Raw genomic sequence first — 144,179 nt, forward strand, 5'->3', positions numbered from 1 at the left:
ATTCCCTTGTGCTAATTGCCATCAAGACCTCTTTATCTTACCTTGAATATCTGGAATCTATGTCCTTCTCTCCATCGCCACTCATACCACCTTAGACCAAACTACCAGTGTTCCTTTTCTGAATCAATAGCCTCCTAACCATGTACCCTCCACTCTTGCCCATTTTAAATCCACACAGTGTTAAAAGTACAAATGTTCCTCAACTGACGATGGGGTTATGTTCTGATAAACCCATCATAAGTTGAAAATATAAGTTAAAAGTGAATTTAACACACCTAACCCACCAAACATTATAGTTTAGCCTAGTGTACCTTAAACATGCTCCAAACACTTACATTAGCCTACAGCTGGGCAAAATCATCTAACACAAAGCCCATTATGCAATAAAGTGTTAAATATCTCATGTTATTTATTGAATATGCTACTGAAAGTGAAAAAAGAATGATTGTACTCAATGTACAGTTTCTTTGGGATGTTTATTTCTTTTGCACAACTGTAAACTTGAAAATCCTAAGTTGAACCATTGTAAGTTGAACCATCATAAGTTAAGGACTGTCTGTATACTTAAAATATACATTGGGGTCACTTACCTGTTTCAAAGCCTGGCAATGATTTTCTACTGCACTTGGAAGAGAATTCAAATTTCCAAACTGGGCCTGTAATATCCTTCATGACCTTTCTTTGCCTGTCATTTCAGGTTTATTTTCTGCCTCTCTGTTGATATGCTGCTGGCTTTATTCACATGGATTCTGTGAACAAGACAAGGCCCTTCCCAGGGCTCCACAGAAACACCCTCTCTCTCCCACCAAATTTTCTCCCTGTTACTGCATCATTTACATGTCACCTTCTCAGAGATGCCTTTCCTGATCACTCTACTGAGAATGGGATGCACTACCCTGATCACTCTGTCATTTTTACAACTTATAACCATTTGCTTATTTGCCTCTGTACTATTTTTGGTATGTTCCATAAGATTATAAGGTCCATGAAGCAGAGGCTAGGTGCCCTGCACACATGTCTGTTTGTAGTACCTAGAGCCATGACTAAAACAAAATAAGTGTTAAATTAGTACCTGCTACAGAGCCCAAGTTCTTACTGGTCCTAAGATTCTGCAAGAACCAAAGGCTCAGGGGAACTGGCAAAAATCAAACATGAGCCTTAAAGGCCTCTCTTCTACCTGATGAGAAATTATAAAATTCTGATTTCTCTAATTTTACCATTCTTTCTACATTTCTTAGCTGTAATTCTTCCATTGCAAAGGAGACTTATGCTGCATATGTTTCATATACTTCATAATGTGGGTACTTGAAATTACTAAATAACATGAATTATGAAACTCAGACAGGAACTTTGAATAGACTTAACAAAAAAAATTCTGAGAGTAAGAGAGGAAAAATATTGGCTATTTTTCCTGCCATTCTTGGTCAAGACTCTTCCTCTTATCTAGGCAATAGAGTAACTATTACCTTCTTATGGGATCAGTAATGAGAAATTGTGCATTTTCTATTAGAATAAATTATACTTATTAGAACAGTAGGTAAGCCTCCCTACATAGAAATTACATTGAAATATCATGATTTTCTTGTTTAAGTCTTGAGAGTAATAGTTTCAAGGCTTTCTTGTTTAAGTCATGAGTTTAGTATTATTGGTAGAATCACCATGAGCTAAAATTTCTTCAAACACCAAAAGTGATTCACTTACTCATTTACCCATGAAACTTTCCCCTCTCTATATTCTCTTTATAGATAATCTAAAAAGAGAGACTTGAGGACATCATTTTAGAGGGAGAAAAAGGGAAGTGGTTTCTTTCTCACCTAAATTCTACTATTTTACCCATAAATGAACCAGTAAAATGAACTGAGCAACAGCTCTAAACACAAGTATAGCACCACCACAGATCTGGATGAATCAATCAGCCTCAAGCCATAAATCAGCAAGAGCCTGTGCAAACCAGAGCTCACTCAAGATAAAGAACACTAGTTGTGATAACAGAAAAAAGCTCAAGTTTTAGGAAAAAAGTATATAATAATGGTTTCCACCATCACATTTGCTTGGGATTGGTGTCAGCTTCTGGGGGACTGTTTAGATTTGCTTGGGAAAAGCTGGCCATATGAAGGAAGTGCTGATTCTCCTGATTGGTGGGTACACAGGAAGTTGTATGTAGGAAATCTAGATTTTCCTTACAGAATTTTTATCATAAAGACCAATGCATCCATAGGTCTACAGTATAGGAATTCATCTGCATATGAAACAACCTTCTAGGAAACAAATTACCTTAAGAAAGAAGTTAATATTGAGCCACACAAGAAGCTCAAGGCTAAATGAAGAAAGAACAAGAAAAGATTTAAAGGTACAGTCCCTCTTCTCTTTCCAAAGTCCACTGCTGGAGCCTATGCTATCACCTTAGCAAGGAATGCCATTACAAAAAGAAAGAGGAGTCAGATAAGATACTAGGAACGAGGCAATAAGTGCTACTTGGTATCTCTCTAGAGAGGACGTTTTCTCAGCATGAAGCACAGAGTGGATTTGGCTCATTAAAGACTACAGAAAACCCAATAAAGCTTTGTCACACTTAAGGTTCCAGCCCTGTAGTTCCACCAAGAATTTTGGTCAGTATCCAAAACTCCCTTGCTCTGTTGTCCTTTTGTTTTCCTACATGGCAAACGGCCAACCAATAGTCAAGAATTGAGCTATCCATCTCCTCTGTAATGGCACCGGGTTGTTGAGTACTGCTGGGGAAAGCCCTATTATTGGAAAAATTGATACCACTATGAATTTATGTTCAACACTCTCAACTGAGCCCTAAGTATGGATCTGAAGTTAATGCTGCCCCAGTACAATGCTAGTCATTGTGCACTGCCCCTTTGCTATGGTCTGAATGTGTCCCCCAAAATCATATTTTGAAACTTAATCATCAGTGTGATAGTATGAAAAGATGGAACTTTTAGGAGGTAATTAGGTCATGAGAGCAGAGCTCTCATGAATGGGATTAATGCCCTTAGAAAAGAGGCTTTAGAGAGCTTCCTAGCCCTTTCTTGCCATCCCACTCTTCCACCATGGAAGGACAGAATGTTTGTCCCTTCTGTCATATGAGTATACAGCAAGAATGCTCTCACCAGACACCAAATGCCATGGTCTTATACTGGACTCTTTAGCCTCCAGAACTGTAAGAAAATGAATTTCTGTTCTTTAGAAATTACCCAGTCTCGGGCCGGGCACGGTGGCTCTTGCCTGTAATCCCAGCACTTTGGGAGTCTGAGGCGGGTGGATCACGAGGTCAGGAGTTCGAGACCAGCCTGACCAACATGGTGAAACCCCGTCTCTACTAAAAATACAAAAATTAGCCGGGTATGGTGGTGCGTGCCTGTAATCCCAGCTGCTCAGGAGGCTGGGGAAGGAGAATTGCTTGAACCCAGGAAGCAGAGGTTGCAGTGAGCCAAGATCATGCCACTGCACTCCAGCTTGGGCAACAGAGTGAGACTCTGTCTCAAAAAAAAAGAAAAAAAAGAAAAAGAAAAAGAAGTTACCCAGTTTCGGGTATAGTAGCACGAATGGACTAAGACATCCTTCTTACAATAATTCTTCTTCTGCAATTTTCAAACCTCTAATTTTTCTTCATCGTCCCTCCTTCTCAGCAGATGAGCTAAAGAAATTCCCCAAATTCAGAGAAACACAGAAGCCATCAATGAACAGAGCCTCAATTCTCAGTCTTGGAAAGTACAAAAATCCTCAAATCAACTCCAAATTTTTTCCCATTATTTTGATGACCTTTTTAGGAAGCTATCATGTTTATTAATAATTATCTCTCCTCATCATCATCAGTTATGTGCGTCTGTTGTTTACATGTATGTATATATGTATATTTATGTATTTTCCTTCAAACCTAACTCTTCTTTCAGTTACCACCCTAACTCTTTCCCTTTCTAAAGCAAAATTTCACAGATAGTTTTCTATCTTCACTCTGTGATTCCTCACCTCTCCTGCCTATCCTAACCTACTCCTACCATTTACTAACATAGTTCTTGTCAGGTGACTAACAATGTAAACATTACTAAAAAGTATAATTTTAAAAGTAAACATTACTAAAGTATATTCTTAAGTCCTTGTTTTATCTCATCCAACAGGATTTATTTTTCTTGAACTAGTCATTTCATCTGGCTTCCCTGATGCCTCTGCTTTTGTTTTTTTTTTTGTTTTGTTTTGTTTTTTTCTGAGACAGAGTCTCGGTCTGTCACCCAGGCTGGAGTGCAGTGGCACGATCTTGGCTCACTGCAACCTCCGCATCCCAGGTTGAAGCGATTCTCCTGCCTCAGCCTCCCGAGTAGCCTGGACTACAGGCACATGCCACCATGCCTGGCTAATTTTTTGTATTTTTAGTAGAGACGGAGTTTCACTGTGTTAGCCAGGATGGTCTCGATCTCTTGACCTCATGATCTGCCTGTCTCGGCTTCCCAAAGTGCTGGGATTACAGGAGTGAGCCACCATGCCTGGCCTGCCTCTGCTTTTTCATGTTTTTCTTCTTTTTCTCTGATCAAACTAGTTTCTATTACTGGGTCACACTCATCCAAATAGCAATTGGATGTAGGAGTTCCTTGGGGCTTGGTATAGTATCCTCTGTCCACTCTCTTCCTAGGTAATCACTAACATTCTCCTACTTTTCATTACCTATTTGTCTGCAGTCCAAACCTATGTCTGAGTCCCTGGACCTACAGATCTGACTGCATTTTCATTTGAATTTCTCACAAGCACCTAAAATTTTGCTTTCCCAAGGAAGAATTCTTGCTCCTTATTCATTTCTCATGGACATTCATGAGACTGTATATTCATTCTTAATATTACCTTCCTTTTATCATCTCACACAGTCACCCAGTCCTGCCAACTCTACCTCTAAAATCTCTCTCAAACCCGTCTTCTTCTCTCCATCTCTAGTGGCAACACGCAAATACATGTCTCCATCATCTTCTGTCTGTCACAATATAATGAAAATATAATATCCTTCGAACTGGCCTCCTGCATCTAATGTTGCCTTTCAGGTCACCACTGATTCTTTAAAGAGGTCCATAGGACCTCTTTAAAACCATCATTGTGATTATAAAGGCTCTCTACTAAATTGCTTTAAAATATTCCCCTTATCTTTAGGATAAAGTCAAAAATTCCTAATATTTCTTTTAAGACTTTGCTTGAATTGACTGCAATTTACTTTTTGCTCCTCTTATACAATTGTCTTCTGATATGGTTTGGCTGTGTCTCCACCCAAACCTCACCTTGAGTTGTAATAATCCCCACATGTCAAGGGCAGGGCCAGGTGGAGATCGTTAAATAATGAGGGTGTTTTCCACCATACTGTTCTAGTGGTAGTGAATAAGTTTCACGAGATCTGATTGCTTTATAAATGGGAGTTCCCTGTGCACACTCTCCTGCCTACCATCACGTAAGACACGGCTTTGCTTTTTCTTTGCCTTCCACCGTGACTGTGAGGCCTCCCCAGCCATGTGGAACTGTGAGTCCGTTAAACCTCTTTCCTTTATAAATTGCCCAGTCTCAGGTATGTCTTTATAAGCAGTGTAAGAACAGACTAATACATCTTCTTTTCAGCCCTATTAAGCTTTCTGGAGGCTCTGAGCGTAGTATGCTCCTTTTCTTGAATGTTCATACAGGCAGTTGCTCCTGCCTACAAAGCTCTTTTTCTTTTCTGTGCCAACACACTCTTTGTGTCCCAGGTTAATGACCTCCTCCTTGAGGAAGTTTTCCTCACCATCACCATTCCCTCAGGTCAGGCTTTCCATACCCTTGTATCATAGTCCTCTGTGCTATCCTGGAACATCAAGTTTCCTCACCACCACCATTCCCTCAGGTCAGGCTTTCCATACCCTTGTATTATAGTCCTCTGTGCTATCCTGGCACATCAAGGCTCGAAAATATTTGTTCACTGACTTTTTATAGTTATATTTATTTTTTTGAGACAGAGTTTCGCTCTTGTTGCCCAGGCTGGAGTGCAATGGTGCAGTCTCAGCTCACTGCAACCTCCGCCTCCTGGGTTCAAGTGATTCTCCTGCCTCAGCCTCCCAAACAGCTGGGATTATAGCATGTACCACCATACCCTACTAATTTTGTATTTTTAGTAGAAACAGGGTTTCACCATGTTTTTCAGGCTGGTCTCAAACTCCTGACCTTAATTGACCTACCTGTGTTCACTGACTTTTTAATTCACTCCTGGTCCATACTTTAGCCTAAAAGCTACTAAATACTGATGTGAATTGGGAGTAACGGAGAACTATTTACCTTAGCATTTGTCCCGGAGTCGGTCTTAGTCAAAAGAGATATGTTAGTTGAAAATGGAAAACTCCCTTCCCCCATGCTGTCAAGAGAGGCCGTGGTAATTTGCTATGTGGCCAAATGCTGTCAAAATTCTCAGTTTCTCCTCTACTGAAATGTGGTAGCTAGGCAACTTTGATAACATTTGGAACCAACCCACACAAATTTCATTCCAAGTCCAGATCAAGTGCCAAAGCTGGTTGGTTTCATTTCAGAGACACCCTCCCTAAGGCCATGAAGATGAGCCAAATGTCTGTGAAGAAATTGTTATAACTACCTATGCTTTCAGCATGCACAGGTATAATGTTTTATTGACTTAATTATATGACATAGTGTCTGCCACAATACGTGAAAGGCTTAGGGATTCCTACTATAAAATGAGGATGTAAATAATTGTCCTGCTAATATGGCATTTATTTGAAAAACTGGCTGCATATTGCAACACTGTAAGCAAAAACGGCAGTCATTTCAAGAGGGCTTTTTGATACATGACATTTTTTCTGTAATATTGGTCCTGTAAGTACATTTAAAATGAAGTAATGAATCAAATGTCTTGTGCATATATACTTTGACTGAAGATAATGATTTTACGATGGAAACAGCTACTGCAACAAGATTATTCAGGCAAACCTTTATCTTTCCATGGATTCAAATTAGCTGAAGCCTGGACATACCACTAAGGGACTCTCTGGATGTCACCAACATTAATATGATTGAGTTATCAATTTTAAAGATTGATAATGACAGCTGAATGTTCTGTCCCCTCAAAATGTTCTAATGTGAATTGATTGAGTGCTTCCTTGTAAAGAGAGAGTGTTAAGTGAAATACTATTTATTCCATGATACAACTGTGTTTTCATACATAATTAAAACTTCCCATTTGGGCAAGAAGAGTGCTGTGATGGAGTTGGTTGATTAGAGATTCCTTTTTAAATGAATTATTAACCTAGCTAGTCAATTATTTTTCTACCTTCTAATTTTATTTTGCCTGATATTATAAGCACATTCTACCTTTCCATAATATTTTTGATTAATCTAGAAAAAAGTGTTTTATTTCTAACAAGGCCATATATATTTTGTTCTTTCCAAAATCTATCCATAAATGGGAAAAAAAATCTCATTATACTGTGTGATTATCCTTAGTCTCTAATGGACTATTAGCCTGGGATTTGCTCAATAAAGCAAACATACCACTATAAAAATAATGACTATATATTTCTCAGACTCACAAAATTATATATTCTCGATGACAAGCTCTTTTAAAAAGCAATAAAATATCCAAGTTTTTAAATACAGCTTCAATTTTTAAAAATTCTTCCCTGACTTATTTATGCAAAATTAACAACTGAAAGTTCTACTCCACTTTAGTATATGCTTTAGCTGGTTTTAGAATAAACATATTTTTCTAAATCTGTTTAACACAAATAGCAGTAGTTAATTTAACAGATAGGAATTGGGGCATGTCTGTCACTTATATGACAACAGGATCAGATCCAAAAAAAGTTTGGTACCAAGTAATTGAGAAACTGCCTAAATGCATTTTGGGCTTTGATTTCTGAACAATTTTCAAGAAGTTCAATCCTGGGCCAATTATGCAGTATCATGCTTGGAAAACAGGAAACTGCCTTAGAGGAATTTGTTACCATCATTTATAAGATATCTCAGACAGCTCATTCAAGGATAGATAAGGTGTTTTTCTCTGAAGCAGCTGTTATTGTACTGGAAAGCAAAATATTCACAAGACTAGGATACGGAGCTTGGCTCCCCCATGTACTATTCCCATGTATAACCTTGGGCAAGTCATTTAATGTCCCAGGTTCAATTTTATCATCCTTACAAAGTCTATAATAATACCTGCTTCAAAGGATTGCTATAAGGCTCATATAATATAATAAATGGAAAAGTGCTTTCTGTTGTAAAAGACTCAACTCATCTAAGAGATAATGGTTATTATTTTCCATACACTAGTCCTTGCTGTGGTATTAGTGAATTTATGACCTTGGATGTTGAGTTGTAAAGACCCTCTAAAGAGCCTACAACCTTTTCATCTTGATTGTAGGCGTGAATAAATAAATATATAGAGAACATCTGAGAACCATTAAAATAAAGTAAATATGACACATTTGGAATAAGATGGGTTTATGTGCAACCTTTGAACTTTTATATATCATCTACAGCAAGCTAAAATTTGTGATATTAAATATTTGGACATTTTATTTGTGCTTATTGGTTTGTCTTTCTTCATATACAGATATGTCCTGAAATTTTACATACAAATTGACTCATATTTAGTTATATTGAAAGGAGGTTACTACTAGATTAAAGAAATACTGTGGTAAATCTTTTATAGAATAAAGAATCATTCAGTGTTGAAACATGACGGTCTCATAAATTTGGATTTTTTTTGTGCCTAGTGTTCTAAATGTGAGAATACAACTTCACTAGATATGTTTTTCCTTTACTCGGGAGCCCTATACATAAACAAAAAGTATCTACATTGTACCAAGAGATGATGTAAATAAAGAATTAAAACACTGTCATTTGAATACTCTATTATTGAACTCACTGTCTGGGTGTGAAAACATTCTAACCAGTTCCATACCACCCACTGAACAGCATCCTTCCCTTCTGCAAGTGGAGTCATAGGCATCCTTTGGGCACTGGCATCTGGGCATCAGTACCTGAATGTCAGCACTGATATGATAGATACTGCCTTTTAACTTCCCTTCCTATCTGGTTTACTCCATTTCGGTTACATATGGTTGAAGACTCTGGCTTTTGAGTCCCTTTTTTGTGTTGTTATTTTTGTTGTTTAGGACTGGTTTATAAGGGTCAGAAGCTTCCTTTGTATGACCTCTTAGTTCCCAACTTCTCCTTTGCCCCTCACTTCAATCCCTTTCAATTTAGTTCCACTTAGAGCTAGGTAAGGACAACACCCACTCTTCAATCAACCCCAACTTCAGGATCCTTGGGTCTTCTGTTGTCCCTGGAGTGGGGTTTTATGGATTCTTAAATTTTTTAAGGCTTTCCTAAGTGAAGTTTATTTCTAATTGAAAACTACAGCAAGTCAATGAGAAACTGGTTGAGCCAAAGAATAGACATTGATTTGAAGATCTGTAACCACAAAAATAGCAAATACACCCCAGGGTCCAATTTGCAATTGAAACCCCGTTGTCTCCAGAACATACTTCATGTCTTCTCTCTATATGTTGGCCTCATTTTCTTAGGAAAGATTTTCCCCACCAGCAGGAAATAGAGAATCTGGCAACTCCATCTTCAGTCATTTAGAGTAATCACAAGAAAATGACTGACCCCTGATGTCTCTTTTCCTAAATTAAAAAATTAGGGAGAAGTTCTCTAATTTGGTCAGTTTAAGTGAAGGGTTTATACCTAGACCAGTCAACAAACATCAAACAGTAAGTGGTGTCACTTTGGAGTTCTTTACTCATCCTTAGACCATTAAGTGTGGGAGAAACATCATTTTCTAGAGGAAGGAGGTGAGAATTGCTGGATGAGCAGGCAATACTCATTCACTGGGATAAATATTCATTTGGCATATTATCTTTTTTGGTCTTTTTGTTTTCCTATATCTCTCCATTGTCCCCCTGGATTTTGTTTATGTCAAAGTTTTCTTTTTTTCTTTTTTTTTTTTTAATTCTCAATGTTTTTAATGTCTTAAATTGCTAAATACAGATTAGTGTTACCATCTTTTTAGATTTCAGTGCACCAGCATGGCACATGTATACATATGTAACTAACCTGCACAATGTGCACATGTACCCTAAAACTTAAAGTATAATAAATAAATAAATAAATAAAATCCAAAAAAAAAAAAGAAAACTTTGTCAAAACATTAAACCCTCTCTTTCTGTTGCATTGGCATAAAGAAATATGTCAAAGTTTTCTTAAGATTAAGGTGACCGATGGAGAGAAAAAACAAACGAATCTGACAAAAGCTTTGTTAGGAGAATTAACACTTTCTGAATACTGGCCAGTTTTCAGAAATTTCTTCTATAATCTTTTCTTTCCTTCCCCCAGAACAATCCTGAAGTAAGAGATCTCCATTCCCAGATAAACAAATTCATATTCAGGGATGATGAATAACTGCTTTAGGATGATAATGCTAGCAAGAACCAAGTTGGAACTGATAAACCCAAATATATGTAAATGAAAATGGAAATTGCAGTGGGGCTGGTGCAGATAAGATTCAGGGGACAATTGTGAGGAAAAAGTGGTTTCCAGGGCTCATCTTTACCCTCCAACTCCACTAAGGAGATTTATTCCTTTGCAGGGATCAAGTCCAAGAACAATTCAGGCCATATTATTGGATTATTAGTATAAGAAGTATAAATACATAAATTCTCTCCTTTCTTTTCTTTGGGATCTATTTTACTCACCACATAGTGTTAAAATGGAAAGTTGAGATTAGGGTGTAGACCTAGAGAAATGGGGCCAAGTAGAACAGCTGTCCTGCTGACTATAGTCCATGTTAAACGCTTTCTCATGGCATTGTATGGTAAGAAGACTCTATTGGGATTTGGCAGAAAGTATTTTAAAAATAAACAGAATGACTTTTTCCAAGAATATCCCTTTGACATAATGCCTTCTTGAATCCATGTAGGTGTTAGCCAGCTATTGGAGGATTCCTGGATCTTGGGTCCATGTCAAATGCCACTGCATTCCAAGTATGAATTGGCAAGAGATGGCTACACATACAGTACATGAACAATGAAAGGATACTTACTTTGTATCCACAGAAAACATTTGAAGCCCTTCTTTTTATTTCATTACATTTAACACACACCCAATATGTGTAGTCTTATACCTGGCTCTAGGTGTATAAAGATGTGTTCCTTCCCTCAAACAGTATGGTGGATGTACTTTGATGCATTCCTCAGTTTAAAACTTTGAATTGATTCCACTATAATTTTGTGATATGACAACCAAGTATGGTGAGTTTTTGGCATAGATTACAGGCCAACTCTGACAACAGGTTGATAAAGTAGCTAATATCACTCCCCTATTGTTGATGATGGAACTAGCCTGAAAGTGAATAACTGGCCAAGGCAGGATTTGAGTCCATCTACCAGGCTCGGGAGCACACACGCTAGTCCCATTCCTCCCTGCTCCCATGCTAAGACTTCAAGCTGGAGAAGATGTCTTTTCTTTTCTATTCTTCTCCATGTATAAATTTGGCTGAGACCTGGGAAATAAATCCAGAAATGTGCCGAATGATCTAAGCACAGACATCCAATAAAATTAATTTGTCTTTGATACTGCATTTCATGTTTGTTCAATATTTACTTTATAATAAAGTTGTAAAAGGTCATGGTCTAGAAAACTGAAATGAAATTAGAAAATTTGTTTCTATCTAATTTCCAAGCCTAGAATTCCAATCAAGAGTTAACTTGGGTATTAAAAGTGTTTTTAGATGGAAAAACATGGCTCATGTGAACAGTAATATGCAAATGAAGTGATTCTGATGTAAGAACAATATTGATTTTTATTCTTGAACTCAGGTCTATTCTATTTTAACAGAGAACTTCTCAAATTATATTGAACAACATTATATTGACCAAATTTTCATTTTACCTTTCCAATATTTTTATTACGTATTTCTGATCTCTGCCTAACATTTAGCCAGGCAAACTGCCATCTGCAACCAACATCACTTTAAACTGGAAGGCCCTAATAAAATACCCTAACTAACATATATTGAGTTCGTAAACATTCTGCAAAACTTTTTGGTATAAATTTTCTTATTTAATCCAAAATGTAACAATTTTTGATAGATTATATAAAAGTATCTGAGACAGGTGTCAATCAATTTAGAGATTTATTTTGCCAAGGTTAAGGATTATGACCTGTAACACAGCCTCAGGATGTCCTGAGAATATGTGCCCAAGATTATTGGGTTATGGCTTGGTTTTTTATATGTTTTAGGGAAACCTGAGACATTAATTAATACATGTGAGGTATATATTGGTACAATCCAGAAAGGTAGGACAACTCAAAGAGGGGGTGGTGGGTGGAGATGGGGGTTCAGGTCATAGGCAGATTGAAAGATTTTCTGACTGGCAATTGGTTGAAAAATTTAAGTTATTATGTAAAAGCATGGAATCAATAGAGTGGCTGGATTAAAATAAGAAGTTGTGGAGACCGAGGTTCTTATTACGTAGATGAAGTGTCATAAGTAACAACTGTTAGAGGCAGTAGATGGCAAATGTTTCCTATTCAGACCTTTAACCGGTGTTAGAGTCTCCACTAATCTCCTCAGAAAAAGACCCGGAAAGGGAAAAGGATTCTTGATAGAATATAAATTTCCCCCACAAGACACAGCTTTGCAGGGCATTTCAAAATATGTCAAAGAAATATATTTTGGGGCAAAATACTTCAATTTCCTTCATGGCCTGCTATCATGTGATGCTCTACTAGAGTCAGATTGGAATTTGATAGCTTATTGCTACAAATAGTCTACTTTGTCAGTCTTAGGATCTCTATTTTTTTTTTTTATTATACTTTAAGTTTTAGGGTACATGTGCACATTGTGCAGGTTAGTTACATATGTATACATGTGCCATGCTGGTGCGCTGCACCCACTAACTCGTCATCTAGCATTAGGTATATCTCCCAATGCTATCCCTCCCACCTCCCCCCACCCCACAACAGTCCCCAGAGTGTGATATTCCGCTTCCTGTGTCCATGTGATCGCATTGTTCAATTCCCACCTATGAGTGAGAATATGCGGTGTTTGGTTTTTTGTTCTTGCGATAGTTTACTGAGAATGATGATTTCCAATTTCATCCATGTCCCTACAAAGGACACGAACTCATCATTTTTTATGGCTGCATAGTATTCCATGGTGTATATGTGCCACATTTTCTTAATCCAGTCTATCATTGTTGGACATTTGGGTTGGTTCCAAGTCTTTGCTATTGTGAATAATGCTGCAATAAACATACGTGTGCATGTGTCTTTATAGCAGCATGATTTATAGACCTTTGGGTATATACCCAGTAATGGGATGGCTGGGTCAAATGGTATTTCTAGTTCTAGATCCCTGAGGAATCGCCACACTGACTTCCACAATGGTTGAACTAGTTTACAGTCCCACCAACAGTGTAAAAGTGTTCCTATTTCTCCACATCCTCTCCAGCACCTGTTGTTTCCTGACTTTTTAATGATTGCCATTCTAACTGGTGTGAGATGGTATCTCATTGTGGTTTTGATTTGCATTTCTCTGATGGCCAGTGATGATGAGCATTTTTTCATGTGTTTTTTGGCTGCATAAATGTCTTCTTTTGAGAAGTGTCTGTTCATGTCCTTTGCCCACTTTTTGATGGGGTTGTTTGTTTTTTTCTTGTAAATTTGTTTGAGTTCATTGTAGATTCTGGATATTAGCCCTTTGTCAGATGAGTAGGTTGCGAAAATTTTCTCCCATTTTGTAGGTTGCCTGTTCACTCTGATGGTAGTTTCTTTTGCTGTGCAGAAGCTTTTTAGTTTAATTAGATCCCATTTGTCAATTTTGGCTTTTGTTGCCATTGCTTTTGGTGTTTTGGACATGAAGTCCTTGCCCATGCCTATGTCCTGAATGGTAATGCCTAGGTTTTCTTCTAGGGTTTTTATGGTTTTAGGTCTAACGTTTAAATCTTTAATCCATCTTGAATTGATTTTTCTATAAGGTGTAGGGAAGGGCTCCAGTTTCAGCTTTCTACATATGGCTAGCCAGTTTTACCAGCACCATTTATTAAATAGGGAATCCTTTCCCCATTGCTTGTTTTTCTCAGGTTTGTCAAAGATCAGATAGTTGTAGATATGTGGTGTTATTCCTGAGGGCTCTGTTCTGTTCCATTGATCTATATCTCTGTTTTGGTACCAGTACCATGCTGTTTTGGTTACTGTAGCCTTGTAGTATAGTTTGAAGTCAGGTAGTGTGATGCCTCCAGCTTTGTTCTTTTGGCTTAGGATTGACTTGGTGATGTGGGCTCTTTTTTGGTTCCATATGAACTTTAAAGTAGTTTTTTCCAATTCTGTGAAGAAAGTCATTGGTAACTTGATGGGGATGGCATTGAATCTGTAAATTACCTTGGGCAGTATGGCCATTTTCACGATATTGATTCTTCCTACCCATGAGCATGGAATGTTCTTCCATTTGTTTGTATCCTCTTTTATTTCCTTGAGCAGTGGTTTGTAGTTCTCCTTGAAGAGGTCCTTCACACCCCTTGTAAGTTGGATTCCTAGGTATTTTATTCTCTTTGAAGGAATTTTGAATGGGAGTTCACTCATGATTTGGCTCTCTGTTTGTCTGTTGTTGGTGTATAAGAATGCTTGTGATTTTTGTACATTGATTTTGTATCCTGAGACTTTGCTGAAGTTGCTTATCAGCTTAAGGAGATTTTGGGCTGAGACAATGGGGTTTTCTAGATATACAATCATGTCATCTGCAAACAGGGACAATTTGACTTCCTCTTTTCCTAATTGAATGCCCTTTATTTCCTTCTCCTGCCTAATTGCCCTGGCCAGAACTTCCAACACTATGTTGAATAGGAATGGTGAGAGAGGGCATCCCTGTCTTGTGCCAGTTTTCAAAGGGAATGCTTCCAGTTTTTGCCCATTCAGTATGATATTGGCTGTGGGTTTGTCATAGATAGCTCTTATTATTTTGAAATATGTCCCATCAATACCTAATTTATTGAGAGTTTTTAGCATGAAGGGTTGTTGAATTTTGTCAAAGGCCTTTTCTGCATCTATTGAGATAACCATGTGGTTTTTGTCTTTGGTTCTGTTTATATGCTGGATTACATTTATTGATTTGCGTATATTGAACCAGCCTTGCATCCCAGGGATGAAGCCCACTTGATCATGGTGGATAAGCTTTTTGATGTGCTGCTGGATTCGTTTTGCCAGTAATTTATTGAGGATTTTTGCATCAATGTTCATCAAGGATATTGGTCTAAAATTCTCTTTTTTGGTTGTGTCTCTGCCCGGCTTTGGTATCAGAATGATGCTGGCCTCATAAAATGAGTTAGGGAGGATTCCCTCTTTTTCTATTGATTGGAATAGTTTCAGAAGGAATGGTACCAGTTCCTCCTTGTACCTCTGGTAGAATTCGGCTGTGAATCCATCTGGTCCTGGACTCTTTTTGGTTGGTAAACTATTGATAATTGCCACAATTTCAGCTCCTGTTATTGGTCTATTCAGAGATTCAACTTCTTCCTGGTTTAGTCTTGGGAGAGTGTATGTGTCGAGGAATTTATCCATTTCTTCTAGATTTTCTAGTTTATTTGCGTAGAGGTGTTTGTAGTATTCTCTGATGGTAGTTTGTATTTCTGTGGGATCGGTGGTGATATCCCCTTTATCATTTTTTATTGTGTCTATTTGATTCTTCTCTCTTTTTTTCTTTATTAGTCTTGCTAGTGGTCTATCAATTTTGTTGATCCTTTCAAAAAACCAGCTCCTGGATTCATTAATTTTTTGAAGGGTTTTTTGTGTCTCTATTTCCTTCAGTTCTGCTCTGATTTTAGTTATTTCTTGCCTTCTGCTAGCTTTTGAATGTGTTTGCTCTTGCTTTTCTAGTTCTTTTAATTGTGATGTTAGGGTGTCAATTTTGGATCTTTCCTGCTTTCTCTTGTGGGCATTTAGTGCTATAAATTTCCCTCTACACACTGCTTTGAATGCATCCCAGAGATTCTGGTATGTTGTGTCTTTGTTCTCGTTGGTTTCAAAGAACATCTTTATTTCTGCCTTCATTTCGTTATGTACCCAGTAGTCATTCAGGAGCAGGTTGTTCAGTTTCCATGTAGTTGAGCGGTTTTGAGTGAAATTCTTAATCCTGAGTTCTAGTTTGATTGCACTGTGGTCTGAGAGATAGTTTGTTATAATTTCTGTTCTTTTACATTTGCTGAGGAGAGCTTTACTTCCAAGTATGTGGTCAATTTTGGAATAGGTGTGGTGTGGTGCTGAAAAAAATGTATATTGTGTTGATTTGAGGTGGAGAGTTCTGTAGATGTCTATTAGGTCCACTTGGTGCAGAGCTGAGTTCAATTCCTGGGTATCCCTGTTGACTTTCTGTCTCGTTGATCTGTCTAATGTTGACAGTGGGGTGTTAAAGTCTCCCATTATTAATGTGTGGGAGTCTAAGTCTCTTTGTAGGTCACTCAGGACTTGCTTTATGAATCTGGGTGCTCCTGTATTGGGTGCATATATATTTAGGATAGTTAGCTCTTCTTGTTGAATTGATCCCTTTACCATTATGTAATGGCCTTCTTTGTCTCTTTTGATCTTTGTTGTTTTAAAGTCTGTTTTATCAGAGACTAGGATTGCAACCCCTTCCTTTTTTTGTTTTCCATTGGCTTGGTAGATCTTCCTCCATCCTTTTATTTTGAGCCTATGTGTGTCTCTGCACGTGAGCTGGGTTTCCTGAATACAGCACACTGATGGGTCTTGACTCTTTATCCAATTTGCCAGTCTGTGTCTTTTAATTGGAGAATTTAGTCCATTTACATTTAAAGTTAATATTGTTATGTGTGAATTTGATCCTGTCATTATGATGTTAGCTGGTGATTTTGCTCGTTAGTTGATGCAGTTTCTTCCTAGTCTCGATGGTCTTTACATTTTGGCATGATTTTGCAGTGGCTGGTATCGGTTGTTCCTTTCCATGTTTAGCACTTCCTTCAGGAGCTCTTTTAGGGCAGGCCTAGTGGTGACAAAATCTCTCAGCATTTGCTTGTCTGTGAAGTATTTTATTGCTCCTTCACTTATGAAGCTTAATTTGGCTGGATATGAAATTCTGGGTTGAAAATTCTTTTCTTTAAGAATGTTGAATATTGGCCCCCACTCTCTTTTGGCTTGTAGGGTTTCTGCCGAGAGACCCGCTGTTAGTCTGATGGGCTTCCCTTTGAGGGTAACCCGACCTTTCTCTCTGGCTGCCCTTAACATTTTTTCCTTCATTTCAACTTTGGTGAATCTGACAATTATGTGTCTTGGAGTTGCTCTTCTTGGGGAGTATCTTTGTGGCGTTCTCTGTATTTCCTGAATCTGAACGTTGGCCTGCCTTGCTAGATTGGGGAAGTTCTCCTGGATAATATCCTGCAGAGTGTTTTCCAACTTGGTTCCATTCTCCCCATCACTTTCAGGTACACCAATCAGACGTAGATTTGGTCTTTTCACATAGTCCCATATTTCTTGGAGGCTTTGCTCATTTCTTTTTATTCTTTTTTCTCTAAACTTCCCTTCTCGCTTCATTTCATTCATTTCATCTTCCATTGCTGATACCCTTTCTTCCAGTTGATCGCATCGGCTCCTGAGGCTTCTGCATTCTTCACGTAGTTCTCGAGCCTTGGTTTTCAGCTCCATCAGCTCCTTTAAGCACTTCTCTGTATTGGTTATTCTAGTTATACATTCTTCTAAATTTTTTCCAAAGTTTTCAACTTCTTTGCCTTTGGTTTGAATGTCCTCCCGTAGCTCAGAGTAATTTGATCGTCTGAAGCCTTCTTCTCTCAGCTCGTCAAAGTCATTCTCCATCCAGCTTTGTTCCGTTGCTGGTGAGGAACTGCGTTCCTTCGGAGGAGGAGAGGCTCTCTGCGTTTTAGAGTTTCCAGTTTTTCTGTTCTGTTTTTTCCCCATCTTTGTGGTTTTATCTACTTTTGGTCTTTGATGATGGTGATGTACAGATGGGTTTTTGGTGTGGATGTCCTTTCTGTTTGTTAGTTTTCCTTCTAACAGACAGGACCCTCAGCTGCAGGTCTGTTGGAGTACCCTGCCGTGTGAGGTGTAAGTGTGCCCCTGCTGGGGAGTGCCTCCCAGTTAGGCTGCTCGGGGGTCAGGGGTCAGGGAGGCAGTCTGCCGGTTCTCAGATCTCCAGCTGCGTGCTGGGAGAACCACTGCTCTCTTCAAAGCTGTCAGACAGGGACACTTAAGTCTGCAGAGGTTACTGCTGTCTTTTTGTTTGTCTGTGCCCTGCCCCCAGAGGTGGAGCCTACAGAGGCAGGCAGGCCTCCTTGAGCTGTGGTGGGCTCCACCCAGTTCGAGCTTCCCAGCTGCTTTGTTTACCTAAGCAAGCCTGGGCAATGGCGGGCGCCCCTCCCCCAGCCTCGCTGCCTTGCAGTTTGATCTCAGACTGCTGTGCTAGCAGTCAGTGAGATTCCATGGGCGTAGGACCCTCCGAGCCAGGTGTGGGATATAATCTCGTGGTTCGCCGTTTTTTAAGCCGGTCTGAAAAGCGCAATATTTGGGTGGGAGTGACCCGATTTTCCAGGTGCGTCCGTCACCCCTTTCTTTGACTCGGAAAGGGAACTCCCTGACCCCTTGCGCTTCCCGAGTGAGGCAATGCCTCGCCCTGCTTCGGCTCGCGCACGGTGCGCGCACCCACTGGCCTGCGCCCACTGTCTGGCCCTCCCTAGTGAGATGAACCCGGTACCTCAGATGGAAATGCAGAAATCACCCATCTTCTGCGTCGCTCACGCTGAGAGCTGTAGACCGGAGCTGTTCCTATTCGGCCATCTTGGCTCCTCCCCCAGGATCTCTATTTTAATGTTAGGGCTGGTCAGTAGTGTCTAAACTCCAAAAGGGAGAGGGTATAATGAAGCATGTCCAACCCACTCTTCCTGTCGTAGCCTGAACTAATTCTTTAGGTTTCTTTGGAGTCCTCTTGGCTGAGAGGGGGTCCATTCAGTTAGTTTGGGGGCTTAGAATTTTATTTTTGGTTTACAAGCTGTTCTTACCTGAACACTTATTTTATGAAAGGTACCATGCTAGACAGTATTGAGACTAGAGGTTAACAAGACCAAAATTCTATTCTCATGGAGTTTAAGCTCTAGCCTGTGGACAAATTTCTTTCATTTCATTCAACTAATTTTTACTGAATCCTTATCAAGTACCAGGAACTGCACAATACCACTTATTCAATAGGCTAGAAATTAAAAATTCAAAAGATTGTTATCCTTTAGAGTAATCACCTGGGGAAGCTACATACTAATTTTTTTCCAATGTTGGCATTGCTCAGAATATTTCTAGAATCAGTATATTTGCAATTTGATTACTTCTAAGTATATTTAAGTCTTATCAGGGAAAAAGCTATCATTACTTTAAACTTACACTTTGTTTTAAATCTGTATGTTACATAATATATATTATACATACTATACATATATTATACATTATGTGTGTGTGTGTATATATATATATATATATATATATATATATCTAGCTTGATCACTTACCCTACATACAAAAAGTGACACTGTATGACATTTAACAGTATCAACAAAATTAAATCTTTTCTTAGAAGATTAAGATGTGTCATTCTCTAAGGAATGTGTGGCTGGCTCTGAAAGAGGTATATGAAAGATACTTTGAACACCAGTGGCATTGTTTTGGTTTATTTCCCATGCCTACCCAAGGTGATTACCTTATGGACACTTGTAATTTACCTGGATAAATTCTAGTACATTTACCTAAAAATGAAATCTGTAATCATATAAAAATCTGTGCTTTTATACCTCATTAACTTGCTTATTCATTCAATAAATGTTTACTGAACCTTCACTTCATGTGAAGGTCTGAACTACGTGTTGTGAACAAAGCAAAAAATAATAATAAGCCATGTCTAAGGTAATTCAAAACCCAGTGTTTTTGCTTTAGTAGTTTGTAAATTGTGCAAATATCCAACTGAATTAAACTGACTCAGATCAAACTTCTGGCAAATGTTTAGTTTCTCCATTTGAGTCTGCTTTATATTCTAATAAGCTTCCATTCTCCCTTTAAAGGTAAACAATAGAGAAGGAAGAAAAAAAAATGTTTCCTGGATATGTATCTAGGCATACCTGCAGGAGAGCCATGACCCTTCAGCATACAGAGCAGAACCCCTCTGGAGGGGTCAGGAGGAACATCTCCCAATGCCTAGTGTCTAAGTCCTAACTCTTCAAAGAGCTATTGAGGAAGGTTATCTCTGTTGCAGGTTCTTCTGCATCCAAGTATATCAAATTCTGATCACCCTTCAAGTATTCAGCCTATTTACACACTTCATTCTTCCAAAATGTATTCGTTTACTTTAAAGAAATCTGTACTACTTGGTATGGTTTCCTCTAATCCTTTAGATTTATATTTTTAAAGTCTTTACACACTATTTCAGCTGGGTTATGTCTGTATTAAGTAAGTACAGCTACATTGCAAATTAACCTCCAAACTACAGAGGCTGTTAAAAGAAAATCTCAGGTAAATTAAATTTAACAGAGCTTAATTGAGCAAAGAATGTTTCACAATCAGGAAGCCTTCTGAGCTGGAGTAGGCTCATAGAGACTTCAGTGCATGCAGCCACATGGTGGAAGAAGATACATGGACAAAAAAGGGAAAGTGACGTACAGAAAATGGAAGGGAGGTACACAAACATGGATTGGTTGCAGCTTGGCATTTGACTTATTTGGACACAGTTTCAACAGTTGGCCACCTTTAACTGGCCAAAACTTGGTGATTGGCACCAGAGTAGATAGTTCATGTATACATCCAGTTAGATTTCAGTTTACTATGTTCAGAGAAAACTTCAGGCTGAGCTTAAAATATGAAAGGAGGCAGCTTTGGGCTAAACTTAATTTAACAAGGCTTAACTAAACAGATGTTTATTGTAGGTGAGCAGAAAGCTCCACTTCACCTGGTAGTTTAGGAAATGTACAATTTGGATGTCAGTAGGACACAGATGGCACACATGTGACAACATTTAAGGACAGATTAATAAAGGTACCATTTACAAGGTGTGGGCAGTGTAAGAGAAACCACAAAGAAAACTGCAGTATCTCAGGGCTAACCATAATAGGCCAACCCTAATGCCTAAAGTGGACAAAGGAGGGAGAAGATACCGGAATTTAGAAACAGTATAGAGAGGGCTACCTAAAAGGAGCAGTAAAATTTGTTCAGGGGGCTCAGACAGCCTGCAGCAACCTCCCAGAGAAGAAGTCAGTAATAAATATCCTGACTTTACTGTATTCCCCATTTCAGTCTCCTGCTGGTGGTCAACAATCATACATACAGCCAAAAAGGAAAGGAGTCCTTTATGTGGCACTTATACAGACCAGCTTCCTGGGCACACAGGAAGGTGGAGAAAAGAGAGAAGAGAGTGTAAAAGAGAAAATATCCAGCACTGGAAACTGAGTTGACCTGAGGCTGTATGCCTTGTACATGACAGGAGCCCTATAACTATATGCTGAATATCACTGAATTAATTATCTGGGGCTTGTGTTTAAAGAAAGGCACAGAATGGCTATGCAATAAATATTTACCAATTCACTCATTCTAATGATTCCATGATCATGGACTCCTCTGAATAAGCTCCACTTACAATCACAAACTCCAAGTATAAATGTTCATCCTTTCTACTTTTGATGCACTCCAGAAGAATAGGTTAAATTGTAGTAATCTATCAGCAGCTTTAGTTATGTGCAGTGACTATCAACGTGCCTTGTAAATAGCTGGCTTTCAACAAGTACCACTTTTGACTAAATTGAATCAAAAGTTCCATTTAACTTGCACAGTGTTATACCTATGGGAAAAGTGGATCCTGAGTGCCCCTCACCATCTATCTCATTTCTGGAGTGTTAAGAAAGAAAATTGCAAGTGAGCATTGCAAGGAAAGCCTGAACATCATTGCTTCCCTCAATAATAAAAGGGATATTGCTCCATGATAAAGCATGCCACTTGAGATCAGACAGAGCCCATTCCCTTAACTTTCGGCATCTTTCATTTGCCATGTAAACTTGGTCTCTTGGTATTTTCAAGCTCAACTAAATACACCAGAGTAAAATATCTTAGAAATTTATATCTTAAAACATTTACAGTGAGAAATGTACCAGCATCATGCATGCTATCTCAAAAGGCTATGTCAACAGCATCCATTGTAACAAAAACCTTGAGTCCTCAATTAGTGCATTCAAGTTGCAAGAAAGGCAGAGATACAGCCACCAACTTTATTATTCAAAACTCACCTATCATATTTTCACCAAAACGTGTTTGATTTGGCCAAGTAATGGATTTTAGGAAATTGTTCGCAATACAAATAGGATCTAAAATCTTATTTACAATGATAGGATAATAATTTAAATGTGTTAGTTCTACCTTAATAATGTATTAGTACCCCAAACAAGCTTGGTATACAGTTATTTTATTTTCAAACAGACCCATTCTCTTTGCCTTTTGTTTCCCATGACCTTCATGAACTGTTTAAACATACAGGCCTTGTAAAATATCAGTGTTCTGGCAATACTTTTCAGCTCCTATGCTTCCAGAAAACATAACTTACTACTTTGCAGGATAAATAGTTATCAGCAGAACCATGTACTTTTCATAAAAAGTGAGGCTTGCTGTGTTCAGCTGCTCTAGGAATTCCTTTCATGAATTTCAAGACACGGACCCTCCCTAGCTAGTATCCTATACCTCAGAGACTTCCATATGACACAGACAGACAGACACACACACACTAGTTTTTCATGTTACCTCGGGCTGCTAATGCCTCTACCAAGACTACTGTTTTCAAAGGCAATGGGTTTGAAGTCACACTGAGCTTGAATCTCATCACTGTCACTAGCCAGAAACACAACCCTGGGCAAGCTACTTAAACCTCTGTGTCTTGATTTCCTGATCTGTAAAATGAGAATAAAAATAGCATATACTTTCAGGGCCATTGGCAGGATTAATGAAATAATTCTAGAAAAACACTTTATAGGATGAGATGCATACTCCTACTTCCTTTTTATAAGTCTGTCTTTGTTCACAATCCAGGTGTGTCTATTTTATTCACAGGGCAAGAAGTTGCAGGAAAAATGGCTTCTAGCAGTGGAACTTCCTCATACACGTGATCTGTTTCTGATTAGAGAACTGCAGGAGGTGAAAATTGGGTTCAAGGTAAGTCCCTGACATTTAAAATACTCTTCTCCTTAGATATGTATATTTAATGCACCTTTGTTGAGAACTGTTAGGTTCAATATTATAAAATTGCCAGTGATTTATGTCTTAGTCCATTTTGTGCTGCTAAAATAGAATACCTGAGACTGGATCATTTATAAACAATAGATTTTTGTTTGGCTCACAGTTCTAGAGGCTGAGAAATCCAAGATCCAAGGGCCTACCTGGGGAAAGTCTTCTTGCTGTGTCATACTTAGCAAAAGGTATCATATTGCTGGTGAGAGAGAGGGAGGGAAGAGGGCCATACTCATCCTTTTATCAGTCTACTCCAGTCCACTCCCTCAATAACTAACCCACCTCCAGAATAATGGCATCAATTCATTCATGCGGGAAGAACTCTCATGACCTAATCACCTCTTAAAGATCCCACCCTGTATTAGTCAAGGTTCTCTTAGAGGATTAACTTACGTGATCACAGGGTCCCACAATCAGCTATCTGCAAGCTGACGAGCAAGGAGAGCCAGTCTGAGTCCCAAAACTGAAGAACTTGGAGTCCGATACTAGAGGGCAAGAAGCATCCAGCATTAGAGAAAGATGTAGGCTGGCAGGCTAGGCCCATCTCGTCACTTCGAGTTTTTTCTGCCTGCTTTATATATGGCGGCTGATTAGATGGTGCCCACCCAGTTAAGGGTGGGTCTGCCTTCCCCAGCCCACTGACTCAAATGTTAATCTCCTTTGACAACACCCTCACAGACACACCCAGGATCCATATTGCATCCTTCAATCAAGATCATACTCAGTATTAACTATCACACAACTCTCAACACTTTTTGCATTTGGAATTAAGTTTTCAACATATGAACTTTGGAGGACACATTCAAGTCATAGTAGTCTAATATGTTGAATTTCATACAATTCATTATAATGTCATGCCCCAGGCAAAAAGTTAAGGATGCCAAAATGAGTAAGACAAAGGTGAACCCTGTCCTCACAAAGCTGATGATCCAGGTAATGAGGCAGGGATGCTGTCAGGGAGAGGGGTAAGTAAAGGGTGTTATGGCAGGGAATAGCATCTACCCATACACTAAGCTCAAAGGGATACGGGTGGGGCAAGAGGCCAGAAGTGTTCAAGGAAAATCTCTCCTCATGGAACCCAAATGACTGGGTCATAAGTGTTTTGGGTGATGATTTGTTACAGTAACTAGTTTCCTTTGGTTATTGTAACAAATCATCACAAACTTAGTGGTTTACAACACACTCATTAATTTTCTCACAGTTCTGGAGGTCAAAAGTCCAAGATTAGTTTCACTGGGCAAAATCAATGTATAGGCAGGGTCAAGCTCCCTCTGTAGGATCTAGTGGGGAGTATCTTTCCTTGACTTTTCCAGCTTCTAGAGCTGAAATGCTTGCATTGCTTGGCTTGTGGACCTCCTCATTTGTCTTTAAAGTCAGCAGCATTGGATTTTGTTTCAATGGTCACATTGCCTTCTTCTATGTGTCAAATATCCTCTCTCTTTCTCCTATATGAATGCTTATGATTGCATTTAGGACCCACTTGGATAATCCAGTTTAATCTTCTCACCTCAAGGTCCTTAATTTAATTATATCTGCAACGTCTCTTTTGCCATGCAAGGGTAACATTCGCAGGTTCCAGAAATTAATGCCTGGATATCTTTGGGAACCATTATTCAGCCTATTACACAAAGGGTGAAAGCTAATTAATTTCAAGAAAAGAAGTTAATGGGTTGTTGTTAGAGGACAAATGAAGATCCAGTCTTGGGGGCTGAGCAAAGTAATTTGGGAGGATATAACAACCTTAACCGAGATGAACCAAATGAAGAAAAAGGAAGGATATTAGCAAGGCAGATGTTAGAGCCTGTGCAAAGGTTCAAGAAAAGGAGAGCGTGGCATATTTAAAGACTTAGGAAAAGTGTTTCCTGGGTTGAAGTTAGAGTAAAAATAATGGTGGAGATAAGGTAAAAGAGGAGGCTGTTGGGGTATGCATGGAATAGCTCATAAAGAACATCATAAGTTATGCTAAGTAGACTTCATCCTATGGGAATGAGAAGCCAGCCATTGAAAGTCTGAAAGCAGGGGGATGATTTGATGGGTTCTATGTTTCAGAAAGCTCTCTCTGTTCACCATGTTGGAAAAAAAGGATTAGAGGAGGACAAGACAGGGTAGGAAGACTGGCTAAAGGCCGGTTGCCATTATTTATCCTAGAACTGAGGGGGTCTTGGATTCTGTGCAGTCTAGTCCCTGGCCCCTGGGTATATTCATTTCACTTCCAAAAAATCCTTTTGAAATATATTTAAAACTAATTAAATGTGGTATCAGAAAATGATTTCCACTTGTATTAGGATTTCTGTCATAGTTATCTAGTGGGTAACAATGCTATCAGTTCAAGTTAATAGTATATATTAACTCTAACCTGAAAAACTGGCTTTTTACTCATCTAAAAATACTACTAAGCAAAAGCCTCATGAGGACCTCTTGGTAAACGACTGAAATAAGGGGCTAAAACTGAGTATGATTTGGATCCATACTACTCTTATCTTTCAGATATAACATTATTAGTCACCATTATTGTTATTATACATCTGGAACCTAAGATGTTCCTAAGTCCAGAACAGGTAACTGAACAAAATGTTGCTTAGATGTATAGAGTCATTAATCATGTAGATTCATTACATGATCTTAAATGTATAAATGTCTTCATTTGAATTTCCCACAAGACAAGAGCCTTGGACAAATACTTCAAAGCATTGTTTTATTTGGTAGTAATCTCAAGAAGCAGAAGGTAAGGAGTAGGGAAAATGAGATGGTGAAGAAGAAAAAATCAATATAAATGTGTTTCGAAATTACTGCTGTGGATGAATAGACTAGTTTTTGCTATGACCCCTTAAGAACCTGCAAGATGGGAGGCTGGAGAGTTTATCATCCAGAAGCAAGATCTTGATGGTTGAGAGTTGAGTCTGTGAGTATTCACTCCCTCACATTTACGGGGAGGCATTTGTGCAGGCTGAGAACACCCCTCAGGATTAGAAGGCCCTGGGACATGATGTCAAAGGATATCAGAACAAGCTAGGGAGTTTGAACTGGCAGAGAACCTCTCCCAGCATCTGTGACTGGTATAGAAATGAGCCAAAGCATGGTGATGTAGGTATCAAAGGCACCTGCTAGAGTGAAGAGTCTACCCTGGAATCATGAACAAAGTTTTTGCAGGTATATGAACTTTGCCATCAATTCACAACACAATATGTCTAGATTTGACTCTCATAGGATCATTTTCCCCTCAAAACCTGATCCTGAAATTTTGATATGATGTCAGCAAAGGATAATATGGTTCTTTGGGAATGGAGTCAACAGAAGTAAATTTCATTATCCAGATCACGGGATATATCCCACAGAAAAGAATAAAATGAAAAGATAGGTCCAAGATGGGACCAACAATAGATTGAGTCAAAGGGAAAACACTGACTAGGGAGGGTGTTAGCAATATGAATCAAAGCCCAGGAGATTATGGCAGACTCAAATCCTTTCTGAACAAGAGATGAGGTTCCTATGTAGATGAGGGTCTGAGATCATTAAGATTTCAGAGTATGAGAAACAGAGTAAGGGGGTATATCAAGGGTAGAGAGTACTAAGTACTTCCCACTGAGAGCAGAAAGAATAATACATTGGAAGGAAGAATATCAATAGAAGGGAAAAAACAGTTATTAAGTTTTTCTACAGGGTAAAGATGGCAAAGAGTTTATCTAAAAATAGGTCACTCACCAGGATTGAAGAGGAGATAACTGACTGAGAGATAGTAAAGAGACAAATTCAGTGATATTCCAACATGGATTAGATGGGGCTAGTAAGCACATCTCCCCAACTAGAGTTCCAGCTTCTGAGAAACGATGACTATTTCTTTATAATTCTGAATTCTACAACTGACATATTATAGAGACTTAGTGAATATATGTTGCATTAAAAGAGCAGGGTTTCTAACTTTATCTACTGAGTCAGTAATAGCGTTATCCACCAAGATATGTAATACAGGAAAAGGAGCAAAATTATGAGAAAATATGAAGTTGGCTTTGGACAGTTTGAGTTTGAGATGCCCATAAGCACCCAAATGGATATATTTAGTAGGCAATTAGATATATGCGAGTTCAGGAAACAAGCTCAGCTGGAAATATAAATTGGGAAACTATCTGCATGCATGGCAGAGGCTGTCAAAATTGTGCAAACAGATAAGCTTTCTTAGGGAGCATAGACTGAAAAAAAAGTTGAGGCTCAAGAATAAAACCATGGAACACCAAAATTCAAGGAATGTTAAAAAGGAGCAGCCAGAAAGATAGGAAAGAAGGGAGTCATGGAAATAAATTAAATACTGCCGAGGTAGACTACAGTGAACTTTTTTTTTAACCGTTAGATTTAGTGATAAACCTTAACAGGAGCAGTGGAGTGGAATAGCAGGACAGGAAGTCAGACTGAAATAGATGAAGAAGAGAAGAGATGACAAAATCACAATTGGAAATACAAGCCTCTTTTTCTGGAAGTGTGCAGCAATGAAAAGAAAAAAAATCATGTTAATAGCCAGAAAGAGAGAGAGATTGGTGTTTTCTGTTTGCTTGTTTGTTTTTGTTTTGTTTTGTTTTTGAGACAGGGTCTCTCTCTGTTGCCCAGGCTGGAGTGCAGTGGTGCAATCATGGCTCACTGCAACCTTAACCCTCCCTGGGGCTCAGGTGATCCTCCCACCTCACCCTCCCAGGTAGCTGGGACTACGGGTGCACACCACCACGCCTGGCTAATTTTTTAAATTTTCTATAGAGACAGGGTCTCACCCTGTTGCTCAGGCTGGTCTCAAACTTCTGGGCTCAAATGATCCATCCACCTTGGCCTCCCAAAGTGCTGAGATTGCAGGCATGAGCCACCGTGCCCCACCTGTTTTTATTTTCGAAGATAGGAGAGACTTAGGCAAATTTAGACCCTAATGGGAAAAGAACTAAGAAAAGGTGAAATCTGAGATGCAAAGGACAAGGTTTTCTGATAAAGTTTTATGTCTGGAAAACCGGCCCGGGGTGAAATACAGAGCTTGCATTAAATGAGGGGCCTTCAGGAAGAAAGTCTCAGGCACTGGGATGGGAGGCAGGGTGGATGCAGAAAATATATTAGAAAAAACAAGTGGGAGGGTAGTGGTTAAGGGCCTTGAGAAAAGTTGTGAAGGTTTCAAATGCAATGCACTGTACCATCCATGTGGCAGATCTGTTCTTTCACATTCTCAAACAATCACAGTGTCAGGAGTGCAGCTTCTTCCAGTAACAATGGAAAACAGTTTTTCAATAGCCCAACAGAGTATCACACTCTTAGCTTCAAACTGGATCATGAATGAGTGGAGATAAAATTGGATAGAAGAGTTCTGACATTTTCTTTGGCAATGTTGTCACTTCATATACACAACACCAGAATATAAGTGAAATGGATGGGGCAGTACAGGATTCAGGAAACTGAGCTTTTAACTGACGTAAATAATAACAGTAATGATATAATTACCTACCATTTATTGGCTGCTTATTATGTGCCAGTAACAATGCTAATGTTTCATTACATTATCTCATTTGAGCTTCATGAAAGCCTCTATCATTCTGAGTAATTTTAGTCATTGTTTTCATAATGCCAATAGGTTTATACGGAAGCATACACACATATATGTACATGCTCATAGAAGTCTGATTTTATAATGATACACTGCTACCTAATAAAGGCTTTCCTTGACATTCCATGCAACTTCAAATTATTTTTATTTGGAAGTTACTACTGCTCCAGGATATGCTTTATTGCTTTATTAGCACCAAAATTGCTTTTGGTCATTTTTTTTGTTTTCTGGGCATTTTTTATCCCATCCAAAGTCAGTCTGTTCCTTCATTTACTTAACAAATATTTATTAAATAGTGATTACCTTTTAAGTGCTTGGGATACAGGGTTGGCTAGAAAGTTCTTGTCTCTCACACATCCAGAATTTTCTGTGAAATAAAGATTACTACCTAGATAATGAATGCACAGTGTAATTTTTTGCTGCATATTTATAAATAAGCACAGGGTACTACAGAAGTACATGGTGAGGAAGGCACTTGGGTCAGCCATAGGAGATTCAGCAGAGACTTCCTGGAAGAAGCAACTTCCAAACTTGGATGTAAAATAGAAGTAGGAGTTTGAGGGTAAATAGGGTGCATAGAGAAAAACATTGCAGATAGGATGCATGCCATTTACAAAGATCGAGAGAGAATGTGGGACACAATTAGAACCTCAAATCATTTATTTTGGCTTCAGTCTAGTGTGTGAGGAATAGAGAAGAGCTGATGAAGCTACACCGAATGTGTGGGTTAGATACAGAAAGTTTTTCTGTCTTATTAAGGAGTTTGGATTTTATTCTTAGATCACCGGTGTGACAAGGAGGGGATGTGGGATCACCAAGACTTAAAACCACAGGAATGTATGATCATAAGTTTATTGTGTGTGTGTGCGTGTGTGTGTGTGTGTGTGTGTTTCTGAGACGGAGTTTCACTCCTGTTGCCCAGGCTGGAGCGTAGTGGCGCGATCTCGGCTCACTGCAACCTCCGCCTCCCAGGTTCAACTGATTCTCCTGCCTCAGCCTCCCGAGAAGGTGGGATTATAGGAGTGTGCCACCACACCCGGTTAATTTTTGTGTTTTCAGGAGAGACAGGCTTTCACCATGTTGGGCAGGCTGGTCTCGAACTCCTGACCTCGTGATCCACCCACCGTGGCCTCGCAAAGTGCTGGGATTACAGGCGTGAGCCACAGTGCCCAGCCCATAATTTAATTTTTGTAGAGGAAAGTTATCACCCCCTACCCTTGACATCCTGTCCCAGATAACGTATTATCTAAGTAAAAACAGTATACCTGCTTTGCGAACACAGCTTTAAAATGATTCTTCTCTCTCTCCTTACTTGCTGTCACACACGTGTACACACCTCCCACCAGTGTTCCATCTCCTTCTAGCAGAAACCCCATCAATGAAAAGAAGGTCAAGAGATCACAAACAGAAACTGACAAGGATTTTTCAAAACAGTAAGTTATTTTATTTCAAAATCAAAAATATGGCACAATATTGATCCCAACAGGAATTTTTAGCTGGAAGCTGTTTCTAAAAGATGCCTACAATTTCAATAGACCACATCTCCCAGGTGATTGCCTAACCCCTGGGTTAGTGTGAGCCCTTCTCTCCTGCTTCTCACTTCCCTTTCAAAGTGCGTGAGTCACACCCTTTTACCTGTTGTCTTCATTCCCTGCCCCAGCTGATAGTGAATAAGGAAGACAGTTGTTGAAACGGAGAAAGGAAAGTACTATTTATGGAGCACCTGTTACAAGGCATGTTAGGTATTTTCAGATAACTTTGCTACATTCATTGTGATCCTTAGGGAAACCCTGCAAGGTAGGTAAAAATCCCTATTCTGCATGTGAGAGAAATTGAGCTTCATGGTGATTCATTTCTTTTTTCTCTGTGCCAGGCACTAGGGCATGGGCTAGAAGCTGAGCCATAGAAACCTGCTTTGGGTCACAGAGCATGATGGGGGAGGGAATTGAGGTCAGATTCTTCGGCTCATGCCTTTACCACTACATCATAAACAGGGCTGGGTCTCTGTTATCAAGGTCTTTCATTGTTGGCACCCGTGTTCACACAGCTTGCCGAGTTTCTAGTTCGCTGGCTGGCTCTGCCTTTCCCTCCCAGTGGCATTCTCAGTTTATGGCTGCCTGCCCTCTCCACTTGGGAGTCCTCATGTTACTTTGCGCTTGGGTGTCTGTAGCCTCCTGATTCCTGCCTACCCACCTGGATACACTTCTTCTTTGGTTTGGGGCCAGCTGAGAACTGCTCACCTGGCTGTAGTGTCTAAGCTCCATTTTGTCCCCTAAACCGCCTATTTGCCAAATATAGCCCTGGCAGGACTCAGTCTCTTCCCAGTTCCGAAGCACCTGTCACACTCTCCAATCCAAAGCCTGCCAGTCATTTTTATCATATCCTTTACCGAGAGAAATCTTTAGAAGCTGCTCTGTTTTCCTTATCTCTACCATTTAGTATTTTTTTAAATATTGACTTATTTTTCCAAATTAAGTCATAAAGAGATGCATGATGAAGTACTCATGCTCTCTGTTTTTATTAAAGACTTAGGATCAAATTAGATCTACTTTTTTTTTTTTAACAAATTGAATACAGACAGTAAAAAATACATTTGTGGGTAAATTTGGTTTAAGCATATTGTCAGAAAATTACAAGACTATGAGATTCCTGAATGGGCATTTAGCCTACCTTTTACCTCCAGGCAGGAACATGGCTAACGTTTACTAAAGGAGAGAGAGAGAAAGAGAGCGATTCCATTATGTTAAAACCAAAACAAAACAAAACAAAAACTTTAGGAGATAAACTATCTAGGCTATCCTTCACCTAGGGCCATTCGTACTGGTGATCACTGTATTGATGAAAGAGTCTGAGATAGACAGAAAGCGGGGTTTGAATAAGTTTTATAAGGAAAGAGTTTTTCCAGTGGCAGTTACCATATTTTTAAAATTCAGTATGTAACGGCCAAAACTACAGATCATAAAGATAGTTTGCTATTTTTTATTTAGATAAATTTTAACTAATAATAATGTATTTCCTGATCCAAGGTAAGATATGAATGATCAAATCTCATGCTTCAGGCCACAGAGTAATTAATGCCAGAAAAGAGTTTCCTTGCATTTGTTGACAGAGAGGCAGAGATTGAGAGAGAGAGAGAGAGAAAGCAAGCAAACAAGAGAGAGGGATTAAGAAAACCACAATGCACATATACCATGTAACCCATCTTCCCTCCCTGGAACTCCTCACTGATTTCCCAATCCAGCCACTCCAATTTCCCAATCAAGGAGCTATGACTTTGAAATAGCGATGGTGTAGCTTTAGCCCCGATATATGAAGTGCTCCCACTTTTTGCCAGTCACTTCACAGTTCTCCCTTTATTTGCCAAGATAGACCTCCTCCCTCTAAGTAAAATAAAAGTACGGCTTTTCTAAGTTAACCTAAAGAAAATAATACAATGCCTGTGTTAGTACATGACTTTTTTTAAGCAACAGAAGACTGGTAAAGAGGCTGTTATTTAAAACTGATTGAAATGGATTCAGAGTACAGGCCCTGTGCCAGGTGGCATGAACTTGTAACCCATGCTTAACTCAGATTTATTATATTAATCATGGTAATCCAATACATAGTAAGTTTAATTTTGTGTGTATGTGTGTGTTATTAAAGTTGTATTCAAATGAAAATACTAAAAGCTGAAGAACAAGCACAGAAATTGTAGTATGGGGATTTGAATTTGACAGAAATGGATTTAAGAAAAAGCCTTGCCAATTACTAGCTGGATAGCATCAGACAACTAATGTAATCTGCGTTTCAGTTGGAGAGATTAAAATAAGAAATATAAAAAAGGGAAAACAATGATTCTGATCTCCTAGAGAGATTGTGAGGATTAAAGGGATAATAGCCAGAGTGTCCAGCACATAATAAATATTCTCAGCAAATGATATTATATTTTTATTACTAATTATAATAAGTTTCTCCTTCTTGAAATTTGGATTTAGAAATTTAGAGAAATTCCTATACCCTTTCCAGCTAAAATATATATTTTTTGTGAATAGTGTATTCAGTAATAAGAGCCTCAATGCAGAAATTCCAGAATGAGTCTGCTTATCATTTTGCAGTTACTTAAAAAATAAACATTCTTGTGCCATAAGATTCCTTGGCTGATAAGTTAGATCTGTAGTTCCTTGTTATTCAAAGTGTGGTCAGAAAAACAGCAGCAGTAGCAGTGCCAAGGAGCTTATCAAAGCTTTAGAACGTCAGACACTATTCGGACTACTGAATCAGAAAACATATTTAAACAAGATCTCCAGGTGATTCATATGCACATGAAAGTTTGAAAAGAATTGCTCCAGTACAATGGTTCTCAGACTTTAGCATGTGCCGGAAGTACCTTGAGAACTTGTTAAAACAGATAGCTGAGCCTTAAATCTAGATTTTTAAATTCAGTAAGTCTGGATTAGGGCTAAAAATTTTACATTACTAGCAAGGTGGTGCTGATGTTGCTAGTCCAGGAACCACACTTCAATAATAATTAAGACATTCAATAGCTCGACAATTAGAAAAAAATAAAGTATTTAAGAGGAAGAAAATAATAAAGATTAGAAGAACAAAAACCAGTGAAACATACAACAGACAAATAATAGAGAAAACACGTAAAACCCAAAGATGTTAAAAGATCAGTGAAATAATGCATTTTTATATTGATTGAACAAGGAAAAAAAAGAAAAGGTACAAATTACAAATATCAGGAATAAAAGAGAATATGTCTCCACAGACCCCAAAGGGATTAAAAGTATAATAGAAAAACATTATGAATAACTTCATGACAATAAATTTGAAACACTGATGAAATTGATATATTTTAAAATTTCTTTATATTTTAAAATTTTGTCATTGAGAATATTCCCACAAAGAAAGTTTTGGGTCTGAATGGCTTCACCAGGAAATTCTGTCAAACACTTAGGAGAAAATAATACCAATCCTACAAGAAATCTCTCAGAAAATTAAGGATAAACATTTCCCAAGCCATTTAATAGGGCCAAAATTACATTGTTATCGATGACACTGCAAAAAGAGAAAACTACAGTTGTCCTCCCTTATTTTCAATTTTGCTTTCTGAGGAGTCAGTTACCCACAGTCAACTGCAGTCTGAAAATATTTAATAGAAAATTCCAGAAATAAACAATTCACAGGTTTTAAATTGTGTGCCATTCTTAGTATGATGAAACCCTGCAACATCCAGCTCCATCCTCCCTGGATGTGACATAGCCCTTTGCCCAGTGTCTCCATCCTGTATACTGTTAGTCACTTAGTAGCCATCTGGGTTGTCAGGCAGTTGTGGTATTGCAGTGCGTGTGCTCAAGTAACCCTCATTTTACTTAATAATGGTCCCAAAATGCAAGAGTAATGATGCTGGCAATTTTTTGTTTGCCAAAGAGAAGCCATAAAGTGCTTCCTTTAAGTGAAAAGGTGAAAGGTCTTGGTTTAATATGGAAAGAAAAAAATATGCGAGGTTGCTAAGCTACTGTATGAATGAATCTTCTCCCAGTGAAATTGTGAAGAAGGAAAAAGAAGTTCATGCTAGTTTTGCTGTCACACATCAAGTGGATGATCCTTCATCTGCCTTATTGTCAGAAGGTCAATAGTAGCCTAACACTAAATCACAACGCCTTTATCATTCACCTCACTTCATCTCATTACTTAGGCATTGTGTCATCTCATACCATTGCATGAAAAAAGAAGGTGAGACCAGTACAATAAGATATTTTGAGAGAGAGAGAGAGAAATAGGACATATTCATATAACTTTTATTACAGTATGTTGTTACAATTGTTCCATTTTTAGTTACTGTTAATTTCTTACGGTGGTGAATTTATGAACTGAACTTCATCATTGGCATGTATGTGTAGGGAAAAACATAGTCTATTATATAGGGTTTGGTGCTATCTGCAGTTTCAGGAATCCACTGGGAATCTTAGAACAAGTCCTCCATGGATAAGGAGGGACTACTGTACCAAAAACTCTTTCTAGTGAAAATAGGAGCAAAACTCCTTTATGTTATATTAGCAAATACAATTCAGTAATATAATATATAAAGAGTATCCTGCACCCGATCTATCGGGGGAAATTCAGCCCCTGATATTTCACGTGGGTCCTTTTCTATTTTCTCTAAGTGTCGGCCAGTCTGAGAAATAAAGGGAAAGAGCACAGAAGAGAGATTTTAAAGCTGGGTGTCCAGGGCAGACATCACATGTCAGCAGGTTCCGTGATACGCCCCAAGCTGCAAAACCAAGTTTTTATTAGCAATTTTCAAAAGGGGAGGGAGTGTACGAATAGAGTGTGGGTCACAGAGATCACATGCTTCACAAGATAGAATATCACAAGGCAAATGGAGGCAGGGTGAGATCACAGGACCAGGGCAAAATTAAAATTGCTAATGAAGTTTCGGGCACACATTGTCATTGTTAACATTTTATCAGAAGACAGGGTTTGAGAGCAGACAACCAGTCTGACCAAAATTTATTAGGCGGGAATTTCCTCGTCCTAATAAGCCTGGGAGCGCTACAGGAGCCCGGGCTTATTTCATCCCTTATCTACAACTGTAAAAGACAGACGTTCCCAAAGCAGCCATTTCAGAGACCTCTCCTTGGGAACGCATTCTCTTTCTCAGGGCCGTTCCTTGCTGAGAAAAAGAATTCAGTGATATTTCTCCTATTTGCTTTTGAAAGAAGAGAAATATGGCTCTGTTCCACCTGGCCCACAGGCAGCCAGACTTTAAGGTTATCTCCCTTGTTCCCTGAAGATTGCTGTTATCCTGTTCTTTTTTCAAGGTGCCCAGATTTCATATTGTTTAAACAATTTGTGCAGTTAATGAAATCATCACAGGGTCCTGAGGCAACATTTATTCTCAGCTTATGAAGATGATGGGATTAAGAGATTAAAGTAAAGACAGCCATAGGAAATCACAAGAGTATTGATTGGGGAAGTGATAAGTGTCCATGAAATCCTCACAATTTATGTTCAGAGATTGCAGTAAAGACAGGCATAAGAAATTATAGAAGTATTAATTTGGGAAACTAATAAATGTCCATGAAATCTTCAAAATTTATGTTCTTCTGCCATGGCTTCAGCCAGTCCCTCCATTTGGGGTCCCTGACTTCCCACAACACTGATCAAATGTGTTTTATGTCACAAGTGTAAGCTTGGTTTACTCTAAAAGATCAAACAGTATAATTAACTATATTAATAGCATAATAGGGTAAAAACCAATATGATCATCTCACTAAGTGCAGAATAAGCATTTGAAAAGATCGTACATACATTTTTGATAAAAACTCTTAGCAAATTAGAAGTAGAAGGCAAATCTCTCAATATGATAAAGGCCATCTATGAAAAAACTACAGCTAACATCATATTCTATGATTGAAAGTTGATATTCTCTCTTTGAAGATCTCAAAAGAATTTCTACTCTCACCTCTTCAAATGGACTTTCTATTGGAAGTCCTAGCCAGTGTGATATAACAATAAAACAAGTAAAAGACATACAGGTTGGAAAGGAAGAAATAAAATAGACTGTATGTGTAGACCTGATAATGCCTACAAAAAATCCTAAGAAACCTGGAAAAAGAAGCTATTAGAGCTAATATATGTATTTAGAAAGATCACAGATTACAGGGTCAAAAATCTAAAATTAGTTATATTTCTACATGCCAGAAGTGAGCAATTGAAAATCGAAATTAAAAACATCATAATTTATAATAATATCAAAAAATTAAATACATAGGAATAAATTTAACAATGCATGTGCATGCCCTCTATACTGGTAATTACAAAACATTGCTGAAAGAAATTAAGTTAGACTTAAATAAAAGTAGAAATATGCCATGTTTATAATTTGGAACAATTAATGTATTTAAGATGTCAGTGAAATAAAATGTCAAATTCTTAGCAGGCTTTTATGTAGAATATGACAAGCTGATTTTAAAATTTGTATGGAAATTCAAAACACTAAGAAAAGCAATTTGAAAAAGGAGAAAAAAGTTGAAGGTCTTAACCCTCATCATTTCAAGACTTACAATCAAGTTTAAAAAACCAAGACAGTAGGATGTTATAAGAATAAACCATTGATTAATAAAGCAGAATAAACTGATTCTATTTCTCTCTCTCTCTCTCTTCTCCATTGCTTTCTCTCTTCCTCTTTCTTTTCCTCCATCCCCCTCTGTTCCTCCTTCCTTCCCTCTTTCCCTCTCTTCAGTCCTCTCTTTGTCCCTCCCTTCTTTTCTCCCTCCTTTCCTCACTTCATCTCTTTATCTGCCTATCTATCTTAAATTTATTTTTGATACAGGTGTTAAGAAAATTCAATGGGAAAAGTATAGTTTTTTCAATAAACCATGCTGAACAATTGGATACCTCTATTATGCTAAATGAAAAGCACTCCATTCACAAAAGCAATATTATACAATTCCACGTATATGAAATGTCCAGAATAGATAAACTGTAGAGACAGAATATGCATTAGTGGTTTTCCAGGGCTGGGCAGAAAAATGGGGGGGAAATGAGAAGTGATTGCTAACAAATATGCAATTTCTTTTTGGGGTGATGAAAATATTCTAAAATTGATTGTGTTGATGGTTACACACTGTGAATATAATAAACACCATTGCATTGTACACTTCAGTGAATGAAATGTGTGATATATAAATTATATCTCAATAAAGCTGCTATATTAAAAAGAAAAGAAAAAAGGGTAGCATTTGATTAGATAGCACCCAGCAGTCATTAATTACTTCAACATAAACAATTTCAATTTGAGTTGAGAGAGGAGTTATAGAAGCCAAATTATGTTGTTTGTTGCTAAAATAAAAAGGAAGTCGTTGAATACAATGAATGTAGACCTCTCATTTTAAAAAGTCTAACTGCAATGAGTAAGCAAAGGCATACAGAATGATGTAATGGACTTTAGAGACTCAGAAGAGGGAGTTTGGGGAGGGGGCTAGGGATTGAAAACTACACATTATATACAATGTACACTACTTGGGTGATAGGTGCATTAAAATCTCAGAATTCACCACCATATAATTCATCCATGTAACAAAAAACCACTTGAACTCCAAAAAGCTATTGAAGTAAGAAATATTGTTAAAAGCCAAAAGAACAAATATTATAAAAATTAAAATGTCTAGCTGCAAAAAAAGTCATCTGGCAAGATTTGTACTAAATGGAATGAGATAATAGGAGGTGAAAGGAAAAGAGAGAGAAGAATGCTGGTGGGAATGAGAGTTGACGGGGAAAGGTTTGAGGGGAAATGGAATCTAGAGAATGAAAAGGAATTAACCCTGGATGTTGACATTACCACTCTTCAACTGATATGAGAAGGAAGAAACAAAGAACACATGTTCTACCCTTGTGTTGCTCACAACTCAAGGAGTAGCAGTGTGTATCTTGCTGAGGAGACATTACTCGGAGATCTCTAAATCTCACAGCATTTGAATACTATCCACCCCGACACCTGGTGTGGTTGCATGCGTGTGCATGTGTGTGTGCATTGGTGTGTTGTAGTGAGGGAAACTATCCTTCTCAATGAGATGTTACTATGAAAAAATGACATTTCTCATGAGGAAACCTGACAGCTTTGAAGGTATAGCATCTATGGGAGATTCTCAAACCAAACTTAGAGATTTTAAAACAGGGGCTACCAACTCAATGCCTACAAGGTTCAGATGGTTAATAATAACACCCACAGTGTATTGAGCACATATTATATGCAGGCACCAGTCTAAGCACTTTATATTCATAAGCTTATTTAACCCTCACAACAATCTTATGAGGTAGGTACTCTTAACCTTACAAGACAGGTAGAGCATTGAGGCACACAAAGGTACAGGAAATCACCACGGACACAGAGTTAGCAAATATGTAGAGATGGGTGTCGCATCCAGGAAGTTTGACTGAGAGCACATGCTTCTCAGGAATGAAGCCATATTGCCTCTCGGCAAAGAGATATAAACAAGGAAATGGTCTGGCCAGGGCCTACAGGAAAGAGAAGAACCTATGACTATGCTGGACCGAAGCAGCCATTACTTATGTTCAGCCCATTCCTGATGCACAAATGTGGGCCCAGTGTTCCCAGATCATAAGAGGAAGTTGCAATCTAAACTTATAAATAAAACTTCACAATTTTTAAACATTGGTGACTTATTTTTGAGTTCAAATATTATTGACAAACATGTCAACAATTCAGATATGGCCCATGATGAGCCAGTGTGTGACCTCTGCTTTAAACAGAACTGTAGTCTGCTAAGGGTGTCCAAGATAAACAGGAGTATACATTCAAAACAGGAAGTTTGATAACTTCAGAAGCTTGATGTATGTGAAAACAGAATTTTTAAATGTACAATATAAGGGGTAAAAGTACACACATTAAGAAACAAGCAACCTAACAAATATGCATCAGGAAGAAAACTTGGTAATAGCCCAATACAAAGAGAAAAGGAAGACATTTTAAAATAACAAACACCACCAACAAGAATGCTGGGCTGCTGCACTGACAAGGACAGTTGAGATGAGACATCACTCTCCAAGAAAGTTAAATGTGATCTGGAAGAATACATCTCTTGCTGTGAAAATCCTGTCCCACTTACATCAGACATACTGTATTCAGTGAGACATTAACAAGTAAACAGCAAATCCACATCTCACAGGGCCATTGGAAGAAGATGGGGAAAAACGCAGATCGATGTGGGCCTAAATACATCCCATCTTTAATTATTTTAAAACTCTATCAGACTTTCTCCCAGGCAGATGCAACCAGGAAATGTAAATGGTTCTAGAAATCATTACCAAAATTTTTTTATTCTTAGTAATGTTGAATACTTTCCATCTATTTATTTGACATTTGAGTCATTATTTTGTGAATAATCTTTTCTTATCCTTTGCCCATTTATCTATTTAAAATACCATTTTGACTATTGAGTTATTATAGCAATTCTTTTAAATGGCATCATGTAATACAAGTTATCATGCAGTGAAACTGGCATTCGCACCCATGACTGACACTTTGGAAAGCAATTTGATACGTGTGTCAAGACAGTTTTACATCTTTTTACTTGATAATATCACTTTTGGGAATCTATGCTAACAAATTCACCTGAGACACAGAAAATAATGTTTTATGAACAAAGATATTCAACATAAGAGGTATTTATAAGAGTGCAAAACTGAAAACACAGTAGGTAATCTCATTCATTTTTTAAAAAAATAGCACAGGAAATGCTTAAAATATCTCATAAAAGAGGAAAGAAAAAGGATGTTCAGATCTATTACCGTGGCTGTGCAAATACACATAGAAAGATGACTAGAAGGAAAATATAAAACTATCAACAGATAGGATTATGGATGATTATTTTCTACTCTAATACATTTTTCATATTCTCTTCAATGAATGTGTATCATTTTTAATCACACGCCATTATCTAACATGAAACCTGAAATGCCATAATTAGATGCATTTATTTACATCTTGAAAAATTTGATAATCAACTCACATATAAGGCCAGGCACAGTGGCCCACACCTGTAATCCCAACAGTTTGGGAGGCTGAATGGGGAGGAGTTTTAGACCAGCCTGGGCAACATGGTAAGATCCCATCTCTACAAAAAAATTAAAAATCAGGCATATGGTGTGCACCTGTGGTCCCTGCTACTCAGGAGGCTGAGATGGGAGGATTACTTGACCCCAGGAGTTTGAGGCTGCAGTGAGCCATGTTCCTGCCACCACACTTGAGGCTGAGTGACAGAGAAAGATGATGTCTCAAAAAAAAATTCATGTAAAGATGGCTTGACAATGGATGAATGGATGCCTTAGTTATATAAATGGCAAGTGGAAAGTGGTAGGTAGCAGGTAAGTAGCAGAAATTTTCTTTGAGGATGTATCAATTAAGGACCCCATTTGCAATGAATAGAAACACTCTATTTACCTGCTGCATACATAATGAAAGCTGTCACTGGAGCAGCTGCCACTGCAAGTTGGGTATTTTTTCTGCAGAGCACAAATGGTCTCATCTTCATCTCATTACTAGCTTCTGAGTCAATATCTGAAGCGGGCACATCTGATAGGTGGATCCAAAGTAACATGCTTAATCCAAACTGCAAAGGGGACTACAAAGTGAGTAGAAAGTGAGTTTCTAAGCATTTTAGTTTCTATCTGCGGGAAGGGGTGTCTATCTCAGGTGGGGAAATTCCCCAAACTCAGGAAGGAGGTTCCTGTACTATGGCAAAAAGGACAAATGCCCAATATAGAAGATGTATCACTCAGGACCTGTAAAGGGAGCTCTATCTTGCTCCACTGGATGCCTTGCATGTATCCATTCAAACAAGGGTCAGACCACAGCTTTTCTGAGTCTCAGCAGAAGAACTTACTATTCTCCAGGAACACGACAGAATAGAAACAACTATGAGGCTATCTAACACTTGCCTTCCGATTCCTGCTACTTGTCTCCTTGGGTTTCTGATGAAGTGTGGGCTTCCGTATCATCCTCAGAATAGAGGTGTAGAATATAAAATTTCTTAGCTGGCATCTAGAATTAATTTCTCAGAAACAGGATATCTCACACCTAGTGATTCATCTGAATTTTTGCTTTTTTAAATCATAAATTTTATTTTTATTAGTTTTTAACACACAAAAGTCTACATAATTAGCATATACAACTTGATGAGGCTAGGGATAAGTGTACACCTATGAAAATATCACCACAATCTGTGCCATAAGCCATCCATCTTTTTTGGCTAGCAACTATGACACTCTTCTTTTTGTTCTCTATACTGTATGAGCAATAAATTGTCGAAATATAAAGTGGCTCATTGTTTCTTTACAGGTCAAATCCCTTAGGCCTTGGTTTTGGCCTTACCTTGTCTTTCATATGTGTCCAACCTAAGCCAGCTCAAACAAGAAAATTTATTGAGCTGTTGAACTGAAAACTGGATCCAGGAGCTCAAATGAATTTATCATGGTACAGTTTCTCTTCTCATTACAGATTCTGTTATCTTCAGTTTGGCTTTTCTCTCCAGAAAGTCTAGCTCTACAAGATGGTCTCTGGCATATCTAGGTTCAAGAAATCCTTAGAGCACCAATCCAGTGGAAAGAGTTTATCTTTCCCAAACATTGCTACAGCACAGGAACCTCAGAATTTAATCTCTCAGGATGGATCTGGATCATGAATAGAATATGAAAACTGGTCAGGGCTCCACTATGTTCTTACCCTTGGAGGCAACAACAGAATTTTTCCTACCCAAACTACACAGACTGAGATTAGGGAAATGGGACTCGTTAAAGGAAATGCAAAGTCCTATAACCAGAAGGGGAAAATACATGCTCAACAAGCAAACCACCGATGTTCACCTCAAAGGATAACTTCTGAGGTTGTTACCAGCTTACATCATGTTGAGGTGCAGTTGAAAGGGAGACTGTGTTGAACTTTACAGGAATTAGATGTAGTAAATAATAGGTGGGGGTGGACATGAAAGAATGAGGAGGAGAGAGAAGAAGAAGAAGGCTAATGAATAAGTAGGAAGCCAGAAAACACTGACTTTATAAATATTCCCAATGTCTGCTGGCACTGACCTAGACTAACAGAAGGGGTCAAGGTACCACTCATTCCATGATGCACATGTAAGAGCCTATCCTAATGCAGGTAAATAGGTAGATATTTGAGAAGTCAGAAATAAAACATATGCACCAGGCAAACATTTGCAAGAGATGCCTTATAATCATGCATAGGAATTACCTGGGGTCTTGGTTAAAGGCAAACTCTGATTCAGTAGGTTTGAGGTGAGACCAGTGATGCTTCATCTCTAACAAGCATACAGGTGGTGCTGAGGCTGCTGGTCCACACTGGTAGCAACAATCTAAGTGGCAAAACTTAGATGTGCTATTCGTTATTCACAGCTTCACAGGTGATGCAAATCAAATCCTGCTTTTTGTTGTTGCTGTTTTTTATCTTTCTGCTTGGGATTCATAGACCCAAGAGCACAGATATGATTGGCCTAACTTGGGTCATATGGTCACCTCTTGGCTAAGGAGCATTAATGAATGCATGGATAGGAGAAAGGTATTTCCCCAAAGGCAAAATTGCTCTGCTGGTACAATGAGAAGAAATAGTGGCTACTGAATGGTTCTGCAGGGGCATAGGTTGTAAGGTGCACAGCAGGAATCTGAAAACAGATCACCAGACCAAGACTCTTCCACAGCTGCCCGAGAATATCATACCTAGAGTGATATGATGTATCTAAAACAGTACTGCATGACCTATTCACAGCCCATTTTCAAACATTTCTGTCTGCACTACTGAAGGGGCTAAAAGGCACAAACTGCCTTTGAAGTACCCAGCAAGAATTACAAACCAATCACGATGACAGGACCAAAGGTACCTGCATCTACACAAGCGTGCACTGTTACCACACTGGACTGGGTAACAGTTCACTGGGTTGTTCCTGTCTGGAAGAAACTGTTCATTGCCCCCAGGAGAGTTCTATTTTGTACTCATAAGGCAAAATTGTCTTTTGCGGCTGTAAAGAAACTCTCTTAGTTGCCAGCTTAACCATATGCTACACCTCCTACCTCTTACAACTCTTTGTTAAATCCCATGACCTTCTCAGGCAAAGGTTCCATCTGGCAGAATTGCTAAAACCACAAAAACAAAAAAGCCAGCAGCAACATTAAAGAAGGACAGTTTTATGGATGTATCTTGTGTGTAGATGCTTCTCTAAGATTTTACATGTATTGTTTCTTTTACGATGCAATATGTGATTTTGCACTGGTCAATTTAGCTGAGCTGGGTCTTCACTTCCCAGATTCCTTTACCCATATAGTTCCAGTTTAAGTTCAGCCACGGGCAAATCTGAGTGAGATTTGGTGAGGTGGAAGTGAAGGGATAGCCATTACACTCTGGTCATTGTTGATTTGAGGTGGTGAGGGACAGTTGCAAAGGTGATGGTGGGAAAGAGTTTATCTTTCCCAAACATTCCAACAGGACAAGAACCTCAGAATTTAATCTCTCAGGATGGATCTGGATCATGAATAGAATATGAAAACTGGTCAGGGCTCCACCATGTTCTTACCCTTGGAGGTGACAACAGAATTTTTCCTACCCAAACTACACAGACTGAGATTGGGTAAATGGGACTCGTTAAAGGAAATGCAAAGTCCTATAACCAGAAGGGGAAAATACATGCTCAACAAGCAAACTGGCCTATTCTTGATTTTTCCTGCTCCATGCCTGGTTCTTTGTCCAAACTGCTGGACTTGCTGACCAAAAGTTACCACAGGCCAGGGTTGCTAGATTTAGCAATAAAAATACAGGAATATTCAGCTAAATTTGAATTTCAGATAAGTAGCATTTTTTAAAGCGTGAGTATATTCCATGCAATATTTATTCCATGGAATAAATTTGTTGTTTATCTGAAATTCAAATTTAACAGGACATCCTGTAGTTTCTCTGGACCCTAACACAGGCATACCTCGAGGTGTTTTACTGAGAACTCAGAGAGGCAGCAGCGGCAAAGAGCCAACCACCATCACTTCATGGGCTTCTACGGCAGCTGGATGTACCTCGCTTCTGGAAACCTCCCACCCATTCACCATGCCAGGGCTGGTTCACAAGTTTCTTCCAATGCTTTTCAGAACTTTATTTCCCCAGATTCTTCCCATGGTTGTGTAAGGTTGAATTCCTGCAATGCATGCTTTATTCCATAACACTCAGGAGGTTTTACTTCCCTGATTACATGCTAACTAATACTCGATATGACTTAAAGAGAAAAGTGCTATTATTCCTACTTCACAAGAAAAGAAAATGCAGCACAAAGAGGTAAAGCTACATGCCCAAAGCCGCGCAACTGATAAGCAGTGGAACTAGAACTCAAGCCCAGGAAGTCTGATGTAATAGCTGAATTAACTTCCATAGCATATTGCCATAGCAGTTTTTATATGTAGACACAAGTATTATATAACTGTCATATCAGTATATATAAAGATATAACTAATGTATATCATATATATCATATAATGCATGCATTTTGTTAGTAGTATATAAGTTTGTATATATAAACTATAGAACTGATTAGATAGATATAAACATATAAATATTTACCCTATATATAAAATTTAGCTCCAGAATTTCATAGAAACTGGTTTTTCAATGTTTTCCCTGGTGGATATCAAAAAATGCCAACTGTGTGCAATTGAAAATTCTCAATTGTATACAGTTAGTATTTTGATATCTGCTAGTGACAACAGTTGAAAAACCAGTTTCTATAAAACACTGGAGCCAAACTGTCATATAAACAAAAAGATGAGTGGATCTGCTTCTTTGGATAATATTGGTTATTCCACACACACACACACACACACACACACACAAAAGAAAAACAGAAAGAGATTGAGCTCATTAACGTTCAAATGAGGATCCATTTGAACAGAGAAGGTTAATGAGTACACAGTGTGGGAGGAGCCCTGAGATAGTTTAAGGCCATGAAACAAATGCAATGTTTAGAAGAAAATGATAGATAATTCCACTTAATGAGTACACAGCAGACTAATTATTGCAATGAAAAATGTTTAATTAAAAAGAAGTCTGCTTTCTAATGATTATACTGACTGTAAACCAGTTTAAAAAATCCCAAAGACAGCTAAAGACAATATATATAAAGACTGCAGGGAAAGTTTACACAAAGAAGATAAGTATATTTGTTTATTATTATGGTTTAAAGTTAGCATTCTAGCAATCCTGGCCTCTTTTAATACAATGTTTCCTGATCTCTTAAGAAAACACCCAGTTGAACATGGGAGAAGAGATTACTTGGAAACAAAAGAAAGTCATAGCAGAATCATTTTAATAAATTTTAATATTAATTCAGAGAAAATATATTTTAACACAAATTTGTTTTAAAAATGTGAAATTATAGCAAATTCCATTCAGGTCATTAGTGACAGAATCCATTCATGGAATCAAAATATCAAGGAAGCCTATACAGCTCCAGTTTGCGGTGGGACTTGAGAAAGACAGATAAAGAATATTTTCACATTCTGCTTCACTTCAACAACCACCAGTGTCTCGATGGACAGGGCATGCAACTGGAAGAGAGTAGAACTAGGAGTTTCAAGACAGGGCTGCAAAATGTGACTCTTTCTGCCTCTGATTTCTCTGTGAGCATAAGTGTGTGTGTGTGTGTGTGTGTGAGAGAGAGAGAGAGAGAGACAGAGTATGGATAGTGTTATCAGTTATCAATTTCAGTCTGGGGGAATCCATAATCATTCATTTTCTGGGCCTTTTCTTCCCTTGACTTGCCCACTTCTCTTCCCCTTCCCAGACAAATAGAGAGAATGGTGTGCTGGGGTCAGCCTGTACCAACTCATGAGAGCTGTCAAATTTTTAAGTAAACTTGAAAGCTGCCTATGACAAAATTTATAGCCATCATTAAAATTTAAATTATATACATTTACAAGTAGATAAATTATAAAGTAATAAATATTCAAACTCAACAATTTTGAATTTTTCCCTGGAGCTTACCTACACCTGTCATTTCTGTAGAGTGTATGTACTACTGCACACCTCTTTGTAATTCCACCCTCAGTGACTTCACATCAGTAGCTTGAAATTGACAATGGCAGAAATATTCACACCACAGAATCAGCAGGTGCTAGAATTTAGAGCTCCCCTCTACCCCCAGTGGTTGTTAAACATTTACCAACACATCACTGGATAGAGGCCATCATGGGGAACTGAGCCATGGTGGGTAGATTCTATGTTTAGAGGGTGGCACTTAAGCTCTGACTGCTGTTGGAGCAGAGGAAACTGATAAGAGATGAGTCTGCAGAAGAAAACCCAAACAGATGTGAGATCAGTGCACTGGTATTCTGAAGAAGCCAGTGAGAGAGAAGTCAAGGCTCTGGCTAGGAGCTGTTGAGATGAGAATTTAGAAAACCCAACAAAAGCAGAATGTACAAAAAAGTAGACAGATGGTGAAACCACAGAAAAATTATTCAACTGAGTAGTTCAGCATGTTTTATCATTTGGGTATTAGACATGGACAAGGGAGAAGCATTTTGAAGCAGGTACACTGATTTCCACATTTATCTTGCATCACTTCAAACACAATTCTGTTCTTCTGAAATTACTTCTTTTCTCTCTATTCAAAGCTCTCTAACCCTCAATATGTGATCCGCATTTAAAAAGAAAGAAACTGGATTAAAATAATTTACACTGAGATATAATTAACATTCCTGAATACTAGGATCAATGTTCACACACACACACACATACACACACACACACAGAAAGAGAGAAAGGGGGGGGGTGTTGCTAGAATAGCTTTCATTGATAAAAACTATTGGAAATAGAATTAGCAGCAGATCGATAGGTTCCTAGTTGTAGCATAACCATGCGTAAGAGTCAGATGACCCCAAATTTTGAGCTGTGAAGTTTTAATCATGCTACATGATTAGAGAACCATTGTTTCCCCTTCCTTTGTGAGATTATCTGCTATGATGTGGCAGACACTTGGCTCCAACTGTATCCTGCTTGTTTATTATTCATGTGTAGTAAGAAACAAGAGTCTCTGTCCTGGGCATTGAGGTCTAAGCCTCGTAGTTTCAGTTATTTGATATATCAAACTAGCAGTAGGAATTGCACCATCAGGGTTTATGGTTGGAGACACATCAGTCTTCCCCTGGCATGATCGAGGGTTGGAGCTCAAGCCTTGCATTCAACTAGGATTGATCACCCTGAGAACTGGGACATAACCAGCTAGCACAGAGTTTGCACAAAGTCAGCTCCTTTTCTGGGAGGTCAGTCTGCAGGGGATCATTCTTGGACAAGTTTCTCCTTCTTTTTCATTGACACATATACCCCGGATTCCTCAAGAGATTCTTGGAATGTAATTGATGAGTTAATCAACACAGAATAATCTATATTAGATGACAGTTCAAGTAGTTTTCTTTTTTAAAAAAAAAAAAGAAGCCAAGACAAATAGGTCTTCTGCTGTCTTTTCCTCTGTCTTGTAGAACCCCTCATTGCCACCAGAACAGTTCTTCACACTTTAAAAACACCCAAGACAGGGATAACAGACATTTTTCCCCAGTGTCAACTGCTTCAAGGAAAAGTATGCTACAATTGATTACTGATGTCTGTCATGGGTATAGGGGTAAAAGGTTGTATGACACATGCTATATGTTGGTCATTTTACCTGTCTTTTTGGCAAATTATTCTTCTCACCTTAAAAATCATATTTTTTAGGCATCTGTCTCCTTAAAAACCACAAGTTAGACAAGGGAATGTTATTCAATGATAGAAAGAAATGAACTAAGTCATGAAAAGACATGAAGGAAACAAATGCTTATTATTAAGTGAAAGAAGCTAATGTGAAAAGGCAACATACTGTATAACTCTTTATGATGTTCTAGAAAAGGCAAAACTATGGAGACAAAAAAAAATCAGTAGTTGGGAGCAGGAGAAAAAAAGAGTGAATGGGTGGAGCACAGAGGATTTTTAGGGCAGTGAAACTACTATGTCTGATACTATAATGGTAAATACATATGTCCAAACTCATACAATGTACAAAACCAAGAGTGAACCCTTATGCAAACTATGGACTTTGGGTGATAATGATGTGTGAATACAGGTTCATCATTTGTAACAAATGTAACGACTCTGGTGGGGAATGTTGATAATGGAGTTGGCTATTCATGTCAGGGGGAACGGGGTATAGGAGAAATCTCTGTACCTTCCACTCACTTTTGCTGTAAAACTAAAACTGCTCTTAAAAATGAAGTCTTTTTTTTAAAAAAGAATAAAGGTCCAACAAGTTACTGATCTCTGCTATGATGTTTCCAACGGTTATGCCCTCATGTGTGATATAGTTAAAGGAAAATTAGCTAAATAGGCCGTATCTATCCTTGGAAAATTTTGTAGTTAGGCCAAATGTGGTTATGTCTAAGGCTTGAAAAACATTGATAGAACAAATTCACTGGGGAAAGATTTATTTCTCTCTTCTGGTGAGACAATGCTAAGTGTGAAATTGGCCATCTGAAATGTGATTTCCTCTGTAAAAGTAATGGCAACACCTGTTCCCTCTTGCCGTTGTAAACACCAATGCATTTCTTTATTTTATAGATTCCAAAGTCATTTTCTGTTGGATAAATTTAAACAATTACCAAAATGAAGAGGCAACATAATGTATATTTCAGGAATAATTTTTATGATGTGTACATTATTAGTAATGATGGTTAGCATTTATTGAGTGCTTACTATGAGTTAGGTACTGGGATAAGTCCTCTGTAATCTGCAGAATAGCACTGCCTGTCTACAAAAATGTGATTAAAATATAATAACAAGGAACTCATTAGAATACATAGTGTTCTGTAAAATTTGAAACTAGAATATTTCCCCACAAGTTTAATAATTTTTATTATCCTGGTATGGTGGCATACACCTGTAGTCCCAGCTACTTGGGAGGCCGAGGCAGGAGGATCACTTGAGCCCAGGAGTTCAACTCTGCAGTGAGCTATGATAGCACTACTGTACTCCAGCCTGGGCAACAGAGGGAGACTCCATCTCTTAAAAAATTTTTTTTAAAATAATGTGTTCACCCTCAGCCATACTTACCAAAATAACTGAGTACTCACTAAATATTTATTATGACATCTTATTTGTGAGCATTCTACAATTGAAATCACATCCTCTAATTCATTTTGCCTCACAATAACCTCAAAGGTGGATAAAGACAGGAAAATAAACCCCATTTTATGGATGAGGAATGCGCCTTAGGAAGGTTAAATAATTCGTTCAAGCTAAGCAAGTCTTTTCTCCAAAGTTTGTAAATTTACCCCCTCTCCATACTACTTTCCAATTTAGTTGCTGGTTTCAACATTTGTGTACCAATTTATTCTTTATGTAGCACCCTGAGTTACCTCTTTAAAGTGTGGGCTTCATAAGGTCACTCCTCTGATACTATAATGATAAATACATAAGTCTAAACTGATAGAATGTACTATACCAAGAGTGAACCCTTATGTAAATTATTGAGTTTGGATGATGATATGTGAATATAGGTTCATCATTTGTAACAAATGTACCACTCTGGTGGGGAATGTTGATAATGAAGTTGGCTATTCATGTGTGGGGGAACAGGATATATGAGGAATCACTTGAGTCCTGTAGTAATAAATATTTAGTGAGTGCTCAATTATTTTGCTAAGCAGGGTTGAGAGTGAATAAATTATTTTTAAAAACATGTTTAAAGAGATTGGGGTCTCTCTCTGCTGCCCAGGCTGGAGTACAGTAGTGCTATTAAAATGGGAAAGGTTCCTTTGTCCCCCTCATAGGGCATGCGATGGGGCTGTGGCTCGTTTCTTCAGTGCCCCGCTGCTGAAACCTCTAGGGGAGCATACAGATGGGCAGGCTGTGGGGCTCCAACCATGGCAGTGTCTGGGGTGAATGTTTACAGCTCCTGAAACCCCAGTGGGCATGCGTTACAGGGTGCTCTTTTAGTTTGCCATCTATAGGTGGCTTGTGTTAACCAGCTCAATTAGACCCTCTACCTTGTCGCAAGGATGGAGGGCTTTCTGTATCCTGGGTTCTCGCCTTGGTGTACTGGAAGAATCAGATCACATGTGGACTTGGAGAATGAGTGCAAAGTTTCATTGAGTGGAAGTAGCTCTCCGCTGATGGGGGAGCCAGAAGGGAGATGGTTTTCCCTGGAGTTGGGCAGCTCGGTAGCCAACTGCCTGGTGAAACTCCACCTCGTCCCACCGGTCGATGGCCTGCTGGCGTGCAGGTGCCTGTCGGTGTGCTCTTCTGCCAATGTTCTCCTCTGGACATCCTCTCCAAAACCAACTGCTTGCACCTTCTTCAGCTGATGTGCTCCTCACAACCTTGTGTCTCTGCTTTGCTAGGGTCTTGGGTTTTTATAGGTCCAGGATTGGGGTGTGGCAGGAAGGCAGAAGTGCCTGTCCTCACCTAGCTCCATGGGGGTGGAGCCCTAGCCAGGGACCGCCCTCCTCCACCCAGCACTTCCTTTCCCCACTTCCCTATCATTTAAAGGGACCACACTCTTCCCTTCCCAGCACTCCCGTCTCACTGTCATAACTCACCGCAGCCTTGAACTCCTGGACTCAAATGATCAAGTTCTTTTAGAGTTCTTAGGATTAAGTTCATAATCTGAAGCATGAACCATAAGGCTCTGGAGGACCAAAGCTTCATTTAACTCCTTGGCTTCATCCAAAATACATAGATTTCACTCAGTTTTTCACCACCTAGCTCCTTCTTGAATAAGAGCCTTCACATATGCTCTTCTCTTCATTTATAATGCCCCTTCCTCCTCCACTCTTCAGCAGTCTAGTTTTTATTCATCCTCAGGAGCACTTTGAGTCACTTACTCACCAAAGGTTTCCCCAACTTCCCACATTAGGTGAAGATTCTGTCATTCACTCATATGCTCTCCATATAAGGAAAACCTTTGACAAGACCTTTTAGGCTGCCCAGCATAAGGGCCAAGCCATTATTTGGCCAATTTTCCAAAGTATATGTTATGGTGAGAAGTAGACCCCAACTCTGGCGATGGAGGTCTAAAAGTAGATGCCTATGTTCCCGTCTTTCTTTTCAGCTAGATTACAGATGCATGAGCTGGGTTTACCAAGTCAGATGCACGTGCTTCCAGCTTTAAATGAGATGCTGGCAACCCAATGAAGCATGGACAGAAGAGCATTTATTCTCAAGGAGGTGACAGTGGCTGCACCGACATCCAGTTTTAAGGGATCCACAGAGATAGTAATGGCATTGGTACTGATGGTGGAATCCTTGATCCAGTTCTGGCAATGTAAGAAGTGCAAGGCACAGATTTTGGTGATGGGTGAAGTTGAGTGTAATGTTCTCACTAGACTGTTTCTGTAACTTAATTTTGGCCATGAGTTTGGCCATGTATCTGACCTTATTCCTGTCCACTTTCTGAGCTTGGTTTCTCAACCTTCCTGCCAAGTGCCTGAACTAATACTACATGTCTTTAAAATAAATTATATTTCTGTTTAAATCAGCCAGATTCAGTTTCTATTGCTTGCAGCTTAGAACTCTGACTGATAAAAAACATCCTTGCCCTTTACAACATTTACTGTAATTTTAAATAAATATTGATTTCACTGATAACTACGTCTCCCACTACACTATAAGCCTGATGACAATTAGGCCTCTGCCTATTGTGTGCACCACTGTATCTCTAGTGCCTGGCACAGATCTGTCACACAATAACCACAAAATAAATTTGCTGAATGAAAAAGTAAGTTAATATGTGTAAAACTCTCTCCACCTAAATGGTGGAGAGAGTAGGGGACAATAGGGCATACAAAGGAAGATCACAAACATAATCCTCCACAGGCCAGACACAGTGGCCCACACCTGTAATCTCAGCACTTTGGGAGGCCAAGGCAGGAGGATCACTTGATGCCAGAAGTTTGAGACCAGCCTGTGCAACATAGCAAGATCCTGTTTCTACAAAAAATTTAAAAATTAGCCAGGCATGGTGGCACACGCCTATAGTCCCAGCTACTCAGATGGCTAAGGCAGGAGGATAGCTTGGCCACAGGAGTTTAAGACTGCAGTAAACCATGATCATGCTACCACACTCCAGCCTGGATGACAGAGTGAAATCCTGTTTCTAAAAAAACCCCTAAAATTCTCAACAGAAATTTTAAAAAAATTCTCAATAGAAAACAGAAGGTTATAATGGATTAAAGTGATTATACACAGACAGACATATACATATGTCTGTCTATATATACACATATATACATGCAAACTCATGTGAGCCAAACTCATGAGGTCCATTATGAGCACCTATGGCCCATGTATATATGTGTATATATATGTCTGTATAGTGTTTCTTTCCCTGGGCAAAGTTGAGCCCCTGTGTATTTATATATGTCTATATATATGTATGTCTATATACTATGTATGTCTGTGTATAATCACTTTAATTCATTATACCTACATATATATGTATATGTGTGAGTTTGCATGTATATATGTGTATTGATATTATATATATATATACACACACATATGTGTGTGTGAGAGTGTGAGCTAATGAATGACCATTATGTAAGATAGAATGTGAAAAGTGTTGGAAAGATAGAAAGATCAAAAGGGAAAACAACAGAGGGCCTTTTGAAAGAGGTCCTTTTCAGGCAGGATCTTAAAGCACAGATCAAATTTGGATATTCAAAAGTTTAAGGAGGGAGTCTGGACAAATGGAGGGATGAACAAAAGCACAGAGATCAGAATGTGCAGAGTTATGAGGCATAACAAGTTGTCCAGTTTCTCATTTACTTAGGACTCAATGGGCAGCCATCGAAAGCTATTAGGAAGGAAAATGACATGTCTAGGCTGTGCTTTGATAAAGTCAATGTCCCAGAACTATTTAAAATTTACCAGCAGATAAAAGGACTAGACTCAATGAAATCAGATATTCAAAAAAAAAAAAAAAAGAAGAGGTAATAGGGCATTAAGTCATAGGAATAAATGCATAGGACAGATATATGAGTTATCAAAGAAGCAAGATTGCAAAGATATGAACGCTGGATATGGAAGTACAATAGAAGAAAGGTAGTTTTGTAAAATGAAATTAAAAGCTGAATAACTGGGAATATGGTAATAGCAAGAACAGAAGGAAGAAAAAAAAGTAAAAGGTGAAGTTTCGTAGAGAAAGATAAAATTGCCTATAAGATACATTGTATTAGTCTGTTCTCATGCTGCTAATAAAGACGTACCCGAGACCGGGTAATTTATAAAGGAAAGAGGTTTAATTGACTCACAGTTCCACATGGCTGGGGAGGCCTCACAATCATGGCAGAAGACGAAGGAGGAGCAAAGGGACATCTTACGTGGTGGCAGGGAAGAGAGCTTGAGGGGAACTCCCCTTTATAAAACCATCAGATCTCATGAGACTTACTATCACAAGAACAGCATGGGAAAGACCCACCCCTATGACTCAATTACCTCCCACTGGGCCCCTCCTACAACACATGGGAATTATGGGAGCTACAACTGAAGATGAGATTTGGGTAGAGACAGAGCCAATCTGTATCATATGCTGAGCTTAAAGTAGATGTGCATTCCAACAGACAATAGAAGTAGAGGTCTGAAGTTTGAGAGAGAAATCAGAGTTAGGAGCGTAGATTAGGGAGAGAAGCAGATAGTGTCATTGCTTTCCCAGATTCCTTCAAATCCCTTTACACCATTTCTGTGCACCTGTCTTCCCACTTTGGTGTGGATTCCATTGTCAACACCTAGGGCTCATTTTTGGAAGACAACCTTGAGCTCCTGGAGGTGCATTGCCTGCATGTGCAAAAAACTGGAAGAGTTTGGAGTCTATGCTCCTCCTTCCCTTTCCTCCTTAGCCTTTGACAGTGATAGATAGGCAAAGACATGAAGACATAAGAAAGCCTTGCATCAGATTGTGCAACACTGAGTCGTAACTTACATTCCAGTTTTTCTGCTGGATTAGGCTGACTTTTGCCTGAGGTCATACTCTTGCCTGGCTTCCTCTCCCTTGTCCTGCTTTACTTACCGTTTTTGTATGTTTGTTTGTTTTTTCAGACTCAGCACAAGAGTACTTCTTTAATCAATCACTTGCACATTAATCCATATCTCAGGGTCTGCCTCTGGGGAGCCAGGCTGAAGACAGGGAGTGGTTTGATAGTGTTGATCAAGTCTTCTATAATGTCACTGATATTCTACTTTTTTTTTTATCAATTATGAAAAAGAACCAATGAGATTTCTAATTGTAATTGTGGATTTCTGTACTTTTCCTTGCATCTCATTATTTTGCACCATCTATTGTTAACATTGTTATAAGGTGTATTAACATTTGGGAATTTTAAGCCCTCTTGATAAATTGACCCTTTTATCATTATGCAATAACATTCTTTATCTTTGATAACTTTCTGGCATTAAAACCCATTTAGCCTGATATTAATATAGCCCCTTGGGCTTTCTTTTGCTTATTTTTTTCATGGGATACCTATTTACCTCCTTTCTCTTTTAATATATTTGTCTTTATATTTAAAGTAAGTTTTTCTATAGATAGTGTATAGTTGTGTCTTGCTTTTTGTCAAATCTGATCATCTCTGCCTTTAAATTGAAGATTTGAAGGGAATTTGCATTTAATTATTGGTCTCATTTTACTATCTTCCTACTTTGTTTCATATATTCTTTGCTTCCTTTTTCATCTTTGCATGACTTCTTTTGGATTAATTTTATATCTCCCGTGATTCCTTTATATCTCCTTTGTTGACTTATTAGCTATAACTCTTTATTTCTTGTTTTGTAATTTATTTAGGGTTTATGGTATGCATCTTTAATTTTCCACAGTCTAACCTAACATACTATTACGCCACTTCAAATGGAGTATAAAAATTTTAGAACACTACATGTGGCATTTCCCTCTCAAGACCTTGGTGTTGTTGTCATCATATATTCTATTTTTACATATATTATAAATGTTAAACACACTAATAATTTTTGCTTTAATCAATGACAATAATTCAAATTTTTTAAATTTATAAAATGTCTTGTATTTATCCAAATATTCACACTTTGTGGCATTCTATTTCTTTGTGTTGATGCAAATTTCCAACTGGCATCAATTTATGTCTGCCTGAAAGACTTTATCATTTCCTACAGCACATTATCTGCTGCTATCAAATTTGTTCTGCTTCTCTGGATCTGAAAAAGTCTATATTTCATTTTGATTTTAAAGGACATTTTTCCTGTGTATAAAATTAAGGTCACAGTGTTTATTTTCTTTTAGCAGCTTAAAGATGGTCTACTCTCTGCTTGCCTAAATTGTTTCCTATAAGAAGTCTGTTACTATTCTTATCTTCATCACTCTGTATGTAATGTGTCTTTTTTTGTGGTATACTTAAAGATTTTCTCTTTATTATTTCTTATAGGCAATTTGATTATGATGTGCCTTGGTTTTGATTTCATGTTTTCAATTCTTAAGATTCATTGAGTTAATTCAATCTCTGGGTATAAATTACAACAATTTTGAAATCTCTTGGCCATATTTTTCCTGTGTCTTCCTCCCTTCTCCTTCTGAGACTCTAATTACAAATATATTAAAACACTTGGCCCAGCACAGTGGCTCATGCCTGTAATTCCAGCACTTTGGGAGGCCGAGGCGGGTGGATCACTTGAGGTCAGGAGTTTCAGATCAACCTGGCCATTATGGTGAAACCCCATTTCTACTAGAAACACAAAAATTAGCTAGGCGTGGTGGTGGGCACCTGTAATCCCCGCTACTCGGGAGGCTGAGGCAGGAGAATTTCTTGAACCTGGGAGGTAGAGGTTGCAGTGAGCTGAGATTGCACCACTGTACTGCATGCAGCCTGGGCAACAGAGTGAGACTCCATCTCAAACAAAAACAAAAACAAAAACTAAAACAAAAACAAACCACTTAATGTTATACTGCTGGCTAATGCTCTGTTCATTTTTTCAGCTATTTTTTCCTCTGTGTGTTTCATTTTAAATAGTTTCTATTTCTATATCTTCAAGGTAACTAATTTTCTTCTGCAGTGTCTAACCTGTTAATCCTCTGCAGGTTATCTTTCATCTCAGACATTGTAGTCTTCATATCTAGAAGTTGTTTGGATTTTTTAAAATGTCTTCTGTGTTTCTACATGATGTACTCTATATTTACTCTATTTTTCAACATAAAATACATTCATAACAACTGTCTTAATGTTCTTTTTACAATTCTTTTCACAATCGACTATGTGATTTCTGAGTCTGCTTGTAATGAATGATTATATCCTCACTATGTATCATATTTCCTGCTTCTTCGTATGCCTGGCAATTTGTAATTGGATGTCAGACACTGTGAACCTTATCTTGATTGCTGGACATTTTTGTATTCCTATAATATTCTTGAGCATTGTTCTGTGGTTCATTTGAATTTTTTGATCCTTCTGATGCTTTTTATAAAGCTTTGTAAAGCAGAATGAAAGCTGCCTCTTTTTTGTTTGTTTTTTGTTTTTTGTCTAAGGTTGACTTTGCCCCAGTACTGAGGCAATACTCTTCAGAATATTCTATCCAGTGCTCCATTAATTAGGAGATTTTCCACTCTGAATGGTGGAAATGTGAACTATTCCTGGTCCTGCATGAATTCCTGGGATTATTCCACTGCTCCTTTGGAATGTTTCTGCCCTGGCCTTGGGTAAGTTAGTCACCTTCATGTGCTAATCAGCACTCAATTGAAGATTTAATAAAGGGGACCTTTGCTGGCCTCCCAGTGTTTATCTGTATGCAGCTCTTTTCTCCCCAGTACTCTGTGAACTCTAGCTTGGTTGGCCTCCTCAAATTCCCAGCTTCACCACCTCATCTCATGGAGACTGCTAGCTTCCACCAGTGTCTCCCCTCCCTGTGCTCTGAAAACTCTCCCCAAGCTGGGGAAATCGCAGGGCTCACCTCATTTTTTCCCATCTCCAGTGGATCACTGTTCTGTGTTACCTGAAGTACAATGTCTGAAACTATTGTTTCATATATTTCCTCTGGGATTTCAGCTGTTTTGTGCAAGGAAGGTTAATCTAGTCCTGGTTATTGTATTTTGGACTGGAATTACTTGTTGCTGTTTTTGATGATAAGGGAAGCATGCATATTCAAAGAGAAAGGCTGTGTATAAAGCAAAAATTGAACATTGAGGAGACAGAAAAGAAAATTAAGAATGAATTTCCTAAGAAAAATACAAAGGGGAAATGATAAAAAGCTGAGATGGGGCTCAACTTTGCCTAGGAAAAGAAACACTTCTTATGAAACATGAAGTAGCATAGGAACAACGATGAAGCATAGAAATTTAGATGCAGTGTTCACTTCGTCAGCTGATTTTACTTGAGTTTCTATTATATAATGTGAATAAAACTCAGCTGTTTCCTCCAGTGGGGAAGAAGGGGATGGAGGAGGGGAAGAGTGAAGTGTGATTCCCAGCACGGTGCCTCCCCACTCCACTGCCAAAAAAGAAATCTTTCCAAATCCTGTAACTCCTGAGCTTTTCATATTCTTGATAGAATTGTGGGTTTATAGATTGTCTAAGGAGATCACAGTCGGGCCACTTTAAAACTTCTGGTGGTCTGATTCACAGCTCATGTTGGTATCTGATATCTACCATCTCCTGGTGCCTCCACTGAACTTTTTGATTTAATACCCTGTTACACAACACTAGCAAGCAATAGGAGACAAGTAAAAACACAATTTCAATTCAATGATATACGTTCTCTGTGTGGATTATGCACAGCAGGTTATAGAAACACACTGGGTGACAGGGGGCCCTACATAATCTTGAATGGGCAGAGAAAGGCTGCCAGAAATATCTGTCCCTGTGACCCAAAATATACAGAAAATAGGTTGAGGATATGGGAGTGGTAAGAAGAAAGGATATCCTGCAAAAGAGAGGAGAATGTGTAAAGGTTGGAGGCAGGAGGTATTGAAGATGTAGGTGGATCAACAAGGCTGGTGAGGTGGGAGGGCTCATCAGAAGCCACTTGCCAGAAATACCTTGAATGCACTCCAGGGCATCTGTAATTGATCCTGAGAAAAGTAAGGAATTGGAGGCGTTTTAAGTAGAGGGGTGACTGATAAATTTTCTGTTGAGAGATCATTCAGATAGCAGTGCAGAGAATATAAGAGAGGGAAATTCACTGTCAGAAGCATATTCCTTCTGAGAAGAGCATTCACTGTGAGAGGGATAGTGAGTCAGAACAGTGGAATGGAAAGTGCATATATTCTAGAAAATAAAATGGTAGAACTGCCAGAACCTGGTGACTGATTAAATATGTGTCATGAGAAGGAGGTACCAAGGGAAACACCCAGGTGTTTGTCTTGGATAACTGGATTGATGGCAGTGTGAAACAAGTATTACTGGCTAGATGTCCTAAAACTTCTTGTAAGCTAAAAGAAACTATGGAAGGGTGGAACAGTCTAGATTTGTTTTCATTCGCTGAACATAAGCCTACTTGTGACAGGCACAAGGACAGGTAAAACAAAAGAAGCTATGGGATAAGAACTGAGAGAAATATTGCCAGGCATGGGGGTGGCAGTGGGGGAGGCGGGGGGAGGTAAAAGGAAAATGACCTTTTAGGGGATTAGATCACATGAATTAGTAGTGGAACCAAGAGTCTTCATTATGACCTTCTTTCAGCAACCCTGGGCAGTGTGATGAATGATTCAGAGAGGGCAGATGTAGATTGTGGGTTGAACTCTAGCTGAAGAATAAGGAACGGTGAGAGTAAGTTTAGAGTCAAGTACAAGATGGGAAGAAATGTGGGATCAATACGAGCATCACGAAAATGCCTTCCCATAAGCACAGGCTGGAAGGGGAAGCTAGAAAAGCTAGAATGGGGCCAATGAGAGAATGCAAGGGATGGTAAGGCTGGAGGCCAAAGAATTGGGGATGAAAGAGAGAAACCAATAGGAGACAGTCATCAGAATGTCAGTGTCCAAGAGAATGGAAGCATAAAAATTCCCAATAATAAGGTGAGAATTTATTGACTGTAGCAAGTCGTTTTGAGTCAAGATCATTAAAAATATAACAACATGAATGTTGACATTCCATAAAAATGGAGTCCAAAGGAAGTCTATGAGCAGGGTTAAAGTTATGCTGGAAGTCAGGAACCACCGGAACAGGTTGGGAAAAGAGCAGAAAGTTGAAACTGTTAAGAGCTCATGGTTAGTGTCCTGGAGGAAGAGGCAGAGGAGTGGGGTGGAGTGGAGCTAAGTGCGTTTTCTTCCTTTGATTTTAGAGGTGTTGCCTTCACTAGAAGGAAACTGGTATTATCAAGAACAAACAGGTGTTGGTAGCGATCATAAGAGAAAAAAGTGTTCTAGAAAAGAGTTCTCTTTCAGCCAGGCACAGTGGCTCACACCTGTAATCCCAGCACTTTGGGAGGCTGAGGTGGGTGGATCACCAGGTCAGGAGTTCGAGACCAGCCTGGCCAACATAGTGAAACCCTGTCTCTACTAAAAATACTAAAATTAGCCCGGTGTGGTGGCAGGTGCCTGTATTCCCAGCTACTCAGGAGGCTGAGGCAGGAGAATTGCTTGATCCCAGGAGGCAGAGATTGCAGTGAGCCAAGACCACACTATTGCACTTCAGCCTAGGAGACAGAGTAAGACTCTGTCTCGAAAAAAAAAAAAAGTGTTCTTTTTCAAGCAGATAATATGTTACAATAACAGAGCGCTCATTGACAACCTTTTTCATGCCACTGGTCACTGTGGAAGCAGGAAGGAGAGGCAAAGCAAAGATGGCTGAGGATATGCAGTACAGCAAGGAGGGTGCAGTAAGAGACCCAGTTGAAAGTGTTCTCCTAGGTGGCAATGCTAAAATAAGCTCACTTGAGGCTCTTCTGAATCATTAGCCCTTCTAGAAACTCCAAGGACGTATTAAATTCACTCACTAAAATATTTTGGGCATAGCGTAGTTGCTGATCATCTCCATGATTACTTCTTTGAAGTCTTTCCTTTGAACATTTTTTAAGTGCTTACTGAGAATTCTTAGGCAGAAAATAAAACAGAAAGATCATCCCGTGCCAGAGTCTGAATACAGACAGGGCTCATCGATCAAACAAATCCATGCAGAAAACTTAAAATTTCCTATTAAATAAACACCACACATTAAATATCAGAAAGTGGTGACTAAGAGGTGGGGAGAGGAGGGATATACAGAAGGTTTCACCCACACCCTGTTTTGTGGTTTTTACCCGGATGCCACAACCACACCTATGAGTTTCACTTATTAAAATAATAGAGAAGTAGAGTAACTAGAATCTGCTGAGCAGAGCATAGTGCTAAATACAGTTCCTCAGAGACTGAACCTGACAGGCAAGGTCAGGATTCAACTTGGAGAATGTCTGATGAGATTAGCCAATGTTTTTTTCCAACGTGGTCTACCTGTGTGTGCTGATGCATGTAGATTTGGTAGATTTGCTCATCTTTAGTAGACGAGAAAATTAAGCTCATCTCCTCTGTTGAACTTACAAAATGTTGACGTTAAAACCAACGATAAAATGGAGATAAATGGGGATAAACTAGAGCAGGAAATTCGAACCATACATAGACTTAAAAAAAAAATCCCCTTAAGCCATTAAAAGGCAATAAGCAATTAGTTTTATACCAGTGAAATCAATAATTAAAAGTTCTACTTAAAAAAATATAACCCATGCAACATCGTGTGTCCACTGAGCAGTGATAGGCGCCTGTGTAAGGAAAAGAGCTCTCATCATATCAGCTAGCATTTAAGGAGCTTACTGTGCGCTCAACTCTTTTCATGTTATATGATCTAATGTGAGCATCTATGCCGGTGGATTTCACATCCCCGTTTCACGGACGAGGACACCTCCGGTGACCTGCAGGGACCCCGCGCCAGTGGCTGCTGCAGCTGACTCATCCGACTCCCACGCGCGACGCTGCCCTAGTGGCGTTTAAAAAAATCCCACTCGAGTCCCATTTAAAACATAAGCACCCCACTTTTTAAGTGTGACTGGTGACCTCGATTTTACCTTCTGAGTCACAGCACCAAGACCTGTGTATCTGTCAAACTGAGCACAGTGGGCGAGGGCGCGCTGTGAGAGCTGGGGAGAAGACAGGTGGAGAGCACAGGTGCAAACTAAGGGGAGGGCTAGAAGGTAAAAATAGCGATCAGGGGTATGGGGGTGCGCATGGAGACGCCCGCGGAGCGCTGGCGCTGGCCAGCGGAGCAGGAGGTGAGGTCGGCGGAGCTGGGAGGACCGCGCCTGGCGGCTGCAATAGCCGCACCTGTGCACGTGATCGCGAGCGGCTCGGGCGCCAGGGCGGAGCGGCGCTCACCTGGGCCCACGTGACGGGGCGGGGCTCGAGGAGCCCCACGGCCACGCCTCCTCCCGCGCGGCGCGCCCGGAGCCCGCGGAGCTGAGCGGCGGCGGCGGCGGCGGCAGGAGCCCGGGAGGCGGAGGCGGGAGGCGGCGGCGGCGCGCGGAGACGCAGCAGCGGCAGCGGCAGCATGTCGGCCGGCGGAGCGTCAGTCCCGCCGCCCCCGAACCCCGCCGTGTCCTTCCCGCCGCCCCGGGTCACCCTGCCCGCCGGCCCCGACATCCTGCGGACCTACTCGGGCGCCTTCGTCTGCCTGGAGATTGTAAGTGGGGCCGCCGGAGCGAGGGTCGCGCGGGGAGCGAGGACAGGCGGCGGCATCCTTGTCCCCCGGGCTGTCTTCCTCTGCGTCCGCCCCCGGCCTCCTTCCCTTCGACGTGGCTTTGTCCTGCGCTCCCTCCCGGGGTCCTCTCGGTGCCCCGCGCCGCCGCCCGGGCCCTCCCTCCTAGCACCTGTTACGCGGGCACCTGCTCCCCCGCGGGCGACGGAAATTGCCTGGGGAGGGCGAGTAGGCGGCCCGGCAGGGCCGAACATTGGGGACGTGGAGGAAAGAAAGGTGTTGGGGCTCAGAGGCGCCTTTAGAAACCCAGGGCATGGCCAGGGGCCGCGCTTGGCCGGAGCGAGCTCCTGGCTCTCGGCCTCGCCTGTTGCTAACCTGCCATTTTGTTGGGTGGTGCAAAGGTGTAGCCGATGACTGGGTGACCTGGTGGCTGCCACGCTGTGGAAAGTGGGGGCGGGAGGCAACAGGAAGAGGAAGAGGGCTGAGGACTTGAACATGCTTTTTCCCCACTCACCCTTGCCATCATTAGTGGCCTTTGGATTGGAAAGAGGAGCTGGGCAGGAGGCAGGGCAAGGAGAAAGGTGAGTTATGTGCCATGCCCTGGGCAGTTTCTAATCCAGTGGGTGTGACAATGGTGGGGGAAAGATGGAAACGTGGCTCTCGAGTTCTTCTCTGCCTGCCTTTGCACCTTCTCACTTCCTGGCCTCCTTACGCAACTCCAAACCTTTTTAGCACACTTTGTTGGGCCCAAGTAAAGGTGGGGTTACCTGCCTGTCGTGCAGCCTTTTTAGGTAGCACTTGAACTTTTTAAATGGAATTTTATGGAGTTGGAAACTTTCGAAGCTCCTTGTGGACAAGTAGATAATGTGCAAATATAAATTGGGCAACCTGAGGTTGCATCATGCCTGAGAATGGCAAATAAAAAGTGAAATGTTAGCGAGTTAGTGCCTTTCCGGCAGGCTGGTATTGTTTGCTCGGTTTAGGATTTTCATCTCTCCCCTCACCCTGGCCTTTGAGCTTGCATAACCTTTATTTGGGTCGCTTTGGTTTCACTTTTGTGCTTGTGGAGCTGGATCACCTTGTGAGCACTGTTCTATTATGCTCAGGTAGCCACACCACCCTAAGTTAAGTTTAGCCCGGATTTGAATCTGAAAGAGGAGACGTGAGTGAGTTGCAGGCTATGACATCAGTAATGGGATCCTGACTGCGAGGCTGGTTTGAGTTTGAGCCTGGTTCAGAAGCATCTGAGTGCTTGGGATGAGGTGCAGGCATCCATGTGGGAAGAGCGGAGAGACGATGGCATTGGGCTGGCTGCCTTGCTGTGGGAGGGAGACACGTTTAGAACTGGAAGATCTGCAAAGAACGATTTCTTAGGTTCTCGGCTACTTTATTCCATGTTCTGCAAGCTCCAGTTTTTTGCCTACCTCTTTGAGAAGTTTTTGCCATATCCGCATTCCACCTGTACTAGAATTTACAGACAGTTCATTGAAATACTTTCTAAACTTCAGTACTTTTGTCTTTTCTTAAGCAATAATATACATGAAATTTCAAATTTGATATTCTGGTTATATTTTTCTAATGTTTATTCAAATATATGTATGTATGTATGTAAAGATACATGTATGTGTATATGTAAATATATATACATGTGTATATGCAAAGAAGGCTTATCCATATGCCCTCTAATCAAATACCATCTCAAGAACCTGTAGTCATGTCAGACTTTTAGGAAACAAGGCCTAATTCTGGGGGAAAAGAATAGAAAGTGACTTAGTCAATTTCCCCCTCCCCCTCCCCATTATATCTTTTTTAAATCTAGCCCAGAGGTTAGTTCTCAATTCTTGCTGTACTTAATAACTTGAACAGCTTTTTAAAATAACTGTTACCAGCCCAGACTAATTAAATCAGAATCTCTGGGGGAGTGCCAGAGTTCACTAGTTATTTTTTAAAGCTTCCCTGGTGATTCTAATATTCAGAGCCTAGAGAAGACAGCTCTGCTTTCAGAGATGTGAATTCTCTCTATCCGCTAAAACTGCCACCACTCCCCAACCTAGGAGGGATTCCAGACTCACAGAAGTGTCCAATCTAATCCTCTTATCTCATTTCCTCTGGCTTCTTACATCCTGAAACATGTCTCACACTCTTGGCTACGTAGAACAGCATCACTTCCAAAAGCTTATTAGTTTGCTTCTCTCTTTTTATGGCCAACTCAATAAGTTTACATTTTAGGCCCCCTTTATCTCCTTTACTTGAATATCAATCTCCCCCACCCCATTGAAAAATGACCAAAATGTTCCAATGAAACTGGTGACGTTAGAGAAACAAAACAAGAGACCACACTAGAGTCAAACTATAGCTCCTCGGCTCTCATCCTTTAGGACTGTTTAGAGATATTGGTTTACATGCTTTAAGAGAGCAGAGATCAAAGCTGGCTTGTTACCCCTCCATTTAGAATACTCATCTTGAGTGGATGTACAGATAGAAGCTAAGTGAACACTTTTGAAGCAACTTAGCTCCTAGATGTCTCAATTTCCATCTAATTTTCTGATTCTTTTAAAATTGGCCATCTCCCATGGCTCCTCCTCAGAAATTCCTCAACCTGTAAAGTAAATGTGAGAATTTCCCAGGCACTGTCCTAAATGCTAAGTGATCTCCATTCTGGGGACCCATTATTTTAACCTCTGCCGGTGTTTCTGGATATCCTCAAACTCCATTTTAATTTTGACCTTCTGTTCAAATTCGTTTGTCTTTAAGAGTTCTTCATTTCTGTCCCATTGCCTTCTGAAACTTAACATGTGAAAATTGTACCTGACAAAGGAGGACTGGGCTATCAACAGTTGACTACGCTATTGACACCATGCTCTTGGAGTTTGGTTCTCACACTAACCATTTAACTTGGCTCAAAGTATTCATTCCCAATTCCCCTTAACGTATTCTATTCACAGCCTGTCAGATATAAGCCATTTGTTGGGAGATATTACAAAATATATAAATAGTGCCAGCCTACGAGCACCAGGAAAAGCATTATAGCACTGGCTTCTTAAGTGGAGAATATTACAATCTCACGTGCATAGTGATTTTTTTTTTTTTTTTTTTGAGATAGGGAGATAAGGTGTGTTCCACTCCTGGATACCTAATTGTCAGCTCTTTGGTTTTGGGCTTAGCAATACTTACCAATGTATGCTTGCCACAGAGTTTAATACTAAGTTAATATTGCAAAGCTAAGCCTTTTAGCTTAGAATGGAAGCCATCACCTTCAAAATTCGCACTTTCAAAATCTCACAGTTTTTTGAGTGAATATTTTATAAAAATCACTCATCGGGTATTTACTGAATACCTACTATGTGCAAGGCACTCCTCTGGGAACAAAGATGTTTAAACCCTTCCTCACCAGAAAGACCTATAACCTAGTTGAGAGTATAGTCACAAAAGTAACTACCATTCAGGGAAGAAAGAATTAAGTATGGGAAGTGAACTGCAGCTAAAACATTTTCCAGGTGGGTCTATCTACTTTAAAAAATAACATGGGATCATCTGCACTATTGGGCTGAACAAGATATTTAGGATCCCTGCTCTCAATGAGCTTATCTTGTAAAATGCACAAGAAAAATTGAATTTTTAATAGTATTAATCACGAAAAAGAATACAGATAATCATTGAATTCATTGTGTTTTATTTTGCAGTTTTAGTGTTTAAGAAACTACTTATATTCCCCAAGTTATTCATTCACATTTATCTTTGTGGGAGATACTCTAGGATTCTTATTCACATGCTTCTAACTGCAGTGTTTTGGATGCCATAGTAATTTTCATTTACTCAGCTTATAATTAAGAACATACTATGCATCAAGCCTTCTTTTATGCCCTGAAAATAGAGTAACTAACATGGCTCCTGCCCTTAAAAGAAATTACTGTTTGGTGGAATATAAAGTCAAGAAAGAATTACCATGCTGTGTATGAAGTGCTAATATAGGTTTATAAAAAGTATTGTGGAACAGCAGGATAGAGTACATCTGACTTCTGGAGAGGTCAGAACAGGCAGCTTTAATGAGGTGGGGACATTTGAGGTTAGCCTTCAATAATGAGCCATGGTTCATTAGAAAATGGGAAAGAGAATTCCAGGTAGAAACAAGGACACGTACAAACACAGAGACAAGAAGGACAATGGCAAGAACGTTCTGTCAGTTGTGAGATTTTGGTGGGCCGTGGCAGAAAAAGGAAAAACAGCAGGTAGGACTCAGGTTCTGGTTTGCTGAGAAATGCTAGGCCAAGGCATTGGATTTATTGTCTGATGGAAAGCTGTGAAGGACAGAGAGAAACTTGATCCAGCTTGTGTCTTAGAAACCTTTGAGTGATGAAGTTTGGTTGTAAAACAAAGGGACTGAAGGCAGGAAGAGCAGTTAGGGGGCTTATTGCAATAGTTTAGATAAGGGATGAAAAGAACCTGAAATAGAACCAATGAAAGAAGGATGGAGAAGGAGAGAGAGAGGTTTGAGGTTTGGGAAGTCAATTAAGTATGTAAAGTTTGACTTGCCCCAAAGTGATACCTAGACTAAACTTAAATATAAGATGTAACTCAGAGGAATTATGCCAGAAAAACAAATGTTAATGAAAGGATGATTGTGAGGGAGGGACTTTAGGGGAGGCAGGTTCAGTCATGCAGATAAATCTATGAAAGGGACTTCAGGTTATTTTCAACTGAGAGCTTTGACTTTGGACTAGTAACATGTATATGTTCTGATGTATAGAGTTTATTGCCTGGAAAATGTTGACTGTGAAGGGACATTGCTTATTTGCAGTGTGCAAGAGGGAGCTGTCCATGGACATAGTTGTCCCCTAAATGGGTTTTAAAACTGTAGGTATTTTTTTTCCTTTGCCTCTGGATTAAAAATCTTCATCCACATTAAAAGAATCTTTAGGCCGGGTGCAGTGGCTCATGCCTGTAATCCTAGCACTTTGGGAGGCTGAAGCAGGTGGATCACCTGAGGTCAGGAGTTCAAGACCAGCCTGACCAACATGGTGAAACCCCCATCTCTACTAAAAATACAAAATTAGCCAGGTGTGGTGGCACATGACTGTAATCCCAGCTACTTGGGAGGCCGTGGCAGGAGAATTGCTTGAACCTGGGAGGCAGAGTTGCAGTGAGCCAAGATCGCACCATCACCCTCCAGCCTGGGAAATAAGAGCGAAACTACATCCCCAAAATAATAAATGAATAAATAAATAACCTTTAAAGTTTCATAAGGGAAAATAAACCAATGCCCCTGCCAGAGATTATTATCAACAATCATTTGCTCCGACTGGCAGTCCTTTAAAAAAAAATACGAAGAACTGAAATATGGAAAACTTTAAACCAAGTAGCTGAAAAGATTCACCTTGAGCTCCAAAGGAAAAAGTCATAGAGAAGAGATTTGTTTTGTAGAGCCTGATAGAAATGTTGTACGTGGTGGTAGGAGCTGTGGACATGGTGTATTTGCAGTGATATGGCTGAATAGAAATGACCCTGTAATGACAAAGGACAGGAACCAGGTTGGCATACCCAGTATCATGCACATGCAGTACTTAACAAATGCTACTTGTTTGTTCTATAGTACAAACTGAGCAGTATGTGAAAATAGTCTGGAGACATTGGCTGGAGTGGAGAAGGGCAGCTTGGGAGTAGATGCCCTCTTAAATCTTGCCCAACATGTAAACTGCCATAATTCTTCTCCAGGTTTCTGCACTTTAACTTGAATTTCCTAAGTGTTCTATTTTATATAAGAGTACCATATCCTTTTATAGACAACATATATAACAATCTCAACTTCTGTATAATAGCTATGAGAAGGAGGAAGGTAAAAAGAAAGGAAAGAGGCAGTGATTTATACGGGTCTGGCCAATATCAGGGCATTGGCACGCAGGAACAGCTTTAAACTAAAAGTGATAACTAGTTACCTGCAAACATGAAAAGGGAATTTTCAAAATCGAGAGGAATTATTATAAAGAAGAATAAAAAGAACCAGAACATATTTCTCCTCTGTAATATGAGCTTTCCATTTTAGGGTCGGTGTCAGCTATTTAAGCAGCTGAATTGGAGGTTTAGGTCACATGGGGAGGAAGAAAGTATAACTCTCTATAGCACTCTCAGACATATTTTTAAAGCCTTCAAATGTAAAGCTAAAAAGTAGAACTTCTTTTGCAATGAGTATTAACGTATTTTGGTCATAAGCCTCTTATGTGTATGTCATTTCTCATTACATCCCAGAATTTGTTCTGTTTTCCTAACTAACTAAATAAATAAACACCTTGCTGCCTTGCATCTCTAATGCAGGTCTATGCCAGGGCCAGTCCAGAAGCAGTTTGGACAGAAGTCAGCATGGTTAGAGGACAGATGGGGACTGATGAGGGGAGCAGGAGGCACTGGAAGAAGGCACAAGATTTACCCTGGTCAAAAGTTCCAGTGGCAGTTACAATAGAAATAGGTCATGTGGGCAAATTTGGGGCCGAAAAAAGATTTAAAATTGGGTGTCATGAATTCAACTGGCAAGAGGTACAAAGTTTCCCATAACTTTCCATCTCAGCCTCCTGAGATCTGGTACTAGGTGGTGGGTGTCACCAATAATAACTTGAGAATTGAGAAGTACATATTCTCGCTTCACTCGTTTTCATGCCTATTTTTGGACATCCACCATGAACCAGGGAGTGAGCTGGGCTCCAGACCGGAGTGTGTTCCTAGCATCCCAAGCTGCACTCCTAGAGCATTCTCTTTTGGAACCATTCATTACACATGCCGGTTGGTTTCCATTCATTTCAAGGAGGATGGATTGAGGACCTTCTGTAGAAAGCACCACCCTGGGTAATGAGCATACGGAGATGTTGAAGGCAATGTCACCGACTCTGACGTCACAGTCTAGTGGGTGAAATGGGCATGTAGATCCATGATTTTGATCCAGTTGTAATTGCTGTGGAGAATACACGCGTCAGTAACCGTGGAAGCACCGAGGGATGGCACCTGGCCAGGGAAGTCTTTCTGGAAAACATGGTAACTGGAGTTTAGTTATGCAGCAGAATTTTTACTGGCAGCATGCTAGGCAGAAACATGGTCAAGTGTGATCATTTCTCTATGCTCAGGGGATGAGGGGTAGAGGCTGGAATGCAAAGAGAGGGTGGTAGGAAAAGAAGCATTACAGGGAAGATGATGAGCTTGGGGAGGGGGGCAGCAGTATGCCTTGTAGTGGTACCAGTGATCTACAGTCGCATTGTGAATGAATCCATACTTGTGTGGGCTGCTTTGTAAATACATCTACCAGTTATATTGTATGTGTTGGCTAAGTATGTTTCTAGTTTAAGGAAATCTTTCAAAATGCGAATTGTATGTAAAATATAGCTAATTGTAGATAATCTTTTTTTTTCTAGCTGATAAATTTCTGAATATACTGAACACTTCTATAACCATGATGTTTCCTGTGCAGCACCCCATAAGTAAACATCCATTAAAATAGAAGGGGTTACAAGTAGATAAAGTGTTCTGAACTTCTGGGTGGGGGGGCCACATACCCCTTTGTGATTCTGATGAAAGGTGTGGACTGTGTCCTCAGAAAAATGCATATGTACTTGTCCACCCAATTTTATATGATTTTAGGAAATCATATGGAATATGGGTAGAAACCCTGCTTTAGAATGAACACTAAACCATGAGAGGGGCAGAATAGCAGAATGTTAAAATCATAAGTTCTGGAAGCCAATTGCCAAGTTCAAATTTCAGGTCTAACACTTATTAACTATATAACTAGGAACAAGTTATGAATGGATTTGTACCTCAATTAACTTACCTATAAAGTAGGAATAATAATGTTGTCTCTCAAGGTCTGTGAGGATTAAATTGGCACAAATAAAACCCTTATAACGGTGCTTATAACATAAGAGCTCAGTAAATGTTAAGTACTATTTCTGCTATCACCATTAGCTTCAACTTCTTACTCTAACTCTACAAGCCAGACTGGAAGACAAATATTTTTTTGCTTTTCCTCTATGTTTGCTGGGTGTTCATTCTCACTGCAGTAGAATAATGAATTATCCAATATATAGATAATAGAATTAGAAGGAGGGAGCTTAATACGGAAAGTTCTAAATAGTGTTTTCCCTTATGGGTAGTTTAGCCAGCCTTTATCCTTTCAAATTCACTTACCTTTTCCTGTTCTCATTCCAAACATTAATTGAAAATAGGTCACAGTAGAAATTAGCCGGTTTACTTTGTGGGTATACTAAGATGGAGGTGTCAAATTGGTTTGAAAAAATTTTTAGCTGTCAGAGGGTATGTTTAAAAGCAGGTAATTAGGAAATAAGTGACATTTGAAAAGAAAAAGGGCATTTGCAAAAGGAACCCTTTGGGAACATAAGACCGTCCAAACAGGAGATGAGTTAAGAATCTGTAATTCATGCACCCAGAATTGCAAGAGTTGCTACTTGCTCAAGAGCATGTTTTCCCGTGGGACTATGTATTTTTCCCATTCCACAGTTTCTAGTGAAAACATGTCTTCACATCAAACCCTGAGGATTCAGTTTAGTGTGATTTGTGGATAAATACTTCCGTGGTTTTCTTATGGTAGGGTTTCAGCCAAGTCATACCTTTCTGGTCTGCAGAGACCAAGCAAACATAACAAACATGTGTTAAACCAGAAAGAAGATCAGTTGTTTTAGGAATGTGTAGCAATTTAATAACTGCAACTCAGAATATATTTGAGTACTTCTGGTATGTACCCAGTACACCTAAAGTTGGGTTAAGAAGATAAAAGGTGACTGAGTCACCGGGAGATGCTGATACCTACTCCTAGGAGGTTTTTACCTTTGTATTGCCTGGAAGCAAAGGTAGTCTTTTTGTTAGAGCTTGAGGTTTGACGTCATAAGCACTGACTTAGTTTCTTAAAGAAATTTCAAATTGAGGTGCCTTTGGCTATTTTATACATAATTATTGGATTTTTTAGAACACTAGAAAGCAGTGGAAGGCAGTGGCAGGGAAGGGGTCAGAATATGGATTCAGATCCAAGACGATGAGAATAACGTGGGCGAAACATATAATAGTTCCGAATACCTTTCTTCACAGTGTGTACTCTGCAGTTGCTACTGTATTTATCATCTGTTCTCTGTCAGATTTAACCATTTTTGTGTTCTGCTTTTTACTTCTAAAAATATGGCCACCTCCAGAGTCGTCTCTACTGAACAGGAATGCTGATAATTACACCGTTTTGCAAACACTCTAAGCTCACTAATGCCCGGAATTAGAGGAAGTGAATATACTGAGCATTGGTCATCTCAATTTTTTAAGTTCAGTTTTTTAACTTAAAAAAACTGGAGCCAAGTTTAAGTTGGAGCCAAGTTGGGAAGCTCAAGAAGAAAAGTAGCTTTTGTCAAAAGGAAATCACAAAGTAGGGAATAATAACTGTGTCAAGGCCAGAGTGATCCATACACCAGTATGACAGTCTCAAAATGAGGATGGTGGCCCTCCAAAGTGGGCTCAATTATGTTCTCTGGCCCATCCTCTCTCTTCCAAAGCGAGCCTGGATTTCACAGAATCTCAGCTCTAGGGATGTATCATATGTATTTACTTGAGTGAGAGAGAGGGGGCATTCCTACACTCCTTCCCTCTCCCCTTTCCATGCAGCACATACCCCACAAGTGAGGAGGTGAATCTGACTCCTGTTCATGCAGCATTTAGTTTCCCTTCCAAGCCTTTGAGGTGTTTGAAGGGCTGTAATTTTGAGTACGATAAGAACGGTTAGTCTATACTATTTTACAGTATAGCCTCTGCTGTCAAAGCCTTGGTCTGTCTTGAAAGCTTACTCTGAAGCCTGCCTCCCCTGCCTACCTTTCCAGATTCTTCCCATTATATTTCTTCTCTCCTCTCCCCTCCCAGCCTCTCAGAACACACTGTGTTGAGCTCTTTTTATAGCACCCACCGCAATCTGCTCCTGAATCAGTTTAATAGTGTCTATTTCTTCCTTATTTCAAGCTCCTGGAGATGGAACCTTGCCTTTTTTGTTTTTTCTTGAGTGTTCTTCTATAGTACCTAGCAGTAGGTTCGGGGCTGGCCTGTTTGAGGTCCAGTCTGGGTTTAGTAAATGCTGTGTTGAATTCCAAAGGATCATATAGCCTCCTCTTTAGAGGTGTGAATGTATCATCATCCCTAACTCATTATGTTTATCTATTTGGCTCTGCCTGTCCCTAACAAACAGTGGCCAATTGCTTTTTATTATCCTTTATATTTGCACATAGGTTCTCAGGAAATAACTCAGAAGAGATACTTAATGTATATTTCTTAAACTGTATTTAAAGTTATGTAGGTTATTCTTTGTGGGAGAGTAAGAAAAGACTACCAGAAAGAAGAAAGTGGAAAAAAAGGAAAGATTGATCCACTGAAGACATACTTATATCGCCTTCAGATATTTATTTAATAGTATGTAAAGGTAAATAATATTAGGAACAAGTTTTTTCTTTTATAGGCACTGATAAGGTGGTGGTTAAATGTTTAAGATGCACTGATATTCATTAGATTTATTTCATAACACTTTCTGGATCAATTGTTAATTTTTTATTTGACTTTAGGAGTTGAGGTATACACCACAACTATACATTTTTTTAGACTGGTGATTTGATTATCATTGATCAAGTGATCATTTATGCTTTCAAAAATGTTTCTTCAAAGTAGTAACAAATTATATGATTGGGCCTTTTCTTGAAGCTTGAATTAAAACTTGTGTTTTTAACTTTCAGTGACTTGTGGAGTAATTTGGATATCTAGATACTGAAATGCAATGTACAGATGAGTATTGATTTTTAATATTTGGAGCTCCAACTGTTCTCACATGAGCACTAGCTTGTTTACTAAGCAAATAATTTAAGAGCGTGCTCTATCACTCTCCCTGGGTGTGTGTGTGTGTGTGTGTGTGTGTGTGTGTGTGAGAGAGAGAGACAGAGAGAGAGAGAGAGAGATTGATTCTCACTTGCTTGAGGTGTCTTCAGGGCAGGTATGTAGCCTAAGGTTTTGTGCTGCCAAATCTAGCATAGTACCTGACTGATGGTTAGGAAAGGATTACTGTGTAGATTAATAAATGGCTTGGGATGCAGAGACATATAAAGCAGTATGCTGCCAAGAAGGCCTGGTAGTGCAGATGGAGAGCCAAAGGGATTTAATTACAGTGTATCTCACTGATGTAACAAAGCCCAGTAGGGAGGTTGCCCAGAGGAGGGAGGCATAACTGAGCAGGGGTGGATCTCAGGAAAAATGTTGTAAATGATGTGCTCAAGATTAGATGTGAGTGGGAGAATCTCAAGTACACATAGGGAGGGAATGACATTCACGGCATGCAAGTAACAGGCCACTCTGATGTGAAAGATCTTTGTCTTGGAACTGTGGATTTTTTTTCTCCCCCTAATACAAAATGTGAGGGGCATAGTGGCAAGAGACAAGGATGAAAAAGACATGTCAGATCACAAATGGCTTGGAATGCCAGGCATGGTAGTATGGAGGAGACCAATGGTGATAGATGCATAAAACTCATCTTCACACCATTTCTCCTGCGGTGTTCTCTCAAGCCTAGAGGCCCATTCCAGAAATCTGGGTATTTTCCTTATCTGTCCTTTTTCTGTTGTGTCCCACATCTGATCAGTTACCAACTATTATCATGTCTACTTCTAAATTTCACTCTAATCCATTCCTTTCTCTCTGTCCTCAGTGTTCTGATTCTTACACTCTGTTGGTCTAACAGTCTCCTGTGTTACCCAATGTTTGTGAAATCTCTGTGTTGATAGAGCTGAGAAACACAGAGATGTGCTGCCTCACCATCCACCCTTTCCTCCCCAGTCCATTCTCACATTCTAGCCAGAGAGAAATTTCTAAAGGCAAATCTTGACCATGCTAGTTTCTGCTCAAGATGATCTTGGCTTTGTCATCGCCCTTAGGTGAAGTTCAGTTCCTTGGCCCGAGCTTCAGCACCTCCTCGCTCAGTCTCCAGTACAGTTCTCTCCGTTCCCCACCAGCACATGCCCCTCCTGTCTTGCTGAGCTTTGTTCTTCACCTATGCGGGGCTACTCTCAGCTCCTGCCATGGAACCCCCCTTTCCTCCCTCTGCTTTACCCCATAGCCCTGTGCTTTGGATTGTTGCTTCTAGGAAGTATTTTCAAATCTGGATTTATAGCCCTTGCTGTGTGGACCTGCAGTGCCCAGTATTTGCCCAATTGTGACATTTATGAAGCAGCTTTTTAATCGCTTGCTTACTTGTCTCTTTCCTCTAATAGACTGTGAGTTCTGTGGTGACAGAAACCAAGTGTAACCTGTTTACCATTTGATTCCCAGCACCTGGCATAGTGCCTGAAATGTAGTAGGTATTTATTGATACTTAGATCCATAGATATGTGAAGTACTTATTCCTATGTCGAACACATAATACTCAATAAATGATGGTAGTTTTTATTGTTTACCGCCATATACAACAGCTGCAACTATTATTCTATCCATTTTTTTTACTAACTCTCTAAGAAGCAATGAGATCAAAAGCTGGTTTATAGTGATGTGAAGAGCAACTTCAAGGAGAGGAATTGGAGACCAAGCAAAGATGAATTTGTTAAAATGGTTGACTGAAAAAATACCTTCATTGAAAAGGTGGTAGTCAGAGAATCAGTAAAGTCAAAGGAAGGTATTTGTCAATGATGAAGGAATACTGGACATGTACATGGGTTGAAGAAGCGAGTCCAACCTGAAGATACAGGTGTGGAGTTGGATCAGTTCTCCAAGCAGGAGGATTGATCTTGCACCTGAGGAAAGAAGGCATCTTACATAATAAGGGGAAAATCGAAGGGATGGGGTTGCTGGAATATGTGCAGGGGTCTGGGAGGAAAATGAAGGCAATGCTGAGGGTAATACAAGCATGTTTAATTCTGTTGTGTGAAAGGTATCTTTTAAGCAAACCAATTACCCTCTTTTTCTCTTTCAGCTGTTCGGGGGTCTTGTCTGGATTTTGGTTGCCTCCTCCAATGTTCCTCTACCTCTACTACAAGGATGGGTCATGTTTGTGTCCGTGACAGCGTTTTTCTTTTCGCTCCTCTTTCTGGGCATGTTCCTCTCTGGCATGGTGGCTCAAATTGATGCTAACTGGAACTTCCTGGTAAGGACTTTTTATTTTAAGTCTATTGCAGGAAGATGGGAGAAACCTGTATCCTATTCTGTTCTGAAATGCCAGAGTCCCAGTTCTGTTGCCCCTAATGGGAGAGAAGCGGTCCAACCACAGAGACTGCTGTGGTGCTGCGGTGGTGTGTGGCTGCCTTGATGGACAACAGGGCCCCAGTTTGCGAAATCTCTGTGTTGATAGAGCTGAGAAATAATTGTTACTCCTACAACTTAGATAACTCTTACTCAAAAACTGTTTCATTTCATACGGCAAATGAATTGCATTACAATTATCAAACAATTGAACAAATGCCTTTGGGAACTAAACATTGTCGCATCTTGAAATTTTCCATTAATTTCTGCCCCAGATATTTAAATATGTATTTTTTTTTCAGAAAACAAATACTTAGAAAAGGGCATGTTTCATATTGATAATAAACGTCTGTCCCAAATTAAAAAGAATTGGTGAGTTTTTAAAAATGAATTTGTGGCCGGGCGTGGTAGCTCATGCCTGTAATCCCAGCACTTTGGGAGGCCGAGGCAGATGAATCATGAGGTCAGGAGTTCAAGACCAGCCTGGCCAACATGGTGACACCCCGTCTCTACTAAAAATACAAAAATTACCCCGGGCATGATGGGGTGTGCCTGTAGTCCCAGCTGGTTGGGAGGCAGAGGCAGAAGAATTACTTGAACCCGGGAGGCAGTGAGCCTAGATTGTGCCACTGTACTCCAGCCTGGGTGACAGAGCAAGACTCCATCTCAAAAAAAAAAAAAAAAAGAATTTGTGACCAAGTGCAGTGGCTCATGCCTATAGTCCCAGGACTTTGGGAAGCTGAGGCAGGAGGATCACTTGAGACCAGGAGCTCAAGGCCAGCCTGGGAAACATGGTGTAACCCTGTCTCTACAAAAACTACAAAAAATATCTGGACATGGTGTTGCACTCCTGTAGTCCCAGCTACTCAGGAAGTTGAGGCAGGAGGATCACTTGAGCCCAGGAAGTCGAGGCTGCAGTGAGCCATGATCACACCAGTGCACTCCAGCCAAGGAGACAGAGCAAGACCTTGTCTCTCAAAAAAAAAAAAAAAAAAATTTGCAATCAACACAATTTTTAAAATTATGACACCATTAAATTAGATCAACTTTTTGTTTAGTATATAGAGCTTGTCTTTCATGCTTGCAGCCATTTATTCTCTAAGACTGTTTTAGAATGACTCAGAGGATCACAGTGCTTCAGGGAAGTTCAGGAAGAACCCCCATTAGGTTATGATCATACTTTGGTGTTTAGAAGCTTACATCAGACCTTCAGTCAGGCTTTATATATATTCCTTTCAAGTATAACAGCATGTTATTCCACAGCTTTAGTGCAGATGTTAAATATCTGTTCTTGTTTTATTTATAGGGCATAAGAGGAACTGTAATCCTAAATGTTATTAGTGGTGAAGTGTAGGGAATGTGGCTGGCCTTTAAGCCAGCCCTGGGGCAAATGGCATAGCTTAGTATAAAGCTAAGAAGGAAGTGGAGTACCGTGGTTACAGTCCTGCATGGGCTTTGAGCATAGATCTGGTTTGCTTAGTAGCTGTGTAGCCTCGGGCACAATTATTAACCTCTCTCGATTTTAGTTTCTTCCTCTGTAAAATGAGAATAATATATTTGGTATTGAGTACAGTCATTCATGTCCTTATTAATTTATTTGTTTTCCCAAGTTTGCATTTCCCACCCATTTGTAGCATTATATCTGATGTTCAGAAAATTAAATGTTAAGCGTTTCTGTTGTTTTAATTGTGCTACTCTATGAAAGTGACAGCTGAAATTGGAAATCTTTGTTTCATAGGTCAGCTGCAAAGGTTACCTGTGGTCTTTTAGCTGGAGTAGTCTTTTAGCTCAGTAGCTGTTACTGAGGCAAAAGATGGTAATAGCAATGCACAGCGTTGATTGTATGGTAGGCATGCTTTCTAAGAGCCAAATCTTGTCTTCAAGGAATTTATGAAATGTTTTCCCTATTTCGAAAGGGCTTCTCTTTTTTTCTTCTTTTGTGTGTGGGTCTTTTTTTTATTATTATTATTCAGTCATTTTTTATTGCATGGCTTGCTTTTGATAGGTTTGGTAACATATTTTGTACACTCTCCCAGGAAAACTTTTTAGCCATGTATATAATGGAATTGTCACAAGTTGGTAACAATTTTTAATTGTTGCATTCTGGAACTGTCAGACATTAATGGCTCAAAAATAGTTGTTTTCTCCTGTGATAATAGTTTACCACTTTAGACCATACTTGAAGGAAGCAAGAATGCATTTTGATAAAGAACTTATTTTCTAGATGTATTTGTTGTAGGATATTGAGTTTACTATTTCTTCTGGGTTTTATTGACTAAGAAAATTACATTCATGATAGATAGCTTCAGCAGTTTTTCCTGAGCTTTCTAGCTTTTATATAAATAGTGAAATAAAAATATACTATCTAATAACAGATATAAAGTACTAAATACTTGCCTCATTCTATTCTGGGAAAATAAGGAGATTTTGGTTTTGAAACAGCTTTTCTGTATTTTTTTTCTGGAGAGGAAAAAATACCATTTTTGTGGAACTTTAAACAGAAGATTCTAAATTTATATAGTCCCCTTTGTAGGGGAAGGGTACTAAGGAAAGATACATTTTAGAAAAATAGAGCTATTTAAAAATCCTATGCAATTAAACATGTTTCCCTTTATTCCCCCAAAGTATAACTGGCACACATTTGATCATTTGCCTATTATGGACATCACTTAATATATTGGTTTTTTTAAGATTTTTTTTATTTCAATAGCTTTTAGGGTACATGTGGTTTTTTATTACATGAATGAATTGCATAGTGGTGAAATCTGAGATGTTAGTGTAACAGCCCCCCGAGTAGTATACATTGTACCCAACATGTAGTTTTTTTATCCCTCCTTCTCCTCTCCCCACCCACTCCTGAGTCTCCAATGTCCATTATACCACTCTGTATGCCTTTGCATGCCCATGGCTTGGTTCCCACTTACAACTGAGAACATACAATATTTGGTTTTCAAATAATAAGTGAGTTACTTCATTTAGAATAACGGCCTCCAGCTCCATCCACTGCTTAGTATCTTACATTTTGTCAGCTATATTTTCTGGCCCCATATTCATTTGCTTATTTGACCTTAATGACAATTCTTTATGGGTGATAAGTATTCTTGTTCTCATTTTTACAAATGAGAAAACTGAGGTTCAAAGTGGTTGTCATCCATTTTTCTTGCTGCTGTTAATGTAAACGAGGATCCCCCTATAGACGATGCAGCTTTTTTTTTTAAGATTAACTTTGTAGAGTTTTACTACATAAACTTGCAGATAGTATTTTCTCACTCCAACTTTTTTTATACTTTAGGTTTTAGGGTACATGTGCACAACGTGCAGGTTAGTTACATATGTATACATGTGCCAGGTTGGTGTGCTGCACCCATTAACTCATCATTTAACATCAGGTATATCTCCTAATGCTATCCCTCCCCACTCCCCCCACCCCACAACAGGCCCCGGTGTGTGATGTTCCCCTTCCTGTGTCCATGTGTTCTCATTGTTCAATTCCCATCTATGAGTGAGAACATGCAGTGTTTGTTTGGTTTTTTGTCCTTGTGATAGTTTGCTGAGAATGATGGTTTCCAGCTTCATCCATGTCCATGCAAAGGACATGAACTCATTTTTTATGGCTGCATAGTATTCCATGGTGTATATGTGCCACATTTTCTTAATCCAGCCTCATTGTTGGACATTTCGGTTGGTTCCAAGTCTTTGCTATTGTGAATAGTGCCGCAATAAACATACGTGTGCATGTGTCTTTATAGCAGCATGTTTTATAATCCTTTGGGTATATACCCAGTAATGGGATGGCTGGGTCAAATGGTATTCCTAGTTCTAGATCCCTGAGGAATCGCCACACTGACTTCCACAATGGTTGAACTAGTTTACATTCCCACCAACAGTGTAAAAGTGTTCCTATTTCTCCACATCCTCTCCAGCACCTGTTGTTTCCTGACTTTTTAATGATTGCCATTCTAACTGGTGTGAGATGGTATCTCATTGTGGTTTTGATTTGCATTTCTCTGATGGTCAGTGATGGTGAGCATTTTTTCATGTGTCTGTTGGCTGCATAAATGTCTTCTTTTGAGAAGTGTCTGTTCATATCCTTCACCCACTTTTTGATGGGGTTGTTTTTTTCTTGTGAATTTGTTTGAGTTCATTGTAGATTCTGGATGTTAGCCCTTTGTCAGATGAGTAGATTGCAAAAATTTTCTCCCATTCTGTAAAAAATTTTCTCCCATTCTGTAGGTTGCCTGTTCACTCTGATGGTAGTTTCTTTTGCTGTGCAGAAGCTTTTTAGTTTAATTAGATCCCATTTGTCAATTTTGGCTTGTGTTGCCATTGCTTTTGGTGTTTTAGACATGAAGTCCTTGCCCATGCCTATGTCCTGAATGGTATTGCCTAGGTTTTCTTCTAGGGTTTTTATGGTTTTAGGTCTAACATTTAAGTCTTCAATCCATCTTGAATTAATTTTTGTATAAGGTGTAAGGAAGGGATCCAGTTTCAGCTTTCTACTTATGGCTAGCCAGTTTTCCCAGAACCATTTATTCAATAGGGAATCCTTTCCCCCCCTTTTTTTTTTTAACTAGTAGATGGAAGTTTGACCCTGAAACGAAGAGCAAACATGGGCTTAAGACAAGAATGTGAGATATAGTCACTTGCGGGCGGGGGGTGGGGTGGAAGCTATGCCTGAGGCTGAGGTTGCCCAGGGAAAAGGCAAACACATAGTGGGCAGTGCTCTGGGGTGTGTGAGCATTGATAAGATGGGTGAAACAGCAAGAGCACATGAAGGCAATTAAGAAAGTGAAGGCAATTAAGAAAGAGGCTGGGTTCATCTGCTAATAAGTGGAGGCCAGGGGCCTAGGGCAGAGATTTACAAATGGTGGTCCTGGCCAGAAGAGCAGCAGCATCTGGAAACGTGTCAGAAATGGACATTATCAGGTTCCACCCTGACCTGCTAAGTCAGAAACTCTGGGAGTAGGACTCAGCTGTCTTGTGTTTAAACAAGCTCTCCAGGTGGTTCTGATGCAGGCTAACATTTGAGAACCACTGACTTAGCAGAAATGATCTGGGCTGTCAAATGCAATGAGTGAGGCTTGTGGAAGACCTTCTTAACACACATCCCACACCTGGCACAAATTGGAATAGTACACTCAGGATGGCCAAATACAAATATAGGTACAGTCCACCAGGGGTTGGGAATAGTTACTGAGTAGTTGGCCCTATACTAGGCCCTGGGAATACAATTGTGAAAAAAGACAGATCTAGCAGTTGCTGTCAAAGAGTTTGTTGTAGTAGACAATGTAAGTAAATTGTTACAAAATTAATGCATTAATTAATGTTATGTTAGTAGCCAAAAAGGAAAAGCCTAGCATGCCAAAACAACATATGTGTCATCTCAGCTTCACTGGGAAGTAGATTCTAAGATGGATTGAGAAGTACAAGAGTTTTGGTTTGGGCTTTTTGTGCATTTTGTTGTTGTTGTTATTGTTTAAGGGAAAGGGGAGATAACACTTGTAAAAGAAAATAAAAGAGGAAGTAAGATCAGGAAGAAAACCCAGAATGATACGCTCTACAAAGTCTTGACCAAATCCATACAAAACTTCAGAACACAGCCTGTCCTTTGAGAGTTTTGTGTTGGGCACAAGTGGCCAAGCACTAGTACCTCCACTGTGCTGTCATTAGTGGGGTTGGGGGATATCCAGGAAGAATGTGGCCTTGGCTCATGCATTGTAGCAGATCGCAAATCCACTGAAGCTGGAGGCTGTCAGCTACCTGCACCCCTCACAGCTAAACATCAAGTTCCTTCTTGATGGAAAATGTGTGCAGTGCACAATTAGATGCTCCACTCTCCTCTCATACTGCAGATCCATTTCTCCATATACATCTGGGAGTCACTCCTCTGGGGTTCCCATGTGCCTTTCTTCCTGAAGAAAGACTTAAAGGAGAGAGGTTAGAGGGATACATGACATCTCCGTTCACTGGAGTTGGTCTCAAGGCCAACTGGTACTCATCTTCTTCCACTGACCATTTTACATTCCTCTTCTCAGCTTTCCTGTCTGGTGGTCTCAGTGGTTTCCTGTTGGTGAATCCAAATCTCATTCCTGAGAGAGTCAGGGCCCCTGGCAACCACATCTGCTTCAGGCCAGTATTGCTACACTTGTTTGTTTTTAGTCACAATTGGCAGAGAGACTTCCAAGAAGACCTCAAGTAGATCACCTGAGGTCTACATATAATTCCTTTCGCCCTCTTATGGCACATACACGAGGGCAATACATGCTCCTTACTGCCATCCTGACTTCCAGCAGCTCTGCCTTCTCTTGAAGTTTAGTGGCAACTACCTTTGTCAAGATGGTAACTCCTCTTCCTGCCTTTTTGTCCCTGGACAAAAGAGTCCAAAGTGGCCAGAGAGTAGCCATAGCTTGTAGCTCAATGGGACCATTGCTGTATCCTCTGTCCTTGTCCCTTTGGGGACAAGGACCCCTGACCATGAAAAACCTAGAGCTGTGGGAACATAAATCATAAAGGATTTCATCAGGTTATTAGAAGCGATGACAAGTGGAGAAACTCTTGCTTTTACCCCTAAGTTTCCATTCTTCCAATGGGGACACAATAACATGTAGGAAGCTCTTCTTCAGTGTATCTACTGCATCCTAAAGGATGACCCCCATCCTCACAGACTAGTGCCTCCAAGCTGTGCCTTCAGCCAGCCATTCCTTTGTGCTATCAGGCCAGGCCAGCAGCTTCTAGGTGGTGCAGTACATGATGCAGCCCATGGGTAGGCACCCATTTCCACTCCTGCTTTGTTGAGAAGTGGTTTCCTTGATCAGAGACTGAGTGAATGCAGTCTGTAAATCCTTGGGTATAGCTGGTGGCTCAAGCTCAGAGAGTCATAAAAGCAAATTCATAAATCCTCGATGCCCTAGGTAATTAATTGTATTTTAGTGAGAATAACCATTATGGGTGTGTGTTTTTGTGAGAGTGAAATATTTTGCCCTCCAGGAAGGTAGAAGCTCAGTTTTCATTCATTTACTACAGGTAAGTGGTTGGTCCCCTTGAGGATAATCCCTTATCAGGAGCTCAGAGTTGGTCTCTGTTGCTGGCAGTTCAACATTCAGAGGAAGCAGTGGGTAGATCAGCTTTGGCAATAAGGAGGCCATACTCTTGGGCCTTTCCATGGCCACTTTCTCTGACCATGGGTACTCTGTTTATGTGCCCATAATGCCAGGTATGGGATGGTTGATGCCAAAGGATTGCTAACATCAACTCGAAGGGTCCTTTTGGCTACGTAGCATTCTAAAGTGATGCTTCTGGTAAGCATTACCAAGTGACAGAAAGATCTCCACATAGTATGCCTAATCCCGTATCCCTTCCTTGTCCCTGAAGCTTTGAAATGTTTTATCCCATGGCCCTGACAAGTACAGTAGTCTATTTGCTATTGATCATCAGTCTATGTATATTCTCACTGTGGGCCTCTTTTTTTTTTTTTTTTTGAGACAGAGTCTTGCTCTATTGCCCAGGCTGGAGTGCAGTGGCAGGATCTCTGCTCATTGCAACCTCTGCCTCCTGGATTCAAGCGATTCTTCTGCCTTAGCCTTCCGAGTAACTGGGATTACAGGCATGCACCACCATGCCCAGCTAATTTTTGTATTTTTAGTAGAGATGGGCTTTTGCCATGTTGGCTAGGCTGGTCTCAAACTCCTGACCTCAAGTGATCCACCACATCGGCCTCCCAAAGTGCTGGGATTACAGACACGAGCCACTGCACCCAGCTATGGGCCACTTTTCTTTCTGAGCAAAGTGTGTAACATGCATCATCACTCAGCTCTACCCATTGGGAAAATAGTCCCTAACCACTGTCTTTCAAAGCCAACTCTGAATGTGGCTATAATGCACATACAATACAGCTGCTGTCCCTTTCAACCTTGCAACCACATAGGAGCCAACTCTTCCAAAAACAAAGCTCAGGGTTTTTTTCTCCTTCACGTGGGCATAAGGAAACCACTCTTCCCTGTGGCCATAGGTACGAACTGAGGAAGGACAGCAGTTCCACTCTGGTGGGTAACATGAGAGCCTAGGCTACCTGCTCTTGCAGTTACCTCTTGTTAACTGGTCTTGCTCAGGTCAATATCATATGTGCCCTTCCCATCACAAGGAGACAGCTGCTGACCCACCTGATTTTTTGAGTTAGTGGCTTCCATGGAACCCAACCCAAAATAAGCAGTTCTGGATGCCTGGCCACTGGTGTCAAGTGTTTCTTCTCTACCAGGTCTAGTACCAGGAGCTACTTTTCAAACACTTGTCACTCTCCAGTGCAGGTTACTAGAGGCTCTAAAACTCCAGGAACCTCCAGTGATTTTCACATTGGCATTGCCATAAATTCCACACTATGTACTTTCTCCTAACACCAAGAGTATATATGACCCTGGCTGGATAGGATGACCCAAGCATATGGAGTGAGAAGCGCGAGAAGTGTGTTGGGAATTAACACCTATAAAAGATGAAAGGGGAAGAAATAGGATTGGACAGGAAAGCCTTGAAACCACAATTTAATTCAGATACTTCTGAAAAGGAGGGAGGAAGAAGCAAAATTGGCAGGATTGGGGGGGCGGGAAGGGGCAAGCAGTAATTGCTTGTGGGCAGAATCCTTTCTGGCAGAGACAATACCATGTGTAAAGAGTAGCATCCTTGAGCTATAAAATGCTTCCTAGGGACCAAAATGAGGTGAATGTGGGTGACATTGAAAAAGGTATGTAATGGTAGAGAAATTAAGGGATCAGATCACACGAAGAGTTGCAGGTCCTGTCACCAAATCTCTTTATTTAAAGATAAACTATTTCTGATGATTCACCTCAGTAAGTTAAATGAGTGCCTAATGATCTCAGACAAATTTTCTCTTAATTTTTCTTACTAAGATCTAGCATCATTTCATTTAGCCATTAAAAATGGTGACATTTGAATTTGGGGTTTGACCTTCATCAGCTAATATTTGTTGAATAACCACATGTATTTGAGCATCTCTCCTACAAACGTGTGGCCAGTATGTAACACTTTTCTTAAATCTTTTGAAGGCATTTGTGAATCAGTTTACAAATGAGAGTTATTTAATAGAAAGCACACCTTTGTAGTTCTTACCCATGGTTAGTTAAATTTGTCCTAGCAGAGTATTTTAGATGTGAGAACAGTTTTTTTTTTTATTTTTTGTTTGTTTTGAGGCAGAGTCTTGCTCTGTTGTCCAGGCTGGAGTGCACTGATGCAGTCTTGGCTCACTGCAAGCTCCACCTCCCAGGTTCACACCATTCTCCTGCCTCAGCCTCCCAAGTAGCTGGGACCACAGGCGCCCGCCACCACACCCAGCTAATCTTTTTGTATTTTTAGTAGAGACAGGGTTTCACTGTGTTAGCCAGGATGGTCTCTCTCTCCTGACCTCATGATCCGCCCGCCTTGACCTCCCAAAGTGCTGGGATTACAGGCGTGAGCCACTGTGCCCAGCCAGATATGAGAACAATTTCTATAAACAGTATGATTTGCTGTATGGGCATTTACAAAAGCAGTGCAATGCTCTCCTTTGTAATATTGCTATAACGGTAATAGAAATCAATAATAGGTTTGATAGGAAAGAACGTAGACTTCAAAGGGAACCCTTGCACACTGTTGGTAGGAATGTAAATTAGTGCAGTCGTTATAGAGAACAGTGTGGAAGTTCCTCAAAAAGTTAAAAATAGAACTACCATATGATCTAGCAATCCCACGCCTGGGTATATATCCAAAGGAAATGACATCAGTGAGATATCTGCATTCTCATTTTCAATACACCATTATTCAAAACGCCAAGACATGGAATCAACCTAAAGGCCAGTAGATGAATGGATAAAGAAAATGCAGTATATATTCACAATACTAATTGCCTTTAAAAAGGCAGAAATCCTGTCATTTGCAATATAGATGAACATTGTGTTATGTGAAATAAGCCAGGCACGGAAAGACCAATACCGCATGATCTCACTTATATGTGAAATCTTGAACAGTTGAATTCACAGAAGTAGAGAATAGAATGGTGATTACCAGGGTATGGGGTGATGGGGGACTGGGGAAATGTTGGTCAAAGGATACAGAATTTCAGTTAGGAGAAATGAGTTCAAGAGATCTATTGTACAGCATGGCAACTATAGTTAATAACAGTGTATTATATTCTTGAAAAATGCTAAAAAATATTTTAGATGTTCTCACCACAAAAAAAAGATAATTTTGGGAGGTTTTATATATTTTTTTATATATTTATGTATATATAAATTAGCTCCACTTAGCCATCCCACAATGTATAAATATTCCACAATGTATAAATATTTAAAAACATGTACACGATAAATATGTATTTTTCTCAATTAAAATAATTTTTTTTGAAAACTAAAGAAACTGGACTTTGGGACTAGACACACTACATGTTTTTCTTCCTCCAAAAGTTAATATTTGTCTGGCTTCAAACAGTCAACAGTCATTTAACTGAAAAGAAAGAAGAAATTCTTTGTAAAATGGAGATAATAAATGATGGTTATAAGGATGAGTAATAATGCACATAAGGTACCTGATATGTGGGAGCTATTAAAAATAAACAGTGATGTGTTGATGGTATATTAATTCAGGTAAGACAATATGAACTGTAATAGTGTTATGCTTCACATGAATGTCAGCAACATACAAAGAAGCCTAATAAACGAGTTCTTATACTTTTGGTGGAAGTATATATGTTAGTAGTTTTTAATGAAATATATGAATATATGTTATTGAATTCTATTAGTCTTCTGTATCTTTCAGTGGAAAATCTCTAATGATAAAAATAACTGCTCAAAAATAAAATTACATAATGTGTATGAATACATATCATAACCATAATAAAAAGATGTTATTTAAATGCTATTTTACTTGAATTTTAAAGACAGCATATGTTATGGCTTTTTTATATTATCCTAATTAACATTGATCTCTATGGCATCTTAATCCAAATTAAAATTACATATTATTAGGAGCAGGTTGTTCAGTTTCCATGTAGCTGAGCAGTTTTGAGTGAGTTTCTTAATCCTGAGTTCTAGTTTGATTGCACTGTGGGCTGAGAGACAGTTTGTTATAATTTCTGATCTTTTACATTTGCTGAGGAGAGCTTTACTTCCAACTATGTGGTCAATTTTGGAATAGGTGTGGTGCTGAAAAAATGTATATTCTGTTGATTTGGGGTGGTTGGGTACATAACAAAATGAAGGTAGAAATAAAGATGTTCTTTGAAACCAATGAGAACAAAGACACAGCATACCAGAATCTCTGGGACACATTCAAAGCAGTGTGTAGAGGGAAATTTATAACACTAAATGCCCACAAGAGAAAGCAGGAAAGATCCAAAATTGACACCCTAACATCACAATTAAAAGAACTAGAAAAGCAAGAGCAAACAAACACATTCAAAAGCTAGCAGAAGGCAAGAAATAACTAAAATCAGAGCAGAACTGAAGGAAATAGAGACACAAAAAACCCTCTAAAAAATTAATGAATCCAGGAGCTGGTTTTTTGAAAGGATCAACAAAATTGATAGACTGCTAGCAAGACTAATAAAGAAGAAAAGAGAGAAGAATCAAATAGACGCAATAAAAAATGACGAAGGGGATAGCAGCACTGATCCACAGAAATACAAACTACCATCAGAGAATACTACAAACACCTCTATGCAAATAAACTAGAAAATCTAGAAGAAATGGATAAATTCCTCGACACATACACCCTCCCAAGACTAAACCAGGAATAAGTTGAATCTCTGAATAGACCAATAACAGGCTCTGAAATTGTGGCAATAATCAATAGCTTACCAACCAAAAAGAGTCCAGGACCAGATGGATTCACAGCCGAATTCTACCAGAGGTACAAGGAGGAACTGGTACCATTCCTTCTGAAACTATTCCTATCAATAGAAAAAGAGAGAATCCTCCCTAACTCATTTTATGAGGCTAGCATCATCCTGATACCAAAGCCGGGAAGAGACACAACCAAAAAAGAGAATTTTAGACCAATATCCTTGATGAACATTGATGCAAAAATCCTCAATAAAATACTGGCAAACCAAGGGGAGGAGCCAAGATGGCCGAATAGGAACAGCTCCAGTCTACAGCTCCCAGCGTGAGTGACGCAGAAGACGGATGATTTCTGCATTTCCATCTGAGGTACCGGGTTCATCTCACTAGGGAGTGCCAGACAGTGGGCACAGGCCAGTGGGTGCGCGCACCGTGCGCGAGCCGAAGCAGGGCGAGGCATTGCCTCACTTGGGAAGCGCAAGGGGTCAGAGAGTTCCCTTTCCGAGTCAAAGAAAGGGGTGACGGACGCACCGGGAAAATCGGGTCACTCCCACCCGAATATTGCACTTTTCAGACCGGCTTAAAAAACGGCGCACCACGAGATTGTATCCCACACCTGGCTGGGAGGGTCCTATGCCCACGGAATCTCGCTGATTACTAGCACAGCAGTCTGAGATCAAACTGCAAGGCGGCAACAAGGCTGGGGGAGGGGCGCCCGCCATTGCCCAGGCTTGCTTAGGTAAACAAAGCAGCCCGGAAGCTCGAACTGGGTGGAGCCCACCACAGCTCAAGAAGGCCTGCCTGCCTCTGTAGGCTCCACCTCTGGGGGCAGGGCACAGACAAACAAAAAGACAGCAGTAACCTCTGCAGACTTAAATGTCCCTGTCTGACAGCTTTGAAGAGAGCAGTGGTTCTCCCAGCATGCAGCTGAACATCTGAGACCTGGCAGACTGCCTCCTCAAGTGGGTCCCTGACCCCTGACCCCGGAACAGCCTAACTGGGAGGCACCCCCCAGCAGGGGCACACTCACAATTCACACGGCAGGGTATTCCAACAGACCTGCAGCTGAGGGTCCTGTCTGTTAGAAGGAAAACTAACAAACAGAAAGGACATCCACACCGAAAACCCATCTGTACATCACCATCATCAAAGACCAAAAGTAGATAAAACCACAAAGATGGGGAAAAAACAGAACATAAAAACTGGAAACTCTAAAACACAGAGCACCTCTCCTCCTCCAAAGGAACGCAGTTCCTCACCAGCAACGGAACAAAGCTGGATGGAGAATGACTTTGACGAGCTGAGAGAAGAAGGCTTCAGACGATCAAATTACTCTGAGCTACAGGAGGACATTCAAACCAAAGGCAAAGAAGTTGAAAACTTTGAAAAAAATTTAGAAGAATGTATAACTAGAATAACCAATACAGAGAAGTGCTTAAAGGAGCTGATGGAGCTGAAAACCAAGGCTCGAGAACTATGTGAAGAATGCAGAAGCCTCAGGAGCGAATGCGATCAACTGGAAGAAAGGGTATCAGCAATAGAAGATGAAATGAAGCGAGAAGGGAAGTTTAGAGAAAAAAGAATAAAAAGAAATGAGCAAAGCCTCCAAGAAATATGGGACTATGTGAAAAGACCAAATCTACGTCTGATTGGGGTACCTGAAAGTGATGGGGAGAATGGAACCAAGTTGGAAAACACTACAGGATATTATCCAGGAGAACTTCCCCAATCTAGCAAGGCAGGCCAACATTCAGATTCAGGAAATACAGAGAATGCCACAAAGATACTCCTCGAGAAGAGCAACTCCAAGACACATAATTGCCAGATTCACCAAAGTTGAAATGAAGGAAAAAATGTTAAGGGCAGCCAGAGAGAAAGGTCGGGTTACCCTCAAAGGGAAGCCCATCAGACTAACAGCGGGTCTCTTGGCAGAAACCCTACAAGCCAGAAGAGAGTGGGGGCCAATATTCAACATTCTTAAAGAATTTTCAACCCAGAATTTCATATCCAGCCAAACTAAGCTTCCTAAGTGAAGGAGAAATAAAATACTTTACAGACAAGCAAATGCTGAGAGGTTTTGTCACCACCAGGCCTGCCCTAAAAGAGCTCCTGAAGGAAGCACTAAACATGGAAAGGAACAACCGGTACCAGCCGCTGCAAAATCATGCCAAAATGTAAAGACCATCAAGACTAGGAAGAAACTGCATCAACTAACGAGCAAAATCACCAGCTAACATCATAATGACAGGATCAAATTCACACATAACAATATTAACTTTAAATGTAAATGGACTAAATTCTCCAATTAAAAGACACAGACTGGCAAATTGGATAAAGAGTCAAGACCCATCAGTGTGCTGTATTCAGGAAACCCATCTCACATGCAGAGACACACATAGGCTCAAAATAAAAGGATGGAGGAAGATCTACCAAGCAAATGGAAAACAAAAAAAGGCAGGGGTTGCAATCCTAGTCTCTGATAAAACAGACTTTAAACCAACAAAGATCAAAAGAGACAAAGAAGGCCATTACATAATGGTAAAGGGATCAATTCAACAAGAAGAGCTAACTATCCTAAATATATATGCACCCAATACAGGAGCACCCAGATTCATAAAGCAAGTCCTGAGTGACCTACAAAGAGACTTAGACTCCCACACATTAATAATGGGAGACTTTAACACCCCACTGTCAACATTAGAGAGATCAATGAGATAGAAAGTCAACAAGGATACCCAGGAATTGAACTCAGCTCTGCACCAAGTGGACCTAATAGACACCTACAGAACTCTCCACCCCAAATCAACAGAATATACATTTTTTTCAGCACCACACCACACCTATTCCAAAATTGACCACATAGTTGGAAGTAAAGCTCTCCTCAGCAAATGTAAAAGAACAGAAATTATAACAAACTCTCTCAGACCACAGTGCAATCAAACTAGAACTCAGGATTAAGAATCTCACTCAAAACCGCTCAACTACATGGAAACTGAACAACCTGCTCCTGAATGACTACTGGGTACATAACGAAATGAAGGCAGAAATAAAGATGTTCTTTGAAACCAACGAGAACAAAGACACAACATAGCAGAATCTCTGGGACCCATTCAAAGCAGTGTGTAGAGGGAAATTTATAACACTAAATGCCCACAAGAGAAAGCAGGAAAGATCCAAAATTGACACCCTAACATCACAATTAAAAGAACTAGAAAAGCAAGAGCAAACACATTCAAAAGCTAGCAGAAGGCAAGAAATAACTAAAATCAGAGCAGAACTGAAGGAAATAGAGACACAAAAAACCCTTCAAAAAATCAGTGAATCCAGGAGCTGGATTTTTGAAAGGATCAACAAAATTGATAGACCGCTAGCAAGACTAATAAAGAAAAAAAGAAGAATCAAATAGACACAATAAAAAATGACAAAGGGGATATCAGCACCGATCCACAGAAATACAAACTGCCATCAGAGAATACTACAAACACCTCTACACAAATAAACTAGAAAATCTAGAAGAAATGGATACATTCCTCGACACATACACTCTCCCAAGACTAAACCAGGAAGAAGTTGAATCTCTGAATAGACCAATAACAGGAGCTGAAATTGTGGCAATAATCAATAGTTTACCAACCAAAAAGAGTCCAGGACCAGATGGATTCACAGCTGAATTCTACCAGAGGTACAAGGAGGAACTGGTACCATTCCTTCTGCAACTATTCCAATCAATAGAAAAAGAGGGAATCCTCCCTAACTCATTTTATGAGGCCAGCATCATTCTGATACCAAAGCCGGGCAGAGAGACAACCAAAAAAGAGAATTTTAGACCAATATCCTTGATGAACATTGATGCAAAAATCGTCAATAAAATACTGGCAAAACGAATCCAGCAGCACATCAAAAAGCTTATCCACCATGATCAAGTGGGCTTCATCCCTGGGATGCAAGGCTGGTTAAATACATGCAAATCAATAAATGTAATCCAGCATATAAACAGAGCCAAAGACAAAAACCACATGATTATCTCAATAGATGCAGAAAAAGCCTTTGACAAAATTCAACAACCCTTCATGCTAAAAACTCTCAAGAAATTAGGTACTGATGGGACGTATTTCAAAATAGTAAGAGCTATCTATGACAAACCCACAGCCAATATCATACTGAATGGGCAAAAACTGGAAGCATTCCCTTTGAAAACTGGCACAAGACAGGGATGCCCTCTCTCACCATTCCTATTCAACATAGTGTTGGAAGTTCTGGCCAGGGCCATCAGGCAGAAGGAAATAAAAGGTATTCAGTTAGGAAAAGAGGAAGTCATATTGTCCCTGTTTGCAGATGACATGATTGTATATCTAGAAAACCCCATTGTCTCAGCCCAGAATCTCCTTAAGCTGATAAGCAACTTCAGCAAAGTCTCAGGATACAAAACCAATGTACAAAAATCACAAGCATTCTTATATACCAATAACATACAAACAGGGAGCCAAATCATGAGTGACCTCCCATTCACAATTGCTTCAAAGAGAATAAAATACCTAGGAATCCAACTTACAAGGGACATGAAGGACCTCTTCAAGAACTACAAACCACTGCTCACTGAAATGAAACAAAGAAATGGAAGAACATTCCATGCTCATGGGTAGGAAGAACCAATATCATGAAAATGGCCATACTGCCCAAGGTAATTTATAGATTCAATGCCATCCCCATCAAGCTACCAATGACTTTCTTCACAGAATTGGAAAAAACTACTTTAAAGTTCATAGGAACCGAAAAAGAGCCCGCATCGCCAAGTCAATCCTAAGCCAAAAGAACAAAGCTGGAGGCATCACACTACCTGACTTCAAACTATACTACAAGGCTACAGTAACCAAAACAGCATGGTACTGGGACCAAAACAGAGATATAGATCAATGGAACAGAACAGAGCCCTCAGAAATAACGCCACATATCTACAACTATCTGATCTTTGACAAACCTGAGAAAAACAAGCAATGGGGAAAGGAATCCCTATTTAATAAATGGTGCTGGGAAAACTGGCTAGCCATATGTAGAAAGCTGAAACTGGATCCCTTCCTTACACCTTATACAAAAATTAATTCAAGATGGATTAAAGACTTAAACCTTAGACCTAAAACCATAAAAACCCTAGAAGAAAACCTAGGCATTACCATTCAGGACATAGGCATGGGCAAGGACTTCATGTCTAAAACACCAAAAGCAATGGCAACACAAGCCAAAATTGACAAATGGGAGCTAATTAAACTAAAGAGCTTCTGCACAGCAAAAGAAACTATCATCAGAGTGAACAGGCAACCTACAAAATGGGAGAAAATTTTCACAACCTACTCATCTGACAAAGGTCTAATATCCAGAATCTACAATGAACTCAAACAAATTTACAAGAAAAAAAAACAACCCCATCAAAAAGTGGGTGAAGGATATGAACAGACACTTCTCAAAAGAAGACATTTATGCAGCCAAAAAACACATGAAAAAATGCTCACCATCACTGACCATCAGAGAAATGCAAATCAAAACCACAATGAGATATCATCTCATACCAGTTAGAATGGCAATCATTAAAAAGTCAGGAAACAACAGGTGCTGGAGAGGATGTGGAGAAATAGGAACACCTTTACACTGTTGGTGGGACTGTAAACTAGTTCAACCATTGTGGAAGTCAGTGTGGCGATTCCTCAGGGATCTAGAACTAGAAATACCATTTGACCCAGCCATCCCATTACTGGGTCCCAAAGGACTACAGATCATGCTGCTATAAAGACACATGCACATGTATGTTTATTGCGGCATTATTCACAGTAGCAAAGACTTGGAACCAACCCAAATGTCCAACAATGATAGACTGGATTAAGAAAATGTGGCACATATACACCATGGAATACTATGCAGCCATAAAAAATGATGAGTTCATGGCCTTTGTAGGGACATGGATGAAATTGGAAATCATCATTCTCAGTAAACTATCGCAAGAACAAAAAACCAAACACCACATATTCTCACTCATAGGTGGGAATTGAACAATGAGAACACATGGACACAGGAAGGGGAACATCACACTCTGGGGACTGTTGTGGGGAGGGATAGCATTAGGAGATATACCTAATGCTAAATGATGAGTTAATGAGTGCAGCACACTAGCATGGCACATGTATACATATGTAACTAACCTGCACATTGTGCACATGTACCCTAAAACTTAAAGTATAATAATAAAAAAATAAAATTACATATTATAAAATTCAGTATATGGAAAGGTTTACCAATGTGCCAATTAAGATGGGTCAGTTGATTTTCGCTTGGGTTCTGATAGTCTAACATTTCTAAAGCAGCTAAGCTTAACAGTGAATATAGTTAAGATTGTTTAATTAAATGTTTTGATCTTGCTAAACCTAAACTTCATTATTTAAAATAAGGAACAGAAAAATATTTTTTTTTAATTGCAGATGTCTTTTCTCTCCTCTTTTAGGATTTTGCCTACCATTTTACAGTATTTGTCTTCTATTTTGGAGCCTTTTTATTGGAAGCAGCAGCCACATCCCTGCATGATTTGCATTGCAATACAACCATAACCGGGCAGCCACTCCTGAGTGATAACCAGTATAACATAAACGTAGCAGCCTCAGTAAGTATTCATATTCAATGAGTACCATTCACCAGCACTTCCGCTCCACTGTCAAGGCCTCCAAGAAACTCCTCAGGCAACAATAGTTTTCTTCAATGCTAGCCATTGGCATTAAATATGTAATAGCTATTTATCTGTACAATAACCTTGTAAGCAAAGTGCCATGATCACCCCCAGTGTTGTGGATGATTAAACTGTAGCACGAAGAGGTTGATGTTCATGTAAGATCATAGCAAGCCAGTAGGACTGCTTGGCTTTGCACAGCAGTGTCTACTTTGCAAAAAGAGTTGTGTTTTTTGCTTCTGATAACTTTCAGAGATGGTAAAGGAGATTTCCAGTTTTGTTCTTTAGTATTCAATAGCTGCTTGCAATTTATTTCTATTGAATGAATAGTTACTGTGGGCCTACCATTTATCAAGTAATTTTGCTGGGTGTTGAGGATGGGGTGAATAAGTTGCAGTTCCTGCCATTAAGGAAAGTGCAGGTGAGAAAGGGAGGCAAATATGCCAGCCATTGCAGTAGATGATAGGCAGATGAAATATATTCCTTGGGGTATTTATTAAATTTTTTAAATCATCTTTAATTCGTATACTGGAGTGAATTTGTCATTTTGTGTAGATAATTTGAGGAAATAATATATTATTTTTGTTGTTAGAGATCATTGTTAAGATGTCAGAAGTCCAAATTAGTTTCTGAAATATTGTGATATTTAATATAAGTATATGGCAAGTTAGTGACCCTAATGTTTTATTATGTTCCCCAGGTAGCCTATAAATAACCCAGTACTCATATAGTCATTGAAATCTGTCTGGAGCAGCACTGTCTAGTAGAACTTTCTATAATGACAGGAATATTTCATGTAAGTGCTGTCCAAAATGGTGGCCACTGGCTTCATGTGGCTATTGAGCAGTTGAAAATTAACTAGGCCAAGGAATCATAGCTCATGCCTGTAATCCCAGCACATTGGTAGGCCGAGGTGGGAGGACTGCTTGAGGCCAAGAGTTTGAGACCAGCCTGGTCAACATAGCAAAACCTTGTCTCTGAAAAAGGAAAAAAAACAGAATAAAGAATTGGCCAGGCCTGGTGGCTTGTGCCTGTAGTGCTACCTACTCAGGAGGCGGAGGTTGCAGTGAGCAGAGCAGTCTGAGCGACAGACCAAGACTCTGGTCGGGGGAGAGAAAGATAACTAGTATGACTAAGGAACTTGAATTTTTAGTGTTATTTAATTTTAATAATCACATGTGCCTAGTGGCTATCATGTTAGATAATACATGTCTAGAGTGAGTTTTGAGGGGTACAAGACAAATGATTTCAAGACCTATTGTAAGTTTCCCAAGTCTCTGGTAGGATTTGTCAAAATTTATTGAGTGCCTGCAATGAATTAGGCTGAAGGTGGGATTACAACAAAAAGGAGTCATGGTTTTAGCTTTGAAAGGTTTATAGTGTAGATTCATGACTTTAACACTTGCTTATAAAAGAAATAAAGGTTTTATTTAATCAATTCTTACCTAAAACCCCAATAAATCTAGAAGATAAAAGTGTAAGTGCTCTAGTTGAAGTGGAGGAAGAGGGCCTTGAATGATGCTCATTCTCTTTTCATAAAGCTGCCTCTACCCACCCATATCATCCCTGAGGATGATAGAATCCTTGTGATCCACATTAGAAAACCCTTGGTTTTAACAGCTTTACAAAGCAAAGTTCAGGGACTTTCCTATGCTATTAGTCATCAATTCCCATTGTATTTGCCTTTATGTGTTTCTTACTTCCAGTCCCTTCATTTTAACGGTGCAGGCTAGATTCTTGTATCTTGGATCATTGAAGTAGCCCCAAATCTATTGACAGTCACCCTAGAACCTACTTTCACAAGAATAGTAGCTGCTGAAATACGTGATGGTTGTCTGAGGTCTTTAATTTGTCACCTTTGTCCTAAGGGCCTAGTTTTCCGTGTTCTCCATAATGTAGTTCTGTTCTGGCTGCTTCTCTTTTGTGACTTTGTCCCTGTTGTCCTTCCCTTTCTAAGTGAAGCTGTCTCAGTAAACCTCTACATGCTTCAAGTTCAACATTACATCCCATTTCATCCATATGCTCACTCCAGTCTAAGTAAATCTCTAGTTTGAGTTTTATTGTAACTAAAATGTATTAGCCATCCATTTGGGAAATTAGAGAGGAAAATTCCTTTTCCCTAATAATAGGTATCAAATAATAGGTATCAAAAAATAGGTATCAAAAGCTATTGCTGTCATTCAGAAAACAATGTCTAGATTAGAAATGTATCAGAGAAAAAATCAGCAGAAGAAGGGTGGAAAGAAAAGCAGAATAGTAAACTGTGAAAATGGTCTATAGGTGAATCTGGTATTCCTTCCCAGAACTGGTTTCCTGGTTAAGAATCCCTGTGCTAAACCCACAACATTTATCAAACATTTATCATGTTGAACTGCTTTTGCTTTGTCTTTTAGTCTTCTATGGATCATAAGCCCCAAAAGGGTGAGGACATTATCTACTGTTTGTTTATATGTACCAAGTATAGTGATATACACACAGTTGGTGCTGAAGAAATTCTCATTAATTCCAAGTAGAGTGCAGATTTGTACACAGGACTGTCTCCCATACAAGAGCAAGCCAACCTGATAATTCATTTCCACTTGTCTTAGTTGAGTTTTAAAGTTACCTTCCATCATCATAGAAATTATTTGATGCATCCTCAGGTTCTGATAGTTGCTGGCTTCCTTGGCTGTGAAGCCACTACATGAACAGAACTTCATGCTGAATTTTTAAATACAGTGCTTAGGGATTCACAAATACTTAAGTGAGCCCAGAATGTGAACAGATTGAACAAATGTTCAGTGTAAAGTTGTCCACAAATGAGAAAATTATTAGGAGCTAAAATGTTTAAAGGAAGGGGGGAGGGTAATTGTATGAGGGAATAAAACAGTTGTACAAATCATCAAAAAAAAAAAAACAATGTAAAATATTTTTGTAAGTGTCGAAGTATCTTTAGGTAGATTGTTGGTCAAACTTCATATGGTTGTTCTTTAGGACACTGTTTATAAGTCGGTGTTGTAAATCTGATGTGAATTTTTGTTTCTTTTTTCTTAGATTTTTGCCTTTATGACGACAGCTTGTTATGGTTGCAGTTTGGGTCTGGCTTTACGAAGATGGCGACCGTAACACTCCTTAGAAACTGGCAGTCGTATGTTAGTTTCACTTGTCTACTTTATATGTCTGATCAATTTGGATACCATTTTGTCCAGATGCAAAAACATTCCAAAAGTAATGTGTTTAGTAGAGAGAGACTCTAAGCTCAAGTTCTGGTTTATTTCATGGATGGAATGTTAATTTTATTATGATATTAAAGAAATGGCCTTTTATTTTACATCTCTCCCCTTTTTCCCTTTCCCCCTTTATTTTCCTCCTTTTCTTTCTGAAAGTTTCCTTTTATGTCCATAAAATACAAATATATTGTTCATAAAAAATTAGTATCCCTTTTGTTTGGTTGCTGAGTCACCTGAACCTTAATTTTAATTGGTAATTACAGCCCCTAAAAAAAACACATTTCAAATAGGCTTCCCACTAAACTCTATATTTTAGTGTAAACCAGGAATTGGCACACTTTTTTTAGAATGGGCCAGATGGTAAATATTTATGCTTCACGGTCCATACAGTCTCTGTCACAACTATTCAGTTCTGCTAGTATAGCGTGAAAGCAGCTATACACAATACAGAAATGAATGAGTGTGGTTATGTTCTAATAAAACTTATTTATAAAAACAAGGGGAGGCTGGGTTTAGCCTGTGGGCCATAGTTTGTCAACCACTGGTGTAAAACCTTAGTTATATATGATCTGCATTTTCTTGAACTGATCATTGAAAACTTATAAACCTAACAGAAAAGCCACATAATATTTAGTGTCATTATGCAATAATCACATTGCCTTTGTGTTAATAGTCAAATACTTACCTTTGGAGAATACTTACCTTTGGAGGAATGTATAAAATTTCTCAGGCAGAGTCCTGGATATAGGAAAAAGTAATTTATGAAGTAAACTTCAGTTGCTTAATCAAACTAATGATAGTCTAACAACTGAGCAAGATCCTCATCTGAGAGTGCTTAAAATGGGATCCCCAGAGACCATTAACCAATACTGGAACTGGTATCTAGCTACTGATGTCTTACTTTGAGTTTATTTATGCTTCAGAATACAGTTGTTTGCCCTGTGCATGAATATACCCATATTTGTGTGTGGATATGTGAAGCTTTTCCAAATAGAGCTCTCAGAAGAATTAAGTTTTTACTTCTAATTATTTTGCATTACTTTGAGTTAAATTTGAATAGAGTATTAAATATAAAGTTGTAGATTCTTATGTGTTTTTGTATTAGCCCAGACATCTGTAATGTTTTTGCACTGGTGACAGACAAAATCTGTTTTAAAATCATATCCAGCACAAAAACTATTTCTGGCTGAATAGCACAGAAAAGTATTTTAACCTACCTGTAGAGATCCTCGTCATGGAAAGGTGCCAAACTGTTTTGAATGGAAGGACAAGTAAGAGTGAGGCCACAGTTCCCACCACACGAGGGCTTTTGTATTGTTCTACTTTTTCAGCCCTTTACTTTCTGGCTGAAGCATCCCCTTGGAGTGCCATGTATAAGTTGGGCTATTAGAGTTCATGGAACATAGAACAACCATGAATGAGTGGCATGATCCGTGCTTAATGATCAAGTGTTACTTATCTAATAATCCTCTAGAAAGAACCCTGTTAGATCTTGGTTTGTGATAAAAATATAAAGACAGAAGACATGAGGAAAAACAAAAGGTTTGAGGAAATCAGGCATATGACTTTATACTTAACATCAGATCTTTTCTATAATATCCTACTACTTTGGTTTTCCTAGCTCCATACCACACACCTAAACCTGTATTATGAATTACATATTACAAAGTCATAAATGTGCCATATGGATATACAGTACATTCTAGTTGGAATCGTTTACTCTGCTAGAATTTAGGTGTGAGATTTTTTGTTTCCCAGGTATAGCAGGCTTATGTTTGGTGGCATTAAATTGGTTTCTTTAAAATGCTTTGGTGGCACTTTTGTAAACAGATTGCTTCTAGATTGTTACAAACCAAGCCTAAGACACATCTGTGAATACTTAGATTTGTAGCTTAATCACATTCTAGACTTGTGAGTTGAATGACAAAGCAGTTGAACAAAAATTATGGCATTTAAGAATTTAACATGTCTTAGCTGTAAAAATGAGAAAGTGTTGGTTGGTTTTAAAATCTGGTAACTCCATGATGAAAAGAAATTTATTTTATACGTGTTATGTCTCTAATAAAGTATTCATTTGATAATCTTTGTGGTCATCTTTTACACCATTCACTTTGAAATTCAGTTAAAGGTTTGATATAAATTTGGCAGAGCTTATAGAATTATAATGTATAAAAAGTTCTGTTTTAAACATTTCTGTGTAAAAGTCTCTCAGGAATTGTCAGTAAGTCTTTTTTCTTTGATGAAGGTGAAAGAGGCAAGTCTTTGGAAGTAACGTTGCAAAGGAAGTTTAAATGAGAATTCTGTTTTGCCGAGTGTGATGACTTATGCCAGTATTCCCAATACTTTGGGAAGCCGAGGCAGAAGGATCACTTGACACTAGGAATTCAGGACCAACCTGGGCAATATAGCAAGACCTCATCTCTACAAAATAATTTAAAAATTAGCTGGGTGCATGTGGCACGTGCCTCTAGTCCCAGCTACTTGGGAAACTGAGGTGGGAGGATTGCTTTAGCCCAGGATGTTGAGGCTCCAACCTGGGTGACAGAGTGAGACCCTGTCTCACACACACACAAAAAAAACCACTATCCATGCTAAAAAGAATTGTTTTATTTAAAAAGCATTCATTTATACCATGTTTTATATGTTTCAGGCATTTTTTTCACATATTCATTTATTTCTCATCATAACAACCCTATGAGGTGTATACTCTTATCCCATTTTAAAGGCTTGGAGACTAAAAAACCTTAAGAAACACCCAGTGCTGCCTGCCTAGCAGGTGAGAAAGCTGGGACTTAAACCCCAACAGTCTGACTCCGAAGTGCAGACTCTTAATTTCTGTTTGCCTCAGTTCACCCAGATTTTATATCTATATCCAAAAATGTGATCTTTTCTTCACCCAGAGAAGTTTTAGCAGAATGTTTAACATCATAGTTATTGTAAGTGTCATATCTTAGAACATTTTTGTCATAACCAAGGACTCATGATTTTAGCTGTAAGAATTTAAGCCAAACCTGCATGATGGAGAAAAGGTTAGGCCACTTGCCTCTAGAACGGTCCCTGAGTGCTTGTCTACCTGAGTGTTTTTCCGCTTTGTCACTTCTGGCATGAACTATGGGGGCTTTGGTCTGCTGTATTACCTTACATTGAGTCAGCCTTTTCCCAAATTATCCAGCCTTCCAGGGATGTCTGGAACTGACTTCAGAAAGGTCTTCCAGTCTGAGAGATGCCATTCGATCTTGAGCATGGACTATGAATTTCCACCTCTGAATACTCTAGAATCTGGAACTCTGGATCACTGTCATGAAGGTTCTATCATTAACAACATGCCTGAAGTTTGTTAATTGGTGAATCAGTGTCTCAGGTGTCAGCTTAATGTATTCATCAGGCAGGGGTCCAGAGTATGGGGATAGCAATGATCTTTAACCTATCTATGCCTAGTGTTCCATTATTGGAACATTAAGCTTGTGGGAGTTATTTATATCCTACTGCTCAAGGTCATCGCCAAGGTCTGATTTTTCACAAAAAACACTTGCAACCTCTGGCAAAAATTGGTTATAATATGTTTAATGTTTTGAATGTCCAGCTTTGTAACAAAAAAGGACGTTAGTTATACTTTTATTAGGCTGTGCCCCTAGCAAAAGGACAATCCTAGTTCCTCTCTCTGGAGCACTTTTTTCTCAAGTTACCTACAGAGCTGGCTTTCTCACCCTCTTTGGGTCTTTGCTTAGTCATCACCTTTACAGTGAGGTCCTACCTCAGAACCACATTTAATCTTGAATCTCACACTAGCACTCCCTGTTCTCCTTTTCTACATTTTTCTCCATAGCTCTTAGGACATACTTTATGTATAGTGTATATGCATATAGCATTAATTTATTATATTTGTCCTCTTCTCCACTAGAATGGAAGGCTTGTGTTTTGTTAATTTTAGACAGCAGGTTTTAACAGTTGTCTCCATTTTTGAGCATACATAGTTTATGCATGTGGAATATATGAACTGGTGTCCGCCTATTTTAAGTATTTGGTTGGTTCAAAAGTAATTGTGGTTTTTGCTATTGAATGTAATGGCAAAAGCTGCAATTCCTTTTGCACCAACCTATTAGTAAAAGTTTAATTTTATGTTCACAAAATAGTTAAAATATTTCCTTTGTCACTCTGTGTATTATCTTGCATATTTCTTTAAGTACACATACTCCATTTTAGAGGCCATAGGAATAGAATATTGGCTTGGAGGGCATAAAACTGGACTATCTCCTTTGCTGTTTTGATGGATGTGTCTAACACAGGCTGGCAGCCATAAGCATTGAAATTGGTTTCTCAGTAAGACGATAGGTACTCCATTTCTTCAGAATGACTACATTGACTAAATCTCAAAAATTAACTCTTGGCCAAATATGCTTTCATAGAACAAACAAATTCTCAACAAAAAAAAAATGTGATATTATGTACTTTTCCAGTGTGGGATAACTAAGTTGACCAGACTTAGTCTTGTTTTTTATTTTAAATTTAATAGTTAGTTATACTTTCAATGTGAATTAGGGAATTATAACTTGCACATCAATTGCGTGATTTCATGGATATTATTCAGTATGAGAATAAGTATTGTGAAAAAATAGTCCATTTAACATTTGTGGGACCTGAGGTGAGCCACTTAATTTATTCAAGCCTAAGTTATCATCTACCAGTGATGATGATGCAAGTCTGGGAGAGGAGGTCCTTTGGAAAGAAGAAGCCAAGATGCAGTTCAAAGTACGAGATGTTTGTTGGAGATAATGCCTATAAAATATAAAGAGGAGAGAGAGCACAAGCAGGAAAAAAAATATTTCTGCCCCTGATATAGGTTTGACTCACATGAAAGGAGAAGTAAGATTAGGTAGGAAGAGCCTCAGACTGTGCTCATTCTGAGAAAGTCTCAACCAATTTAGCAGTGAGCTCCAACACCAAGACTGCCCATAGAGGAGGAGTCTCACACTAGCTGGAAACGATGAGCCCTGATACCAACACCATGTGCAGTCATTGCCTGTGGACTGCCCAGAATGAATGGCCTCAGCTCATTGGTGTGGACACTGAAGGAAGATCCTGAGGGTATCTGCAACTGGTGCTGTCAGATAACTGCACTCCCTGTGGATGGTTATCTTTTGGAGATCTAAATAGCACACTTCATAACTGCCACTTTTCACCCCTTGTACCAAATCAATCCACTTCTCCATGCATATCCTGGGAGCTACTCCTCAGTGGGCCTCTCATCCTGAGGGTAAGACTTTTAAAAAAGAAAGGTTAGTGGGTCAAACTCAGCCACATCACTGCAGTTGGTCTTGGGGCCACAACTGGTATTCATCTCTCTCTCCAACCATCCATTCTGAATTGTCTTAGCAGCTATCACCTACCTTTGCAGGTCTGGGTGAATTATCTGGTGGTGTGACCCACACACTCATTCTTGAAGGGTCTGAAACCAAGACAACAGTAACTTTTTCAGGTGGGGGTCACTGCACTTGTCCATCCACAGTCATAATTGGACAAGGAATTACCACAAAGGTGCCCATGTGGATCACCTGAGTTTCATACATATTCCTATTTCTATTGTGTAATAACAGCCCTACATACCTTTTTATCAGGATAAATTACCCCTGCAAAAAGGGCAACTCCTTCCTGCCCGCTTGGTGCTTAAAGACTCCAAAATGCCTCAACAGCAGCCACAGCTTGTAGTTCAATAAAACCCTTGCTCTGCCCCAGATAAGAATAAGCCTCCTTTGGAGATCAGAATGGTAATCAAGCAGAACCCCAAACTGTAAGGATGGGAAGCACAAAATCCATAGTGAGTCACTGGGAGTGATGGTAAATGAGGCCACTCCTGTTTTCATCTCTCTTTTCCCAGGCCGATTAGTTTTTCCTTTTGGGAACACAATACTCTATAGAAGTTTCAAATTCAAATTCAATGTGCATGTGGCATTCAGGAAAATGGCACCCCACTGTCATGGGTATTGCCTCTGTGCTGGTGCTTCAAATGTGCTTTTAGCAGGCTATTCCAACACTATCAGGCTGGTTGATCCTGGATCATGAATTATGTGATATGGTCAATGACCACAGTCATGGGGCTATCTCCTGGTTAGATGCTAAGTTGAGTGTGATTTCATGCTTCTGGAGCAAGCACTCCATAAGCCCACTGCACATGACTGTATATATTCTCACATCGGAGCACTTTTATTCCACAAAAGTGTCATCAGATAAACTCAGAAAACATAGGGGTAAATCCCAATGACCTTGAATTTGATCATGGATTCTCAGGTATGACACTAAAAGCATAAGCAATCAAAGAAAAAACAGATAAATTGGTCTCCATCAAAAGTTTAAACTATTTTTACATCAAAGGACACTGCAAAGAAAGTAAAAACTTACACAATGGGAAACATTTGCAAATACATCTGATAAGGGTCCAGTATCCAGAATACATAATTCTTAATCCAGTCTCTCATTGTTGGACATTTGGGTTGGTTCCAAGTCTTTGCTATTGTGAATAATGCCACAATAAACATACGTGTGCATGTGTCTTTATAGCAGCGATAGACTGGATTAAGAAAATGTGGCACATATACACCATGGAATACTATGCAGCCATAAAAAATGATGAGTTCATGTCCTTTGTAGCGATATGGATGAAATTGGAAATCATCATTCTCAGTAAACTATCGCAAGAACAAAAAACCAAACACCGCATATTCTCACTCTTAGGTGGGAATTGAACAATGAGATCACATGGACACAAGAAGGGGAACATCACACTCTAGGGACTGTTGTGGGGTGGGGGGAGGGATAGCATTGGGAGATATACCTAATGCTAGATGACGAGTTAGTGGGTGCAGCGCACCAGCATGGCACATGTATACATATGTAACTAACCTGCACAATGTGCACATGTACCCTAAAACTTAAAGTATAATAATAAAGAAAAAAGAATTGTTACAACTCAACAAGAAACAGTCAAACAACTCAATTTAAAAATTGGCAAAAAACTTGAATGGACATTTCTCCAAAGAAGATATACAAACAGCTAAAAAGCACATGAATAGATACTCAGCAACATTAGCTACCAGGAAAACGCAAAGTAAAACAATAATTACCACTTCACCACCCACTAAGATGGTTAGCTATAATTTTTTAAAGAAAAGAAGTTGGAAGCCTTGTACATTGCTCATAAGATGTAAGATGGTGCAGCTGCCGTGGAAAATAATCTGACAGTTCCTCCAAATATTTTGGCAGGCAAACAATATAATTATATATGACCCAGTAATTCCACTCCTAGGTATGTTTTCCAAAGAATTTAAAAAAGATACTCAAGCAAATAAAGCAAATACTATACACAAATGGCCATTCACAATACCTGAAAGGGGGAAACAATCCAAATCCCATCAATGGATGAATGGATGAACAAATGTGGTATATCCGTAACACGGAGTATTATTCAGCCATAAAAAATGAAGTACTGATACATGCGACAACATAGCTGAACCTAGAAAACATTATGCTAAGTCAAAGAAGACATACACAAAAGGTCAAACATTGTATGATTTTATTTATATGAAATATACAGAATCAATAAATCTATATAGACAGAAAGCAGATCAGTAATTGCCAGGGGCTGGAAGGAGGAGGGATTGAAGAGTGACTGCTTAATGGATATTGAATTTCCTCTCAGGGTGATGAAACTAAGATGTAGGTAGAGGTGATGGTTGCACAACATTGTAAATGTACTAAATGCTACAGAATTGTACACTTTAAAATGGTTAATTTTATATGTGAATTTCACATCAATTAAAAAATGCTCCAAAAAACAAGGGGAGGTGATGATTAAGCTCCACTTATTTTTAAGATATTTTCCTCACCACTTTCTTCAAAACCACCCCTGGATATGACTCTAATGGAGCTATCATGCATTTTCAGCTTGTACCCACATAAGGAAACCCCCATAAAAGGCAAAGGTGTGGGCTAGAGGGAAAGGTGATGGCTGACAAGCAAGTCTGAGCTAACTGCTCATGCAACTTACTCATGCCTTCCACCCTAAAGTAATGTCTCCACTTATAATAAACTACTGTGCTCACCCAAATTTATGACTTGATTGTAGCCCAACAAAACCTAGCTCAATTGAGCAGCTCTGGGTGGCTGGTCACTTGGTATCCCATGGTCCAGTGTTCTGTCTCTACCAGGGCCCAATGGCATGTAGAAGCTATTCCTAATAGGCATTTAATTCTCCACTTCAAATGGGATGACCTTGCTGCAGAACCAACAATTTAGGGCCTAAATTGTGATTCTATTTTTACACACACCTCCACCTGAATTCATATGTTGAAGCCCTAATTTCCACCGTAATTGTATTTGGAGACAGGATCTTCAGAAGACAAAGATAAATTATTTTATAAAGGTTGGGCCCTAATCCATAGGACTGGTGGACCCATTATAAAAGCAACTCTCTCTGACTCTGTCATGTGAGGGCAGAGCAAGAGGATGGCCATCTGCAAGCCAGGAAGAGGTCCTAATAGGAATTGACTCTGCCAGAAATAGATTTGGGACTTCTAGCCTCCAGAACTGTGAGGAAATAAATTTCTGTTATTTAAGCCACCCAGTTCTGTGGCATTTTCTTATGGTAAAGTGAAGTCACCAAGACAAGCTGCTGTGTCACAGCCTGGATCTGCTGCACAGCTCTTTCCTGTTCCAGACACCACTCAAAGATGATTCCCTTTTATGTCAAACCATGTATGAACCAAAGGGACATTCCTATGAAACATATTACCTTAGAAAACCCAGTGAGACCTGCAAACCATGGTACTTCCATTGTGGAATTAAGAAAGCAAAATGCAACCATTTACCTTTTTCTTTGGAGCGGAGGTCCCAATATGCCCCTGACAAGTAGATGCCTAAAATTTTTACAGAAAGAGCAGGTGCTTGAATCTTCAGAGGGTTCATCTCATGCCCTCTGGAATGCACATTTTACCAAGCTCTTCATTCTGCCCTTGCTCATCCTGATGTTATTGATGTAATGAACCAATATCATGTTTTACAGTTATATCCAGGTGGTCTTCAGATTATGACATACAACAGGAGAATTATGCCAGTCCCAGTACAAATCTGTCAACGTCAGATGTGGCCAATATGATGATTCAGGCCTTTGTAAGTACAGAGGAAACAATACTTGAAAGTACAGAGGGAACAATACGTTTAGTGCTGTTTGATCCATGTAGTAAACTGTTTCTGATGCTCTTTTCTGACTAAGATAGAACAAATTCCTTCACCATACCACAATATGATATTATGTACTTTTCCAATGTGGGATAACTAAGTTGCCCCGACTTAGTCTTCTTTGTTTTTTATTTTAAATTTAATAGTTATACTTTCAATCTGAATTAGGGAATTATAACATACCTCATATCTGGCATCAGAGCTGTAGTCAAGATCACCAGTTGGTTGAGCTTGTGGTATTCTATCTATGGTCAATCTCCAGGATGCTTCTGATTCCTGCAAGGGCCATACTGTTGAATTAAACAGAGATATATTAAAGACAAACTTCCCTGCATCATTAATATCCTTAGTGATGGCACTATTCTCTGTCAACCCCCTTCCCATGAAATGTAATTTTTTTTTTATTTAGTACATTGGCTGAGGGGCTGCACAGTTTCAGAAACTTTTACTTGGGCTTCCCCAATATGATAGTTCTTAATATACAGACTAGAAATTCAATACAAGGTTTACACCAATTGCCAAGTATGGTAAAACCAATTATACATTTAGGGACCAGGGAGATGACAAAGCTTAGTTTACAAACTCAGTAAGTTTATCATAAGATGGACTTTGACCAGGGTTCTATTTATTAACTTTCTACCCAATCTAACAGTGAAATGATATTGATGTTTTGGGCCTTCATATATGAATGTCAACTCAGTCCCTGTGTCCAAAAGCTTCAAAATGTCTTATAATTCCCCTTGACCCAATATCAATCACTTGAATAAGTTGTCATACATCTCTTTGGGGGAAAGACCAAGGGAATCATCATAGTATGCAATTGCTCTAGGGTTGCAGGGTTTTTTCTGGCAAACCATCCACCTCGTCAGTCAATAGTTTCCTGGTCTTCCAACTGCTTCAGATTTGTGAACGGACCAAGAAAATGTGATCCCTTGCCAAAAGCTTCCTGCTCATCTATTCTTGCCTCTTTTATTGTGTGTAATAAGCAGTACCTCATTCACTGTCCATTTGTTCTTGCCCCTAAGAATGCCATGTTCTAGTAAACATCTGCATAAATCCCTGTGGGTCAAGGCTCTATGACTACCTCTCCTAGAATGTGCAGCCCCCTGGATGTGGGTGGTTAAGGTTTACCATCTAGACTCTTATCTTGGGGTCTTATCTTCATTATTGATGAGGCAGGCTCTGTTAATACCTTTTATACCATCATTCCTGGTCTTTGTAGGGGATCCATCACTGATATTAGGATGATCTTGATTCCTCTCACCAGAGCCTTCCTGAGAGCATTGGTAAATTATGTGTCCTCTATGACTTCCTATAAAATAAAATCTTTTAGAGAGTATTGTTCCTTCACATAATATATTATCCCGACACATTCAAAGCAGAGGGAAATTTATAGCACTAAATGCCCACAAGAGAAAGCAGGAAAGATCTAAAATTGACACCCTAACACCATAATTAAAAGAACTAGAGAAGCAGGAGCAAACACATTCAAAAGCTAGCAGAAGGCAAGAAATAACTAAGATCAGAGCAGAACTGAAGGAAATAGAGACACAAAAAAAACTTTCAAAAAATCAATGAATCCAGGAGCTGGTTTTTTGAAAAGATCAACAAAATTGATAGACCGCTAGCAAGACTAATAAAGAAGAAAAGAGGGAAGAATCAAATAGGCGCAATAAAAAATGACAAAGGGGATATCACCACCGATCCCACACAAATACAAACTACCATGAGAGAATACTACAAACACCTCTACACAAATAAACTAGAAAATCTAGAAGAAATGGATAAATCCCTCGACACATACACCCTCCCAAGACTAAACCAGGAAGAAGTTCAATCTCTGAATAGACCAATAACAAGCTCTGAAATTGAGGCAATAATAGCTTACCAACCAAAAAAAGTCCAGGACCAGATGGATTCACAGCTGAATTCTACCAGAGGTACAAGGAGGAGCTGGTACCATTCCTTCTGAAACTATTCCAAGAATAGTTCCTTCTGAAAAAGAGGGAATCCTCCCTAACTCATTTTATGAGGCCAGCATCATCCTGATACCAAAGCCGGGCAGAGACACAACCAAAAAAGAGAATTTTAGACCAATATCCTTGATGAACATTGATGCAAAAATCCTCAATTAAATACTGGCAAACCAAATCCAGCAGCACATCAAAAAGCTTATCCACCATAATCAAGTGGGCTTCATCCCTGGGATGCAAGGCTGGTTCAACATATGCAAATCAATAAACGTAATCCAGCATATAAACAGAACCAAAGACAAAAACCACATGATTATCTCAACAGATGCAGAAAAGGCCTTTGACAAAATTCAACAACCCTTCATGCTAAAAACTCTCAATAAATTAGGTATTGATGGGACGTGTCTCAAAATAATGAGAGCTGTCTATGACAAACCCACAGCCAAAATCATACTGAATGGGCAAAAACTGGAAGCATTCCCTTTGAAAACTGGCACAAGACAGGGATGCCCTCTCTCACCACTCCTATTCAACATAGTGTTGGAAGTTCTGGCCAGGGCAATCAGGCAGGAGAAGGAAATAAAGGGCATTAATTAGGAAAAGAAGGAGTCAAATTGTCCCTGTTTGCAGATGACATGATTGTATATCTAGAAAACCCCATCGTCTCAGCCCAAAAATCTCCTTAAGCTGATAAGCAACTTCAGCAAAGTCTCAGGATACAAAATCAATGTGCAAAAATCACAAGCATTCCTATACACCAATAACAGACAAACAGAGAGCCAAATCATGAGTGAACTCCCATTCACAATTGCTTCAAAGAGAATAAAATACCTAGGAATCCAACTTACAAGGGATGTGAAGGACCTCTTCAAGGAGAACTACAAACCACTGCTCAATGAAATAAAAGAGGATACAAACAAATGGAAGAACATTTCATGCTCCTGGGTAGGAAGAATCAATATTGTGAAAATGGCCATACTGCCCAAGGTAATTTACAGATTCAATACCATCCCCATCAAGCTACCAATGACTTTCTTCACAGAATTGGAAAAAACTACTTTCAAGTTCATATGGAACCAAAAAGGAGCCCGCATTGCCAAGTCAATCCTAAGCCAAAAGAATAAAGCTGGAGGCATCACACTACCTGACTTCAAACTATACTACAAGGCTACAGTAACCAAAACAGCAAAGTACTGGCACCAAGACAGAGATACAGACGAATGGAACAGAACAGAGCCCTCAGCAATAATGCCGCATATCTACAACTATCTGATCTTTGACAAAGCTGACAAAAACGAGAAATGGGGAAAGGATTCCCTGTTTAATAAATGGTGCTGGGAAAACTGGCTAGCCATATGTAGAAAGCTGAAACTGGATCCCTTCCTTACACCTTATACAAAAATTAATTCAAGATGGATTAAAGACTTACATGTTAGACCTAAAACCCTAGAAGAAAACCTAGGCAATACCATTCAGGACATAGGCATGGGCAAGGACTTCATGTCTAAAACACCAAAAGCAATGGCAACAAAAGCCAAAATTGACAAATGGGATCTAATTAAACTAAAGAGCTTCTGCACAGCAAAAGAAACTACCATCAGAGTGAACGGGCAACCTACAGAATGGGAGAAAATTTTTGCAATCTACTCATCTGACAAAGGGCTAATATCCAGAATCTACAATGAACTCAAACAAATTTACAAGAAAAAAACAACCCCATCAAAAAGTGGGCAAAGGATATGAATAGACACTTCTCAAAAGAAGACATTTATGCAGCCAAAAAACACATGAAAAAATGCTCATCATCACTGGCCATCAGAGAAATGCAAATCAAAACCACAATGAGATACCATCTCACACCAGTTAGAATGGAGATCATTAAAAAGTCAGGAAACAACAGGTGCTGGAGAGGATGTGGAGAAATAGGAACACTTTTACACTGTTGGTGGGACTGTAAACTAGTTCAACCATTGTGGAAGAAAATGTGGCAATTCCTCAGGGATCTAGAACTAGAAATACCATTTGACCCAGCCATCCCATTACTGGGTATATACCCAAAGGATTATAAATCATGCTGCTATAAAGACACATGCACACGTATGTTTATTGTGGCACTATTCACAATAGCAAAGACTTGGAACCAACCCAAATGTCCATCAATGATAGACTGGATTCAGAAAATGTGGCACATATACACCATGGAATACTATGCAGCCATAAAAAAGGATGAGTTCATGTCCTTTGTAGGGACATGGATGAAGCTGGAAACCATCATTCTCAGCAAACTATTGCAAGGACAAAAAACCAAACGCCGTATGTTCTCACTCATAGGTGGGAATTGAACAATGAGAACACATGGACACAGGAAGGGGAACATCACACACCGGGGCCTGTTGTGGTGTGGGAGGAAGGGGGCGGGATAGCATTAGGTGATATACCTAATGCTAAATGACGAGTTAATGGGTGTGGCACACCAACATGACACATGTATACATATGTAACAAACCTGCACGTTGTGCACATGTACCCTAAAACTTAAAGTATAATAAAATTTTAAAAATAAAAATTAAAAAATGTATATATTATCCCAACATGCCAACTTTGCTGAGTTTTCCAATCCCTTCTTGCACTGTATTCTTTTCTAATTCAGTTACCTCAACTGCTGGGATTAAAGAATTCTTTCTTATCTAGTCCTATGTTCCGCTTTGCTTGATCAAGCATCCTTAAAATCCAATCTCATTGGTACTCCTCTGGCTCCTACTAATACATGCTAGTTAACTTTTGCAACTGCTTTGGGTATAATCTCCTTATACTTTAACATATCCTGCATGAATTCAGCTGGGATATCTGAGGATTAACTGTAGTTATCAGCCTGGCAGCCAGGAGAACGGTGAGGACATATCCTAAAGAGAGCCTTCTGCTGACTCCTGAGGGATAGGCCACTATGTGGGGAAAGTGCTAGCAATTAATAGGGAGAGATTAAAGGAGGGAGCAGCGGCACCTCTGCAGCTCTAAATGTTTAGGGGATTCTAGAGAGCCTCAATATTTGAGAGTATTCATTCAAATGTCCCATCTCATGTTTTCCTAGGCTTTCCCTACTAGGGTGCTGAATTTAGCATTACATATTTGCCTTGGCAGAGCATTCTACTATCTTTGAAGTTCAATAAACCTGTCAGATCTTGAGTGGGCTCTTTAGCTGTGTTGCTCTTTGACTGCAAAAGACTGGTCCTCTTTATAAACTACAGAATAAGCCCCTTGGCTGTTATATTTAGCTTTCACTATTTGTTAAGGACCTCCATTGCTCATTATCCTTCTGTAGGGCATCAGTATAGCCAATCGTTAGATTTTGTTGTTTATTTGTAATTTAATGTGTCGTTCCCTCCGTACTTTCAAAGGCCTGAATCATCACATTGGCCAGAGTGTTCACCTCCATGTTGACATTCCCCTGTAGAGTGGAATTAGGATGATGATATTTACCATTAAAGTATTTGTGCTTTTTATTTTATCAGTTCCACTGACTGTAACTATAAAACTTAACATAAATGTATAAATGTGCTTGCCATTAACCCAAAAGAATACTATTTTATTCTACATAGAGTATCATTGCAAAATTTACTAAGGTTCCATAATATTTTTTTAGTCCAAAGGGATTTGAGTAGATTTGGTTTCCAAATTTAGAAAAAAGAATCCAAATGACTTGCTAAAACAAACTCGAGGAATAATGTAAGAGATTCCCACAAACTACTATGAGTCTCCTTCAGATAAGTGCACACTATCTGGAACCATTCGGTCCTAAATTTACCTGTGGTATTTGTTCATGTTTTAATAACACTCTTGTCTGGATAAAAGTCCTCCTCCTTTCCTTCCGTTTTTTTTAATCTCTTCCACTTTTGAATCTGTTGGTCATTTCAGGTAAATCAAACATGGATATTTAAATTGTTAAACTATGTCATGTGGGGTAATTTGGGGGAGTGCAAATTAATATTGAGCATACTTGCTCATTTTAAAAAAGCTGAGTACTTTCGTCATTGTGTTAATCCATTTTGCATTGCTCTAAAGAAATATCTGGCTAATTTATAAAGAAAAGAGGTTTATTTGGCTCACAGTTCTGCAGACTGTACAAGAAGCATGGTGCCAGCATCTACTTCTGGTGAGGGCCTCAGGAGGCTTACAATCATGGTGGAAGGCAAATGGCCAGCAGATGTATCACAAGATGAGAGGGGGAGGAGAGAGAGAGAGAGAAGGTGCCAATCTCTTTAAACAACCAGCTGTAATAGTGACTAATAGAGTGAGAACTCACTCACCACCGAGGGGATGGCACCAAGCCATTCATGAGGGATCCACCCCCATGACCTAAACACCTCCCACTAGGCCCCACCTCTAACAGTGGGGATCAGATTTCAATATGAGATTTGGAGGGGACACACATCCAAACCATATCAGTCATTTGCACTATATATTTTTTCTCATTTGGGTACAATGGAACAAGTGGGAGACTGTTATTTAAGAGATCTTTCACTCATCCACTTCATTCAGCAAATATTTATTGAACTCCTATGTGTGCTATGTGTTCTATATGCTCCAGAGGCAGACAGTGAAGAAAATTATGTCCCTGTCTTCATAGGGCTTCCATTTTGGTGTAAGGAGAGAGGCAAGACAAAATTGCAAAGTACATACATGAAGTATTACATACTCATGAGTGCTAATGAAAAAAGCAAAGTAAGGTAAAGATTGTGGACATGCCAGGGAAGGGGGAGTTGCAATTTTAAATAAGCTAGAAAAGGAAAGCCTAACTTGGAAGCAAGGAACTGAATTCTGAAGTTGAGGGAGGGAGTCATGTAGGTATCTAGGAAAAGGAAGAACCCTTTAGAAGGACTGACTTGAGAGCATGGTAATGTGATCAAGTTTAGCAAAGAAGGTAGTGTATCTGGAAAGAAGTGAGTAGGAGAAGGAGTGGTGTGAGATGAGGCAGGAAGCTATGCTGTTGGATGCAGCTCACATAAAACGTTGACATCAGATGATAGGACCCTACATTTTTCTGAGAGATACGGGGAGCCATTTCAGAGTTTTGAGCAAAGGTGTGGTATAATCTGACATGTTTTAACAGGACAGTGCTGGCTGCTGGGTTGACAGTAGATGGTAGGAGAACAAAAGGAGGAACAGGGACCCTCATGAAGCGGCTACTGAAATAGACCAGGTGAGAGATGATGATGGGTGAGACCTCAGTGTCAGCAGTGGAGGTGGTGGTAAGTGCTTAGAGTGTAGATATGTTGTGAAGGTAAAGCTAATTGAATGCACTGATAGATTGAGTATGGAGTGTGAGCAAAAGAGAAAACAAGATATTAAGACCAAGGATGAAGTTACCATTTACTGCTTTACAAGAGACTATGGCAGGAGGTGTGTGCAGGCAAAGGTGACCCCATCTTGGATACTAATCCACCATATTGACATTTGAGTTGCCCCAGTTCTGGAAATGGCTCCTGATTCCTACTTTTTTTACTGTCCATATTATTCTCCATAAATTCTATTCTAGATCAAAACCAACTTGATGTTATCACACAAACTATAGGCTATGATTCACATAGCATTCTTGCCTCTTCTGGAAGGTTGTCTTTAAGTGTCTCTTGAGCATGTACGCCCTTTCTCTATAGTACACAAGCCCTAGGTCTGGGGAGTCATGATGTGGAGATCTACCTGTCTTACCACTGTCCAAGAGTACACCTCTGTTCATAACATTCCCAGTAAATCATCCTCTACTGACAAACTGGATTTGTCTGCCTTGTTCTTTGATTCCTCAGCTCCTTCTGCACTTGGGGGTCACTTGGCACATAAAGAACATGGTTTGGAAGAGAATTGGGCATTAAGTTTTGAACATTGCATTTGTTTTTTTAGGGTTGCCTTAACAGAACACCGCAATCTCGTACCTTATGACAACAGAAATATACTTTCTCACAGTTCTGGAGGGTAGAAGTCTAAAATCAAGGTGTCAACAGGATCTTGCTCCCTCTGAGACTCTTATAGAACCCTCTCTCACCTCTTAGCTTCTGGAGTGGCCTGCAATGCTTGGCATTTCTTGGCTTGCAGCTGCATCACTCCAATCTCTGCCTCAATTGTCACCTGGCACTCTCTCTGCATGTCTCTGTCTCTTCTTCTTATGTAGACACCAGTCAAATTGGATTAGGGCTCATCCTAATGACTGCATTTTAACTTAATTGCATCTGCAAAGATTCTATTTACAAATAAGGTCATTCCTGTGTCCCATGAGTTTGGACTTCCATATACCTTTCTGGGGGACACAATTCAAACTGTAACAAACATGTCAAGTTTGTTTGTAAGTTTGAGATTCCTTACACATCCATGTTGAGAAGGTAGTTGGATATACAAGTCTGGAGTTCAGATGGAAGATCCAAGTTTAGGGCTGTCAACTCTGGCACCCACTTATTTACTGGATAAGCCTGGGAAAACTACAAAGCAATCATAATATCCTTCTTCTCTAAGATGGGAAAATACAATACCCACTTGGAAGGGGCCATTGCGAGAGTTTAATGGGACAATGAATGTGAAAGACCCCCATGAAGTTTCAAGAACGATATGAGTCAAAGCTCCTCATATTGTCTATTGCTCTAAATTCAGCAATCATATATTTGGCACAAATGTTTTTGGAATATAATATGCTTTAGTATACCACCAGTTTGTATTTAAAGCTAAATGTCAGCTTGCTTTGGGGCAGCTGATGTATACAAATAATGATAAATTACACACTGGTGAGAATTTTTTAAAAAAAGAAAAGAGTTCTAGGTTGGTGGTTGACCAGAGAGCTTTTAGACTCTTTAACATTTCATTAAAGCAATATCCAAAGCTTACCACACCACTAAAGTGAAATCACCAGAGAACTTCTCAAGTGGAAGTTCAGTTCTGCATGATTCTTAGAGAAAGTAAGGGAATCCTTTCAATTGTTCAAAATATACATTGAGAATATATTTTGGGCTAGGCATTGTACAAGAGATGGGACCATAATGGTGAATAAGACCCAACAACTGTCCCTAAGGAGAGAGACTTACAGATAAACATACAATTAACATAGAGCAAGTTAATTTTAGATATAAACATAAGATGCTATTGGAAGCACAGGGAAAGGCTAATTAACTAGGTCTTGGAGCAAGGAATGACATGTATGAGATCTGATGGATAAATTAGAGTCATTCAAGAAAATAAGGAAAGGGCATTCCAGGCAGAATGACTCAGAAAGGCTCAAAAGAAAAAGAGATGATGGGTTCAGGAAGGAAAGTAGTTCGATGCAGCTGTAGCGTGGAGGGTCAGATGGTGATGGATGTAGGGATGACTCTACAGTTGTTAGCAAGAGCCCATTATGAAGACCCTTCTGTGTCACGCTGAGGAGTATGTGCTTTGTCCTATGAGACTTGAGGCCACTTTAAACCAAATTGCACCTGCTCAACTATTTCTCATTATTTCTTTACGTACATACTATTTTTTTTTAACTTAAGGACTATGAATGCTGAAGTTTTCCCAACTGCCCTGGAAGAGTTTGTCCAACGGTCTTGGCTATATCACTGTAGTCTGAGAATTCTAATGCTTTGTTTCAGAAGCATATAGCAGTTTATTCACAGACACTTAGAGGTAGCAGGTCCTATTTTTAAGTTTACCTTCCTTTCTCTGTGCCAATTTACTCTCATAATCCACTAATCTGCTGCCAGGTATTCTGTGACCTGGTATTCTAATCTGGCAACATTCTAGTTCACAACTATCTCTTTATTTCTGAAATAAAGAATGGTCAGAAATTCCTATTCCTTTTCCATTTTTGCTAACAGATTTAAGAGAAAAGGTGCGTATCTGATATAGTATAATTATGTGCCCAGTCTTCTTGAGTCGGAACCGCTGGAATGATGCTAAATGGAAGGCAAGCGCCTGTTGGAGCTCCGTAGTGAGTGGAGTACTCAAGGGGTACTTACCATTGCCTGGCCATTGTGAATTTGTGTTTTCCCTACCATCTGAATAGTGAAGTGTTTCTTCCTGTCCATCATTGGATAAAAGGAATAGCTATATAATCCCTTTCAGAAAATTTCCCATTAACCTATAAAAATTCAAGTCACTTCTGACATTTTGAGCTATTCATTGGATACTTGGCCTGAAGATATTTTAAAGGAAGAATTTCTTCTACTTCAAAACAGCGACAGAAAAAAAAAATCTCCATTTGTGTGTTGTGTGGGTCACAATTAGGTAAGAAGGTATATACAGTAGATCTCAGGAGAGGAACAAAGATCTATAGAGTGTTTTGAGGTCAATGTAATTCTACTAGACACATCGAATCTCTATTAGACATTAGATATGTTGGTGGCAAGGAACGTTTTTATGGTTCCTCTGCTAAATGGAGGTTTTAACAAGTTACTGATCCTACCCCTCTTTTGACTATAGAATAACATAAGCACCTATCATTTACTGAGCATTTATTCTGTGTTAGTTGCTTATCTAAGAATTTTAAATGTATCACATTTAATCTTCACAATAATCTAACACATGCTTTCATGATCACCATTTTACAGATGTGGAAACTGAAGACACAGAGATTAAGGGATTTATGGAAGGTGACACAGAGATTAAGGGACTTATGGAAGGTAACACAGCTTGGAGCACAGATGCATTTCAAACCCAGGAAGTCTGGTCCAAAAGGCCGGGAAATATCCAAAGCATTTTTAAACATCAGAATTCTGAACCAGACGCAAGGAGTTGAGTAGATACATATATTTTAGGTTTTATCACAGCCATGAATTTAGTAGATGAATGCTGGAGAAATTCTGGAGTGTTTTACAAGAAAAAACAGAACATTTTCCATGGATTTCCAGCTACCTCTGTTTTTGCACTTCAGCCCGATATCAGTCTCTTTATCTGCCACTGAGGCACCCCAAAGGGCACCAGGCTACAAAATACATAAATGAATTAAAACAAATGCAACATTGATGCCCCCCAGCTTCCACTGGGTTCTGACCTACAGTTTATGAGGCTGAAACCAAACCCATCCAGAACTTGCATGAGATCTGGCCACTCATAATAGATAACTGTGGGACAACCCTACTGACCAAATGGTCCTAAAGTAAGACTTTAGTCCAACATTGGGGTGCTTTTTCATGGAATCTGTTAAGATTTATGTTGGCACTGCAGAGTCACATCTGAGAATTCTTCTGCACCATTGTTTTCCTCTTTTGATCACTAGGTAATTTCCATTTCTATTAAATTCAGATTCATCAAAGAGCATGCAATGAATTGTTAAAAAGCAATGTTCCTAACTGCTCTTCTTGCTATTCTTACATCCAACCAGGAGAGGGCAGTCAGAGTACATTTTAGAGCCCACAGGCAGCTGCTGATGGTGGGAAACTTCGAAAAGATTTTCCATTTTAATATGAGGTACCCTTGAGTCCCTTCTCCTCAGGGTAACGTGAAAACCCAAATTTTAAAGCCATATATAACATGCTGTTCTAAATAATAGCAGAGAGCTATGGCCCCTTTTAAGGCACCAGCCAAAGCTTAATCATTAAAAGCACAGATGGCAATAAATGTAATCAGAATTAAATTAAAAGCACAGATCAATATAATCAGAATGCAAGTTTCCATGAAGCAGGGGGTTGAGGGTGGATCAGACTGAAAACATCAGTGTCTTTCGTGTCCTTGAGACACTCACTGTGTTATAATTAAAAGTTATTTTTCAACATCTTGCCATATATTTCTGTTAATCAAAATACAATTTCGGAACATGTAAACTGGGCTCCATTTGCAAAACTTGGCTTCTTCTACTGAGGTTGGGCATAGCTCTTTCACTTTTCACTAAAAAACCTTAGCAGTGATTGAGTTATTAATAACAACATGGGCTTAAGGCCATCAGACATTCCGTGCAAGGAGCAAAAGTAAAAGAAAGAAGGCTACATCTTATAGTAAACTTTCTATTTTTGTCTTCGCCTTCTTGATTGAAGTCACAGTTTTTCTCACAACCAGCTTTATCAGGTGGTTCTTTAAAAGGAACACAGGGTTTAGAGCCAGGTATAACTTGTTTTATAGTTTGGCTCAGTGAAAAGATTTGGGGCAAGTCTTATAATTTCTGGGTCAATTTTTCCCCCAGCAAAATGATCATTGCTCTGATCTTACTGAGAAGTAAGAATTGAAGCAGGAGATGCTGCTGCTGTTTTTGTCATTATTTTGACCAAACTAGCCGGATACTAACCAGTGACTTCCCTCCAAAGAGTAGCTAAGCCTTTACCTTCTTTGTTCTGGTAATACAAATATAAGTCCAATAATTCTGACTTTTACCTAACATGCCAGTTTTCAATATTAAAAGGTAAAAATTCAACTTTGGGGGTTTTTGACCCCCCAGATAGTCCTATTTCTCAAATTTCTTTCTTTATATAAAATCTTCTTATACATACTTTCCTTCTCTTTAGGAATGTGAATACCATAAATAATGAAAAACAATAGCAAAAAAAAAAATCTTCTCATTACTAGTTGCAGTTGATTCTAAGTATGTGTAGCAGTTACCTCTTAGGAACCGAATTAGGTTTTTTTAAAAAAAATAATATTTTCAGCAAATACCATAAATGTACCAAAAGTTATTCTTAGGTTATTTGCATATTGTCTTGCATTTTATATGTGTAAATTTAATGCAGAAATAAAATTATCAGTTTTAACAAAACACTTTCACAAACATGATTTGTTATTTTACAACAGTCTTCTAAGGAAACAGATATTACTTTATTCATATTCTACCAAGAAATAAACTGATGCTAAAGGATCACACCGTTAGTTCTACACAGATCTCAGAAGCCAGGTTTTCGGACTCCTAGTCCAGTACTCTTTATACAGTAATCATTTTTACAACCCAATTTCCAGAAATTTAAATCAGGGTGCATTTATAAGGAATCAACAAGTATACCAGCCTCCATCCATGTTCTTAGCAGGTACACCAGTGGCTGGGTGTGACATCCTCTGACCACCCTTAATACTACAAAGCATAGTTTTATAATACACCATCCCGCCCCAGAGGTAACCAAAGATTTTTGCAATTTCTTATGTCAAAGGTGTAATGGAGCTAGCCCATGAGGGGACTCTCTAGCAGCTAAAAAGGCAGATTGTTTGATCTTCAGGATAATAACACCTTTGAGGGGATGCTTAACTGTTGGTAGTCAAAGTGAAACCTAGCAAGACTAAGGACTAGAAAAGCATGCCATCATTTGGATAAGAACTGGAATAATTTATTGCAAAGAACTTGGTTATAGCCATTTATTTATTTTTTCAGTAGGAATGATTGGCATCTGTGTGTTGTTAGTAAACTCTTTATTCTCAGAGAATCCTAAACAATAATGATATTGGAATACTGCACAGGCACTGCTAATTAACAAGGAATTTCTAATGGGAGTGCCAGAAAGGGGTAAAATGTATTTTTAACAGTGTGTCACAATAATATCAAGGGCTGACTATGTCAGGACTGTGTGATCAGGGCTTTTTATATATTGTTTTATTCAGTCTTCATGACAAGCCTATGAGATAGGGACGGTCATTATTAAACCAGTACAGATAAGAAAGCGAAGGCTCAAGGAGGTGCTCTTTGCATGAGCCAAAGACTTTCACATGGAGATAATGAGAGAATGAGGTCACAGTGGAGGTGGAGAACAAATTATAACAGGCCTTGGGTGATAAGCTATAGGCTTAATATTTTATTATGCAACCTCTGGTGCAACACTGAAACCCTAAGGATATTTTAATGGGATTATTCAAGGCTGCAATGTGTAGGAGCAGAATGAAGGAGGGGAGACAGAAGAGTCAGCAAGCTAGTGCTATATTCCAGACACGAAGAGATGAAGGCCAGGGCAAGGACAGCAGGGAGAGGAAGGAAGGATTCCCTTGGTGATGGGACGCATGGAGGTCAGGGTGAGTGTTTAAGATTTAGAGGCTCAGAGAGTCAGGGCTTCACATGCTGATATGGAAGGAGAAGAAAAATCAAACAAATTCATATTCATCTAGAAGTTGCTTTTTAAAAATCAACCTGTGATGTTAAGCAGTGTATTTTTTTCTCACAAATGTAAAGTTTTAAATGTGATAAAACAAATTAAAGGTCTTTATATCTAAAGTTGTGCTGGTCATCAAATATTATAAATGTTCCAGGATTCTAGGCACATGGTAGGCTTGTCTTGCCTGGGGCCCATGTAATGAATTGAGGCCATATGACCTCTAAGATTAGAGATTGTTTATTACTGCTTATAACTTTACTTAATCTGAATGACACGCTAGCAGTTTGAATCACAAAAATCAGAACAGCATTTCTTAGCGTTAATGAGCCAATATCCAAACTTTAGGGAAATAAAAACATATTGAATGCTTTATGAGAGCCTTAATATGTGAGAAAGGGGAGTATGTGCGTGTGCGTGTGTGTGTGTGTGTGTATTCATTTATTCCTCCACTCAACAAAAGTTTATTGACAAAAATGGATCCGACATTATTCTAAACAATGAGGATATAAACTTTTTGGCCTCTGCTGACATAAAACCAGCAATCTTATGAAAGAAAATCAACATTATAAAGTATTTATAATAGAATTATACACAGAGTGCTATAGGTGTGCAGAGGAGGATACTGATTCCAGCTGGGCATGATCAGCTGGAAACTTCCTGGAGAAGCAGGTGTCTAAGCTGAGTCTGAATCATAAATATAAATTAATTAGTTATTTGAGAGGATAAGCTGTTTTAGAAAATGAGGATACCATGTGCAAAGAAACAAGACAAAATGGTTTGAGCATGTTTGGAGAGCTATAAATAATTTCCTATGACTGGGACACAGAATGGAAACCAAAAGTGAGTCTAGAAATTAGAGGCCAGGTGACCTGGAGTATAGTATCAAATAATGGAGTTTGGACTTGATCTTGAGGGTGAGGAAAGTCACAGACTTGAAGCAGAGTGATGACTTGATTAGATTTTTGAGAAAAGTGTCTCTAATAGTAATGGAGATAATGAATTATAGAGAGTGTTAACTAGAAACAGGAAAGTGAATTAGGAGGCCACTGAGTCATGCAAAGGATGATGAAGTTCAGAATTAAGATAGTCACAGAGTAAATGATGGAGAAAAAGAAATACATAAGACAGATATAAGCTAGGTACTGTGCAATAGATAAAACTTCATAACTCAGGAATGTGCCTTGGGGACCTGAATAGACAGTGATAGTTTTCACTGAGGTATGCTCTGTTTGTGTGTGTGTGTGTGTGTGTGTGTGTGTGTGTGTGTGTGTGTGTGTGTGTGAGATAACGGGGAGCAGAGCAGAAAAAGAAGGAGGGGAACATAATAAATTTGATCTGTAAGTCATTAGCACATTTGATTTGGGAAACATCTTGTCAACCATAACTCCTGATCTTAGAAAATCCATATAAGCGGCTGGGCATGGTGGCTCACACCTCTAATCCCAGCACTTCGGGAGGCTGAGGCAGGCGAATCATGAGGTCAGGAGTTCATGACCAGCCTGACCAACACAGTGAAACCCTGTCTACTAAAAATCCAAAATTTAGCCGGGCGTGGTGGCATGCGCCTGTAATCCCAGCTACTCAGTGGGCTGAGGCAGGAGAATCGCTTGAACCCAGGAAGCAGAGGTTACAGTGAGCCGAGATTGTGCCACTGCACTCCAGCCTGGTTGACAGAATACCCACTTAGGGTTATCTATCACAAAAATCCTAAGTGAGTAATCTATGCAGTTTACCAGTGAAAAATATGCAGAGGAACAAGACTAGTGGAACACCAATACACAAGGAGCAGATGGAGGGAAAGTAGCCCAAGAGAGAAATCAAGCAGGACCCTCCAGAGATTGAGATACAATGTGACTTGATGAAAATCAGTAAAAGACACAGAGAGAGCGCTCTACCCATCAAATGCTATAGAGGCCATTCATGAATGTGATGTGACCATTCAGTAGAGAGAGTGAGACAGTGAGATGAAAACACAACCCGTGAGCCCAAAATGAATAGAAAGTATGCATTTCACAAATAGTTATTAAACACCTACTATAGACTCGCACAGAGGAAAAAGACAAGGACGTAAATTCCATGTACCTTAACAATAATAAAAACAATTCAACTTATTCATTGACATTCCAGATTCCATCTCTCTTCTTTATTTTATCCAAGATGATCTCAATCACCTCTGGTGCCTACAGATCCTTTGTCCACTACTCCAGAATCCAGAAAACTCTGGAAACTTAATTTTTGAAAAAAATTCAACATGACCTGAACTAACGGAAAACTATTTGTAATATTTCTCAGTGTAAACATTCATACATTTTACTATAGTAATATTGATATAGATGATTAAAGGGTGCTACACTGTATCCCACTTTTGATATCATAAATGATACATATTTTCTATTTGCTTTTTAGAATTAAAAAAATTGAATTCCAGAACACACATGGCTTCAAAGCCTCTAGATGAGAGATTATGGATATGTAGAATTATAACACTCTTAACACCTCAGAAAATATATGATTTTCTTCCTGTATTATGCACTGCTGATGGGAGCCATATATAATATTTATTTTGAATGTGAAACTTTCTGGTGGAAACCAAGTTATTGCACCAAACAACAGTCTATTTATCCCTCTCTATGGCAACTATCACCACTGCTCCAGTGCACTCGCTCACAAAGCAGTCGGTGGTGACTGGAGGGTGCTACTCAGCTTGCAGAGAGATGTCCTGTCCTGGAGTTGACCTCGCTCCCCTGAGAATTCTTTTTGCTTCCTTCGCTCTATGGCCCAGGGTCTGCTGGCTCCCTTTTCTGCCCTGCACCTGGGCCTGCTTCCGTTTTCTTTTCCATGAAATCTTAGGCCAGGGGAATCTTCCCATTCTCATTTGGCAAGCTTGGGATCATTACCATTTCAGAGCTGGAAGAAAACTTGGAGAGAGCATTGAGTTCAATCCCTGCCTTTTAGAAATGAGGATACAGAGGCACAGAGAAGTGAAGGGATTTGGCCACATCATCTAGGAAATTTATGACAAAGCTAGGATGTCCATCCAGGTGGTGATTTCACTTTACCAATCAAGAGATTCAAACATCAGAGAAATAGGTGCAGTAGGTGTGTAATGGACATTTTTGTTTCACTTTATTTGCTGGTTGGGCTGTTTTACTATCCAGTATTTGTTGTCTTTTCCTCTGGGTGTGATACCTCAAGTTTCCTTTCCAATATCTCCTCCCCTGTTTCTTTCCCAGTGCTTCAAGTAGAAATCACTCAAACCCTTAGTTCCACCAGGTAGCACATAACTCGGCCCTGAGCAATCAGAAAACCACAGCTTTCAACCACAGTGATTGGCTCATAAATGAACTCTTGACCCAATCAGACACCTAAGGAGTTTTGGTATAATTACTGAGAAAGGAGCATGTGCATGTCATTTTAATCCTCCATCAGGCCTCAGGAAACTAGGAGTACATGGCCTCAAGTTACTTAAAAACACTTTCCTATCACATGAAGACAAGAGAGGAAACCAAAGATCAGAGGTGGAAAGACACAGAAATCTGTCTTTGACACTGTTTATTTGACATGTTCTGATGACATTGTTTGAGTCTCTAAATTCTCCCATACCTGAAACTCACTCTACCTCTGACTTTTTCAGCCACTTAAACCAATTAGTTTCTTATTTTAAGCCCAGTCTAGTGAATTCTCTGTTACATACGAACAGCAGGGCCTTACCCAATAAAATGACCTTTTACAATGTCTCTTCAAACACTGTCAGTATGTAATTTGATGACCTTTTTTTTTTCTGTAAAGGTCTGGTACTTCTGAAACTCAACAGCTTACTGAATTAAAGAAATAAGCAGAGTGAAACTCTTACCTCTCAATGATATGCTGTAGTTTTCTACGCTACGTAAAAGACACCCATTGTTCATGTTAACAAAGTCTGATTTTCTCACTCTATCATAGATGTGTAAATCCATTTGGCTAATTTGAAACTTAAACCAGCATCATAAATTTTTATGTTGCAAACTGAAATCTGGAATTGGTCTTTTCTGTTTTTGTGTTTATAATATTTCCTGTTCTTATGAACAAAGAGAGTTAAAAAGATCTTTTAAAAAAATTTTTTTTAGGTAAATAAGTCACAAAAGGTTTTTAAACTTCAAACCACTATAAAACAATGACATGGTAATGAGTTGAATGCAAATGAATCAGAATCATCCAGATTGTTTGCTTTCAAATCTGCGTGAATATACAAACCAAAGGGAAAGTTTTTTATCGCAAAATACCCCAAGGGAGAATGGATAATATTTAACATGTTTATCTACACTAAATAGGGCCACTTTTGTTGAATAATTACCCTATTTGCATATGAAAAGTGTCTTCCCATGGCCTCCAAAACAGAGAATTTGCCTGAGTAAAATCAATGGAAGAAGGTCTAAGTTAGACAAGGCAACTCATATACCACTCTTCAGATGGGGCAAACCAACAGTGACAAGACAGTTTCAGGTTTAGGAGGAAAAGGGCAAGGGTTGTGTAAAGATAGCAACAGTGATTGATTATGTCTATCTTCTCATGAAGGGAAACTTCACTCTTTTATTCAGTTTCCAAATTACCTGCCTAGGCATTTCTATTCTCATTTCAGTTTTTGGCTTGTTGCTTCTCCAATTTTGCTCCATGCCACTCTCCCCTTCCCTACCTCCATTTGGCTATGTCATACCTCTTTCTGTATCTTGAACTTGTCAAGTTCTTTCATATCTCAGGGCTTTTGCACAAGCCATTCTCTCTACCTAGAAAGCTCTTTCTGTGGCTCTTTGCAAATTGGTCCATGTGATATTCTCAGACCTCTGCTCGTCCAATCTCATGTAGTCCACACCCCATTATTTTCTCTCATAACACCTTGGTAGCTTCTTCTACCACTCTTATAATGACCATTCATAGCTTATTTATTGCCTATCACTTCCTTTTAGAGTGTAAGTCCCTAAAGTGCAAAGATAACTTTTTTGGTGTTTACTGTTTCCAGAGCCTTGAACAGTGCCTAGTACATAGTGTACAAACAATAAATATTTGTGAAAATGTATAAGGGGCTTAAGGAAGGCAATTGTACAACTATGCTCCTGTTCCATCTTTTTCCACAAAGATTTCCCTTTACCTAAAGGATCACCTATAAAGAGGGAAGGCTAATTTGACCAAAGAGTAGAAATCTTAGCTAGGTTTGCGGAAAGAAGGCTTTATTTGTTTAGCTGTCATTAAGTTTCACTACAAAAAGCAGCATATGGGTGAGAAATGAGAAGTTTTCCCACACAATAGGAACAGGGCAAGAATGTCCCTTCTCACTGCTCCTTTTTAATATCATACTGGAAGTGCTAGATAATGAAAACAAGAGAAGAAAAGAGAAGAGGGGGAGGGGAGGGGAGAAGAGAGAAGAGAAGAAAAAAAAAGAAGAGGTATACAGATTGGAAAGAAAGAAATAAGGCTTTGTTCACAGATGACGTGATCATCTATGTAAGAAATCCGAAAGAATCAACAAAAACTTCTGGGACTAAGAAGTGATTACAGCAAAGTTGCAGGATACAAAGGTCAATATACAAAAGTCATATGTTCCTATATGCCAACAATGAAAAAATGGATTTTAAATCTAAAAACACAATACCATTTGAAGTGGCCCCCCAAAATTAAATATTTCTGTATAAATCACACAATATATGTACCAGATCTAAAAGAGGAAAACTATCAAACTCAGATGAAAGAAATCAATGAAGAACAAAATAAATTGGAGAGATATTTCATGTTCATAGATAACACTCAATATTGTCAAGATATTGGTTCTTTCCAATCTTATCAATGGATTCCCAATCAAAACCCCAGCAAAACCTCAGCAATTTAGTTTTATGGACATTGATTTAATTTAACATTGATATGGAGAGACAGAAGACCCAGAATCACCAACGCAACATTGAAGAACAAAGTTGGAAGACTAATACTACATGACCTTAAGGCTGATTATGAAACCATAGCAATTAAGACAGTATAGTGTTGGTGAAAGAGTAGACAAATGAATCAATGAAACAGAATTGAGAGTTTAGAAACAGACTCACATAAATATGGTCAACTGATCTTTGACAAAGAAGCAAAGGCAATACAATGGATAAAAGATAATATTTTCAACAAACGGTAGTGGGACAACTGGACATCCACATGCAAAAAATTGAATCTAGACACAGACATCACACCCTTCAAAAATTTAAAACGGATTGCAGACCTAAATGTAAAATGTAAGACTACAAAACATCTAGATTATAACATAGGAGAAAATCTAGATGACTTTGGGTTTGGCAATTACTTTTTAGATACAACACCAAAGGCATATTTATGGAAGAAATAATTGATAACCTGGGCTTCATTAAAATTAAACATTTCTGCTCTGTGAAGATAATGTGAAGAGAATGAGAGGATAAATCACATACTGAGAGAAATGTTTGTAAGAAACACATCTCATAAAGAGCTGTTTTTCAAATATACAATAAACTCCTAAAACTCAATAAGAAAGCAAACAATCCTACTAAAAAATGAGTCAAAAACCTAAACAGACACCTCACCAAAGAAGATATACACATGCAGATAAGCATATGAAAGCATTCTTCACATCATATGTCATCAGGGAAATGCAAATTAAAACAACACGATACCACTGCACACCTATTAGAATGATGAAAATCCAAAACCACAAGAACACTCATTTATTGCTTGTGGGAATGCAAAATGGACATCCACTTTGGAAGACAGTTTGGCAGATTCTTACAGAGCTAAACATATTCTTATTATATAGTCTAGCAATTGTGCTTCTTGATACTTACCCAAAAGAGTTGAAAATTTATGTCTACACAAAAACATGCAAACAAATATTTATAGCAGCTCTATTCATAATAGCCAAAGTGCGGAAGCAACCAAGATATCCTACAGTAGGTGAGTGGATAGCTAAACTCTGGTACACCCAAACAATGAAATATTATTCAGTGCTAAAATGAAATGAGCTACCAAGCCACAAAAACACAAGGAGTAATTTCAAATTCGTATTACTAAGTAAACAAAATGCCAATCTGAAAATCCTGCATACTATATAATTCAAACTATATGACATTCTGGAAACAGCAAAACTATGGGGAAAGTAAAAAAAAAAAAAATTACTGGTTGCCAGATGTCATAGGGGATGAGGAGGGATAAATCAATGGACCACAGAGGATATTTTAGGGCAGTGAAAATACCCTGTATGATACTATAATGATGAGTCCATTTCATTAAATATTCACCAAAACCTATAGAATGTAAAACACCAAGCATGAACCATAGTGTCAACGATGGGTGATTATGATATATTAAAGTGGGCTCATCAATTATAACAAATGTGCCATTCTGGTGGGGAATGTGAGGATAGAGGGCAGATAAGAAAGCTCTGTACCTTCTGCTCAATTTTGCTGGAATCTAAAACTTCTCTGAAACCAAAGTATTTCAGAAAGAAAGAAAAAAGTATCCTGTACTATGTTTTATGACCCATAGCCTGAATGAATACAGACTTTTTGTGTTGCTATGATAGAATAACTGAGACTGAATAATTTATAATGAATGGAAATTTATTTCCTCACAGCTTTGGAAGCTGGGAACTTCCAGATTCAAGGCTCCAGAAAGTCCAAGATTCAAGGCACCAGCAGGTTTGGTTGTCTGGTGAGGGCTGCATCCTCCAGAGAGGAGGAACTTCATGTTTTCTCATGGCATACGGACAGGAGAGCAAGCTAGTGGAATGTTGCGTGGCACCTCTTTCATAAGGTTCTTACTTCCAGTAAGGAGAGAGAGGAGCCTTCACAGACTAATCACCTCTTAAACGCCCCATTCTTTATTACTATCACATTGACAATACTGGAATTTTGGAGGGAATACATTCAAACCACAGAAAATACATCATACTGAATTGTTCCACCAATGTACATTGTTTAACTATCTTTACAAATTAAGAAAAATTAAATATTCAGAATTCTAGGATACTAGAGTGAATTCTACAAGTTTTCTTTCTCGACTTTTACTTAGAGATAAACCAGGAATATAGGTGACCTTCAGATTTAAGGACAAATGCCAGTTAGCCAGAGGAGAAGTAACTCAAGTAATAATGAAAAGCAAGAAAGATATCAGGCTGGATATTGTCCATAGTGAGGACAACTTTAAATTGGGAGAAGAGAGGGAAGGAGAGTGCCAAATTCAAGCTAGCATACAAAATGAAAGCACTCCTTGGAGAATATGGAAATTCAGCTCAGCAGAATCAACTCAGACACAGAGGTTTTATGGGTAAAATCTCAGCATAAATAAGCACAGAGACAAGAAAGGAAGGATGCCATACTTCAGGAAAGGGATTGACTTAAACAAAGAGCCCACCTTGGTAGAGAACTGGTTTCAAAGCACCCTGAAACCAAACTAAAAAAGTCAAGGTCCTTGGGGGTGTCATTAGAGGCAATCATATATACAGCAGAAGGGTAAAAGTGAGAAAAAGGAAAAAAATTGAAAAGAAATTAAAGAAAAAGTGAGTGAAAAAAGAAAGGGGTAATTATGGTAGACAGTAAAGCTGATTCAAATACACAGTGATCAGGGCTGGGCACAGTGGCTCACGCCTGTATCCCAGCACTTTGAGAGGCCGAGGTGGGCAGATCACAAGTTCAGGAGATCGAGACTGTCCTGGCCAACATGAAGAAACCCCATCTCTACTAAAAATACAAAAATTAGTTGGGTGTGGTGGCACATGCCTGTAATACCAGCTACTCAGCAGGCTGAGGCAGGAGAATTGCTTGAACCAGGGAGGCAGAGGTTGCAGTGAGCCAAGATCATGCCACTGCACTCCAGCCTGGTGACAGAGCAAGACTCTGTCTCAAATAAATAAATAGATAGATAAATAAATAAATAAATAAATAAATACACAGCGATTTTTGCCCAAAGATACCATATTTTCTGAATTAATAAAACCCAGGGCCCATGACCAAACTGTTGCAGGAGATCCTGGATGCATGGCTACCATGTCCATAGGCCACACTGCTTATATGTGTAGCCTCAAGGTACATGCTTTGAGGTTAAAGCCTGTAGGGGCTTTTGTGACTGTCCTTACTTTAATAACTAAATGCATCCTTCAAGCAATTAGAACTATCAAGCACATATTCTAGTAAATAAGGCTATCATTGGTGACATCCACCTGGTATCTGGGAATTAAGTGGACGTATCAGGACTAGGAAGTTGGGAGAAAGATTAGGAACACATAATGTTGGAGAATGGAGAACTGACCATGGGAGGTAGACCTGGGAACTGTGCTATGGAGATCACCATGTGGGTATTGAGGGGCTTTCTTGGAAGGAAAAGAGACAATCACTGAGGGCTTCACAGGATGAATTATTCACATTCTAACCAAGTTTCTCTGTTAGTTCTAAGAAGAAATTGATGAAAAAAAGTTTTTGAGACAGACAGTCCCTTCCTCTGTCATCCAGGCTGTAGTGCAGTGGCAGAAACACAGCTCACTGTAGCTTCAACCTCCTGGGCTCAAGTGATCCTCCCACCTCAGCCTTCCAACTAACTGGGAAAACAGTCACATACCACTATGCCCTGCTAATTTTTTTTTTAATTTTTGGTAGAGATGGAGATCTCTGTATGTTGCACAGTCTATTCTCAAACTTCTGGGTTCAAATGATCCTCCAGCCTAAGCCCCCAAAATTTCTGAGATTATAGGCATGAGGCATAAATGTTTATAAGCAAAGGAAGAAGCAGTAAGTAACTTGTCCAAGATCACACATTAAGTGGCAAATATGTCTGATTCTTAGTATTTTCAAAATCCATTCTTTTCTGTTCACCCCCAGTGTCATTATCTTGTTAGACTCACTATTAGCTCTTGCCAGTATTTCTACAACTGCCTACAAAACAATATCCCTATATTAGTTCATTTTTGCACTGCTATAAAGAAATATGTGAGACTGGGTAATTTATAAGAAAAAGAGGTGAAATTTTCTCATGCTTCTGCAGGCTATGCAGGAAACATAGCAGCTCCTGTTGTTGGGAAGCCTCAGGAAACTTACAATCATGGCAGAAGGAGAAAAGGAAGCAGGTACATCTCACATGACCTTAGCAGGAGGAAGAGAGTGAGGGGAGAGGTGCCGCACACTTTTAAACAACCAGATCTTGTAAAAATTCTCTCATGAGAACAGCACCGAAGGGATGATACTAAACCATTAGAAACCACCTTCATGATCCAATCACTTCCCACCAGGCCCCACCTCCAAACCATATAATTCCCCCAGCCCCTCCCAAATCTCATGTCATTCTCACATCGCAAAAATATAATCATGCCTTCCTGACAGTCCCTCAAAGTCTTAACTCATTCCAGCATTTACTCAAAAGTCCAAAGAAGTCTCATCTGAGAAAAGGCTAATCCCTTCCACCTATGAGTCTGTAAAATCAAAAACAAGTTAGTTACTTCCAAGACACAATGGAGGTATAGGCATTGGGTAAATACTCCTATTCTAAAAGGGAGAAATCATCCAAAAGAAAGGGGCTACAGGCCCCATGCAAGTTCAAAACTCAGCAGGACAGTCATTAAATTTTAAAGGTCCAAAATAATCTCCTTTGACTCCATGTCTCTAATCCAAGACATACTGGGGCAAAGGGTGGGCTCCCATGACCTTGGGCAGGGTGTCTTTGCAGGGATCAGCCCCCACAGCTGCTCTCAAGGGCTGGTGTTGCATGCCTGTGGCTTTTCCAGGTACAAGGTGCAAGCTGACAGTGAATCTACCATGTGGTGGTCTGGAGGATGGAGGCCCACTTCTCACAGCTCCACTAGGCAGTGATCCAGTGGAGACTCTGTGTGGGGGCTCCAACCCCACATTTTTCCTCCACAGTACCCTAATGGAGATTCTCCATGAGGCCTCCACCCCCTGCAGCAGACTTCTACCTAGACATACAGGGTGTTCATACATCCGTTGAAATCTAGGTGGAGGCTCCCAAACCTCAACTCCTGCCTTCTGCACACCTGCAGGCCCAATACCACATGGAAGCTGCCAAAGCCTGGGGCTTGCACCCTCTGAAGCAATGGCCTAAGCAATGGCCCTTTTAGCTACGGCCAGAGCTGGAGTGGCTGGGACACAGGGTGCCATGTCCCAAGGCTGCAGAGAGAAACAGGGCCCTGGGCCTGGCCCTTGAAACCATTTTTTCCTCCTAGGCCTCCAAGGCCTGTGATGGCAGGGGCTACCACAAAAGTCTCTAAATGCCCTGAATGAATTTTCCCCCATTGTTTTGGCTATTAACATTTGGCTCTTCTTTACTTATGCAAATTTATGCAGCCTTGAATTCCTCCCCAGAAAATGGATTTTTTTCTATCCCATGGTTGGACTGCAAATTTTCCAAACTTTTATGCTCTGCTTCACTTTTAAATGTAAGTTCTAGTTTTAGGTCATTTCTTTATGTAAATGACCATAGGCTTTTAGAAACAGCTAAGCCATGTATAGAATGCTTTGCTGTTTAGAAACTTTTTCTGCTAGATACCCTAATCTCCCTGAAGTTTAAACTTCCACATATCTCTAAAGCAGGGACAAAATGCTGCCAGTCTCTTTGCTAAAGCATAGTAACAGTGGCCTTTGTCCAATTCCCAATAAGTTTCTCATCTCCATCTGAGACCTCCTCAGCCAGGACTTCACTGTCCATATCACTATCAGCATTTTGTTTCACAACAATTCAACAAGTCTCCAACTCCTATTTCCCCCTATACTCCGCCTTAGGAGAGGTTCTCCATACAGGCTCCACCCCTGCAGCAGGCTTCTGCCTAGACATCGAGGCCTTTCCATACATCCTCTGAAATCTAGGCAAAGGCTTCTAAGCCTCACCTCTTGCACTCTTTATACCCACAGGCTTAACACCATGTGGAAGCCACCAAGGCTTGTGGTTTGCACCCTATAAAGCAGCAGCCTTAGCTGTACCTTTGAGCCATGGCTGGTGCTGGAACAACTGGGATTTCGGGAGCAGTGTCCCAAGCCTGTGCAGGGTGGAAGGGCCCTGGGCCAGGCCCACCAAACCATGCTTTCCTCCTAGGTCTCTGGGTCTGTAATGGGAGGTGCTGCCAGGAAGTTCTCTGAAATACCTTCAAGGACTTTTCCCCATTGTCTTGATTATTAGCACTTGGCTCCTTTTTACTTATGCAAATTTCTATAGCTAGCTTGAATTCATTCCCTGAAAATGGGATTTTCTTTTCTAACACATGGTCAGCCTGCAAGTTTTCCAAACTTTTATGCTCTGGTTCCCTTTTAAACGGAAGTTCCAGTTTCAGGTCATTTCTTTGCTCACATATATGAGCATAGGTTTTTAGAAGCAGCCAGGCCACATCTTGAACATTTTGCTGCTTAGAAAGTTCTTCTGCCAGATACCCTAAATCATCACTCTCAAGTTCAAAGTTCCAAAGATCCCTAGGGCAGGAGCAGAATGCCTCCAAATTATTTGCTAAAGCATAACAAAAGTGACCTTTGCCCCAGTTTCCCATAAGTTCCTCATTTCTATCTGAGACCTCCTCAACTTGGACTTCATTGTCCATATCGCTATTAGTATTTTGGTCACAACAATTTGACAAGTGTCTAGAAAGTTCCAAACTTTCCCTCATTTTCCTTTCTTCTGAGCCCTTCACACGTTACAACCTCCACCCATTAGACAGTTCGAAAGCTGCTTCCACATTTTCAGGTATCTATCTTTAGGGCAATGCCCCACTCATCAACACCAATTTTATATATTCTCCACTCTCACACTGCTATAAAAAATATCTGAGACTGGGTAATTTGTAAAGAAAAGAGGTTGAATTGGCTTATAGTTCTGCAGGCTGTACAGGAAGCATAGCAGCTTTTACTTCTTCATCTAGTTGTAAGCCTCAGGAAACTCACACTCACACTCATGGAAAAAGATACAGGGGAATCATGGCTGTAGCAGGAGAAAGAGAGAGTGAGGGGAGTTGCCACACACTTTTAAATGACCAGATCTCATGAAAACTCTATCATGAGAATAGCACCAAAGGATTAGTGCTAAACCATTAGAAACCACTCCCATGATACAATCACCTTCAACCAGGACCCACCTCCAACACTGGGGATTAAAATTCGACATGAGATTTGGGCACAGACACAGATCCAAAGTATATCAGTCCCTGAACCCAATCCTGTCCCTCTACAATCTATTTTCTATACTGCAACCAGAGTGAGATAGTCAAACGAGAAAACAGATCAATTCGCAATCCTTCTGAAACCCTTGAAAGCCAATTCAATTTCCTCTGGCCAAAAAGCTAGACTCTTGAGACTGGCTATAAGTGGCCAATCACACAATGCATCATCCAGTTGTAAAATGTATCATATTTTGAGAGTGAAAGAAGAGGCTATTAAAACTGATCTAGACAACAAGCCTGAACCAGGACTGTCACAGGCAAACAGGGACATGTGACTATAAGACTGCTCCAACTTTTTAACCCCACCCTTCACCACTTCACTCATTGCCTTCTGGTACTCTTACTTTAATGCTGAGCTATGAGAAATCTCACATCACATTCTTTTCCCTTCTGGGGCCTTAGCACACACCTTGTCATCATCTTACTCCTCTTTACCAAGTTTTCTTTACTAATTTGAGCTGATCAGTTTCTCTGGAACCCAGACCAGAGTTTACTTACTTCTAGAAATGTTGTACAACTTCTCAAGGCTAGGTTCGATGCTGTTATGCCTTCCATTTCACTATGTGCATGCCCCTATGATTACTTTTAATGGACCATACTATAATTGCATATTTTCTAGTACATCTTCCCTTCTGACTGAATGCCCCTTTAGGATATCACTTTATATTTATACTCACGAAACACCTAGCACATAGTAATATATAATTATGTAACACCTAGCACATAGTTTCATTCCTAACATATATCAAGAGTTTATATGGAAACCTTTAATAGACATATATTGATTAGACTGATGGGTAGAGATAGATGAAAGGAAAAACAAACAAGAGATATTTTCCAGGTTCGTAAACCACTAGTATGGTTTAGTCCTTCTGTTTTTCTAGGTAATAATTTCCTGGTCTTGCTATGCATTTGAATCCGTGAATTGGAATATCAGATATTAGAGCAAGGAATCTGTATTATTAGCAAGATTGTTGGGTGATTCTTATAGAACCCCAGTCTGGTTTGTCTAAATTTAAGAAAGAACATATTTGTAGTGGCCATCTTATAGATTTTCTTCATTTCTATACACTTTGTTCTGGTGGAGATAAATGTTAACTTTCTATGTGAAAATAAGAGGGGATTTAAGTTTGGAATTGTTAGGTTGCAATATTTGCAGTCTGAGAAAAACAAACCAGGAAGAATCCTTGATACACTAGTGCTCCTAGAAAGGTTCAGTGATATAAAATGAACAAAAGGTTTATTTAGATATGTATCCAAGGGTCCACAGTCTAGACATCTATCTTGTCTAACTGGAGCTAACTCCTATTGGCTCACTCCTATGGTCAACATTTTTAAGATAAAAAAGTTTCTTTAGACTAACCCAGGGCTGGGAGTAGGGAGAAGTCACTAGCTCTCCTTAGGGAACACATTTGCTGATTTTTTAAAAATTGCCACATTTCCTATCTTTAGCATTTGAAAAATATTGACTGTACTGAAAGGTTTTTAATTTATGGCAGGTTACTAGAGATTTTTCAGGGTAGCCTGATTCAACTATTCCCTTTGAAGTAGTGCCTATAGTAGAGTGCACTTCACCAAAGAAGAGAAAAGAAAAATAGCCTGTCTCCTTGAGAACAAGAACAAACGGACTGCAAACATGAATTGTAGGCCACTTTCTGAGTAGAAGAACTGAGCCACTCAGAGTTGAGTGGCCAGCAAATCTGTAATCTCCTCCACATCTCATTTAGCTGTGTCTGGGAGGCAAGACAGGGCAGACTTCTCTCTGATGACTTCTCAGAATCAGTCACCCTTGGACCATCAATATAGATTAAGAATCTCAAAAAAGGGAGAGTGGTTTGAACTCTTAATGAGGGAAGGGAAATGGAGGTCAGAAGACAGACTCCACCACCTATGCTGCTGCCAGTTTATTGTAAGTGTTGGATGAAAAACCCAAATTCAGGGCTCAGTATTTTATCCCTTCATAAAAACAAGCCTTACAGGATTTGTCCAAAGTGCCAACCCTAGTTACCACAATTCATCTCCATAAAATGTGTTGTGTTCCTTGGTGAAAGCTGCCATAGGAAAGGTCAGGGTACCATCTAGGCTTGTTTTATTCTTGGGAACTTTGTTGTAAAGATTAACATTTTGGCTTTACTTTTTAAAAAAATCTCACATATAAAGGTAAAGATAGATAAATATACAGGGCCTTGGTGATGTAGCCCATAGGCATTTGGGTGTGTCATGAATGAGAATAATATTAGGCTTTGTATCTCCATGTAGCAGCAAATTGATTGTAAATAAAGCAGGAAGGCCAATCTGGAAAATATTAATTAGAAGGCAACTGAAAAATGAGTAGCTAGCTGTACATCAAGGTTGGGAACAGCAGAGTTAGAAAAAGAGATAAGTGTAGTTAAGTGAGAAATCTAGATTAAGGAAGGAAAAACTTGTTGTAGACAGTCTGAAAGAGATTCTAGGTGTTTGAGTATGTCATGCAAAAATATGTTATTCATCAGACAAGTTAACAAATATGTATGAAGCACATATGTTTTTAAAACTTTTTATTTTGAAATAATTTTGGACTGAAGAACAGTTGCAAAAACAGTAGGGCAAGTTTCTATTTTTTATATATATTTTTCTCACTAATTTTAGTGTTATCAATGATACTTGCCTATAAAATTATTACTGTCATTTCTGCCTAACAATAATTTTTCCATTTCCCTCATCCCTTAGATATTTATTAATTGCTATTACACCTTTTTAAAAGCTGTACCTTATCAATCAGTCATTTATTTACTCAATTATTTATATAAGTATGAATTCAGATATTTATTTTATTTTATGGCTTCTAATGGGATGCAACTACATACTTTTGCAAGATAATATGTTAGGTACTAGAAATACAGTGATAAATAAGACCAAGGCTTGTACTCCCTTACATAAAGACTAGGCCTATAATAGACAAAGAAACCAAAAATTACAATTCATAGTGAGAAAACCTATGATGCTGGCAGTGTCTAAACTCAGAGATGCCTTCTCAGAGAAAGGTAACACAATAAATGACAATTCAATCCTAGTTACCCAAGCCAAAATCCTTGAAGCTGTATGACTCTTCTGTTTTTCTTATAGACAACCTTGTATCCATTGGGTCTACTTCCTAAGTTCATTCACAATAAGGCCTCCATCTCACCACTGTCACTACTAACCCTATCCAAGACATCACCATCCATTACTTGTAGTATATCAACAGTTTTGAACTGGTTTAGAGACAATGTGTTCATAGGTGGAGAAGAAAGGACATTGTAGACAAATAAAGGCACCTATCCTAGTTTGGATTCGGTCACTGGCCTGGTCTACAAGGCTATTTCAGGCCATAAAAGAACTGAAAGGTTGCTAACGTATAGAGATAAATAAGGAGTATGAAGAAATGGGGAACAATGAGGCTAAAGCATTAATCAGGGGAAATGCTGAAGACCATTGTAGACATGTTAGAGATGCTAAGATTTACCAGACAAACAATGGAAAGTTACTTCAGGGCTTTTAAAGGGGATAAAACATTCATATTTGTAATTTTTAAACACTATACTGGTAGTCCATGCGCAGGCCAGTTTACAAATGTGACAATAAGGGATATGAAAAGACAATCTAGGAGATTCCTGTGGCAAAACAGGCAAAAGAGAAAAGTATTTTAGATTTGTCTAATAATAGTGGAAATGAAGAAAGGATTCAGGAGATGCTAGATGGTAGAATAAATCCAGACATGGTAATTGATTAGATATGGAAGTTGAAAACAGATGTGTAAAAGATAGTCTCCAGAGTTCTGGCTTGGACAACTGAGTGTGCAATGGAGCATTCACTGAGATAGAGCAAGTAGAAAAGGATAAAGTTTGCAAGGGAAACTCATAACTTTCATTTTGGACATAAATAATTTAGAAAGAAGCAAGTATAAATGTCAAATGGGGAACTGGATGCATGTGTCTACAACTCAGGAAATAGCTGATGTTGAAGATGTGCATTTTGAACTTATAAACATACAGATACTATTTCAAACCATAGGAGAGATTGGTTGCCTATTAAAGAGTGTAGGTTGAGAAGAAAAGAGGCAAGTCACATAAATCTGGGGGAATCCCACCTGGAAATATTTCACAGGGAATGGTGGGTAGCAAAGTTGACTGAGAAGGAGTGCTAGAGAAGCGGGAACAAAACAAAAAAGACAATGTCGTAAAGAAGAGAATATCTCACTTTTCTCTCCCACCAGTGTAGCTTCTGTCTCTACTCTTTTATCCCCAAAAGTCTAACTCTGCGTCTCCATTTTTTCATGTCATGCTACAAAACTGAATGGACACTTCTGATCAGTCTTTTTTTTTAAATTATACCTCAAGTTCTAGGGTACACGTGCACAATGTCCAGGTTTGATACACAGGTATACATGTGCCATGTTGGTTTGCTGCACCCATCAACTCATCATTGACATTAGGTATTTCTCCTAATGCTATCCCTCCCATAACCCCCAACACCTGACAGGCCCCAGTGTGTGATGTTCCCTGCCCTGTGTCCAAATGATCTCATTGTTCAATTCCCACCTATGGGTGAGAACATGCAGTGTTTGGTTTTATGTCCTTGTGATAGTTTGCTGAGAATGATGGTTTCAAGGTTAATGTCCCTGCAAAGGACATGAACTCATCCTTTTTTATGGCTGCATAGTATTCCATGGTGTATATGTGCCACGTTTTCTTAATCCAGTCTATCATTGATGGACATTTGTGTTGGTTCCAAGTCTTCGCTATTGTGAATAGTGCTGCAATGAACATACATGTGCATGTGTCTTTATAGTAGCATGATTTATAATCATTTGGGTATATACTCAGTAATGGGATTGCTGGGTCAAATGGTACTTCTAGTTCTAGATCCTTGAGGAATAGCCACACTGTCTTCCACAATGCTTGAACCAATTTACAGTCCCACCAACAGTGTAAAAGTGTTCCTATTTCTCCACATCCTCTCCAGCACCTGTTGTTTTCTGACTTTTTAATGATTGCCATTCTAACTGGCATGAGATGGTATCTCATTGTGGTTCGGATTTGCATTTCTCTGATGACCAGTGATGATGAGCATTTTTTCATGTGTCCGTTGGCTGCATAGATGTCTTCTTTTGAGAAGTGTCTGTTCATATCCTTTGCCCACTTTTTGATGGGGTTTTTTTTTTTCTTGTAAACTTGTTTGACTTCTTTGTAGATTCTGGATATTAGCACTTTGTCAGATGGGTAGATTGCAAAAATTTCTACCATTCTGTAGGTTGCCTGTTCACTCTGATGGTAGTTTCTTTTGCTGTGCAGAAGCTCTTTAGTTTAATTAGAACCCATTTGTCTATTTTGGCTTTTGTTGCCATTGCTTTTGGTGTTTTAGTCATGAAGTCCTTGTCCATGCCCATGTCCTGAATGGTATTGCCTAGGTTTTCTTCTAGGGTTTTTATGGTTGTAGGTCTAACATTTTAGTCTTTAATACACCTTGAATTAATTTTTGTATAAGGTGTAAGGAAGGGATCCAGTTTCAGCTTTCTACATATGGCTAGCCAGTTTTCCCAGCACCATTTATTCAATAGGGAATCTTTTCCCCATTTCTTGTTTTTGTCAGATTGGTCAAAGATCAGATGGTTGTAGATGTGTGGTGTTATTTCTGAGGCCTCTGTTCTGTTCCATTGGTCTACATATCTGTTTTGTACCAGTACCATGCTGTTTTGGTTACTGTAGCCTTGTAGTATAGTTTGAAGTCAGGTAGCGTGATGCCTCCAGCTTTGTTCTTTGGCTTAGGATTGTCTTGGCAATGTGGGCTCTTGTTTGGTTCCACATGAACTTTAAAGTAGTTTTTTCCAATTCTGTGAAGAAAGTCATTGGTAGCTTGATGGGGATGGCATTGAATCTATAAATTACCTTGGGCAGTATGGCCGTTTTCACAATATTGACTCTTCCTATCCATGAGCATGGAATGTTCTTCCATTTGTTTGTGTCCTCTTTTATTTCATTGAGCAGTGGTTTGTAGTTCTCCTTGAAGAGGTCCTTCACATTCCCTTAAGTTGGATTCCTAGGTATTTTGTTCTCTTTGTAGCAACTGTGAATGGGAGTTCACTCATGACTTGGCTCTCTGTTTGTCTGTTATTGGTGTATAGGAATGCTTGTGATTATTGCACATTGATTTTGTATCCTGAGACTTTGCTTAAGTTGCTTATCAGCTTAAGGAGATTTGGGGCTGACACGATGGGGTTTTCTAAATATATAATCATGTCATCTGCAAACAGGGAAAATTTGACTTCCTCATTTCCTAATTGAATACCCTTTATTTTGTTCTCTTGCCTGATTGCCCAGGTCAGAACTTCCAACACTATGTTGAATAGGAGTGGTGAGAGACGGCAACTTTCTCTTGTGCCAGTTTTGAAAGGGAATGGCTCCAGCTTTTGCCCATTCAGTATGATATTGGCTGTGGGTTTGTCATAAATAGCTCTTATTATTTTAAGATACATTCCATCAATACCTAAGTTTATTGAGAGTTTTTAGCATGAAGTGCTCTTCAATTTTGTCAAAGGCCTTTCTGCATCTTTGAGATAATCATCTGGTTTTTGTCACTGGTTCTGTTTATATGACAGATTACATTTATTGATTTGCATATGTTGAACCAGGCTTGCATCTCACGTATGAAGCCAAGCTGATCATGGGGGATAAACTTGTTGATATGCTGCTGGATTTGGCTTGCCAGTATTTTATTGAGGATTTTTGCATCGATGTTCATCAGGGATATTGGTCAAAAATTCTCTTTTTTTGTTGTGTCTCTGCCAGGCTTTGGTATCAGGATGATGCTGGCCTCATAAAATGAGTTAGGGAGGATTCCCTCTTTTTCTATTGATTGGAATAGTTTCAGAAGGAATGGTACCAGCTCCTCTTTGTACCTCTGGTAGAATTTGGCTATGAATCCGTCTGGTCCTGGACTTTTGAGTCTGAAATTGAGGCTATTAATTATTGCCTCAATTTCAGAGCCTGTTACAGGTCTTTTCTTAGATTCAACTTCTTCCTGGTTTAGCCTTGGGATGGTGTATGTTTCCAGGAATTTATTCATTTCTTCTAGATTTTCTAGTTCATTTGTGTAAAGATGTTTACAGTATTCTTTGATGGTACTTTGTATTTCCGTGGGATAGGTGGTGATATACCCTTTATCATTTTTTATTGTGTCTATTTGATTCTTCTCTCTTTTCTTCTTTATTAGTCTGGCTAGTGGTTTATCAATTTTGTTGATCTTTTCAAAAAACCAGCTCCTGGATTCATTCATTTTTTGAGGAGTTTTTTGTGTCCCTGTCTCTTTCAGTTCTGCCCTGATCTTAGTTATTTCTTGCCTTCTGCTAACTTTTGAATTTGTTTGCTCTTGCTTCTCTAGTTCTTTTAATTGTGATGTTAGGATGTTGATTTCAGATCTTTCCTGCTTTCTCTTGTGGGCATTTAGTGCTATAAGTTTCCCTCTACACACTGCTTTAATTGTGTCCCAGAGATTCTGGTATGTTGTGTCTTTTTTTCTCATTGGTTTCAAGGAACATCTTTATTTCTGCCTTTATTTCGTTATTTACCCAGTAGTCATTCCAGAGTAGGTTGTTCAGTTTCCATGTATTTGTGCAGTTTTGAATGAGTTTCTTAATCCTGACTTCTAGTTTGATTGCACCTTATTCTGAGAGACAGTTTGTTATGATTTCTGTTCTTTTACATTTGCTGAGGAGTGCTTTACTTCCAACTATGTGATCAATTTGAGAATATGTGCAATGTGGTGCTGAGAAGAATGTATATTCTCTTGATTTGGGGTGGAGAGTTCTGTAGAGGTCTATTATGTCTGCTTGGTGCAGAGCTGAGTTCAGGTCCTGGATATCCTTGTTAACCTTCTCTCTCATTGATCTGTCTAATATTGACAGTGGGGTGTTAAAGTCTCCATTATTGTGCGGGAATCTAAGTCTCTTTGTAGGTCTCTAAGGACTTGCTTCATGAATCTAGTTGCTCCTGTATTGGGTGCATATATATTTAGGTTAGCTCTTCTTGTTGAATAGATCTCTTTATCATTATGTATTGGCCTTCTTTGTCTCTTTTGATCTTTGTTGGTTTAAAGTCTGTTTTATCTGAGTCTGGGATTACAACGCCTGTTTTTTTTTGCTTTTCTTTTGCTTGATAGATCTTCCTCCATCCCTTTATTTTGAAATGATGTGTGTCTCTGCACGTGAGCTGGGTCTCCTGAATACAGCACACTGATGGGTCTTGACTTTTTACCCAATTTGCCAATCTATGCCTTTTAACTGGGGCATTTAGTCCATTTACATTTAAGGTTAATGTTGTTATGTGTGGATTTGATCCTGTCATTATGATGTTCGCTGGTTATTTTGCCCATCAGTTGATGCAGTTTCTTCCTAGCATTGACGGTTGTTACAATTTATCATGTTTTTGCAGTGGCTGGTACTGTTTGTTCCCTTCCATGTTTAGTGCTTCCTTCAGGAGCTCTTGTAAGGCAGGCCTGGTGGTGACAAAATCTCTCAACATTTGCTTGTCTGTAAAGGATTTTATTTCTCCTTCACTTATATAGCTTAGTTTGGCTGGATATGAAATTCTGGGTTGGAAGTTCTTTTCTTTAAGAATGTTGATTATTGGCCCCCACTCTCTTCTGGCTTGTAAGGTTTCTGCCAAGAGACCCGCTGTTATTTGATGGGCTTCCCTTCGTGGGTAACTCAACCTTTCTCTCTGGCTGCCCTTAACACTTTTTCCTTCATTTCAACTTTGGTGAATCTGACAATTATGTGTCTTGGAGTTGCTCTTCTGGAGGAGTATCTTGGTGGTGTTCTCTGTATTTCCTGAATTTGAATGTTGGCCTGCCTTGTTAGGTTGTGGAAGTTCTCCTGGATAATATCCTGAAGAATGTTTTCCAACTTGGTTCCATTCTCTCCATCACTTTCAGGTACACCAATCAAACGTAGATTTGGTCTTTTCACATAGTCCCATATTTTTTGGATGCTTTGTTCATTTTTTTTACTCTTTTTTTTTCTAACCTTGTCTTCTCACTTTATTTCATTGATCTGATCTTCAATCACTGATACCTTTTCTTCCACTTGATCGAATTGGCTTTTGAAACTTGTGCATGTGTCATGACGTTTTCGTGTCATGGTTTTCAGCTCCATCAGGTCACTTAAGGTCTTCTCTACACTCTATTCGAGTTAGCCATCCATCTAATCTTTTTTCAAGGTTTTTAGCTTCCTTGCCATGGGTTCAAACATCCTCCTTTAGCTCAAAGAAGTTTGTTATTACTGACCTTCTGAAGCCTACTTCTGTCAACTCATCTAAGTCATTCTCCATCTAGCTTTGTTCCATTGCTGATGAGGAACTGCAATCCTTTGCAGGAGAAGAGGTGCTCTGATTGTTTGAATTTTCAGCGTTTCTGCTCTGGTTTCTCCCCATCTTTGTGGTTTTATCTACCTGTCATCTTTGACATTGGTGACCTACAGATGCAGTTTTGGTGTAGATGACCTTTTGGTTAATGTTGATGCTACTCCTATCTGTTTGTTAGTTTTCCTTCTCACAGTCAGGTCCCTCAGCTGCAGGTCTGTTGGAGTTTGCTGGAGTTCCACTCCAGACCCTGTTTGCCTGGGTATCACCAGCAGAGGCTGCAGAACAGCAAATATTGCTACCTGATCCTTCCTCTGGAAGCTTCGTCCCAGAGAGGCACTCGCCTACATGGGGTATCTTTCAGTCCCTACTGGGGGGTGTCTCCCAGTTAGGCTTCACGGGGGTCAGGGACCAACTTGAGGAAGCAGTCTGTCTGTTCTCAGAGCTCAAACACCATGCTGGGAGAACCACTGCTCTCTTCAGAGCTGACAGACAGGACGTTTAAGTCTGCAGAAGTTGTCTGCTGCCTTTTGTTCAGCTATGCCCTTCCCACAGAGGTGGAGTCTAGAGGCAGTAGGCCTTGTTGAGCTGCGGTGGGTTCTGTCCAGTTCAAGCTTCTCAGCTGGTTTGTTTACCTATTCAAGCCTCAGTAATGGCAGACGCCCCTCCCCGAGCCAGGCTGCCGCCTCGCAGATCAGTCTCAGACTGCTGTGCTAGCAGTGAGCAAGGCTCTGTGGGCACAGGACTGACTGAGCCAGGCATAAGAGAGAATCACCTTGTCTGCTGGTTGCTAAGACCTTGGGAAAAGCACAGTATTTGGGCAGGGAGTGTCCCATTTTTCCAGGTAGTCTGTCACAGCTTCCCTTGGCTACGAAAGGGAAATTCCCCAACTCCTTGCACTTTCTGGGTGAGGTGACACACCGCCCTGCTTCAGCTCACCCTCCATGGGCTGCACCCACTGTCCAACCAGTCCCAATGAGATGAACCAGGTACCTCAGTTGGAAATGCAGAAATCACCTGTCTTCTGCATCAATCACGTTGGGAGCTGCAGACCAGAGCTGATCCTATTTGGCCATCTTGGAACACCCCTCGATAAGTCTTATTTCAAAATGGTTTTTCAGCAGTCTTCTATAAAGTTAGCAATTTCCATTAATCTATTGCTGTGTAAAAAAGCACCCCAAACTTACTGACTTACAGTAACAACCTATTATTTTCTTCCATGGACCTGGATTAACTGGGCCCAGATGTTTTTTGCTTACAGTGTCATGTGCTGTTGCAGCCAGATATCTACTGGGGCTGCACTCATCTGAAGGCTTAACTGAGATAAACAAGCAAAATGAATCATTTACATAGTTGACAGTTTAAGCTATCAGTTGGGAATTCAGCTG

The 144,179-nt window shown here is 39.4% G+C and overlaps 1 protein-coding gene and 2 long non-coding RNA genes across 7 annotated transcripts, besides 3 other annotated features; 2 read left to right on the forward strand and 1 right to left on the reverse strand.

Annotated features, from left to right (window-relative positions):
* Positions 1–5,414: 5,414 nt before the first annotated feature.
* Positions 5,415–57,075, forward strand: LOC105375725 (uncharacterized). Its single transcript, XR_928585.3, has 3 exons — positions 5,415–5,500; positions 23,104–23,205; positions 56,911–57,075. It is a non-coding gene; the product is annotated as an uncharacterized LOC105375725 (long non-coding RNA).
* Positions 17,970–18,585: an enhancer, noted in NCBI's record as "OCT4-NANOG-H3K27ac-H3K4me1 hESC enhancer chr8:120176788-120177403 (GRCh37/hg19 assembly coordinates)". NCBI's record gives its function as "activates a minimal SCP1, AML or CMV promoter by ChIP-STARR-seq in naive and primed H9 embryonic stem cells {active_cell/tissue: H9 hESC(naive and primed)}" and the evidence as "EXISTENCE:reporter gene assay evidence [ECO:0000049][PMID:30033119]".
* Positions 22,855–24,054: an enhancer, noted in NCBI's record as "MED14-independent group 3 enhancer chr8:120181673-120182872 (GRCh37/hg19 assembly coordinates)". NCBI's record gives its function as "activates an origin of replication core promoter dependent on BRD2, BRD4, P300/CBP and CDK7 cofactors, and independent of MED14, by STARR-seq in HCT116 cells {active_cell/tissue: HCT116}" and the evidence as "EXISTENCE:reporter gene assay evidence [ECO:0000049][PMID:35650434]".
* Positions 59,923–61,122: an enhancer, noted in NCBI's record as "P300/CBP strongly-dependent group 1 enhancer chr8:120218741-120219940 (GRCh37/hg19 assembly coordinates)". NCBI's record gives its function as "activates an origin of replication core promoter dependent on BRD2, BRD4, P300/CBP, MED14 and CDK7 cofactors, with strong dependence on P300/CBP, by STARR-seq in HCT116 cells {active_cell/tissue: HCT116}" and the evidence as "EXISTENCE:reporter gene assay evidence [ECO:0000049][PMID:35650434]".
* Positions 61,784–99,094, forward strand: MAL2 (mal, T cell differentiation protein 2). 2 transcript variants are annotated; one of them, NM_052886.3, is made up of 4 exons: positions 61,784–62,025; positions 75,008–75,178; positions 93,586–93,741; positions 96,838–99,094. In NM_052886.3, exons 1-4 carry the CDS (start codon positions 61,894–61,896, stop codon positions 96,907–96,909), a joined length of 531 nt encoding a protein of 176 aa, NP_443118.1. In that variant the 5' UTR covers positions 61,784–61,893; the 3' UTR covers positions 96,910–99,094. The 2 variants fall into 2 exon arrangements, with proteins under 2 accessions (NP_443118.1, XP_011515109.1); XM_011516807.3 differs by lacking the exon at positions 75,008–75,178.
* Positions 68,044–100,278, reverse strand: MAL2-AS1 (MAL2 antisense RNA 1). 4 transcript variants are annotated; one of them, NR_149114.1, is made up of 6 exons: positions 100,151–100,278; positions 98,231–98,263; positions 97,716–97,751; positions 76,705–76,808; positions 74,664–74,828; positions 68,044–69,048 (listed from the first exon to the last, which is right to left on the reverse strand). It is a non-coding gene; the product is annotated as an MAL2 antisense RNA 1 (long non-coding RNA). The 4 variants fall into 4 exon arrangements; NR_149113.1 differs by lacking the exons at positions 76,705–76,808; positions 97,716–97,751; positions 98,231–98,263; NR_149112.1 differs by lacking the exons at positions 74,664–74,828; positions 76,705–76,808; positions 97,716–97,751; positions 98,231–98,263 and having other exon boundaries at positions 68,044–68,980.
* Between the last annotated feature and the right edge of the window lie 43,901 nt (positions 100,279–144,179).

The sequence above is a fragment of the Homo sapiens genome, chromosome 8, assembly GCF_000001405.40.
Source record: "Homo sapiens chromosome 8, GRCh38.p14 Primary Assembly".
NCBI lineage: Eukaryota > Metazoa > Chordata > Mammalia > Primates > Hominidae > Homo > Homo sapiens.

What these genes read in the sequence shown, in the direction of transcription:
- MAL2 (NM_052886.3), top strand. Translation starts at nt 61,894, where the DNA reads ATGTCGGCCGGCGGAGCGTCAGTCCCGCCGCCCCCGAACCCCGCCGTG. An exon ending in CCTTCGTCTGCCTGGAGATT is followed by an intron (nt 62,026 to 75,007) that starts GTAAGTGGGGCC and finishes TTTCTCTTTCAG; the next exon opens with CTGTTCGGGGGTCTTGTCTG. An exon ending in ACATAAACGTAGCAGCCTCA is followed by an intron (nt 93,742 to 96,837) that starts GTAAGTATTCAT and finishes CTTTTTTCTTAG; the next exon opens with ATTTTTGCCTTTATGACGAC.